Genomic DNA, 144179 nt, shown 5'->3' with positions numbered 1-144179 from the left:
AAGAAGTTATATCCCACCACCCGATACCTTACATTAATCAACATAAGTCGGACTAGCAAAATGGATCAATTTCTATACCCAAATCTGATTCCCACCTTTGTCTTGATTTATCGAACCCTTGTTTAGGGGTTCCTGTCTGACATTTTTGAATTTTTTTTTGTGTTCTCTTTTCAGACCAGAGTCTCTATTTCCCTGCACTGTGGTAAGATCAGTGCTAGACCAAATTTGTCTCTTAAATAAGATCTTAACAGAAGAAAGCAAAATAAAGATCGATTTAAAATTCCATAATCATTCCTAATTTGCTCAAATGTCATAAATTGTCACTGCTCATGACAATCCTCAATGCACTTGGCCCCTCTCTGGGACCAAGTGTCCAGGATTTTATTATCAATTGTTAATGGAATTAACATATTTTGAGCCATGGGTGTTTTAGGTGAAAGACCCCCGCCCCCCATTTGACCATTAATTTGACTCCATATTGCAATTATATGCTTTAATATGGGGTCTTCTTTAGGGCCAGATAATAATTTAGAATTCCTTTTATATACAGCACAAGTCTGATTATCTGAAATAGCCGGGACTGGGCCTATTTCGGATAAACAATATTTTTCAGAGAACTGGTCATTTTTAAAAAAACAGCCCAGAAGCAACAGCAAATCACTTGTAACAGTGTTTAAACAACAGCAAACAACAAGGGAAGGTTTTTTAAGCATTAAAATAATGTTTAATTCTCACCAAAAAAAAACTGCTGGCTGACACTTTCCCACCGAGGCCCCGCTCATGCCAGGAGTCCGAGAGTCCCGCTCCTAGTCGGGAGCTTGAGGTCTCTGTCGCCACCGGGAGCCCGAGGACCGCCACTGCCGCCGCCGGGAGCACGAGTTCCGCTGCTCTGCTGCCACCTGAAGCCCGACATTCCCGATCAGTTCGTCTCTGAAAAAATTTCAGATAAATGAGGATTTCTGATTTGTTTTGAATATCCTCATTTATCCAATTTTTAAAAAAATTTGGATGACTGAGGCTTTTGGAGAATCTGATTTTGGATAATCGGAGTTGTACTGTATGGGTTTTCTGCTGCTATCCTCTCACCAGCCTTATGCAACTCCAATTTTACCCATCAAAGAGGGAGGTAAAAAATTTAAATTGGGTTGTCCAAAAATATTTTTTGAAATCCAGTTGTGTTAACCCTCCCAATTCATAATTCCAAGTTAATTTATCAATAGAGACTCTGGATGGCTTACCTTTTTATTCTTTTTTGCCAGTTGCTTGAATTCCGGATAATGGGGATTTTCGAGCTCCTAGTCCATTAACAGGTCTGAACTAATGTAGGATCCCAGTGGTAAAGCTTGGGCCTGAGTAATGCCACTGACTCATCGTTGAGTCTGACTGCAGAACCCTGTCTGAAAGGGATGGCCAAGCAACTGATTCTTTTTGTGATTCTTGCCAACATTTAATTTTAGCAAAATAAAGTATGATTGCAACCAAGTGTGGAAGATGTCCCCTGTGTCTCTCAAACCAAGTGCTTTGGTGCTGAGAATTAAATTAAATAGCAGTCCTACTCACTTGTAATTTCAGAAAATTACATTTAAATTTCAATTTTAATTCAACCAGAAGGGCTTCTTTACTTATTAAGGAACAATTGCCAATCGGGGCCTACCTCAAAATCACTAAAGAACAAAAGAATATAGAGACTTAAATAGGGCATCTAGCCCATTGAGTGATTATACCAAAAGAAAAATGAGTCATGAGGGTTATAATAGCTGAATGGGAAAAACAATTTATTTGCCCCTTCTCTTACAAAATCATAAAGAAATAAGTCATCCCATCAATCCCATTCCATCAAAGCAGACAACACTGCTGCACAGAAACAGGCCTTTTGGCCCATCTAGTCTCTGGCAAACTATTGTTCTGGCTCGTCCCAATGACCTGCACCGGGTCCCCTCCCATCCATGTTCCTGTCTAAGTTTCTCTGAAATGTCAAAATTGAACTCTCTGTGTGAAGATCCTGCTAATGTTCCCCTTAAACATCTCGCCTTTCACCCTTACGTCATGTCCTCTAGTTCTTGTCTCACCTAACCTCATTAGAAAATGTCTGCTTGTATTTGTTGAATCTTTACCTCTCATAATCCCCCCACTTGTATTGTATTTTCTCTCACATTCCCATCAACGCCACCCTGACTTTACTGCACAAGGGACAATTAACACCCCCTCCCCTCCCCAAGCTTGCACATATTTGGGTTGTGGAAGGAAACTGAGGGGAACCCACAGGGTCCTAGGGAAAATGTGCAGACTCCACGCAGTCGTCAGGATGGAACTCATGTCAATGGAGCCAACTGGCCGCACTTCTAATTGCCATGATGTTCCATTATCTATGGAATTTGCTGCCCATTGAAGCAGTAGAGGCTGCCTCAGCAAATATATTTAAGATAAGGTAGGATAGATTTTTTCATAGTGAAACACAAAAGTCTGCAGATGCTGTGCTTGTAGTAAAAACACACCAAAATGCTAGAGGAGCTCAGCTGGTCTTTCAGTGTCCATAAAATACAAAGATATATTGCTAACATTTCAGGCCTGAGCCCTTCCTCATCGTAGGAGAATTATGGGAAAAAAGCAGGTGGGTGGAGATAAGCCTATCATCAGACAGTGATGATCTCATTGAATGGCAGAACAGATTTGATAGGCTGGATGGCCTCCTCCTCCTCCAAATTCTTGTGTTCTTTCATGACATTGTACTTTCCAAAATCCTTGAATTAAGCTTTATCAACTTTCATGCTTATGGCAAGTAATGCCCACATGTTGCCATGGCTGATGGAACAATTAACAGCATAAAATCCATTGAAAGTTCTTAAATCAATCAGTCACTTCCTGTAGGCATTAAAAAGAATATACATCTCCAGGTAGGTGTTCTGATAATTTCAGCAGGCTGTTGTGGGGCTGGAGGTCAAGTGGGTGAGTTAAAGGCTGTTCCTTCATTTCATTCTCTGGTAAATTCACTGCCCAGTGTTGTAACCATCAGAGAACCACACAAAGCCTTCAAGTTGCAGGTGTCCCAATGCCCTCTCAGGCTGAATGAGAAATGAGGACTCCATCTCATGGATAGATTACCAAAGCTGCTATAAATGTGATCCATATGTTGCCCTGAAGAAGATGGCTGCAGTATTGAGTGAAAACTGCCTGACCCCCTTTATGTCATGTGCAGGAAGTTCAACAGGGCTGGTGAGCAACACAAAGAGTGTCTCAGCTTTGGGCACTAAGATAAAGCTGTCTGCAAAGACTGTCATGGGTGTTGGGGGGGGGGGGGGGATGCGGTGCAGCATCAATAGGCACACACCCCAAAAGAGCACATCCATGCCACAGCTCAACCATCATCTGAAGACAATCTGTAAGGTGCTGTACCAATCGACAGATGAAATCTTCATGTCCACAGCTATCATCTTCTATATCATGTTACCGTTGTCTTTCTTTGGGGATCAAGGGATTGATTGACAGATCCATTGGAATCTACAAGAGATCACTGGGCTATACCCAGGGATAGCTAGTGCTGCATCCTGCAATGAAGTGCTAATAACAGAGCAGGAGGTACTTGGAGGTAGATGGGAGGACAGCATCAACCATGGACTCCAAGTGGTGTCGTGTTATTTCTCAGAAATCTTGAAATCTGACAGGAGATATCTTGATGATCTTCTGGGTCAGAAGTCCAGCGATTGGGGGCTGGAGATTTCCTGCCATTTCTTCTCACAGAAGCATAGGCCAGGAAACCTGAATTCCCCTTAGAATGGGGACCAACTTTGAGCATCTATGAAGATATTGCAAGCAACTCCATGGTTGACCCAACTCTGATCCTTGACATATCAGTATAACCAGAGGAACCAACCACCCCCTATTTCCCCTCAGCTCTACACACCCAGACCCTTGCGGTTACACTTAACATAGACAGGATGAAAAACAGAAGTGGAACCAGCCTGAGGGAGGCTGGTGCTTAAAAAATGAATGGTGTAATTGCTTGCATTGCACAGAAATTACAAGTTGTTTTATTGCTCGTAGAGGTCAGAGGTAGGCAACAAAGAACATGTTTGTTTGATGCTGTCATTCCATCAGCTGTTGTTGGCTGGTACCGTCATGTGGAGCAATGTGGTTTGTTGTGTTGTCAGGTTGAAAGTTGGTCTTGGCTTCAGGGAATATCATGTTTTTTTGAAGTGGCAGAGGGGAGAGAGAGAGAGAGAGAGAGAGAGAGAGAGAGAGAGAGAGAGAGACAGACAGACAGACAGACAGACTATGTGTTAAAGGTGGACTGACTTAGAGATACTTCAGTAGGTGATTTCTGTTAATTGTGTAACTGATACTGCACAGGCACCATCCCTGTAGTCTAAACGGTGGGGCTCAAGTTCCATTGGAACTAAGATCTGCACCTCAACATTGATAGTCATGAAATGATAGGATGTAGAAGTGAAGCCGAGACAAAGAACACCTTATCCTTCATTTGAAAACTCAAGGCATGCAAAGAATTACTTTTAGCAGAGTGGCCATGTGCTGGAACTGAGCTCCTGCCATCGATCACTCCTCATCCTACCTCTAAAGTGGTCTCATCACATTGGAAGGTGTTTGTCCAGTTTTCTTCCCTTGGTGATCAAACTCTACCTGCTTCTACCCACTACATGTGACTGTTCCTCCACCATTAGCGGCAGCTGCTCACCTTAAGTCTCCTCTCTCAGCTTTCCCTGTTGTCTGCAGCAGAGAGCATGTCAACTCCAGGCTAACTGAAGTGCTCTCAATGAAGTCCAGCTTTTATACACACAGCTAATGAAGGTTAAGGGAGTGTCTGCTGCATGTCTGAATCCTTCAAGAGTGGCCCATCTCTAATTTAAAAGATATCAGGGACATGAACAGCCTCTTCCCCTGCACACCAGCTTTTAATCTCAAGCAAGTTCATTGTTAGCCAGACCATGCTTTATTAGAAATTGTTCTTTTAAATCCATAAATGAATGTGGTTTAAAACGAAGCATTTTTTCTCTGGTAACTATTGTTCCAAATGAAAGGTTTGCTTTCAGAACAATTTCAGTGTCTTCCTGACAGTGAAAGAGAAACATGATTTTTTTCTAGTTCATTGAGCCAGCATATTTTTGGAATAATAATGATTGTCACAGGAATTATTTCCACAGAGCAGACACATTCCTGTGAAAGGCATTGCCGGTTGCTGGAGAAAGATAAGCATGTCAGCTAAGGTATTTTAAAAAAAAACTATTTCAAGTAAAAAAAAATGTAATAAGAACTTCCATAAATCTCCAGTTTGTGACAATGCTCAGAACATATGCCATGGTCAGAAAGCAAATTGTTTACTTGTGCCTAGAATAAAAATGAAGCATCACTCACAACACAGCTAATTACCAAATCTGATCAAATTCTTTGAGGAGGTAATTAAATTGGCTGAAAAGGGAAATCCAGAGGAGATTATCTACTTTAATTTTCAGAACTTGTTTAATGAAGTCTCACAAATGAGTCATGCAAAGAAGAATAGGATCCAAGAAATTGATTGTATATTTATCTTCAACCTTGTCCAGTTTTGAGAGAAGGTCATTGATCCAGATCATTAAAGCCAATCTCTCTGGACACCATTGCTGACTGATCTGGTGAAAGCTTCTAGCATTTTTTTTGGTTTTAAGTAAAAACAAGATTGACCTTGAAATCAAAAGACTTAATCTCAGAGATTATTAATAGGTGTTTGTAGGGATCTGCTGTGATTCTCTTCCCATACAAAGGACAAATGGAGACACAGCAGTCTTGATGAAGAGTTCCGACCTGAAACATCAACCATTCTTTTTCTTCTACCGATGATGCTCGACCAGCTGAATTCCTACAGCAGATTTTTTTTTATCGTTTAGGTGTAAAGGACGACAGTTTTTGCAATGATATAAAATCTACTAAAGCAAAAAGCATGCAGACCAAAGATTTCCTAGCTTTGAGTTGCACCTAATGATTGAATTTGGCCAGGCCACCAAAGAGGCTTGTCATTTGTTCTAGTTTCCCGATGCTGTGAATCATAAACAGTCCAGGTTTCTCCTCTTTGATTACTTCCCAGCAATGTGGCTGAAAGTCCTCCAATGTGAATGGTGGACAGGGACTCTGTTGTCTGTGTTGTTTTCATGTGGGTGAATAGATGCAATGATAGACTGGGGAGCATCTGTGAAATCATTCCCCAGAGAGGAGACAATGGCCTCAGAAGGGAAGAAGGGAAATGGTAAAGATTGGAGGATGCAACATTAAGGAATATTCCATAGAACTATATAACAATTTACAGTACAGAAACAGGCCATATCGGCCCTTCTAGTCCGCACTGATTTATGTGAAACTCCACTAGTTCCACATACCCACTCCCTTGCCCATAACCCTCCAACCCCCTCACATCCAAACCAAATTTATAAATGAAACCATAGCACAAAATTCGACTATCAATCTTGTGCTTTTGCTGCATAGATTTATGTTTTCCCTGTGCTTTTGCCTGTCCTATCCACCCCCAAGTGACAGAAAGCTGCAAATAAATAGCCTTACAGGATAATGTTGAGCAACAATGGAGCTGGAGGACCTGGCGGTACTCAGAAGATACTTGACAGTGGTAGGAACAATCGGCACTGGCTGAGTAGCAACAACAAGAACTTCAGCTTAGACCAGAAGAACGCCTTTATTGCACACCTATATGATGGGCATGCTCTCCAAAATGGGTTTTGAGGAGGGAATCTGAAATTGGATTAAGCTGCTCCACATGGACATCTGTAACACAGTCCAAATCAATGGGTGAGAAACAGTTAACTTCCCCATCATCTGAATTTAGGCAAGGTTGCCCACTCTCCCCAGTCCAATTTGTGTTCTGCATAGAGCCCTTTGCTGAATCCACCAGGAAGGATGAGATCATTAGACGAGTGAGTTGCCAGGCAGTGGAGGCACTCAGGTCAAGGCTTCCCTGTACATGGGTGACATCGCTGTCTTTAGTTCAGACACACGATTGGTCCACAGACTGATCAGCATCTGCAGTTTGTTTGAGTCTGCATCGGGTGCCTGGGTAAACCGGAACAAGAGCAAGGCAATGCTCTTAGGTAACTGGTGTGAATGGTCCACCACCCCCCTTCACAGTCAGACCTGATTATCTGAAGGTGTTGGTGATCTGTTTGGAGGGGCCGAGGCATACAGGAAGAATTGGGTCAGACCAAATTGCAAAGCCCATCAAATATTGAGTTGATGGGTACGAAGCTTCCTCACAATAATGGCCTATCCCCCTCACCTCCACCCTCATGTTCATCAGAGCAGTTTTCCGGTTCAGATGGCTATCCAAGATGGAGAGGATCCAATGTATCACCATGTCAAAGTAGCTAGAGCCTGGGGGCATGGGTGTACCCAATATGGTCCTCTTCCTGATGACCATCTTTGTGTGTGGCTATATCAGGCTGTGCATAGAACAAAAGTACAAGGGCACCAAGTGCCACTATGCTCGTCTAATGTTCTTCCTGTCCCAGGTGTGGTGAAGGATAGGCCTGGCCCATTGCCACGCAATGTCCCAGTCAGCTGGTCTTTGCCACACCACGTATCCTTCATGGAAAAGCTTTTCCAGACCAACACCTTTGGCCACAAGGCCATCAGACAGTGGTCAGCCGAGAACATTCTGAAGGAACTGAGAGACAAGAACTCGATGGGCCCAGTGAGGTGGTACCCTGAGCACACCATCCAAGTCATCAACCTCATCACCCAGGTTCACAAACAAGCACCAGGACTTGGCCTGGCTGGCAGTGGGAGGAGCCCTCCCAGACAGATCCTTCCTGTACAACCGGAACATCACCCACAACGCATGTTGTCCTCAAGATGACTGTTGTGGAGCAGAGACAGTCACTCACCTCTTTGCTGAATGCAAATTTGCAAAGATCCTTGTCACGGTGCATTCCCAGCAGCAGAGTGACAGAGGACTCTCTGATCTACAGATTGTTTCTGGATTCACACATTGACTCAGATATCCAGAACTGCTAGAAAACTATCAACTTGGTGAATGAGGAACTTTGGTCTTTCAGCACACGGTCTGGGAATGCTGCCAATTGGCACATTCAAGGCCACAGGAGTATGTGCTGAGGGATGCACTGATGCTTGGTGCAGCCAACTTGAATGTGAACTGGGGAAGGACCACAGTCTAGAGTTCTCCCATTACCAGGCATTGAGGGGCTGAGTCCAAGGGGAATTCCCTTAAACCAGAGAGGGGGAAGAAACAATAAAATGCCACAGTGATGGTAATGGTGTATTTAGAGAATGAATATAACAATGTACACTGATGGGAATGTTGACACCAAGGGTGTGAAAAGACTTTCAACAGTTGTCTTTCTTTTGTAAGTAGTTTATTGTGAGTAAAGTCTTTTTGGAAAAAAAAATGGCAAGTTCTATTTGTTGTTTAATGTGGACGAATTTCTATTCTGCAGTAAAAACCCCTAGTATCTGGCACTTTTGGGAATTGGTATATAAGTGTATTTTCCAGTTGCTTGTGACTTTCTCTTACAATGCCTAACTAATACACCTGCATTAAAACTAAACAGTTTAAAAGATAAAAGACAAAAATACTGTGCTGTACTTACACTGAACAAACTTCACTTGCAAGAATATATAAACCTTAAAGCATTTTAGTTTATTTTTAGTCACAGTTGTTGTTGCATCTGCAGGTTCCTCCCTCTCCATGGAGCTGGCCGAAAAAATGAACAGTAACATTATAGATAATTAACAACTCCCCCACCCCTAAGTTTACAGGTAAAGCCTCTAACCAGTCGCTAAGGAGACACTTTAAGAGAGTCACTGAATGGAGAATGGGATCAATGAGCTCGTCATCCTGGGTGACACCATTTCTGTTTCACACAACTTTATTCAAACAGCTGTTACAAGCAAAACGCGACCAAGGCACTCAGCTGGCTGAATATTTGCTCCCATCTTCACCAAACCATATAACCATATAACCATTTACGGAGCGGAAACAGACCATGTTGGCCTTTCGAGTCCGCACCGGTTCACTGATTCTGTGCGCCCTCTTCAGGCATTGGTCCCGGTAGATCTTCATTCATTAAAAGGTTTTAGTGTTACTTCAGTTTCTTTCTCTCTCTCTCTCTCTCTCTCTCTCTCTCTCTCTCTCTCTCTCTCTCTCTCTCTCTCTCTCTCTCTCTCTCTCCCTCTGCCCCCCTCATTTTAGGTCTTCTATATTTCCAAGTATAAACAATTTTGGTATCTGTATAAATCAAATCTTAGTAATTTGTTCTAGAAGATTTCCCAAATTTTCCCAGAAAGGAAATTGATCTGGTTGAATGCAAAAAGGTCCCTGTTTCTTCACTGCATCTAAAACATTGATCTGATATTTCTGATTTTAATTTGTGTAATTGTTGCAGCATAAGATATAATTGGTGCGAATAATTGTGCCAATCTATACCTTGCATTAACAGTAATTGGTCATGCTGTCCTGACACAAGTCAGACCAGCATTTTTCATCAATCAGTATTCCCAAATCGGTCTCTCATTTCTGTCTAGATTTATGTAACCCCTATTTCGGGGAACCCATTTGAAATAGGAAATAGGCTTTTGAAATAAATTTCTTTGTAGTCCCCTTTTGAACCAGAGGATCCACTTCACTGCACCCCAGTAAGGCCATCATTGGTCTCAGTTTGACCCTTAAATAGGATCTTAATTGAAAATAGTGGAAGATAGTATTATTAGTTACACCATATTTAGTTTCCACCAGCGTTGTCTCCGCTCCATCCTCAACATTCATTGGAGCGACTTCATCCCTAACATCGAAGTACTCGAGATGGCAGAGGCCGACAGCATCGAGTCCACGCTGCTGAAGATCCAGCTGCGCTGGGTGGGTCACGTCTCCAGAATGGAGGACTGCCTAAAGAAATCTCTTGGTGCCTGCCACATTGACCACCGCCTGTGGGCTGATATCGCCTCAAACCGTACATCTTGGCGCCTCACAGTTCGGCGGGCAGCAACCTCCTTTGAAGAAGACCGCAGAGCCCACCTCACTGACAAAAGACAAAGGAGGAAAAACCCAACACCCAACCCCAACCAACCAATTTTCCCCTGCAACCACTGCAACCGTGTCTGCCTGTCCCGCATCGGACTTGTCAGCCACAAACGAGCCTGCAGCTGACGTGGACATTTACCCCCTCCATAAATCTTCGTCCGTGAAGCCAAGCCAAAGATTTAGTTTTTAATTAATCACATGACATTAATTGCCCCTGCTCATAACAATCTTCGATACACCTGATCCCTTTTTGGGATAAACCAAAAGGAATAAACCTATTTTGAGCTAGAGGCATTTTAGGAGATGGGCCCCCTTTAGTCCCAATATGATCATTTATTTTATTCCAAATATTAATTATATGTTTTAATAAGGGGGGTTATTTTGAACCCAAATTAATTTTGAATTCTATTTATATATATAAAACATGCTATCCTCTCACCAACCTTAGGCAGATCTAATTTTGTCCAAGAAGGCTCATCTCTGTCGATATTTGTTATTGCATCGAATAACCAGACAACACAAGTGGTAACCTTAGTCGAACACTTTACTGTTAAACTCAAACAGCACTATATGCAACGGGAGCTCCTTGTAGTGGAGTCTGCTACCAGCCAAGCTCCATTTCCACTGTCACTAATTGCTCTGGTCTTTGAAGGGTCTACCTTCAGGCCTTCTCCTGTGAAAACATGGCCTATATTACTGACCTGGTTCAACTGAAATCTGCACTTCTGGGGGTTGAGCCTAAAGTTTACCTTCTGGGCTCTGTCTAGTATCTTTTTTAAATTTGCGTTGTGTTCTTCCAAGTCCATCGTCGGCAATGATGGCACAGGGGAACCCAGTAAAGATTTGTTCCATTGAAATACCTCGCTGGCTGAATTGATTCTGAATGAAATTCACAGGAACCTGTATAGGCCAAAACTTGTGCTGAATGTGGTCAACAGTGACGACTTGTAGTCAAGTTTTATTTGCCAGAAGGAATTCTTTACATCCAGGACCGAAAAAACGGTCATGCCTGCCATCTGTGCGGCAACTTCCTCCACAGTATGCATTGGATGGTGTGGTCATTTTAAAGCTGTATTGAGGTCTCTCGGGTCGATGCAGATCCGGATCTCCTGTCCGTCTTTTTTTTTAGCAGGCACTATGGAGGACATCCACTCGGTGGGCTCAGAGACTGGGGTAATCAGTCCTGCATCCTATCCAGCTCGGCCTTAACCCTGTCCTTCACTACTATTGGTATACGGTGTGCTGGACAAACCACAGTCCTCACTTCTGGGTTGAGCTGCATGGAGTGTGTCACTGGCAGTTTACCCAGTTCCTCCATAAAAAGGTCACTGTACTCGGAAAAAATTTTGTGTTTTTCAAATCATCTTTGGCTGGATTTATCTGGTGTACCTCTCTGCTGAATGGAACAAATCCCATGTCCATGCTTGCGCTCAGGCCCAGCAGAGGCATGACTTCTTAGACTACGAGAAAGGTTAGTACATGCAGCTGTCCTTGTACATAGCACCGCGACCTCACTGTGCCGTCAGTTCTGATTTTGCTGCCTCCGAATACCAATAGGCTTGGTGCACGGTATAATCTGTTCTGACTTCCTCAGTCGACCGAATGTTCTTTGTGACATGACTTTGCACTTGGCCCCTGTGTCAACTTTCATGTCTGTTGCTTTACCATTAATTTTCATTGTTACAAATGCTTCATTATTCCTTCCGAATCATATCTTTTCTGGGTCTCCTGCCGTCTACAGATTCAGCCCATCAACATAATACTTGTCGTCTGGGTTGGTTTCTCCTTGCTCTAGCCCCATTCTTCTGTATCTGGATCTCGGGTGAGTTGCTGCCTGGATCTGCAGCATCTGCTAAAATGATTAAATTTCTGGCAGGCTCTACACTGTTGGCCGAATGCCGGGCACATCTCTCACCTTGCCATGTGTCGCTGCCACAGTTACTGCACTCCGTCCTGGGTGAGGGTACAGTAGGGCTTGGTTGGCTTCTTCTTCTGGTTCCAGCCACTGCCTGTTCATAGGTTCCACCTGGACTGCATCAAAACGCATGCCTTGCTGCTGTGGAGGGGCTAGCTTTCTGCTGACCTATGAGTGAATTGATTCACCAGGCCTCTGGTTTCTGGTATTAAATCTGTGCCTTTCCATCGTTAAGTTCTTTTGTGGATTACACATTTCTAGACATTTTCTTTTTAAACACTGTTATTGCTAAGCACCACTACGATGGAGCAGTTACGAATGTGTTGCAAGCGTGGTGTTGGTTACTCACTTTTCACTTGAAGGCCTCAGGCTTGGGATGCACACGATCCCACTTCTGCCACCATGTTTGTTATTATACCGAATAACCAGACAATAGAAGTGGTAACCTTAGTCAAATGCTTTACTGTTAAACTCAAACACTATATACAATGGGAGCTTCTTATAATGGCATCTGCTATCAGCCAAGCTCCATTTCAACTGCTGCGCCTCATGGGGACTCGCGCATGTGCCGTAGCACTGTGGCGAGAACGATGGCTGCAATGTGATTGCAGCAGGTGCAGAGCAGCTGATGAGAGTAGCTGTCTACATCTGTCAATGAGGGAGGTGACAAACATCATTTGGGCTGCCCAATAATATTTCTTGAAATTTGGGTGCTTCAAGCCTCCCTTCTCACAATCCCATGATAATATATCATTAGAGAGACTATGGGTGGCTTACCTTTCCAGAGGAATTTCCTGATGTTTCTGTTTCAGTCTTGAAAAAACTTCTGAGCTATTGGAATCGTCTGGAAGATCCTCTTGGCAATACATTCATTTTTATAAAATAGACCCTGCCAACAAGAGCTAGTGGGAGAGTCATCCATTTATCCTCAATTCTCTTAGGCAAGAAAAGGTAGTTCAACATATAAATTCTGTAAGTTACTATCTACCTTTATCCTAAATATTTTATACCATTTATCTGCCATTTAAATTGTGAATATCTCTGAATTTTATTATAATTTCCTCCCAAATGACTTTATAACCCCAAATTATCCCATAATCCTCAGTTTAGATTGCAGTTTTTAAAAATATTTTATTTATAATTTTAAATCATATAACATTATTTATAACATATTGATACAAACGTTATATAATTGGATAAAGCCCTCCCCCCCAACCTACCTCATCCACCCCACTAACTCCCTCCCTCCTCCCCCTTCCATCTACAAAGAAAGAAGAAAGGAGGTCATCACTAAAGACAACAATAATCAACTTTTTAGCTGCGGGGACCGAGACGTCCACCGGAGCAGAGCGAGGGATTAAATCTTCCTACCAAGAGTTTTTATATATGGGCTCCATACTTTTACAAAAAAGTGATATTTATCCCTCAAATTATATGTTATCTTTTATCATCTTTGTAATCCTAAAACTAAATCAGATTTCCAATAGCCAAACATTTTTTAGAAACATTCAGTTTGGTACATAGTCAATATCAATCCTAAAGCAATTGATTTAATATCCCCTAATAAAAACAACATTGGATCAAATGGTAAACTCACTTTTAATACATGCTAAATTGTTGCTAAAGTTTTGGCTAGATTACAGTTTTTGTAATGAGGTTGCTGGCTGTCAGATATATCAGTACGTCACCAACAAATAAATTACCATAATCTTCTGTTCTTCCTGATTGACCCTGAATCCTTTTATGTCTGGATTTTTTTCTCTCTCTCTTCATCTCCTCTCTCTCTCTCTCTCTCTCTCTCTCTCTCTCCCCCCCTCCTTCCTTCCCCTAAGGAAATGTTTATTCTGTTCCTGGTCCCACATGTGGTCTCTGCTTCTCATACATATTTTCCAAATGATATAATGGCTGCACTGCCTACTAACTGCCCACCCTTCACCTCACTCCTAAGGAAATCAAAATTACTCAATTACCAAACATGCCAGAGGGGTAATATTGTGAATTAAAAGGAGTCGGTTATGCTCCGAGATTACTCTCACGGTCTTTTGTCTCTAGCCAAGGCCAAGATATCCATATTTGAAATTGACAACATGTACCGGAAATAAACACATGGTTGTTGCCTGAGAAACATTACAGTGAATTCAATGATACATTCAGAGCGACATTTATGTTTAAATGTTCCACAACACAGCATGAATCTTGACTGAGAAAACAAGTCACTAACTATTTTTGCTTGTAATATTTTATATTTATGTCCCTCATGTATTTAGAAAAGGAGACGACATGAAGCCGATTAATTGGTGGTCAGTGACCTTATATAAACAAAGCTCATTGGACATAGATGGTCAAACCAAATGATTGTTGCAACAGTGTGATGAGTGCTGAATCTAATCTAATCTGCATATAATTGATAGAGCCGACACAGTTGGAGATGGAATATCATAGAAATCACATTTTATTAATACCCATTGTTTGACTTCCTGGAGAATTAAGGGTAAATGATTGAAACTTTTTGCTTAACCCATGCTTTAAAATACAAAGACACAGATTATGTACGATAAAAAGCATAGCTTGTCTTCTGCTTTTGATGTCTGAATATTACGTGCAGTAAGAAAGTGTGCAGAACCACATAAGGCAGGAATGATTAAAGTATATCTTTAATGGAGGGAGAATAGCCTGTTAACATTAATATGGAATGATAATGGTTAATAAAATTACTCTTCAAAGGAATTGAGAGCAGTTAGGCCAGGAAGATTTGTTTGAGGAAAAATATCTTTGAAGTAAACAAATGTAATTGTTTACTGATAAGAATTCTCTTCAAAGGTTTCAGGAACAGATATGTCAGGAAATCTCATCTGTGACATGTTCCATTGATGTATAAAGGAACATGGTTTTTAACAATTCCTTTGAGGGCTTGAAAGAGAAAATGGAAAGTAGTCTTGATCAGAGAAATTACTCTTCAGTTCCTCACGTGCAGGAGTATCAGACAACATTTTATTTATGTTACCAACATTAGACCTAATGGAATTTTATGTGCAAACATAAACATATCCGATGGCCAATACTTTGGTATGTCTTCCGAGCCAGTAACCACAGATGATTTAGTTCCCCTGTGTCTAGTTGGGCGACATTATAAAGTCAATTCCATGATATTCAATCATCATGAAACTTGGATTTACTTGAAGCATGTTGTTAAGAACCTTGGAGGGAAGTAGGTTACCTAACCATTGAAAGAAAACATCCAGCAAATAGAACTAACTTATCTTGTCTTCAACAGCCATCTATCAATGTAGAACTCTCTGTATTTTTTTTGGGAAAAGAGCCAAATTTGATTGACTCTAAATATCTCCTGTTAAATGTATCTATTTTTCAGTTGCAGCAGTAGCTGAAAAATGTGACCCAGTTCAGCTGAGAGTATTAAATGTCCAGACAAAATTTGGATGATGTGGAAAATGCGGACATTTGCAAATTGTCTTCATAAAATTCTATTTTTATGTGATATATTCAGAGGCAATTGCTAAGAATTGCAGACCAACTTACAGTACTGGGATGGATATAACATTATACATTATTTTGATTTTGTTTTACAGTGATGGTACAGTGGTTAAGTTATTAGATTAAAAATCCAGAGAGCAGTGATCATATCCAATATTGCATTCATTATAATAAAGCTAAATGTTCCCAATGATAATGACTAAGCTATGAGAATGGCATAACAAGCCATCAGAAGTTAATCTTAATGATGGATGTCCAATCCTTTTATACATCCATGTTCATACAGAAGGTCTGAAAACCCTTCGCTTCTTCCTGGACCAAAGACCCGACCAATCACCCTCTACCACCATCCTTCTCTGCCTGGCAGAACGTGTCCTCACTTTAAATAACTTCTCTTTTAGCTCATTCCACATCTTCCAAATCAAAGGAGTAGCTACATGGATCCCAGCTACGTCTGCCTGTTTGTGGGTTTTGTGGAGCAATCCATACTGCAAGCCTACACAGCTCTTGCTCTGGTGTATCGATGACTACATCGGGACTGCTTCATGCACCCACGATGAGCTTGTCAACTTCATCAACTTCACAGCCACCTTCCACCCTGATCTCAAACTCACCTGGTCCACCTCCGACAACACTCTCCCTGATCTGGATCTCGCTGTCTCCATATAAACAACATATTCCATCCCCTTCTCTCAATTTCTCCATCTCCGCCGCATCTGTTCTCCGTCCAGATCTTCTGAAATGTCTGCCCTCTTCCACAAACACGGCTTCCCCTTCACCACCATCAACTCAACCCTCACCCACATCTCCTTCATTTCCTGCTCATCTGCCCTGGCCCCCTCTGCCCCCAGATGCAACAAAGATAGAATCCCCCCTCACCCCAACAGCCTCCACATCCAACACATTATCCGCTGGAATTTCCAGCACTTACTACAGGATTCCACTGCCAGACTCATTTTTCACTCTCCTCCCCTCTCGGCCTTCCACAGGGACCGTTCCCTCTGCGATTTCCTCATGTACTCATCCCTACTAACCCATCGCACCCCCAGCACCTTCCCCTGTGCTTGCAGGACCCACTTGTACTTGCACCCACACTTGCACCCATACCTCCTCCCTCACCATGGTTTGGGACCCCAAACAGGCCTTTCAAGAGAAGCAACACTTCACTTGTACATCCAGAGAATTTATTTACTGCATCTGGTCCATCCTTTGTGTCATTCTCTACATCAGAGAAACCTGTCGTAGACTGGGAGATCGCTTCACTCAGCACTTCCACTCCATTTGCTACCACAGAGTCCTCTCAGTGGCCAACCACTTCAATTCCGAGTCACAAGTCCGTCCATGGCCCACAATGACCACCAACAGATTGGAGGAGCAACACCTTATTTTCTGTCTGGGCACCCTCCAGCCACATGGCATTAACATTGACTTCACTGCTTTCCACTAAAACTGCTCACCTTTTCTTTCCCCTCCCCCTTTCCTGTCTTTCCTGTTCTTCCATCCACCTAGTCAGTCATCCCTCCTCCCCCTCATAGCTGCTGTCCCCTCCCTCCTTTCTCCATCTATCATCTCCTGCCTTTGCCACCTCCCCATCACCCCCCCCCCCCCAATTCTTGTTCCGACACTTGCTGGCATTCTCTCATACTTTGATGAGGGGCTCAAGCCCAAAACATTCTGTTTCTTTGCCTTTGCTACATAAAGGACACTGTTTGACCTACTGAGTTGTGTTTTTAATTATAGCAAGCCATCAGGTTCACTCACACGCTTCAGAGGAATAAATCTACTGTCTTTAGTTGGTCTGGCCTGAATGTGACTCCATAGCCACCAGTTTGATTAAGTTTAAATAGCAAAGCAAGTACAACTAGGAATTGGACAACAGATGCCAGGGTAGTCAATTACTCTAAGATGTTGAAATATTAATAAATAAATTATCACAGTAAATAGTAAAATAATTTCAAGCAGTGATCTTTCTTGAAGTTCTATGACCAGTTGTGGCCTTTCAGAACAGCATAAGGGTTATTGACAAATGATAGCTGACAAGGGCTGAAGAGATGTTGAATAATCTTAAGAAAGTGGCGGGGTCTTAATAAAGCACTCTCTATCCTCAAAGACCCCCACCAGGCCATCTGCACTCTGCTATCATAAGGGAAAAGGAACAAGAGCCTTAAGACAAGCACCCAGCAGCACAAGGACAGCTTCTTCCCCTCTGCCATCAGATTTCTGAATAGACCATGACCACAGACATTAGCTCACTTTTTCCCATTTTCCTGCACTATTTATTTATTTTTTAAATGTAATTTGTAGCAATATTTGCACTGTGTGATACTGCCGGAAAACAACACATTTTGTGTCATGTTCTGATTCTGATTTTGATTCTAATATTCATTGGGTCTAAATAGTAACTATGGATTTGTATGAAATGTTCACCATCTTATTCATTGTGTTTGGAAAGCTGTTGAATCCCACAGCCTCAGACATGCAGGTCAGTGTTGAACGTCAGTTAAAAAGCCAACTATTAACAAGAAGTTGGCTCAAATCCTGGTCCTTTGTTTTCCACAGCTCTTCGGTCTGGCACATATGCTAGAAGATTAGAGTGTGCTTCCTATTTTAAAATAAGGACCAAAGGGCTCACAGTTCAATTACAAAGCAAGAAAGAATTGCGCTCTCAGGAAATGACCTGTAATGATCGGCAGACACAATGGGGAACAGAAACACGGTTCATCTTTGCATTTAGACAACGTTCAAAGATTGGGAGCAAAGATTTAATATTTCATGTGGAACCAATTATTTTTCATTGAGTCTATGGAGTTGATTTTTCCAACTCCCCTCAACCCACAGGAAGGATTAAAATGATCTTTTTCACACTGTGAACCATATCCACCAAAATATGTACAAACGTTTCTCATTAACTTTACACAGTGGAATTTTCTCCCTTTTCCCCCCTTTCCCTCCCTTCCCTCTTCCCACCCCCCTCCAAAAACAAATAAATATTCAACATATGCAATACAATAAAACCATAAAACAATATCTTCACACAAAGGAAAATAAACGAGAAAAATGCATCATCTATTTGTTACACACTAAATCTAGTTGTTTGTCTTATCATTCTCATTTTAGGAGATGGAGGTCGTAGCCAAGCTCTCTCTGTTATCTTCCATGCATGGTTCCCAAATTTGTTCAAACAATGTGACTTTACTTTTTAAATTATATGGTATTTTTTCCAATGGAATACATTTATTCATTTCCATGTACCATTGCTGTACTCTCAGACTCTCTTCCATTTTCCAAGTTGACATTATAATTTTTTTTTGCTACTGCTAGGGCTATCATAATGAATTTGTTTTGTGCTTTATTCTATTTGAGGCCTAATTCTTTACTTCTTATGTTACTTAAAAGAAAGATCTCTGGATTTTTTGATATGTTATTTTTTGTAATTTTATTTAATATTTGATTTAATTCTTCCCAAAACGTATTCACGTTCGTACATGCCCAAACTGCATGTACTGCTGTTCCCATTTCCTTCTTACAGCAAAAACATATATGTCACACATGTCAAACTCTGGCCCGCGGGCCAAATTTGGCCCGCGATATAATTATATTTGGCCCGCAAGATCATTTCAAAAATGTATTAGAGGTGGCCCGCCCTACAGCGAGAGCCGATGCTGTTTTTTGATAATGTCACCCCCACCATCCTCCCCCTTCATTGCACATCCTTCCCCATTGTAACATGAGAAATTGTAACACGAGAAGTCTGTCGATGTCATCAGCCGGCAAGCCAGTTGAAAGGCTCCCCGCACAACCAGTCACTTCTCCCACCTGTCGAGCGGTGCAGCGGATTGGCGAGCGCCTGTGATTTCCTGTCTGCGCGACGGGCATGGCAAGGTGCGCACGGCCCCCGGGCAGCACGAGCCCCGTGCGTCTGGCACCGGACGACCCTTCCACAGCGCGAGCGCACTTCTCCCGGTCGCCACGGCCTTCAGCGCTTGCACCCGTGCGGACCCCAGGGACGGCTGGTTCGGCCCTGCATGTGAAGAGAGAGATGGTGGCTGTCGGCAAAGGCTGATCGGCAGCACGCTGGGCCTGAGTGGGTGGGTAAGCAGGGGTGGGCAGAGGGTGTAGGTGAGGAGTAATGGGCAGGGGAAGTTATGGTGGTGCGAGGGGCAGTTAGAGGGAGGGATGAGTAGAAGGAGGGGTGGATAGGGAAGAGGTAAAAGGGGAGGGGCAGGACAAGTAGGGGAGGGGTGATTAGAGGGTGAGAGACGAGTAGAGGGAGGAACAGGTTGAGGGGAGAGGCAGTAGAGGGGCGTGTATAGGATGGGGTGGGTAGAGGCAGAGCGAGTGGAGTGAGGGGTGAGTAGAGGTTGGGTAAAGGACTGGTCAGGTAGAGGGATGGTGGGTTGAGGGTGAATAGAGGCCTAGAGCCTGAGGAGTGAGCAGGAAATGCTGAGTCCTGATGCAGGCCAAAATGGACACAGCCTGTGAATGCTGACTACATCTCCACAGGGACCAAATATGTTTCCCTCGGGTCAAGCAAAGGGTGAACTTGAGCTACCTACTCCTGACCTGTAACATTATCCTCCTAAAGTTATATCCTAAAGTTTAACATTACATATGTTGAAAGAAGAGAAAACATGCAGATGTTGTTGAAAATTTTCAATAAATATTTAGTTCGGCCCTCGACTTAGTCCAAGTTTTTAATTTTGGCCCTCCGTGAATTTGAGTTTGACACCCCCGATCTATCTGATAATGTTGAATCCCATTCTTTTAATTTTTGAGGCGTGATTATATACCCTGTGTAACCAATTATACTGTATCATGCGTAATCTTGTGTTTATTGTATTTTTCATAGTTCCAGAACATAACTTTTCCCATACTTCATTTTTTATCTTTATGTTTAAATCCTTTTTCCACTTCTATCTAGGTTTATAGTTTATTCCATCATTTTCCTGATCTTGCAGCTTAATGTACATATTTGTTATAAATCTTTTAATTATTATTGTCTGTAATCACATATTCAAAGCTGCTTCCTTCAGGTAATCTCAATCTGTTTCCCAATTTATCCTTTAAATAAGCTTTCAATTGATGATATGCAAACATTGTACCATGAGTTATTCCATATTTGTACTTCAACTATTCAAATGTTAATAAATTATTTCCCAAAAAACAATTTTCTATTCTTTTAATTCCTTTTCTCTTCCATTCTCTAAAGGCAAGGTTATCTATTGTAAAAGGGATTAGTGGATTTTGCGTCAATAATAATTTTGGTATTTGGTAATTTCGTATTTTTCCTTTCTAAGTGGATCTTCTTCCATGTATTAAGTAAATGATGCAGTACTGGTGAGCTTTTATATTGCATCAACTTTTCATTCCACTTATAAAGTATATGTTCCGGTACCTTCTCCTCTATTTTATCTAGTTCTATCTTAGTCCAGTCTGGTTTATCTTTTGTATGGTAAAAATTTGATAAATACCTTAATTGTGCGGCTCTATAATAATTTCCAAAGTTTGGTAACTGCAAACCACCTTGGTTATACCTCTCTGTTAATTTATCTAATGTTACCCTTGGTTTCCTCCCTTTCCACAAGAATTTCTTTATTATTCTCTTTTATAAATTAAAAAAAAATTTGTTAAGGGAATTGGTAACATTTGAAATAAGTATTGTATCCTTGGGAACACATTCATTTTAATGCAGTTTACCCTCCCTATTAACGTTAGCGGTAATTATTTCCAATGTTCTAAGTCTTCCTGCAATTTCTTTATTAGTGGCTGATAATTTAGTTTGTACAAGTGGCTTAAGTTATTATCTAACTTGATACCTAGGTATCGGATTGCTTGTGTTTGCCATTTAAATGGTGATTCTTTTTTAAATTCTGTACAATCCGCATTACTCATTGGCATCACTTCACATTTATTTGCTTTAATCTTGTACCCCGATATTTTTCCATATTCCTTCAATTTCTTATGTAATTCTTTTATTGATATCTCTGGTTCTGTTAGGTATACTATGATGTCGTCTGCAAAAAAGCTGATTTTATACTCCTCCTTTATTTTTATCCCTTTTATTTTATTCTCTATTCTTATCAGTTCTGCCAAAGGTTCTATTGCTAAGGGGAACAATGAGGGGGATAATGGACATCCCTGTCTAGTTGACCTACTTAATTTAAATTGATTCGATACATATCCATTTACTGCTACCTTTGCCAACGGTCCATTATGCAATGCTTTAATCCAATTTATATATATTTCTGGTAGATTGAACTTCTGTAATACTTTAATTAAGTAGTTCCTCTCTACTCTGCCAAAGGCTTTTTCTGCGTCTAAAGCAACAGCCACTGTTGGCTTCTTATTTCCTTGATCTGCATGAATTAGATTAATAAATTTACAGACATTATCCGCTGTTCATCTTTTCTTAATAAATCCAGTTTGATCTTGTTTTACTATTTTTGGTACACAATCGGCCAATCTGTTTGCTAATAATTTTGCTATTATCTTATAATCTGAGTTCAGTAGAGATATTGGTCTATATGATGCTTTTAATGGATCCTTCCCCGTCTTTGGTATTACTGTAATTATTGCTGTCTTACATGAATCTGGCAAGTTTTGTGTTTCTTCTACTTGGTTCATTACTTCCAGGAGAGAAGGAATTAATAACTCTTTAAATGTTTTATAGAATTCTATTGGGAATCCATCCTCTCCTGGTGTTTTATTGTTTGGCAGCTTTTTTAATATATCCTGTACTTCCTCTATTTCAAATGGTTTCATTCGTTTGTTTTGTTCTTCTTCTTGCAATTTTGGCAGTTCAATTTTAGCTAAAAATTCCTCTATTTTATCATCTTTATCAACGTTCTCAGTTTGATACAATTGTTCATAAAATTCCTTAAAATTTTCATTAATCTCTATTGGATTATATGTAATTTGTTTGTTCTTTTTCCTTGATGCCAATACAGTTCTTTTAGCTTGTTCGTTTTAAGTTGACAGGCTAATATTTTATGTGTTTTTTCTCCCAGTTCGTAATACTTTTGCTTTGTCTTCATTATGTTCTTTTCCACCTTATATGTTCGTAATGTTTCATATTTTATTTTTTTGTCTGCCAATTCTCTCCTTTTTGTTATATCATCCCTTTTTACTAGTTCCTTTTCTGTACTTACTATCTCCCTTTCCAACTGCTCTATTTCCCAATTGTAATCCTTTTTCATCTTAGTTACATAACTTATAATCTGTTCTTTAATTAAGGCTTTTATTGTTTCCCATAATATAAATTTGTCATTCACTGATTCTGTGTTTGTTTCATTTGGCTTTCAATAAACTCTCTAAATTCCTGCCTTTTAAATAGCATGGAGTTTAACCTCCATCTATATGTTCATGGTGGGATGTCCTCCAGTTCTATTGCTAGTAATCTAGCTTTATACTCAGTTTTCCTAACTCTCCCTTGAATATGGGCCGACAAAAAATCATATCAATCCTTGAGTATGTTTTGTGCCTACTCAAATAATATGAATTTTCCTTCTCTCTTGGGTGCTGCTTCCTCCATATATCTATGTTTCGTTTCCTACATTGATTTAACCATAAATTTAGCTACTTTATTCTTTTTGCTTGTCTTTTGTCCAGTTTTATCCAACATTGGATCCAAATTAAGGTTAAAATCCCCTCCTATCAATATATTTGCTTGTGTGTCTGCAATCTTCAAAAAAATATCCTGCATAAACTTGTGATCCTCCTCGTTAGGCACATATATATTGAGCAAATTCCAAAATTCTGAGTATATCTGACACTTTATCATTATATACCTCCCTGCTGGATCTATTATTTCCTCCTCTATTTTGATTGGTAGATTTTTGTTAACTAATATAGCTACACCTCTAGCTTTTGAATTATATGATGCTGCCGCTATGTGCCCTACCTAGTCTCCCTTTAATTTGTTATGTTCCACTTCAGTTAAATGCATTTCCTGCACAAATGCTATATCTATTTTTTTCCTTCTTCAATAAATTTAGTAGCCTCTTCCTTTTAATTTGATTATATATTCCATTAATGTTTATAGTCATATAGTTCAATGTGGCCATCTTATATCTTGCTTACACCTCTTTTCCACCTCCTCACCATCTCCATCCCCCTTTTTCCCATTTTCATCTCTTAGTTTTCCCTTATTAAACTCAATGTACGACAACACATTTAAAACATAAAATACCCCAACAGTTCCCATAACCCCAAATGCTCCTCCCCTCTCTGAGTTGCCCCTTATCCCTTGCCGGGCAACCACAACTCCCCTTTCCATTTGGATTGCGATCTTGTTCGCAAGCATCAACTGATTTTGCAGTGACGGTTATTCCCATTCCCCCCCAGCCCTCTCCAGAAAACACTTTTTTTTTACACATATAACAAAGCTCTCACTTTTTTCCCCCTTACTTCCTTCCTTCCCTTCTCTTTTCCTGCTTTAGTTCTTTACATATACATTTTTTTACATCTTTATATATACTTTATCGCCCTTCTTCATTCTTGTTAATTCTCTTCATCTCTTCTGTCCTGCAAACGTTCTGCGAATTTTTGTGCTTCCCCCGGATCCGAGAACAGTCTGTTTTGATCCCCAGGTATAAATATTTTAAGCACGGCTGGATGTCTTAACATGAATTTGTTACCTTTTTTCCATAAAATCGTTTTCGTTGCATTAAACTCCTTCCTATTCTTTAAGAGTTCAAAATTTATGTCTAGGTAAAAAGAATATTTTTTGACCATTGTATTCCAGTGGCTTATTATCTTCTCTAACTTTATTCCTTGCCCGTTCCAGTATATTTTCTCTTGACGTATATCTCAAAAATTTTACTAAGATGGATCTTGGTTTTTGATGTGTCTGTGGTTTTGGAGCTAGTGCTCTGTGTGCTCTTCCTAGTTCCATTCCTTCCTGCATTTCTGTCATTCCCAGGACCTTCTGGATCCATCCTTTTATAAATTCTTTCATGACTATGCCTTCTTCATCCTCCTTCAGGCCCACTATTTTTATGTTGTTTCGCCTACTATAATTTTACAATATATCAATTTTCTGAGATAACAACTCTTGTGTCTCTTTAATTTTTTTGTCACTTTCTTCCAAATTTTCTCTCAAGTAATTTACTTCCATTTCTACAGCCATTTCCCGCTCTTCCACATTCTCTACTCTTTTCCCTATTTCTGTCATGACCAGCTCTAAACTTTGCATTTTATCTTCTGCTCTTTTCATTTTCCTTTTAATTCCACTAAATTCTAATGATGACCATTCTTTTAATGATCTCATTTGTTCTTCAAAAAAAGGTTTATCTATAGTCTGTCTATCAGTTTTACCTTCTATTTCTCTGTGAAGTTCTTGATCTTCTTCTTCCTCTTCTTCTGTGTCTGTACCTGTGTTTGTGTCTTCTTCTTTTCTTCTTTGTGTCTGTGTCTCTTCTGTTTTTCCTGATGAGCTGCTGGTATCTCTTTGTTGGGCCTCCTCTCGCTGGGCCTCTTGCTGTTGGTCCTTTCCTCCTAGGCTGCTTGTCTGTCGGGCCTCCTGTCGTTGATCCTCTTGTCGGTCACCCCTCCGTCTTTCTCCCTCGTCTGTTTCCTCTCTCCCTCCTCTGCTGCCTTTCTCATCCTCCAGCTGAGCGCCTTGGTGTCGGATATCCCTCAGCCGTTTACGCTGTGGCTGCCTGCTCCTCTGCTGAGCCTCCCTCCCGTCGATGTCCTCTTTTTCCTTTGATTGCACAGTTGTGCACTTTTGTTTGGCCACTTTTGAAGTCCACCGGTCGGGAGGTTGCGACTCCGCAGGGCAGGCACTAACCTCGGGGATCAGGCGCTCCTCGCCATCACAGCTCCCTGTTCCTTCATGCAGGTAAGGCCTTCTTCTTTCTTCTCCGGCGACTTTTCTACTTTTTTTTTTGGTTGTTTTTACTTTCTCCTTCTTGGGTGCCATCTTCTTTCTCTTCTCTGTAATTTTATCTTCTATTTCTTATATTTTATTTTGTTGTACTTTGTCTTTTCCTGACTTTTTTCCTATTTTTCTGGAGAGAGCTGGTTTTCCTGACCAGCCACTACTCCATCACTCGGATTAAAATGATCTTGATTCCATTTACTTATCTGAGATGTAAAATTTCCAATATGGCAGTATTTTATTTTCATTGACCAAAACATTGCCCATAGCTTGTAGCTGTAATTAATTGCAAAGGAATCAAATTTATATCTGCGTTTGCAGCATCAATACCGTAGGATGATTTAATTGAAGATCATTTTCTGAGGCATATAATGGGCTCACACAACGACAAACCCTTGAGGGAACCTGTCAGAATGGGTGAATGGTCTGAAATTGCTACCCTACGTAGTATTATCTCATTCTTCAGGTTTCCTTGTGTAAATGAAGATGAGATTTTTCTCCCTCGGTTCTGGTAGAATAATTTTCCCTCCCGTCATCATAGTTCTCCAATCTCTAGGTTTGCAGAACACTTAGCTTATGTGCTTATGTAGGGGAGGAAATACTTTGGATCCCCATGGTAGTAAATTTCTGTCCTCACCTGTCAGCTTTCTGTAGCTATGACCAGTAATGAATATTATTGTCCGGAGACCATGAACTACAGAAAGAAGGCAGGTATGGAGTAGAAAAGTGTTATACAAAAAAAATATGGAACAATACATTGCAGAATTACACCACTGGGCTCATCAACTCACCTTTCTACCTGCTCTTTCCCCAATCACCAACAATGCTTTTCTTTCTAATTAAATTTTTAATTAAATTTCCTTAAGAAAGTTAATAATGAATCTTTGAATTTTTGAATTCCAGATCATGATCAAAAATTATTTTCCTTCTCGTGTTGCTTTTGAATAGTTGTTATCTGCACATACCTGAGAAAAGTGAAACTCCTGACCTTGAAATTCTTTTGCCAATTGCTCCAAATTTCTTTTTAATTAAAAAAAATTTTGACATACAGCTTTGTTACAGGCTAATTTGGCCGGACGAGTCCATGGCATCCAACTTACACCCCATTAAGCTATACTCCGGTACATTTTTGAAGGGTGGGAGGAATCTGGAGTCCCCGGAGAAAGCCCATGCAGATATGGGGAGAACATACAAACAAACCCCTTTCAGACAGTGTAAGGTTCAAAGCCAGGTTGCTGCCGCTGTAAAGGCGAGGTGCTAACTGATACGCCAATCGTTTCTCATTGATCCCCTGATTCTCAAAACAATTTCTCTTATTCACTCTATCAAAAGCTTCTAGGATCTGAATAGTTTTATCAAATCTCTTGTTTTTCTACCATACCATTCTCATAATTCTCCTTTACATCTTTGGTAAGATCTTCTCTAATCACTGCCCCTTTTACACAGCCACTTCAATGCAGGAATATTGTACCATGCCTTCTGTGTAAAAAGTACGAACACGGAATGGGGTGGGGGATTCTAATCCCGCCGTTAAGCCAGCAGTAGAGGTAGTCACATCGCTGAATCGACATCTGTGTTAAAAAGGCGATCAGGCAACTTGGGATCAGGTCGTGAAAGGAATGTGATGTTTTGATGACGTGTGATGTGTGTGACCTATCAGCAGAAAATTTTAAATTTTAAAAGCAGCAGTCAACAGCTAACGGATACGATATCTGCAAATTGGGGAGACAAAGAGGAATGGGAGCTCCTTACCCTCCGAGCAGAGATGAAATGAGGCCACATATAATTGGGATGGAAAAGGCTGGCATGGCACCTTAGAGTCTGCGGTTTTGCTCAGGACAAGACGCAGGTAATAAGTAAATTGAAGAGCTTGCGAAAAAAATAGCATCAGGTGAACAACCATAATAGCAGGAGTGGTAGAGGGCATTTGGACTGGCCGTATTTTGATCTGTGCTATCCCATTTGGGGCACAAGCCCCAAACCCATTTGCTCTTCTGAGCAACATGGAGAATCCAGCTTCCCCTGAGACCATTTCAGATGGGTCTTCCTCCTCTAGCAGCATGGACACAGAGTCCAGCAATAAAACAACGAATCTGCGCCTCAGGTCAAAATGTTTTTTTTTCGATTAACCTTTTTTTCATGTATTTTTGTGAGTGTGTTTGCCCATAAAGAGCTGTCTCGCTAATGTCGCTTGTGTTCTATTGTTCTCTAGGACACCTGTTGCGGCAGAAAAGCCAGAAAGCAACAGAAGCCCAGGTGGTGACAAAAGAAATAAAGGATTTGTTACTGGGCAATGAACCGTGAGGATGTGGAGAGGGAGCACTTTCGATTGGAAATGCAAAGGGCCCAAGAAGAGCAGCCGAGGAGAGAGACGTGGGAGGTGGAGATGTCAATAGACACGAGTGGGCATATGAAATGAATGGATTCGGCAACATGTTTAAAGACGTTCAGCGTGAGATGCGGAATCGGGCCTCACTTATGCAAGACCTGATTGCACTCCTGGCAGCTCCTGCCCCACAGCACCAAACCCCTCACAACAGTACCATGCTCTTGTACCCCAGAGGCAGTATTATTCTCCACCATCACAGCAGAATGACAGTATCCACCACACAGACGAGACATACCAGCCATTTCAACCACTTCCTTCCTCCAGTTGTTGGAGTGATTTAACAGTAGTCCACATTATGTTTTACTGCTTTTCTATTGGGGTTTTGTTTATTTGCACAGCAGTAAATAATTATAAGCCATTGAATTCACCCTTTTTATTACATGTTTCCTGTACCCTACAATTCTCTGACGTGTGCAATATACATTGAGCAAAAGTTGTTATTTGTTTGCTTAAATAGTTGACAGAATGGACATAATTGCTTCATGGATCACCTAGTGACTGTGTGCTTGTGCAACCTGATAAGCAACTCAGTCAGGCTCAGGGAGATCCACTCTGGCAAGACATGCAGATCTGATTTCACATATATTGTGTAGAACACAGCAGGCAACAACAACCAAAGCAATATAAATATCAAGTTGCTTGACCAGGCACGTCCAGTGACCTTTGAGATGTCCAAAAGCTTTTTCTATCACTATCCTTGCTGAGCTTAAATGGTAGTTAAAGCTTCGTTGCCATTGATTGAATGTGTATTGTTTAGTGAACCCCCTTCATCAGCCACTTCCTGAAGGGGTAAGCTGGGTCTCCGATTAAATGCATGGGGATTTCCACTCTGTTAATAGTTCTGGATTTCTGTGGGTGGAGCAATGTAGATCCATAAGTACATTATGCAATCTCTGAGATCACAATCAGTTCAATAATGTGTTCTGATGACCATTTTACAATAAAAGGATTGAACTTGACCCTTGAACTTGTCATAAAGTTTTATTTGAAGTAGATTCAGTCAGCCATTCCTTCAGTTTAAACATACATTGTATCCTATATGATTACATTTGACAAATAAACACGAATGATTGTTTGATCCACACATACATTACTGTACAGTGGGGTATATAACTGTACTTCCCGTGAGAATAAATACCCACCTTGATCTACGGCCTTTCTGTAGATGGGTGAATTGGATAAAGCTCGAGCATCATGTATGCAACCAGGTCATATACACATCTGTGAAGCTGGAACAACAAAAAGACTGTGCATAGCTTGATATATGAAACACATTAATTGTTAAGGACAATAATTGTAACTCACGCTGTGATCCTGACCAGCAGTTGTGGTCAACAACAGCTTGAAGAACAATGGAGTGCCACCCTTTCTGACTGTAGTAGGCTTGTGTGTCGTCATGGGGGGGTGATGATGGGAATATGTGTACTGTCGATGGCACCAGCACACATTGGATACTCCCGCTTTTCAAATCTGTCCATTGCCTCCTGAAGTCGTGCACCACTCGGTAGGTCAACAAAACGTTTAAAAAGGGCCCTCTTCAATGCTCCAGTAACTTGGCATACCAACACACACACACACACACACACACACACACACACACACACACACACACACACACACACACACACACACACACACACACACACACACACACACACACACAGACAGTGGTGACATCGATGCCAAAAATACAACTAATGGATTGACAGTCACATGGTGTGGCTACCACCACAAAGCAACAGCGAGTCTAAGCTGAGGTTCCAGATGCTGTCGCCAGTTTGTTGTCTTGCGCCTCAGGTGGGGCTCAACAAGTTCCAATACAAAGTCAAAACTGTTCCGAGACATACAAAAAGGATTCCACCACTTATCTTCATCAAAATTGTTTGAGGACATCAGACCAGAAAAAGGCCCGTGTGGTCTTTCTCTCCTCCATATGTTTCTATCTGAGACCAGAGTGAATTGGCTCACAAGAACGAAACATCTCCAGCTACAGCGTCTAAGGTCCACACACCTTTTTGCCTCAAACAGCTCTCTGCATCTCTTCAGTTTATTCTCCAACATATTTCTGATTGTACGAACACGTTGCTTGGACAAATCCACCATTGGAAGCATCAATGTGCAGCAAATTTGCTTGCGTTCTAGAATAAAAATACCAAGTTCAACTATCATTTTTGTTTAGAAAGCAATGTCCGATGCATATGCTATACATCGACATTGTTGTGTTACAAGTCCCACCTCTTTTGCACCTGGAATGCCGGTTTGCTGTGTAAAATGGAACACTGGCCCAGCATTATGCCGCTTTGTTTGGTTCAGTGAAAATGAACAAAGCCGGGTTAATGATGGGTCTTATTTACCCCAATATTGCGGGATCTCTGTGTAAAAAGCCTTCATGTCTCCTAATAATAAGCAGTACTGTGTAAAGGCTCAGATTAATATCTTTATTTTGGTATTCCATCTCCAAAGCCAAACATGCTTTATGGCTTCTTAACAACTTTTCCCATTCATTAAAAAACCTGGAGAACAGATAACACATTTCTTTGGCCCTGCATCCCACTTTAAAAAAAATTATAAATTAAGTAGATTTCATATTTATTGTCAGAGTGCATACGTGACATCACATACAACCTTGAGATTCTTTTTCCTGTGGGCGAGGCAGAATTACCACTAATTGGTAGTGCAAAAAATAAACTGTACACAGCATAAACATGTAAACAAATAAAGGACTGTAAACAGATAATGAATGTAAAAAAAAACTGACTGTGCAATACAGGGAAAACAAAAAGAAAATCAATAAAGTGCACAAGTAAGAATCCTTAAAAGAGTCCCTGATTGAGTTTGCTCTTGAGGAGTCTGATGGTGGAGAGGTAGCAGCTGTTCCTGAACCTGGTGGTGTGAGTCTTGTGACACCTTACTTCTTTCCTGATGGCGGCAGCAAGAACAGAGTATGTGCTGGGTGATGTGGATCCTCAGTGATTGCTGCTGCCCTCTGATGGCAGCGTTCCCTGTAAATGTACTCAACAGTGGGGAGGATTTTGCTTGTGATGTCCTGGGATGTGTCCACTACCTTTTGGAGGGCTTTATGCTCAGGGGTATTGGTGTTCCCATAGCAGACTGTGATGTAGCCAGTTAGCACACTTTCCACCACACATCTGTAAAAATTTCCCTGGGTTTCTCGTGTCATACCAAAGCTCCACAAACTCCTGAGGAAATAGAGGTGCTGACGTGTTATCTTCACAATGCAATTGCTGTGTTGGGTGCGGGAAAGATCCTCCGAGATAATGACTCTCAAGAACCTAAATTTGCTCAACCTCTCCACCTCTGATCCCCCATTGTGTCTTCTCATTCTTTCGACTGAAATAGACCATTTTCAGTCCTCTGCAATATTTTATTTGCCACTTTCTTTCCTGTTTCACTATGTCCTCCAGAAATTTGTTGCTACTTCTAAGTCAAAGCTTTTTAAAATCATTTGCAAACTTTGAAATTAGGTCATTGCCATCTATTGTAATGAGCTTCAATCTCTATGTCAACTATATATTTTCCTCATGTTTCATGACAGACAATCATCCACTATAACTCTTTGCTTTCATCTCTTAAATCATTCTTATTTCCATGCATTAAATAGCTCTTCATTCTTATGAGCTACAATTTTGCTAAGAAGCCATACTTCATGAAAGCATTTTGGTAACCAGATAGACAACATCTGCCATAGCATCCTTGTCGAATTTTAAATTTAAATTTAAATGCCCATCATGGTTACAGGCCCTTCCGGCCCATGAGCCCATGCCACCCAATTGACGTACACCCCCAGTAAGTTTCAAAGGGTTGGAGGAAACTGGAGCCCCCGTGGAAAACCCATGCAGCCACGGGAAGAACATACAAATTCCTTACAGAGAGCACAGGGATTCAAACCTCGGTCCTGATTGCTGGAGCTGTAACAGCGGTATGCTAACTGGGCCACCCTAAATCTTTCCAATACTTCTTGTGACCTAGTTCTGCTTTTATTTGTTATTATGTTCTTCTATTGGTACCAGTTGCCAGTAAGTAATATGCCTTCATCCAAATTTCAGACCGGAATTTGGATAATGCAGAACCTGAGGAAACACCTCATGTGTCCAAATGTCATGAAGATACCGTTGGAAATAAACGCAGGTTTAGCCTCTGGGGCCATTCATCAAGCTGATACTGTATCACAACACTATGTTGTCCTCCTATTCCTAATTTCAATAGACAATAGACAATAGACAATAGGAGCTGGAGTAGGCCCTTCGGCCCGTCGAGCCAGCACTGCCATTTTACAGATCATGGCTGATCACTACCATCAGTACCCCTTTCCAGCCTTATCCCCATAACCCTTAACTCCTTTGCCCACTAGAGTCTTGGTGCACAAAGATAACCAATTTCACTTCTGAATATAAGGCTCCAAATGAATGTTCATAGCCATCAAAGGATGAAATTCCAAAGATTTAGAATATTCTGAATTGTGCTATTTCTTGATATCTCAATATTATATGGCTGATACTTTATCCCAAGCCTTTGAAGGACTCTAATTCTGGATTGGCCAAGCTCAGCATACATCAAGTCAAAACTCCCAAGTATTTTAAACCACTGTTCATCTTTCATGGAGCCATTCTTTACCATCTCTGTTCCTGGAAGAACTCACTTATCTCTGGAAACAATCAATTGCCTTATCCACTCTAAGGTGAGTATATTGCCCTCGGATAAAGAGACTCAACCTATAATATGCATTACTCAAGCCAGAGGCTCATCAAAGGTGAGTGTTGTGTGAAACTTTCAAACCAATGGCAAAAACTCCATTTCCATTGAGTTGTTAACTATTTGTTGCACATTCACGTTAAATTTATCATTCATGATCAAAGGCACATGTCTATCTGAAAGCCAAATTTAGCAAATTAAATCCTTACTTTAAAAGATATTTTGCTTTCCATCCTCATAACAACTTATCATTTCTTCGAATTTTTCTCCATCAGTTGTCTTCTTATCCAATCAGCCATCTGTCTCTCTGCAGCAACATATCATCCATAAACCTCGATATAGTTCTCTCCCTTTCCTCACCTGTCATTTGCTACAAATGCTAAATAGCTGAGCCTGATGCCCTGGTTGTTGTGATGCTTCACCAGGAAGAAGGTCATCCTGAAAACAGCCTGATCATTAACCAACAACGGCTACAAATACACCACTCTGTGACCCCTGTCCTGTACAAAAACCTTTTGGATACCCTCAGTGAAAATGTCATGGCCAATGGCAGCCCCCAAATTTGTAAACACATTCCTTTCTTATGCATACGAGCTGACTCTACTAATTACATTGGACAATGAAGATTTTTCTTCCTGAACATTTTTGGCTGCATTTTATAAATTTTCAGCTGCTGGATCATGAAAATCACCTTAAAATTTAACTATCATGTACCTTTTTTTTTAACCTATGTAACCTATGTTTGAGATTTCCTGTCGTAATTTTAACATGTTTCAAGCGTACAAAAAAAAACATGAAGCACAGCACGTCAATGAAAATTATTTTTTCTAAAGCTACACTTGGACGTCTTCCCTGCTGATCTTGGTGGAGTCGATGATGAACATGGTGAAAGGTTTTACCAGGACATTGTGACCTTGGAAAAGTGATATCAGGGCAACTGGAATCCATCAGTGCTGGCCGACTATTGTTGGACACTGACAAGAGAGGCATCAGATGCTGAGTTCAAATGAAACTCAGCAGGAACACATTTTTAGGCAGTTGAACTAATGCAATATGTCAGCATCATTACGCAATTAAACATGCGAAATTCAATAAACGTGAATTGAATGTTTCTCCAACCTCCTTCGTGATGCAGGAAATCTGAAATTATCTTTGCATTCAGCGTGAGGATACATATCGTAATCCCCAATTCCTTTTCAGGAAGCATACCTTTTGAAAAACATTGTTATCCAGTGTTATTATAGCGTATGATTATTTTTCTGTACATTTCGTGAAAAGGTGGAAGTTCAAAGGATGCAGGCAAATTCATCAAAATCCACATTCGATGAATTAGCGAGGCCTCAGTGTTGGAGCAGTGGAAGCCACATAACTCCTCACCACATCCAGCACTATCACAAATGCAAGGGCAAAGGTCGTGAAACAGTGGTCCTCCTGTGCTCTGGACCTGTCCTATTGACAGGTTATTGAACAACTGGATGAACTTATTAATGGTCAGCAACACCAATTGACTTGGAAAGTTTGTCCACTTAAGCCAGCGATTGTCAATTTTCTTCGCTTCTTTTACCTTTGCCTTGTATGGTCTTGGGAACATGACTCAAGCCGTTTTTTCTTTAATCTTTCTCCGAATGATCTAGTATTTCTCAGTTCTGGCCACTTTTGATGTTACTTTATAATTTCCTTCCATTATCCCAGGTGATATACCACCAACTTAAGCATCCAAAATGGAGAGAGAGTTTCCATTTCTGAAAGGAGTTCATGAATTATTCTTCAAGAGTTCAATGTTGAAAAATATATTCTTTCATCCGAACCAACATCCAAAAATGTTGGATAAACTCAGCAGCTCTTGCAATATCTGGAGGAAGCAAAGGGTAGCCAACATTTTGAGCCTAATAATAACACACAGAAATGTTGGAGGAACTCGGCCTGTTTCACAGCATCCATAGGAGGTAAGGATATATTACTGACATTCCAGGCCATGAGCACCTCTTCAAGGCATAAGCAAAGAACAGCAGTAAGAGTAAAGACTGAATACTGGCCGAGAGAAGAGTCCAGACCCACAGAAAGATATGGTAAGAGGAGAGGTGAGAATTGATTTGGCTCTGTGAAAGGTGGCATGGTTGGTTTAGTGGTTAGTGAAATGCCCTTACAGAGCCAGCGATCTGGACCAGGATTCGAATCCCGCACTGTCTGTACATTCTCCCCATGTCTGCATGGGTTTTCCCCGGGGGATCTGGTTTCCTCCTCAGGGGTGTAGGCTGATTGGGTCTAAATTGGGCGCCATGGACTCGTGGGCTGAAATGGCCTGTTAATGAGCTGTATGTCTAAATTAAATTAAAATAAAAGGAAAGAGAGAAAGGGGGGGGAGGGAGAGAGAGCTTGGGGAAAGGTGACAGGACAAGAATAGGGGGGGGGGGTTAACAAAAAACCTGAGAAGTCGATGTAAATGACATCCAGTTGGAGGGTGCCCAGACAGAAGATGAGGTATTATTCCTCCAATTTGTGAGTGGTCTCAATCTGGCACTGCATGAGACCACGGACAGACATGTCATCAAGAAAATGGGACAGAGAATTGAAATGGGTGCTCACTGGCGCAATGAGCCCAAATTTCTCCATCAATTTTGTGTATTGCACTCAACCTGAGCATCTGCAGATGTTCTTGTTTAACAGCTTTCATTAGAACGCTCAGTTTTTTTCCCTTTCAAGGTATTTAAAGAGTTCATGAAGCACGCTTGCTTGTGGTGAGAGTAGTTTTAAATGTAAGGTCCTGTTGCAGCAGTTCTAATAAGAATAGCATTTTAGTTTCAGCTATGGGGCTGTCTGTGTCTTAAATAAGTATTCAATTACTCTGAATCAAGCACCTGTGAAGGAGTCACGTGGCAAGTATCTATCAATTTCTGATCATCGTCAAAGGTAAATAGATTGATTCAGTCCAAGACTCTCTGCTTTTGAACTTGTTTCGAACAAATATGTGATTTTCACAAAATATACTTTACAAAGCAATTTAGATTGTTGCAAAATACTTCAAGCACAGGGTACTTGTGTTTCCACTTGACATTCGCAACATAATAGAGTACAGCATTGCTGTGTAAACAGTTTGACTTCAATTTTCCACAAAGGCTCAAAGTGAACATGCCAGATTTTTCTTTGGAGAATACCACCACTGTGTGCGCCTTGACATGGACACAAGCCCTTTTGCATGTCTTTGTGAATGTACATGCGGTCTCACAGTGAGGTGGTTTTGAAAAGCTGGAAGTATTACACTCAGGACTGTGTGGGGTGAAGGAGAGCCTCGGAGGAAGATGGCCATGGAAGAAATAGATTTTAGTAAAATGGGCACTAAAGGAGTATCAAACGACCCTGCGGAGATACTTTCCAACTGCTACTACTCTCTATTTTGTACAGAAAGTCAATTCAGAAACTGCACAACCAAAGTTCCATGGATCCCATGCCTCATGACTTACTGAATGAGAAATGAGCTTCCCATGGGAGACCTTGTCAAATGCCTTACTAAAATTCATATACACCAATCTATCACCCCACTTTCATTAATTTCTTTTGTTACATTCTCAAAAAACACAATTAGGCACGTGAAGCACGACTTTCCCTTCACAAAGCCATGCTGGTAATCCCTGAGAAGTTGGCATTTCACCAAATGCTCATAAATCCTGTTCCTAAGAATCCTCTCCAATAGTTTGCCCACCACTGATGTAAGACTCATTGGTCTATAATTCGCAGGATTCTCCTATTACCTTTTTTGAACAAGGGGGCCTCATTTCCCATTCTCCAATCCTTCGGCACTGACCCTGAGGCCAAGGAGGATGCAAAGATCATTGCCAACGCCCTAGCAATTTCTTCTCTCCCTTCCCATAGTAACCTGGGGTCTATCTCGTCCAGTCCTGGGGTTTTAATCAATCCTAGTGTTTTTAAAAAGATCCAGTACTTTCTCTTTCTTAATCTCCACATGGTCCAGCACAGAAGCTTGTTCAATTCTAACCTCACCTTGACTAACATCCTTTTCTCTGGTGAATATTATACATTAACATGCTTGTTATAAATGAAACAATGAAGCTAAACTTCCACTTTTTTTTGGCATGCTACAACTGAAATTCTGCAACCGTTTAAGACCAACATATTAAAGTTCAAAATTCAAGTTCAGATTTATTGTCAGAGTACATATAGGACATAATATACCACCCTTAGAATCTTATTTTTGTCGGCCAGGCAGAATTTCTACCTATTGATAGTGCAAAAAAATGTACTCAAGTAAATAGACAAATACAAAAGGGAAAAATATAAACAAAGAAGAAGTGCAAACAAATTAACTGTGCAATGCAGAAAATAACTATTCAATAATAAATAATGTCCAAAGTGTCCTTAAATGAGCCTCTAATTGAGTTTGTTGTTTAAGAATCTGATAATGGAATGATAGCAACTGTGCCTGAAGAAAGTGGTGTGAGTCTTGTGGCATCTACACCTCTTTCCTGATGGCAGCAGCGAGAACAGAGCATGTCTTGGGTGTGTGGATTCCTGATGATTGCTGCTGCTCTCCGACACAGCGTCCCATGTAGATTTTCTTGGGAGTTTTCCTTGTGCTGTACTGAGCACTACCTTTTGCAGGGATTTCCACTCAGAGGTATTGGTGCCCCTATACCAGGCCATGATGCAGCCAGTCAGCACACTTTCTACTACTCATCTGTAGATGTTTGCCAAGATTTTCAACATCATACCAAACCTCTGCAAACTACTGAGAAAGGAGAGGCACTGATGTGATTTCCTCATGATGCCATTCATGTGTTTGGTCCAGGAAAAGTCCTCTGAAATAGTGACTCCCAAGAATTTAGATCTGCTTTCCATCTCCATGTCTTCCCCAATGGTCGCTGGATTGTATACCTCTGGCTTTCTCCTCCTAAAATCCACAACCAGCTCCATAGGTTTGGTGACATTGAGTGCAAGGTTATTGTTAATGCACCATTCAGCCAAGTTTTCATTTTCCCTCCTTTTTGCTAACTCATAACTCCCTTTTATACAACCTACTACCATGGTATCATTTGCATATTTGTAGATGGTGTCATTAACCATGTATCCATTCATAAACACACCCAAATTCCACAGCCTCTCATCTTCACCCTTAATGCAGAGAAGAGGCGACAAGGAGGGGAAAGGGTGGGCATAGAATGCCTCAACTGTGAAATTAAGGAACTCAGACTGAGTTACTTTCTGGGTTCTTTGCCATCATTTGCTAAGCATCTCATTGACAGCTTGTGCATTGAGTCAGATCAGACTCTTGTGCTGGAGATAGTTGGGCTCACTAAGTGCCCTGGCCTCTCACCTAAATCTGAAATGCAGCAAAAAACAGAGGTCAACCTGATCTGCTGACAAAGAGGCAGAATCAGAATCAGAATTTATTGTTACAAACAAGTCATGGTGTTTTGCGACAGCATCATAGTGTAAACATTCATATTATAACCATCTTATGACATTTCTATAAAAAAGGTGAAAATAATAGTGAACAAAAATAAGGCAGTTTCTTTGGTTCATTGATTGTTGAGGAATCTGATGGCAGCGGAGAAGAAACTGCCTTTGTGCCACTGAGTGCTTGTCTTTAGGCTCCTGTGCCTTTCCCTCGATGGTAGCAGAGTGAAGAGGGTATGGCCTGGGTGGTGTAGGTCTTTGAGGATAGAGATACTGCCTCATGCAGATGTCCTTGATGGAGTGAAGTTTGGTGCCTGTGATGTTGCAGATTGAGTTAACAACCCTCTGGGGTTTATTCATGTCTTGAGAGTTAGTGCTTCCATACTAGGTAGTGATGCAACCAGCCAGAATGTTCTCCACCTGCAGCAGTTTACAAGCATCTTTGGTGACATACTGAACCTCCTCAGTCATCTCACAAAGTATAGCTGCTGGCGAGCCTTCTCTGTGATTGCATCAATGTGGAGGCTCCGGGACAGATTCTCAAAGATGTTGACACCCATAAATTTGAAGTTCTTGACCCTCTCCACTCCTGAGCCCTTGATGAGGATGGGGTTGTGTTCCCTTGACTTCCTCCTGAGTCCTCAATCATCTTCTTGGTTTTTCTGAAATTGAGCGCAAGGTTGCCGTCATTACGCCACTCAACAAGCTGATCTATCTCTCTCCTCTACGGTTCCTCATTGTCATTTGTAATTCTGCCAACAACTGTGGTGTTATCAGAAAACTTGTAGATGGCATTGGAATTGTGCCTGGCCTCACAGACATGGGTGTATAATTAGTAGAGCAGTGAACTAAAAGGGAGGAGGAGATATTTCTAATTTGTACTGACTGTGGACTTCCGATGAGTAAGTCAAGGATCCAGTTGCAGAGGGGAGTACAGAGGTTCAGAGTTTGTAGCTTCTTGGCCAGCAATGAAGGAATAAATGCATTGAAGGGTGAACTGTAGTCAATGAAGAGCAGCCACATGTATGAGTTGCTGTTTTCGAGGTGATCCAGAGCAGTGGAGAGCCAGTGATATTGCTTCTGCTGTGGAGCGAAGGTGATGATAGGCAAATTGCAGTGGGTCCAGACATTTGCTTAGGTACATGTTAATTCTTGCCATGACTAACCTCTCAAAGTATTTAATCAGAAGTAGATATTAGTGCTACTGGGTGATAGTTGTTGACAACTTACCCTTCTTTTCTTGGGCGCCGGAATGATTTATGCCCTTTTGAAGCAGGTGGGAACCTCTGAAGCAACGAAGGGTTGAAAATGTCCGTGAACACTCTGTCTAGTTGGATGGTGCAGAATTTTTAGTACCTTGCCAAATATGCCATCTGGCCCATGCCGTGCGAGGTTTCACCCTCCTGAATGATGTTCTGATATCACAGAATCCTCAGCCTTTTCAGGGATTTTAATAAGCACTGCTTGGTTCTTCTCAAAGCAGGCATAGAAGAATTTCAGCTCATCAGGTAGTGAAGCATCACAGCCATCTATAGTGTTCACCCTCACTTTGTAGGCTGTAATGGCCTGCACTCCCTCCCATAGCTGTGTGTATCCATCTCTGTCTCTAGCTTCCTCTGGAATTGCCACTTTGCTTTGGAGATGGCCTACTGCAGCTCGTACCTGGACTTCTTGTAGATATCTAGATCCATGGCCTTCAATGCACTTAATTGCACCCTCAGCAGGTTGCAAACCATCTGATTCATCCAAGGCTTCTGGTTAGGGGATACCTAGTAAGTGCACATGGGGACACACTCATCCAAGCATTTAAAAATAATTTAACTTTTTTTTCCAATTTAAAACACATTTAAAAATAAATAAAGTAGTCCAAAAATAGGAGAAAGTGAGGTAGAATCTGTGGTTCATTGTTCATTCAGAAATCTGATGGGGAGGGGAAGAAGTTGTCCTTGTGTATCTTCAGGCTTCTGTACTTTTTTCTTGATGGTAGCTGTGAGAAGAAGGCATGGTGATAATAGGTATCCTTGAGGAAAGCAGCTGCTTTCTTAAGACACCGTCTCTTGTAGATGTCCTTGATGGAGTGGGGACAGATGCCCATGATCCCACTGGCTGAGTTCACCATTCCCTCTAATTTTTTCTTGTTCTGTCCATTGGCACCCCCGCACCAGACATTGATGCAATCAGTCAGAATACTCTCCAAGGTACACCTGTAGGAATTTTCAAGAGTCTTTAGTGAAATACCAAATCTCCTCAAATTCCCCACCAAGTATAACCACCAGTGAACCTTCTTTGTGACTGCATCGACATGGAAGCCCAATCCCGTTCATACGGCTGGTTGATTTCAGTGGTTGTGGGAAAATTATCACGTACTCTTTTGGGTGTTTCTTCTCCATTCCCACAGTAAATGGGCTGGTTAGAACCAGGAAGCCAGAAACTGTCATAGTGTTGGTGTACATCAAAGATGCTATGAGTTTAAGTGGGAAGAGAATGAACAAAGGGAAAAATAATAGAATCAAGAGAGAATAAATAAGAGAGAAGAAAATTGGGTCTACCTGAATATTCCTGTTGGAGTGTCTCAGGGAGAAAGTAAAAGCAGACTGTGTTTGGTCATCAACTAAAAGGCAGGGAGGCTATGTAGAGATGATCTCCCAAGGAAATAAAGTCAAAGATCATAGCCTGGTGTATAGGTGGGTCCAAGTTTTACACGTGCCCTTCCTTTGACTCCAGGCTGATTAAACACTGATACTCAAGTCATTGTTCTTGATGCGATTGGTTCTCGCCTACAGCTTCATGTGTGTGTTTTATCTACTAGCTAGTCCGGGTCATGGGCACACTCAGCTTCTTACCTTCAGCATTTTACCAGGCTGCTGCTCGTCTCTGTCTCTGTTTGCCCCTCACTGTTCACACAAATAGCATCCTCAAGGAGAGACAACTTTATCCACTTCACTTTCTGCCCATGGAAATAGGGAGATTGGGCATGAACATACCTTGCAGGCTTCCCCAATGCACAGACACTTCTAGCCTTAGAGAAAGTTTCTGGGCAACATGTCGCCAAAGGGTATGTGGCCAGAACCATGGCCCTCAGGCACAAAGAATATGTCCTTATGGGTTCTAGCAGTCTGTTCTGCTTCTTCCAACACCCTGAAAACCGTCTCCTGGAGCTCTCTATTTCTCCATTCAATCCCTAACAGTATTCTCCACAGTTGGAAGAGTTGTACGAAGATCCACAACACTACTTCAAGGCCAAAAAAAAATCCTCAATCGATATTTAGACTTTTATCTCCCGCAGGGGTGACTGACCTTTTAATTATTAATTTAGAAATACATCATGGTAACGGGCCATTTTGGCCCATGAGTACGTACAGGGGGTGTAGGTTAATTGGGCAGCACGGACTTGTGGGCTGAAATGACCTGTTACCATGCTGTATGTGTAAATTAAAAATTAAAAGGTTGGCCACCCCTGCGAGTTCAGAGTGTCATTTTTCAGCAACTCAGATTATTGTCCCAGTTGACTAATTATCTTTTCTAATGAAGTGAGTAAAGTACAGAGTTCAACGTGAACTATACTGATGAAACCCCCAGGTAACCAATGGCTAAAGAACAACTTCTCCAAAGCAGTGACACTTTTAGGCCAATTGGAACTCTTGTGCTTCAGTGGGCTAGGAGAAAGGGTGTATGCCAAATAGTCCCAGGTGGAGCCAAGTAGCTGGAAAGCAGCATCTGGCTGAAGCAAGGTCAGAGCAGCATATCAGGAAGGGCCCAGGGAACTTCACATGAGAGCGAAAGGGGGGTTGGGACAGGAAGTTTCTTCTGGTGAGGCTGAAGGAGCACAAAATGGAAATACCTTTGTTTTTGTCCTGACAATCTGCTTTCCCAACGCAGGGAATGTTAGTCAATGTCCCATTGAGCAGATTAAAATATTATGGTGACTTTTTGAAAAGGATCACAACTTCCAAAAAATGCACAAAGTCCTAAATTTTTTGGTTTTTTAACCACCAATCTGCTAAAGTTGGTCGAAACAGCAGGCAGCATGAATGGAGCAGTGAGGCAAAACTATGCATTTTAATAGCTCCTGCCATATGTCAATTGGATTGGGGAGGATCATGGGGTTTTAAATGACCACCTCTATGCTAGTATTTTGAAGGAAGATGATGCTACAGCAGGTACCATAGTACAACTTTTCTCATAGTGTCTGTTTTGTCCCAACATTTTGAGTTAATCAGAATACATGCCCCCAGTGTGTGGCCTTCTGTGCTGAGACTGTCATTAAATTGTGAGAGCATCCCCCATTATCTTCTGTCTGGAGGTGACTTCCTGATAAATCCAGATGCCAGGAAGATTCCCTGCATACTTGGACTCTCATTATTCTTCTTTCCTTTGACTCTTTTAAGCATTAAGGGAGTTTATTCTGCCATGCCAATCTTATGATTGGTTGCTCTTCAAGCCCTAAACTGCCTTTCAAACGCCAACTAATGAGCAGTACTTTTACACTTTCAGTAAATCAGGTTTTTAAATTATAAATTATTGTCCACATCTAACATCATAACGATCAGGTCTGTGCAAAACTGCATAAAGTAAATGTTGCCCTAGGCTGGAGAAGGCAAACTTCAGTGTACGTGCAATATACACTTTTTTTTCCTTTTGTGAAGGTTTAAAGGGCTAAGGGAAAACAGAGATTAGTGAGCATCTGAGAGCCCATGATGGACTGCATCAATGTGATGCTTCATTTCTCCAATGATTGCAGCACAGGAGCAAGATAATAGAAAGCCGCCAAGCTAATCAATGAGCTTAAGACCTCAAGCATGGGCAAGAAACAAAGTGATTGAATGGTTTAAACTAAATTGTGCTTTTAACGCTCAGAGAGCCAATTTTGCTGTTTGATTCATATAGATGACACATTCAGCTTGTCTTCTTTAAGCTGCTGTAAGCTCGGGATAGTTTACAATGGTTATTTGATCTATCAACACATCATTCAAATGTGAGAGGAAACCAAAGCACCTGAAGGAAACCCAAATGGAGCACATCCTAGATAAGGAGTAAACCTAAGGACACACAAGAGATGGGCGGATGATGTAATATGGAGAAAGTCGCAACCAGCCAGAAGAACTCAGCAAGTCGAGCAACATCGCTGGGGGAGAGAGAAAAGTTGACGATTTGGGCCAGACTCAAGACTCAATCGCTGCTTGTTGTCGCTGCAAGCCAGCAGTTTTAACTGCTGCATCGCAATATCACCCTATTTACTGGGCAGGAATTAGTTGCTGTATTCTCTACATTACAATTGACTGTAAAATGCTTTGCAGTGCCCTGAACCGTGAAATGAACAGCAGAAATACAAGTTGCTCATTCTTCTTTGGACTTCATAGGGATATGAGCAAACAGAATGCAAGCTCCCCCTGCTGGCACAGTAATGGTACAGAAAAGCAGGTGCTGAATATGGACAGGGAGGGGCACAAATTACTTCCGGCAAATATTGTCAACATGGGTTTCAGGACTTAGATTTAGAAGATTCAGAATTCCCAATGTAGAGTTTAAAGCTTGAAATTAATGAGCTAATGCAATGACAAGTAAATGTAGGTTGCAATCCTTGAGCTGAGAGAGTTTGTGAGGGTCCCAGTCCATTTTTATTAAATCGGCCTCATTAAGACTTTACACTGAACTAAGTGCCTGGTGGCTTGTAACTGACAGACATCCTGGAGGCCACTGGTCTGTCACTCTGAGAAGTTGTTTCATAGAAGATGTCCAAGATGAGAATGACTCATGTTCTTTTCCAGAGCCCCTGGATGAACAGTTGTGCTGTTGCAGGCTCAATACACTTTGCTGTTAAAATCTTCACTCCCTACCCTGTACCTTTCACTGAACCACACGTGTGTAGAGGACTCTTTTTCCAGCTGGCCAATCAAATTGTCATGCATTGAACCTTCATTAGCTTCCAGCAATTGCCTAAAACTAACAAAGTGGGCTTAGTGAAGGTTTTCATTCCCTGTTCCGAGAAGGAGGCCACTCTGCTCCCATGCTATCTCATTAGTTGAGATCATCTGTTCATTTTTTAAGTTCCTAAGGTTATTTCAAATAGTCATTTTGAAATCTTTATTCCATTTTCCATTTAAATTGCAAAATTCCAGTCCACCAGTCCAAAAGGAAGAATGGGGACTCTTTACTCAGAGATGGCTGGTCCGAAGGTATTATGTTAAAAATAGTAGGCTGCCTCAACCAAAGGGAACAGTACGTAACTATATCTGCTTTCTTCCAACAAAAAAATGACCTTATCTCCTTATCTACACAGACCATTTGAAATCTTTGTCATTTTCTCCACTGGAACATCTAAGTCTTCTTCAACAAAATGTTTTGAGCTTCTCATGCAGATTTCAGAATTGTGCATATTTCATTCCAATTGCACTGACTCTAGTACCATAATGACAGGGCTTGCAGAAGATGTAAACTAGGCCATGAATCACAGGTTGCTGGTAAAATGGAGAAAGGGTTGACATGGAGGTATCAAGGGCCTTGTGTGACGTGGAAGCATTAGGGAAAGGGGATCAAGAACAACAATGGACAAGCAACATGAATGTTGGAGACACACCAATGATGAATGAGGGGAGGTTCTAGGACATGTTTTGTTGAGGGAGGCTTATGGGGCCTTGTATATAAGATTGGATGATCATTGATGGACATTTTCCCTTTGACTGTGTGGGTTTTTTCTGGATCCTCTCATTTCCAACCAAATCCAAAAGCTGTGGCGTTAGGTTAATGGTTTATTGTAAGTGAGTAAAAATGTAAGTTGCAGGAGTACAGGGAAATAAAAGGAATGAGATTGTTCCTCTGGAAACCAGCAAGGACCCAATGGGCCAAATGGCCTCCTCCTTGTGTTATTATAAGATATGATGTCTCTGAAATAGCAGAGAAGAGAAATTCAGTGCATTCTAACCTGGATCTACAATTCAGCATAAAAGCAATTTTTCCCAAGGTGGAGATGCTAATTGTTGTTTCCAAGTGAAATCCACATGTGGGAGTTAATCTGGGCATTTCCATGATCAGTTCAGCTCCCAGCATCAGACACACATCTAAAGACGCCACAGATTACACATCACATCTTTCCTCTATCGCCTACAGGAAAAAGCAGATGTTGGGGGTTATCTACAACCTTTGCTGATCACTTAGAGAAAGAATCAGAAGCACATTGTGCATAGTTGTTCAATTAAAGGGGCTGCAGCATCACAATGAGGGCCTCCGCTTAATATCGGCCAGCCTTGGTCTTCTGTATTATACAACAGTGGAACTTCCTTCAATTTTCAAAGCCTCTTTGTGCAAGATACTTCCGAGCTGCTTTCCCACTGATCAGGCTGCACCTCAGTTTCACAGGCCACTTGTGGCATAGGACATGATCAGGACACAGCTCAACATGCAGGAGATTTCCTCCCCATCCCCTTCCCTCCCCAGTGCTTTCTTTCCCCTTTGTGGCAGCTGTTACTGCAGCTGTTTGGCAGCTGCAAGGGACCAAGGTTCTTCAATATCTATGGTGCTGTCCATCGATCGGTGTAGCAATGACTGGCAGTTGTGAGCATCTCATGCAGCTTCTGAGATATCCCACTTTAGCTCCAGGTTCTGTGAAAATCACTGCAGCGTAGCTTTTAACATATTTTTTGCTCAATTTCATGCAAGTTAACAGGGAATTGGGGTGAGTTTTTACATTGTACACAGTTCGTGTTTAGCATGCCAAAAGGGGATGAAATCTAATGGCCATGCACCACAATGCACTATCTCAAGACATTTTTAACTTCATGTTTATATAATTTACACAGAATAAAAGGCTTGTGGGCATTGCATCTGTAACGCAAGAACTACTGTTAAATAGTAGGATGGTTATTTCAATTACAAAGATTTGTTTAATGCATTTATAATTATTTGCTCCTTACTGTCTACCCATCTAGCTAAATTTCCCTGGTGCCTGTCCATGCAGTAATTATTGCTTACTTGATATAAGTTTTGCATTCTTACTTTGGATTGTAGCAAATTATAATTTAGCAGATGCATGACTCAACTGCTGCAGTCAACATTTTAACTGCTCTTTGCCATTTGTTCCCTCAAAAACTGCTCTTCTACTTTCCAGTGGTAGGATTTATTAAAAGGGACATGAGGGAAATTATCAACACAAAACCAGTTAAAAAAAAGTGGGTTTGGTTTCCCCTAGAATCCATGCTGCGAAAGATGGAAGATTTAAAAAGTGGAATATATTAGAGAAAGGAGATGAATTTTGCATGCGAGCATAAAAATAAATAAGTCCACTCAATCCCTGAAGTCTTTCCTGCTGCTCAATATTAACATGGTTGATCTGCCCCAGGCCTCCTCTCTGCCAGTTTGCCGTAGCCCTCGATTCTCTGATCTTTGAAAAAATATTACCTACTTTTGTTTAAATGCCCCCTATAGTCCAGACTCCACAATCCTCGGGGATAATGAATTCCAGAGATTTACTACCATCTGTGAGTACAAGATCGTCCTCGGCTAAGTTTTAAGTCATCACCCACTAATTTTGTAACTATGTCCTCTCATTTGGGAAGGAATACCTGGCTAGAAAGCATTTTAGTAAGTTAAATTTCATAAAGCAAGCTGGCTAGGCATTATGGGTATTTTGGTGTAATGTTTGCTAATGCACAAGGATTATAGACTAAAAAAATCCTTTGTAAGTTTAAAATACGTACCCCCAGAGAGTTAATTTCAAAAATTTGTACATCAAACAATAGTAACTTGAGCAATATCTGCAGTTGATAGGTATGCAGTTGATAGTTTGGAGTTTCATAGTAATTTACAGCCAGTACAGGCCCTTTGGCTCACAGGACTGTGCCAACCCAGTGACCTACTGAAACAACGTCTTTGAATTTCCTTACTGCATAACCTCCATTTTTCTCAGCTCTATGTATCTATCTAATAGTCTCTTAAAAGATCTTCTTGTACCTGCCTCCACCACTATTGCTGCAGTTCACACTGTCAGTGTGAAAAGCTTAAATATGGATTTTTCACTTTTTTCGAGAATTGTATAAGACAATGTATAATTTATATGTGACTCACATTCTGTATGGCATTATGTAAAAGTGATCTAATTAATTAATATCTAAACAATATATACATGTAATGTTTCTTGCTATCAAATTAATAAAAATATTTTAAAAGAAAGAAAAGAAAAGCTTACCTCTTGCATTTCCCCCCACCCCCCCTCCACCCCGTACTTATTTCCAAGCACTTTAAAACTATGCCCCCCTGTGTTAGCCATTTCAGCTCTGGAAAAAAAGCCTCTGGCCATCCACATGACCAATGTCCCTTATCCATCGCATCAAGGAGAAATGACCAAGTTCACTCAACCTAATCACATAAGGCATGTTCTCCAATCCAGCAGCATCCTTGTAAATATCCTCTGTCCCTTCTTTGCATCCACATCGTCCCTCTGGCAAGGTGACCAGGACTGAACACAATATTCCAAGTGAGGTCTAACTAAGGCCTTACATAGCTGCAACATAACCTCACGGTTCTTGAACTCATTCCCATGGTTAATGAAGGCCACTATACTATCCACCTTCTTAAAACAACATCAACTTTTGTGGCACCTTGAGTGTCCTATGGACATGGACCCTAAGATCTCTCAGTTCTTCCCATTAACATTGTATTCCGCCTTCAAATTTGACATACTGAAATGAACCATTTCACATTTTTTTGGGTTAAACTCAATCTGCCACTTCTCAGCCCAACTCTATACCTTATCAATATCCCTGTGTAACCTCTGGAAACCCTCCAGACTATCCACAACAGCACCAACCTTTGTGTCATCCTCAGACTTACTATCCTACTCTTCCATTTCCTCTTCCAGGTCATTCATAAAATTCACAGAGAAGAGGTCCAAGAACAAATCCCTGAGGAACACTACAGGTCGCCACCCTCTACATTGAATATAAACCATCTGCAACTGCCCTTTGCCTCTGTGGGCAAGTCAATTCTGTATCCATTGAATGTATGTCAAAAGAATGGAGGAGGCAGGAGACAAAAACCAATAGGGCTAATGTGGAAGGAGGCCTAGAAATTGTAAGGCACCTGGAGTTCCTATTGCTGCAGTGTGGTGCAAAATTCTCTCTTGCAAGGCATTTTGTGGTGCAGCATAGCTTTGCAACTTGTTTTGTTTGTGGCCTTTCCTTCAGGGAGTCTGCCATTGCAGAGCATGCGAAGGGAAAATGATGTTTAAGGTGAGACTCACAGTGGGGTGAGGTCTGGAATGATGTGGATTCTTTGTATGCAGAAAAATTGTGTCGGGACAGGTCATCAGGCTGGAACAACCAGCAAGAAAGCCAAAGTCAGAAAAAGCATGGAAACACCAGCACCTGGAAGTTTGTCTCAAGCCATACCCCACCCTGACTTGGAAATATACCATTTATACGTGTGTAATAGTCGATTCCATGTAAAAGATGACCTCCCTATTTTTGGCACCAGCTGCCTGCCACCTGAGCTCCCGACGCTCTGGCTGAGGACTCTTGCATAGGCCCAGCTGCCCACCCACCTGTTCATGCTCCTGACACCCCAAACACAAACTTACCTATCCCACCACCCCCCCCCCCCACCCCCGCCGGTCCCAGCCACCTGCCCACTTGTCCATCCAACCTCCCGATGCCCTGAACATGGACACCATCTGGTCCCGGCCACCCACCTGCCCATCCGAGCTGCTAATGTCTCGAACGACACAGGCACTTACTGTGGTCAAAAGAAGTATGAGTCTGAGTATAATAGTTGACCCCTAAATTTTACCCAAAAAATTGGTCTACAAAATTCAATTATTACATGCATATGGTGAATGTTTCTTCACCATTGTTGGGTTAAAATCTTGATGTCCCTCCCTGACATCATATACCACAGCAAGTCAAGAAGACAACTTGGAGCCATCTTCTCAAAGGGCAATTAGGCTCAGCTTGTGAATCCCTCATCCCTTGAATGAATAATTAAAAAAAATCAATGCTAGCTTTCTGTGTCTAGTTGTTGTCCTCTGAGTTGTCCTGAGATCTTACACAATTAGCCATGTGTCAAAAACAATAAAATCCTCTACAATATATCAGAGGCCAATAAAAGCAATTATAATTCTCCTTAACTAATCGGAATAAAGAGCCCTTATTATACATACACAGTCAGAACCAGTAAGTATCCAGTCAGAATATAAAACTCACTATCAACTCAGCTACTGAAAACAAAACAGAAGGGAAGAAAGATAGGACAGAGAAAGATAAAAGAGACACAATGAAAAAAATATATCAAATAAATGAAAGAATAAGAACACTTGTCAGGAATGATTTTCTGTTCTAGGGAGGTTGTCAGAATCAGAATGAGAATCAGGATTTATTGTTATGAACAAGCCATGAAATTCGGTGTTTTGCGCCATCATCAGATGTACAGAGCAAACATTCATATTATAACCATTTTTTGACGTTACCATAAAAAAATTAAAATAATAGTGCACAAAAAGTAAGGCAATTTCTTTAGTTCATTGATTATTCAGGAATCTGATGGCAGCGGGGAAGAAGCTGTCCTTGTGCTCGACTCTAGACTCCTGTACCTTTTTCCTGATGGTAGCAGAATGGCCTGAGTAGCGGGGTCCTTGAGGCTGCTTCTTTAAGCCTCATGTAGATGTCTTGAATGGAGTGAAGTCCGGTGCTTGTGATGTTGCAGGCCAAGTTAACAATCCTCTGGAGCTTATTCTTGTCCTGAGAGTTGGTGTCTCCATACCAGGCAGTGATGCAACCAGCCAGAAAACTCTCCACGTGAACACCTATAGAAGTTTAGGAGACATACCAAATCTCCTCAGACACCTCACAAAGTATAGCCGCTGGCGAGCCTTCTTTGTGATTGCATCGACATGGAGGCTCCAGGACAGATCCTCAGAGATGTTGACACCCAGGAATTTGAAGTTCTTGACCGCTCCATGTGGACTGGGTCATGCTCCCCTGACTTTCTCCTGATGTATGGCATTATTTATGATTGATGGTGTAATTTGAAAGGATAGGCCTGATACTTCCTGTCATGATTAATCTGTGTCTATGAAGTAAGTACAGCAACAATATGCCATTTGCTTCATTTGGGAAAGCTTTTGGTGAAACAATAGATCAAACATCTAGGTTGCTGCAATTAACCCTGTGTGTGCAGCTGGCAGAATGCACTGTCTGTTTCACAACAGTAAACATGAGGGTTGGCATTGGCAGGATAATCATTATTTGTACACAGAATGCAGCCATATCAAGGCTAGAGCAGAAAACAATGCTTACACCTTGATCATTCTCATGGAACAGGAAGTCAGAGGAGCTGAGCAGAACTGAAGGAAAGAGCCTTACATTCATTCCAACATTCCATTCCATCTGCCATTCACTTGTCAATGTTCACCTGTAGACACTTTGAATTGTATCCACAAATTATTTTCATACCTAGCTTTATACCACCTAGATCTATATATGCAGTACATTCCGTGCTTTCTTTTCCATAACTAAAGTAGATTGTCGATAACAGAAAGCCCAGCACTCATTTGCGTGACATCACACGAGTAAATCACGGCCATCAGTAAGTGACTCATTTATCCCTCTCTTGCTTGCTCCTGTCATTAATAGATCTGTGAAGGACACTAATAGATGTTGCTGGGGATTCCAAAGGGAATTGTGGACATTCAGTTTTTTTTCACCGAGGTAAGCCTCATACTACCATGGAAGTGGTGTAAGTCTGGAACTTACAGAGTGGCAGATGTCACTGAATCTCTCTCCTCTCCATCACTGGACCCCATGTGAAGCCTTCTGGCAGCCTTGACTGTACCATGTTGGAGAATTGGTGCTCATATTTTATACCAGGTCAAACCTGAATGTGGATAGTAAGATATTTGTACATATATTAATGTTGTAATAATTTATGTACTTTCTTGGAGCTGTCTGAGGGCAAAGACCATGTCAGTAGTTCCTCTGTTTGCGCGAAAGCCACATTGTGATTCTGGGAGGACATTTTCGGCGACACTAGAGAATCCTAGCGAAGATTTTGCCTGCAATGGAGAGCAGCGTGATTCCCCTGTAGTTTGAGCAGTCTGATTTCTCGCCTTTGTTTTTGTACAGGGTGATGATGATGGCATCACGAAGGTCCTGAGGCAGGTTTCCTTGGTCCCAGCAGAGCATGAAAAACTCATGCAGTTTGGTATGCAGAGTTTTGCCACCAGCCTTCCAGACCTCTGGGGGGGATTCCATCCAGACAGCTCCAAGAAAAGTGCAGAGAACAAAACAAAGGACTCTACATCACCTTTGTTGACCTCACCAAAGCCTTCGACACTGTGAGCAGGAAAGGGCTTTGGCAAATACTAGAGCACCTCAGATGCTCCCCCAGTTTCCTCAACATGGTTATCCAACTGCACGAAAACCAACAAGGTCGGGTTAGATACAGCAATGAGCTCTCTGAACCCTCCTCCATTGACAACGGCGAGAAGCAAGGCTGCGTCCTCACACCAACCCTCTTTACTATCTTCTTCAGCATGATGCTGAAACAAGCCATGAAAGACCTTAACAATGAAGACGCTGTTTACATCTGGTACTGCACGAATGGCAGTCTCTTCAATTTGAGGCGCCTGAAAGCTCACACCAAGACACAAGAGCAACTTGTCCGTGAACTACTCTTTGCAGACGATGCCACTTTAGTTGCCCATTCAGAGCCAGCTCTCCAGCGCATGACGCCCTGTTTTGCGGAAACTGCCAAAATGTTTGGCCTGGAAGTCAGCCTGAAGAAAACTGATGTCCTCCATCAGCCAGCTCCCCACCATGACTACCAGCCCCCCCACATCTCCATCGGGCACACAGAACTCAAAACAGTCAACCAGTTTACCTACCTCGGCTGCACCATTTCATCTGATGCAAGGATCGACAACGAGATGGACAACAGACTCGCCAAGGCAAATAGTGCCTTTGGAAGACTACACAAAAGAGTCTGGAAAAACAACCACCTGAAGAAACACACAAAGATCAGCATGTACAGAGCCGTTGTCAGACCCACACTCCTGTTTTGCTCCGCATCATGGGTCCTCTACCGGCATCACCTATGGTTCCTAGAACGCTTCCATTGGTGCTGTCTCCGCTCCATCCTCAACATTCATTGGAGTGACTTCATCACCAACATTGAAGTACTCAAGCTGGCAGAGTCTGCAAGCATCGAATCCATGCTCCTGAAGACCCAACTGCGCTGGGTAGGTCACGTCTCCAGAATGGAGGACCATCGCCTTCCCAAGATCATGTTATATGGCGAGCTCTCCACTGGCCACCGAGACAGAGGTGCACCAAAGAAGAGGTACAAGAACTGCCTAAAGAAATCTCTTGGTGCCTGCCACATTGACCACCGCCAATGGGCTGATATCGCCTCAAACCGTGCATCTTGGCACCTCACAGTTCAGCGGGCAGCAACCTCCTTTGAAGAAGACCACAGAGCCCACCTCACTGACAAAAGACAAAGGAGGAAAAACCCAACACCCAACCCCAACCAACCAATTTTCCCCTGCAACCGCTGCAACCGTGTCTGCCTGTCCCACATCGGACTTGTCAGCCACAAACGAGCCTGCAGCTGACGTGGACATTTACCCCCTCCATAAATCTTTGTCCGCGAAGCCAAGCCAAAGAAGAAAGAATAATTTATGTGTGAGTGTACAAATTTAATTGGACTTGATTTTTAAATTTTTTAAAACAAATTACTGATTTTTTATTTTCAGTTATGTACATCAATTTTAACAGGATTTAAATGTATCTATCATAAAACAGATCTCCACCATCAAATTTACTTTCTGTTGAAGGGCTTCAGGGACATGTCTTCAGCAAATTCTTCCTGTAGCCTACTTACTGCCAAGGCCTATGCTTTACAGGAATGCTGGGAGGATTCTGGGTCCCAACAAGACTTAATTTAAATATCTCAAACTTGGCATTGATTTCAAGTGGCAGGCTTTATTCTGAAAGGTTTCTCTCATTATGTTGTGCATCAATCTTACACATGATATCTTCTGTAAATCCAGCTCTACCACATCCATTTTATTTCCCATCATTGACCCTGCTAAAATGCATCCTCCACAATTTTTATTAAATTAGTTAAAAGTGATTTTCCTTTTCACAAAATTATGCTCACTGTCTAATCACATTCTAATTGCTCTGTTATAACATCCTCAATAATGGAGGTCCACATTTTCTCTACACTGATGTCAGGCTAATTAGACTACAGTGTTTGATTCTTGCTCCTTTCTTTAGGAGTAATATTAGATTTTCAACCTTCCAATCTGCAGAATCCAGGGAATTATATTCTTCTCAACCATCTCCAACATTAATATTAATTTTATTAAGTGGGAATCTTGTCATCTTTTAATCCCATTTAATCTATCCATTACTTCAGCAATATTCACTTTACTATGTTAGGTCATTCCTGCTCTTACTTTCAATCAATCAGAATCAGAATCAGAACAAGTCATGAAATTTGATGTTTCGCTGCAGTGTCATAGTGTAAACATACCTATTATAACCAATCCTTGGTTCCCCACTTCTTGTTGGTTTTCGATTCCACAGAGAAGATCGATGCAAAGTATTTGTTGAATGTCTCAGTGATTTCCTTAATTCCCATAATTACTCTTCTATTTGGATATTGCATTAATAGTAATTACCTGTCATTCTTATAGACATTTCCAACACCATACACTAACTATCTTTGCATTCGCTCACATTCAGTTTACCAAAAGATTGATGGGCATAAACAAACATGTTTGATGGATTCTTAAGGCTTTGTGACATGAGAGATCCTTAATAATTCCTGATTTTTATCTAAGAAAAATACAAAAATGCTGGAGGAACTCAGCAGGTCTCGCAAAGTTCATCAGAGTTAAAGATACATAGCCAATGTTTTGGGCCTGAGGCCTTCCGAAACATGGATTATACAACATATCTTTACTTCCTATGAATGCTGCAAGACCTGCATTTTTGTGTTTTTACTATAATCCCAGCGATTGTGTTTCCCTCTTGATATAGATCTGTTCTTCACCTCCTCATCTTTTCATTTCCTCCTATAAAGAGAAATTTATCTTAAAAAAACCTGAAAAATCACCCTTTTCCCTCTTTTCAAGATAGATTTTCTTTTTTAATTTTTTTTATTTCTTGAGAAAACCAGGCTATAGTAGACAATTAATAATGATCACGTTACAGAATAGGATGAAGATTTATAGTCCCTTTATGGGATTCTTAATTCTACCTTATTATTTTCTGTTTAACATCAGAATCTGAGGTTTTGTGGAAGATATGTTGTCTGATAATTATGGTTTATATTCTATATTACAAGTTATGTGTTATGAATTGAATTGAATTATGTAATCAGAAATCATGTTTAAAGCGTTTTTTCTATTAAAATCAATAAAGCTATTTTAAAAAGAAAAGAAAGATATATCTGTTGATCAGCTGAGTATTTTCACTATTATGTTACACAAAGGTGCAAGTGCCTGAGGTACAGTTTGTGAAGGGGCTAACAAGATGTTTTAACTGAATCGATTAAATAGAATAATGGAGGAAAGCAGATTTTATACTATTATTAATCAGAACTGGGGAGCATTTAAAAAGATTTATTCTCTTGGAGTTTTAATAAATTTGTGTCAGCTAACGCAAAGCAAATTCCACACTCTGTGCAAGTAAAATCCTGGAAATCAAGTGGTCTTGTTCCATCCAAGAAGATTCCTTTCTGATAAATGTGTAACAATATTTTTAAATTATTTATTTTATATGGAATTGATACCTTGGTTGTGTCATGTATTTCTTCAACATTCCTGCAGTGATTTTAATACTAAGAATAATTTATTTTTGTTTTCCCTGTCTTAGGCAGTCCATCAGAATCAATGATGACTTGCTTCCACTCTAATTCACTGGGTTTGGAGGTAGTTGCTGAGTTCAACATGAGAATGGCAGTCTTGTGGAGAGCTGGGGGAAGCGGGGTGGTTGGGATTGGTGGCTGATGGAATGGGTGATGGGAGGTGTGCAGCGCTTCCACTGATTACATGGGCTTCTGTGTACCTTGAGGTTCCTCATGCTGTTCCAAATGTTATTTCTCCGATTTGAGCAGTCATGAGCCATAGCCTCTCAGGAGTTGGGGGGCGAGTCTTCAGTTTCTTCAAGGAACCTTTGAGCACATACTCACATCTTTTTCTGTGTCCACCTGGCAATCCGAATATTCGTCCTGGAGCCAGCACATTGTTGCAATCACAAAGTAGGCTTGCCACAGCACTTTGTGAGGTGTTTGAGGAGATACAGTATGTCACCGAAGACCCATAAACTTCTACAGGTGTACCTTGGAGAGCTTTCTGACTTGCCGCATCATTGCCTGGTGTGGAGGTGCCAATTCTCAAAACAAGAATAAACTCCAGAGGGTTGTTAACTCGGTCTGCAACATCACAGTTACCAGACTTCACTCCACCGAGGACATCTACATGAGGCTGTGTCTTAAAAAAGCAGCCTCTATCCTCAAAGACCGCCACCATCCAGGCCATTCCCTCTTCATTCTGCTACCATCGGGGAAAAGGAACAGGAGCCTAAAGACAAGCACTCAACGGCACAAGGACAGCTTCTTCCCCGCTGCTATCAGATACCTGAATGAACCAAAGACACTGCCTTACTTTTTACCCATTATTATTGTTATTCTTTTATAGTAATGTTGTAAGATGGTTATAATATGAGTGTTTGCTCTATGACGCTGCCGCAAAAACACCGAATTTCATGACTTGTTCATGTCAATAAATTCTGATTCTGATCTGTGAGAAGATATTCCTCTGTACCTTCGTCATAAGTGACCAGGCCATTGTCTTTTAACCTTGTCCCCCATGTTTGACACTCTTCCACTGGTGGAAACATAGAAAATAGAGGCACAATGGACCATTGAGCCCTTCGAAACTAATATGAGTCTGGGTGATCATATGACTTCAGCACCCTGTTCTTGCTTTCTCTCTATATTCCTTGGCCCTTCCACTGGTGGAAACATAGAAAATAGAGGCACAATGGACCATTGAGCCCTTTGACACTAATATGAGTCTAGGTGATCATATGACTTCAGCACCCTGTTCTTGCTTTCTCTCTATATTCCTTGGCCCTTCAAACAAGTTTTATTTGGTATGATAAAATCAACCTTTTTCTTCTAAACTTCTGGGAAGATTTCTTGCAGGAATAAACATTGAGAAAATATTAGTCCTTGTCTTCACTGAGAATATTTCTATTGTAGCAGAATCCTATCTTGCATGAAACAAATATGAGAGAAGTAGATTTCTAAGGAGAACTGCATTTTGGGGGAGCTTATGTTTGCATCATGGTTCTTTCTTCCTCACCTATCACGTGGCATCAGATTGATGTAGTTAACGCTGAAGTGAATTAGAATCTATCCCACCATGATAAGTGTTTTATTAAGTTAGGATTCTGCAGGCAGAAATTTACTTGGCTTTCACTAGGCCAAGTGCAGGCTAGAAAACACAATTTATTGATCTACACTGAGTAATTTATTACATCCTTATTCTGACCTGGAGCACTGTCTGCATCTTCACTGCTGAACTACCCTGACACAACGCAGAAAAGAGTGGAATGGCTGACAGCAGAGAAACCTTTGTTCTGTGGGTTACATTTACTTTTATATGAAATCTTGAGATGTAGATATCGCTGAAAGTCAGTATTAATTGTCCAGTGTTACTCGGCCTGAGAGGCATGGCAGTCAGTGTGATATTCATCATGGGGATTGGCCACAATCTGCTCTCTAGGTCTCTTCACTTCATAGGGGCAATTCAGATTGACCATTTTCATTAGAGAACTCAACAGTGGTTATGAACCAATTGGATTTTTACAGTAATCCAGGTGCTTGTTCATCCCTTCTACTAATATCAGAATTTTTATTGATAGATTTTGTATTCATCTATGATAAATGTTTGCATACTCCAGACTTTATTCTAAGTCTCTCATATTACTGGCCCCAAGTCTTTGTTAAATTAAAAATTTAGAGTTAGTGCAAATCGGTAACAATGTCCCCTCCTCACTGACAATCAGCACAGTCGCTCCTCAAGGATGCATGCTCAGCCCACTGCTCTATTTGCTCTACACCCATGACTGTGTGGCTAGACACAAATTAAATGCTAAAGTGGAACCCTATTATAACATGATAGTTGGGGTCCAAAAAAAAATCACATCGCGAGAAAAGTGGGTTCGTGCTAAATTGGGGTTTCACTACTGTGTGCAACATCCCTAACATCGAAGTACTCGAGATGGCAGAGGCCGACAGCATCGAGTCCACGCTGCTGAAGATCCAGCTGCGCTGGGTGGGTCACGTCTCCAGAATGGAGGACCATCGCCTTCCCAAGATCGTGTTATATGGCAAGCTCTCCACTGGCCACCGTGACAGAGGTGCACCAAAGAAGAGGTACAAGGACTGCCTAAAGAAATCTCTTGGTGCCTGCCACATTGACCACTGCCAGTGGGCTGATATCGCCCCCTCCATAAATCTTCGTCCGCGAAGCCAAGCCAAAGACAATATCTATACACATCGATTGCGGCAGCAATCCCACCCACCCCTCTCCCCAATCGCGGCAACACTCACCCCAACCTTCGTTCGCAGCAGTACTCACCACCCCTTCCCCCTGTTCTCAGCAACAGTTGCCACTCCCCTGTTCTCAGCAACACAAACCCCCCCCTCATCAATGCGATGAATTCCCCATCAAGATAGACGTTACTGTACTTGCCTTAATCATTTTGATGCGCCATTTCTAAACATCTACTGCACCACAGAGTGGCCATAACTGGTACTGCATTTTTTAAAATGGGCTCGCTTAGCATCTTATCTCAAAGAATGGAACATAGATGTTATAAGGGGTCAAATGACTCATCGCGTTAAATCAAATTTGTGTTAAATCAGGGCATGTTAAATTGGGGTTCCACTGTATCTTCGAATTTGCTGAAGACACCATGGTTGTCGAAAGAATTACAGATAGCTATGAGGAAGCAAACAGAGGGAGATAGATCAGCTAGTTGAGTGGTATCACAACAATGACCTTGCACTCAGCGCTAGCAAAACAAAAGAACCGGTTGTGGACTTCAAGAAGGAAAATCAGGAGAATGCAATCTAATCCTCATTGAGGAGTAAGCAGTGAAAAGGGTAAAGAACTTCAAAAACTTGGGTGTCAACATCTCTGAAGATCTATCTTGGGGACTTCATGGTGATGCAATCATGAAGAAGGCTCGCCAGTGGCTATACTTTGTAATGAGTTTGAGTAGATGAGGTATATCACCAAAGACTTGCAAATTTCTATAGGCATACCATAGAGAGCATTCTGTTTGAATCACTGTCTGGTACGGAGGTGCCAATGGACAAGATAGGAAAAGGCTCCAGAGAGTTGCGAACTCAGCTAGCGCCAGCATTGTCTTCACTCCATTAATGACATCCACATGAGGTGGTGTATCAAGAAAACAGCCGCTATTCTTAAGGACCCTCACCATCCAGACCGTGCCCTCTTCCCACTGCTACCATCAAAGATGGTACAAAAACAGCTTCTTCTCCTCCACCATCTAATTTCTGAATAGACAATGAACCACAGTCACTGCCTCAATTTTTCTCTGATTTATTTTTTTTTAGATAGCAAATTTTGCAACTGTATAGCTGCAGCAAGATAAGGAACTTCATGACAATAAATTCTGATTCTTCATTCTTCATTTTGACTCTCATTATATGTTCTCATTATATCTGTATAAGCGTATACAGAGCCGTTGTCATACCCACACTCCTGTTCGGCTCCGAATCATGGGTCCTCTACTGGCACCACCTATGGCTCCTAGAACGCTTCCACCAGCGTTGTCTCCGCTCCATCCTCAACATCCATTGGAGCGCTTACACCCCTAACGTCGAAGTACTCGAGATGGCAGAGGTCGACAGCATCGAGTCCACGCTGCTGAAGATCCAGCTGCGCTGGATGGGTCACGTCTCCAGAATGGAGGACCATCGCCTTCCCAAGATCGTGTTATATGGCGAGCTCTCCACTGGCCACCGTGACAGAGGTGCACCAAAGAAAAGGTACAAGGACTGCCTAAAGAAATCTCTTGGTGCCTGCCACATTGACCACCGCCAGTGGGCTGATAACGCCTCAAACCGTGCATCTTGGCGCCTCACAGTTTGGCGGGCAGCAACCTCCTTTGAAGAAGACCGCAGAGCCCACCTCACTGACAAAAGGCGAAGGAGGAAAAACCCAACACCCAACCCCAACCAACCAATTTTCCCTTGCAACCGCTGCAATCGTGTCTGCCTGTCCCGCATCGGACTTGTCAGCCACAAACGAGCCTGCAGCTGACGTGGACTTTTTACTTTTTACCCCCTCCATAAATCTTCGTCCGCGAAGCCAAGCCAAAGAAAGAGAATATGTTCAAGACCACCGCCAGTGGGCTGATCTCGCCTCCGACCGTGCATCTTGGCGCCTCACAGTTCGGCGGGCAGCAACCTCCATTGAAGAAGACCGCAGAGTCTTTTGTCACTGACAAAAGACAAAGGAGGAAAAACCCAACACCCAACTCCAACCCACCAATTTTCCCTTGCAACCGCTGCAACCGTGCCTGCCTGTCCTGCATCGGACTTGTCAGTCACCAACGAGCCTGCAGCAGACGTGGACATACCCCTCCATAAATCTTCGTCCGCGAAGCCAAGCCAAAGAAAAGAAGATATGTTCAAGTTCCAAAAGTGCTACTGCCAGTTAACAGAGCACAAAAATGCTAGAGAAACTCAGCAAATCACGCAGCATCTGTAAGTCACAGCATTGTTCATGCGCACCAAAACCTGGTGATCCCACCGATAGTCGCTGCTTCGTCAGCTCAGACAGCAGGTGGACTCAGAGCTTTATTGCACTTGGGCATAAATCCAGCACATACTTGAATGATGTCAATCCATGCGAAGTAACAATATCTGCTTTTATCAACATTCAAGCGTAGGTTCCTGGAGTTCACGTAAAAATCAAAGAAACAGTGTTGATCAGTTGGAGACCACATTGACGGCTGCAATAGGACCTGAAATTATGCTCAACTGTGTGAACTTTGATGTAGGTTCCACAGGATGATTTTTCTTAACCAAAGTGCCTAATCGGGTCTGCCTTTCAAACAAGATTTGATGTAGGAATGATTTAGTGCCTGTAGAAATTGGCTCCACGCAAATACTCAGACCAGAGCCACAAGAGCTGAGAATAGAAAAGAAAGCGAAACATCCGAATCAGAGACAGCAGGGCCCAAGGTGAATAATAAATATTGCAGTATTATCAACAATAAACATTGAGCTGCCTAAGGATGAAAGAAAAATGCTGCACTAGTTAAATAATTAAAACTAACTTAATTGATGGAACAACTATAATTATTTAATTATTAACTTTTAAGAAAATTAAACAATGTCTAGAGGGCCCAGTGATGAGAAAGCATGGACCTGAAAGAGTAGGCCACGTTTAATTTGCACTCTGACAAGTAGTGGTTATGACAAGACACATCAATCCATTTGAATCCACCTTCTACAGTTTGTGGGGACTCCAGGAAACATCTTCAGGAAAGATTCAAAAGCATCAGTAACACTGTTGGGACTGTTCCATAAATTGCACTCAGAAGGAGGTAGTGGAGCAAATTTTTGAGGAACGAAAATGTGACGAGGGTAATTAAGGTTAGGTATTTCACCGAGACACTATTTCATTTTTTGATTTGTTTATGAGGTTATGTAGCTTCTATTGTCAAACCTAACTTGCCAAGCATGGCATTTCAGAACCTGCACTGGTGATTCTGGAGTCACACATTGGTCATTTCGAGAATGGAAAGCAAATATCTTTCAAGAGAAAAGGACGCTTATGAAACTGATGGGTTTTACAACCTTAGACTCTCGTGAGTGCATTACTGTAAATTAGTAATGTCTATGAATAGCCACAGGAACACACAGGAACAAAAGCAGTAAAACATATAGAGGGTTTACATTTCTTAAGTGCAAAGATGTCCAACAAGTGAAAAGCCAGTATTGGACTATGTTTAACATCAGCAGCAGGTGGTGGTGGTGACCGTGATTCACTTTGATTGAACAAAAATTTCAGATTGAAAGTTTTTAGATAGGTAACTTCAAGAGTGATAACCAAAACATTGACCTGCCAAGAACTGGGAAGTGGAATTATATTAAAGAGGGACTTTTGTGTGGAAAATACACCATGGGCTGAAGAGCATTTTGCATCATAAGTTTTAAGGATAAGAGCATTTTGCAGATTGTTGTGAGAATTGTTTTGTTTACTTGTAAAGAATGCAGCGTACACAGAAAAAAAAGTGTAATAAGTAATATGGGCAAATTGCAGCTTTGTGACAGGCTGTGAATTGTTGTGAGTCTTGGTGGAGACGTTCATTAAGAAACAGTTTAATCAGTTGTTTTCTTCAAGTCTTCTGGTGCTGAGCTCAAAGCTGCAGGAGTAAATGACAACAACTTGTACTTTATTCAGGGCATGTCCTACGGAGCCAATGAGTAAATAGTCTCTGGATTGTGTTTTGAGAAAAGCAAGGTGAATCCATTATCTGGCAGAGAAGAAAGCACCTTCTGAAAGACAAATTACAAGCTAAACCATCAGAATACAGCAGTATGTTTCAATAGATACCCAGTAAAGCAACACTAATCCTTTTTTAAGCTGTTTAAAACCTGTGGTCAGATACAGAGAAATCAAAACCAGGTATATTTTGGGACCCAGGCACCTAACTACCAACCTTATCAAAACAAAAAGAAACGCCAGAAATACAAAGCAAATCGGTCAGTCAGAGATTGTCATTTTAAAAAACGTAAAACAGCCATAAAAACGAGATCGCATTTCTCCAGGACAAGGTGTTACTTAATAACATAATACCACACATAAGAAGCAGGCAAAATGGCGCCATAGCAAGGGGCCGCTGCAAGCAACTGCCACGCAGCCATCGCGAACCACGGCTGCCATCTTGTCCCCGCCTCCCAATTACAATTTTAACCATTACAAATTAACAGCATTTACGTTAGACATTAAAGCAAGCTACTTCAAAAGAATGTACAAAAATAACAGTCAACGGAATGGAACGGGTACATGATGATAATGAATGACGGTGTAGGCTTGAAGGGCCAAATGGCCTACTCCTACACCTATTTTCTATTTTTCTATATTTTATGTTTTTTTTTTATAGACCGAGACCAGCCCGTGGGCTCAGTAAGACAGGATAGCAATGTCCATATCAGCATAAAGTGACTCCTGGCTCAGCAGTTGCCGATCCCCCCCCCCCCGCCCCCGTCCAGAGACTGCTGCAGCCTTCTGCCGCGCTGTTGTTTGAGGTTATCGACCACTACTGAGCCGCAGGTAGTTCCAAGAGGCAGGCAGCATTTAAAGTGAGGGAAGTATTGGTTCACATTGTTAATCTGGCACCTGACTGCATTCGTACATCCTAATTTTTGCTTCCTGGTATGAGCACACTCTGTCCAGTCCCTGTCAATGCCCCTGTCCACTCCAAATTCATCAAACTTTGTTTCTTATTAACCACTGAAGTGATGTATTTTGCTTAATCACTATAAGATCACCACCTTAAGAAAATACGTCACATGGTTAAATCTTGTATCTGAGTTATATCATGCTTCAATTGAAAAACAATTGCCCTCAATAGGTGTTTAATAAGGTGGTTAATGCTACATTGGAGCTGTCTGAGGGCAAAGACCATGTCAGTGGTTCCTCTGTTTGCGCGAAAGCCGCACTGTGATTCTGGGAGAATATTCTCAGCGACACTAGGTATTATTCTATTTAGTAGAATCCTAGCGAAGATTTTGCCCTCAGACAGCTCCAAGAAAAGTGCAGAGAACAAAACAAAGGACTCTACATCACCTTTGTTGACCTCACCAAAGCCTTCGACACCGTGAGCAGGAAAGGGCTTTGGCAAATACTAGAGCGCATCGGATGTCCCCCAAAGTTCCTCAACATGATTATCCAACTTCACGAAAACCAACAAGGTCGGGTCAGATACAGCAATGAGCTCTCTGAACCCTTCTCCATTAACAATGGCGTGAAGCAAGGCTGTGTTCTCGCACCAACCCTCTTTTCAATCTTCTTCAGCATGATGCTGAACCAAGCCATGAAAGACCCCAACAATGAAGACGCTGTTTACATCCGGTACCGCACGGATGGCAGTCTCTTCAATCTGAGGCGCCTGCAAGCTCACACCAAGACACAAGAGAAACTTGTCCGTGAACTACTCTTTGCAGATGATGCCGCTTTAGTTGCCCATTCAGAGCCAGCTCTTCAGCGCTTGACGTCCTGCTTTGCGGAAACTGCCAAAATGTTTGGCCTGGAAGTCAGCCTGAAGAAAACTGAGGTCCTCCATCAGCCAGCTCCCCACCATGACTACCAGCCCCCCCACATCTCCATCGGGCACACAAAACTCAAAACGGTCAACCAGTTTACCTATCTCGGCTGCACCATTTCATCAGATGCAAGGATCGACAATGAGATAGACAACAGACTCGCCAAGGCAAATAGCGCCTTTGGAAGACTACACAAAAGAGTCTGGAAAAACAACCAACTGAAAAACCTCACAAAGATAAGCGTATACAGAGCCGTTGTCATACCCACACTCCTGTTCGGCTCCGAATCATGGGTCCTCTACCGGCACCACCTACGGCTCCTAGAACGCTTCCACCAGCGTTGTCTCCGCTCCATCCTCAACATCCATTGGAGCGCTCACACCCCTAACGTCGAGGTACTCGAGATGGCAGAGGTCGACAGCATCGAGTCCACGCTGCTGAAGATCCAGCTGCGCTGGATGGGTCACGTCTCCAGAATGGAGGACCATCGCCTTCCCAAGATCGTATTATATGGCGAGCTCTCCACTGGCCACCGTGACAGAGGTGCACCAAAGAAAAGGTACAAGGACTGCCTAAAGAAATCTCTTGGTGCCTGCCACATTGACCACCGCCAGTGGGCTGATAACGCCTCAAACCGTGCATCTTGGCGCCTCACAGTTTGGCGGGCAGCAGCCTCCTTTGAAGAAGACCGCAGAGCCCACCTCACTGACAAAAGGCAAAGGAGGAAAAACCCAACACCCAACCCCAACCAACCAATTTTCCCTTGCAACCGCTGCAATCGTGTCTGCCTGTCCCGCATCGGACTGGTCAGCCACAAACGAGCCTGCAGCTGACGTGGACTTTTTACCCCCTCCATAAATCTTCGTCCGCGAAGCCAAGCCAAAGAAGAATGCTACATACTCTAAAGTGAAGGGGCATTAGTATGTTTTATTTAAAAAAATTTGATTTTATGCACAGAAGTGTAAATATATTGAGATATTTAATTCTAGAGATAAGTTCAAGAGAACCTACTCTTTTGTTCGGACGCTTACTGAAATTTTCACATACTTTGATGATCAAGGACTCAAGCCTGAAACCTTCTGCACCTGTGCCTTTGCTACATAAAGGACCCTGTTGGACCTGCTGAGCTTCTCCAGCTTTTTGTGTTTTTAACTTCAACCACGGGATCTGCAGAATTTCAAGAATTACTTCAAGAGAACCCACAATAGATTTTCAGAGCTGATCTATGGTCAGAACAAGGGACCCGACACACTTTAGAGGAAAGCTGGATATGTGGTCCCATAAGTCCTAAAGTAAAATCGTTGGAGTGTAGGATCTTTTCTGACAGTTATGGCTAAATTCTCCTTCCCTCTTCACATTTCAATATATCTGCAAGATTTAAACTTACAGGTCACCTATATTACAGATTGCCTCCCACATCCCAAAAACAGTTAATGGTAATGTATAGGTTTCAGGGAGATATGTAGCTTGATGAATTGTCATAGACTTGATGAGCTGAGTGGCCTCCTTCTATGTTTTCTTAACATGGAAAATGTGAAATATACTCACTTAACATATCTACACTAATCGGTTCCTCTTAATACCTAAAAAAATCTGATAAAGTAACTTCAAGCTTCTAATCTTTAGACTATTTTCACTGAGATTAGAAGCAGAAAGATTAATTTTATTAGAGTGTGTAATTTAAATTTAGACATACAGAACAGGAATAGGCTCTTCCAGCCCATGACCCTATGCCACACAATTACACCCAACTGACCTACTGCTCTGGTTCATTTTTGAAAGTTGGGAGGAAACCAGAGCATCTGGAGGAAGCCCATGCAGATACGGGGAGAATGTACAAACTCCCTACAGACAGAGCCAAATTCGAACCCTGGTCACTGGCATTGCCATAACTTAACTCTTGGGGACTGGATATCAATCTGATAAATCCCTGTTCCACTCTGCCTCAGTTAGGCACTACTCCAGACACGGCATCATTCTCAAACATTTGGTTTCTGATCTAAAGACCAAAGATGCCTTCACCATTCCAGTTAATTTTAAATTCAATCTTTTACAAAGTGTCTTTGGATAGCTACCATTCTTTTTTTTAAAAACTTTATTTAAGGATAGCTACCATTCTTAATATTTTAGCTTATGGAAAGCATTCCATTCTGACTTCTGTGGATCCAAAGTCATTAACCTTACATTTGCCTGGATCGAATGGCATCTTCCCAGAGTCTTGCCCATTCAGCGTAACTAATATATGCATGCAATTTAAGACTTCTGTCTTCATTATCTATTGCATGGCCTATGTTATTATCACAGGAAAGTTTTGGAAATAAGTCATTTTAAGGACAGAAGAACATTACCAGAAGGAGCAGTAGGCCATTTGATTAATCTTAGCTGCTCTATCAACAATAAGATCATGACTCATCATTTACCTCATGCCACTTTTCGAGTGGGACTGATTTTTTTTTTTCCCTGCCTGCCTGGCTTCAGTTGTCCATTTCATACTCCCACTGTGATATCCCCTCAGATTAATGTTACCTCTTTTATCTCACTGAATTCTCATTCCATCCTCCTCACAACACACACTGCATATCTTGAGCAAACTTTGATATAATGTCCTTCACACCCTCATTCACTGATGTGGACTATGAGCATCTGGGTCCCCAGCAATGATCCCTCTGGCATTTCAATGATCATGGCTTCCTAACCCCAAAATTCATATTTAATCCTACTCCCTCTTTTCTGTTAATCTACTTGCGTGGATCTTGATGAAAATCTTCTTTAAAAAGTCCAATGATATTCACTGATTCACCCTATTGATTCTACTAGTTATGACCTCAAACAAAACTGTCAAAAATAATTTCCCTTTCATAAATCTATATTAACTCTATCTCATCTTATTATTTTCCAAGTTTTCTGTTATTACTTCTGTGATAATAAATTCTAACAATTTCTCTACTCCTGATATTAATGGTTATGTAGATCCCTGTTTACTTTCTCTATCTCTCTCTCTCTCTCTCTCTCTCTCTCTCTCCTTTATTTAAAAGGTGGAATTACATTTAACACCTTCTAGTCTGTAGAAACTATGCTAGAATTGGTCACTTTTTGGAACCTGGCAAGCAGAGGTTTAACTATCTCTATTTTGGTTATCTGGACCTGAGGATGTGGAGTCAGGGAAACTTGTGAATGCCCCTACAAATAGAAGGTCAGGTTGTACTTGTACAATCAGATAACAATAAACTTGACTTGTCTTAAATAAATCACTTCAGAAGAGATTCCCTAGGTTGCTATATAAATCTTTTTTTAATATTCAACTGACCTACTCTTTACAAGTCACTTATAACCATAAGGTAATAGGAACAGGCAGGAAAGTAGAACCTATGATCACACCAACAATGATCTTATCGAATATCAAGACCATTTCTGCGAGTGCAGTAAAATCCCTACTCTCTGGAATTCAAGCAACCAGCAGTCTCAAGCACCCAGCTAGTTGTGGAAGATTGGAGGATTTGTTGTTGGAGCTGAAGGTTGTCGAAGAGGATATAGAGAGGTGGCAGAGTTGGGCAGAGAAATGGCAGATGGAGTTCAATCCAGCTAAGTGTGAGGTGATGCATTTTGGAAGGATAAACCAGAAGGCTGAGTTTAGGGTTAATGGTTAGTTAATGAAGAGTGTGGAATGAGAGGGACCTTAGGGTCCAAATCCATAACACCCCTCAAGCTTGCCGCACAGGTTAATAGACTAGTTAAGAAGCCTTATGGGATGCTGGGTTTCATTAATAGGGGGATTAATTTGAAGAGAGGTCATGTTGCAACTCTACAAATCTCTGGTGAGACCACACTTTGAGTGCTGTGTTCATTTCTGGTTAACTCATTATAGGAAGGATGTGGAAGCCATGGAGAGGGTGCAGAGGAGATTAACTAGGATGTTGTCTGAATTGGAAAATAAGTGGCAAGGTTAGCAGAGCTGGGACTTTTCCCTTTTGGGCATAGAAAGATGAGAGGAGGTCTACAAGAGGCATAGATAGGATTGTCAGCCAGCACCTGATTCCCAGGTCAAAAATAGCAAACACTAGAGGGCATCAAAGTGAAGGGAGAGAAGTTTAGGGGAGACATCAGAGGTAATTTATTTTTAATGCAGAGGGTTGTGGGTGACTGGAAAGCTTTGCCAGGGATGGTGGTGGAGGCTGAAACATTAGGGGCATTTAAGAGCCTCTTAGACAGGCACATAGATGGAAGAAAAATAGAGGGTTACGGGATAAGGAAGGTTTACTAATTTTTTTGAGGAATATATGGGTCGGCACAACATCAAGGACCAAAGAGCCTGTACTGTGCTGTAGTGTTCTATGTTATATTTTCTATATTCTCTTTCTCTGATCGTAAGAGGCACTTCTGGCAGTTTATCCCAATGGGGTGAAGCTGTTTACCTTATGGCAGACTGAAGCGAATTCTGAGTAATATTGCAGTTTTTAATTACATGACAATAAAGTTGGCACTATAGCTTAGGAATACCTTGGAGAGAGTTTATTTTAAGTGTACCAGAATACTGCCTGGGTTCCAAATATTAAAATATAAAGTAAACCAGAACACATTCCATGTCATTAATGGCCTCATTGCTTCTTCAATTGATGTTCGATATAGAGAAGAATTGATTGACTGATTCATCACTGGACACGTGGCAGCTCATTGCCTTGCCTGTGATTGACCTGATACTCAGCTCTGATGTCCATGTTGAGAACTTACCGATCTTTTTTCATTGTTGTCATTGCCACTGGTGATATTTTCCTAACAGACAAAACATTTTCTGTGTTAGATGAATCTGGGGCATTGAAAAGTATGACTCCACATTTATAACAAGGCAGCGTTTGGGACAGTTCTTACAGCATAATTCATTTTGCACAGTAGCGCCGTTAATAGAGCTATTGGCTCACAGCTCTAATCTGAGTGCAAATGATTGGGGAATTTTAAACTTGAGTGATGAAGAATCTTTTGCATTTCTGCTTTTCAGTGATTCTGCCTGGAGCTGGTTCCATCTATAAACTAGTGGTGTCCTGGGTCAAAATCATGAGACACCACTGATGGTTTTGAGTCCAGAAGCCTATGCCAAGTACTTGTTTTCTTTGGCAGACAAACACTAGCAAATGTATTTCAAAGCTTTTTGTCAAACAATATTGAATATATTGCTTCAATGCAGTGTTGTTAAAAAAAAGTGACTTTCTGTGATTTTAGATTTTCTACCACCCAGGTGGTGGATTAAAAATGCTAATTTGATAAACCTATTTTCAGATATATTAGGAAATGAAATCAGGCTTCCTTTCTAAAATGCATCATACTTACATTTTATACAAAGAAAGAAAATGACTGGGTTCTATTTCTTTGCCTGAGTGAAATGGATGTTGTAAATAAATTTTAAGGGTAACCTCAATGATGGCTTTACCAATCGTATTTCAGACGCAATCCAAGTGGAATTTCTCAGCTGCATTTGAATTAGAATCTTATTGATCCAAGATTTATTGATTCAATTCACCATTTAAATCCAAACACAAAACATTTGGTTGTAATTACTTAACTTTTATTCAGCAATGTTTAAAATCTGAAATTCACGTAACTATTCATGTCAGAATATCAATAGTTTATCTTTTGATTCATGCTTTCATTTTTTGTGACGTGTCCAAAATTTAAATAAGTGAGGCCTCTTATCCTCTTACTCAAAGTCAAGTGGAAAGGACAGCATTTGACTGATACTGTGCATTTGACTTTGTAATGTTTGCAAACTGCAGCAACAAGAGCTTAGTCAGGCAATAATGCCCAGAAAATTAACTAATAAATATCAAACAGCCAGTACATTCACACAAGATGCCAATATCTGCAGTTTGTAATATTTGTGTGATGGTTAAGGATCAATATAAATCCAAACTGGAGAATAGTTTGCAATTATTTGTGTCTTTATTAAACTTCAAAAAAAAATCATGTGGATATTTCAAAGAGAGCAGGGCACTTGGCTTCTTCTGTTTCATTTTGTATTTCGACGGTGTTTTGGCGAAGAAGCAGATTTTGAATCTCCAGTTCCTGATTGTTTTTGAGGAGGGGAGAGGTCTGCCTCTGGTCACTAGGCATTAAACAGATGTGAGAGCACTGGTCTCTAGCACTAGACACATGTCAACACTGGCCTCTGCATTCCATTCCTGATATTTGGTCCCACTTAAGTTAAAGCACTGGCTGTCAAAATGTTAGTACCATAGTGGCCAAAATTCCTGTGGGAATTTCTCATTGAGGACCCAAAAGACAAATGTTTTCTTTTTGTTCCTATGCAAACTGGGAATGTTGAAGGGGCAGGGAGAGGGACAAGAATGGAAGGGATAAAGGTGACTCCTCTGGCTCAAACAATAAAGCAATCACCAATGATGTCTCAACCTGCCATTTGCTCTTTAGAACAGATTTTTCAGAGTTCTGATATGAGCCAATGTATTATACTATAAAAACAAAAAGATCACCTCTGCAAAATAAACATATCACATTGTTGGTTAGGAATACAATGCGCCCCTTATTTTTCAATGAAGGTTGCAAATATTTGGGGGGGGGGAATGGGCTTAATTGTTCTGAGTAAGATTGTATTTGACAAACAAGACAGATGTATTACAGCAGTGGTGCCCTGTGCAGAACTGTGTGCTCAGGGAGAGATTTACTAATGAGCAACCAATAACAATATTGCCCTATTTTTGTTTCTTCTGGCAAGCCATGAATTTAGACCTAAGGGAGGCATAAAGTGACCCAAAGTGCTTCAGACATTGTGAAATAATCTGCTTCTGCCTTTAATAAACTAGAAAAATATCAATGTTTGTGTTAGAATCTGAAGTAGCGCAACCTTCACAATCAATGATTGGAGTTAACCCACAGGCATTTATGAATATAACATATAGCCAGCAGTACATGGGGATCTAGAATATCCCAAATAACTCTGGCACAGAAGAAGAATGACAATGAGTAGGAAACTCCCAACAAACTGCTGTAATCTCAGTGGCATGTTGGTACTGTTTCTTTATTCCACCAACAGCAGGTGCTACACAATAAATTATAAATGTGCTATTGCTAATTAAGAATGCATAGTTTTTGGATGCTCTCCCTTGAGTACATCCACTGGCCCTCGATGGAACTAGGATGGGTTATCTTTAATAGGTAAAATGTCCTTTACAAACTTTTGGCACTGCAAGTGAGTTGAAAGTTGTAAAACTGAACGGAGTAGGTTCCTGAATACATCTTAACAGGATTGACATTTCCTTCTTTGTGATGAAGATTTTCAAGAGATTATAACTCGTATTCAGAAGTACATTTTAAGTGCATGAGATTGATGTAATTTTATGTGTAATGATGTGTATTAGTAGTGGAGAATAGAATAACTTTCTATTTTAATCAACCAACGTCTGCAATCAGCATCCTTTAGGTGAGATATGTTCCCCATAAGATGCAAAGCTCCCGTTCCTTCACATTTATATTGTGCCCCAACCCATCTCCCTCTCTTCATGTCAGTCAGTTCTATGAAATTGTTGCTCTATTTTCAGGGTAAGGTGGATTAATTTGTGTAACATCCAAGTGGAGAGAATGGATCTACCACAGAAAAGTGATCTTCATGTTGAAGTGAGAACTGATTTGCAATCCATTTACTTCAATTTATCATAATTTAAAATTATGATATAGCTACTATAAACAGCGGTGTGTAATAAAACTATTCCAGAACAGTTCACTAAAATGCCAACTGCACCTCATGCTATACATTTTTACTTCAGTCTGAATAAAAACACAAAGACAATTATTTGGTTTTTTTTTCTAAAAGTACTGTAATCTTGGATCTGCAAATACCAAGTTTATAATAGCACAATCTTGCTGTTAGATAAAAGTACTTTGAGAGAAGATGTACTCTGCCCTCAAACACCATCCAACTATTGATAAAATTACCAACTTTGGAACAACTGGTCAATTTTGGATCTCATTGTAATTCGGAACACGAGCTGCTAAACCATCTTCAAAATAACGGCAGTAGCACTGCGAAAAAGGGAGGCTTCTCAGCTTTGTATCCAGTACTCTTGCTGATTTTCTGTGGTAAGTTTCATGCATGCACATTCAGACACTGATACAAATCATTGCAGAGATTTGGACTCACAGTTCTTACTGATCACTGCCTCCATGTTTAAACATTCATTGCAAATCAAAGCCATTAGCTCCATCAGTTAAAGATTACACATTGACTGTGGTAGCAATGTATGCTACTGAAACAGATACAGCAATCTCCCAACCTTTGTAGCGATAGATTGATGAACTCAGAATTAATTATTTTTTTTACACAGCTGCTGCATTCCAAGAAGTTATTCCTGTTTCCTGGAATGTATGCCGTGTAAAAAGCTCAGAATGGGAATGAGGGTAGCATTCCCGTTCTGATATTTTATCTCTTCGACCTCTTGTCAATTTCCCGGAACTGGCTTTACACTGCAGGCATTCCATGAACAATGGGTTAATGAATAGGACGTCGCCAAAGTGGCGTTGCAAGTACTGACTCTTTATTTACCGCACTTCCGGTACGCTGTCTAAATTCATGTATAGAAACTGAGTTTTGGTCATTCATGTGTGAACAAGATGTCAGACCTTCTTCAGACCGGTAAAATGACACAAAGTCTATCTAAATAAACATAAAGGTGTAATGGTGGAAGCAGAGCAATTAGCTTATGTTCTGAGGTTTGAAAGGAAACTTGATTGTCATTAAGCACTTCCTATTGGAAGAATATGATGTGGTCAGGCTCAAAAGGCCATTTTGCCTGCTTGTTTGTTTTAGTTCTTACCTAGTGATCAATCTGCTCACTTGCAGGAGTTGTTAAAGGCTGTGGGAACTACTGCCTTTGGAAGAAGTAAAATAGAATAAAACATTAACATAAACTTTGAATTTCCATGCCCAGAAGAATATTCCCAAAGAAGAATAAAAAAAAACGGTAGAAGTCCTGAAAACATCCTGCTCCTGATTTGAAAGCTGCCAAATCAGAATGAGTTCAACGTTGCACTCCGTAACCACATACATCACGGGTCATGGTGCTTGTTGGAGTTGATCCTTTCTTAAGCTGGCCATCGCTGATCACAATTTCCCAGGCTGCTTCCCATCTGCTTTATGCTCTCCTTCAGCCTCTTGCTCCATCTCTCCCAATTAAAAGCCTCCAGTTGCGTTGCTGACAGGGATCCATTTAGGAAACTGAGCTAGCTGGAAGAGAGGAAATCCCCAGGTGGTGATGGCCAGCATCACAGCAATGACACCGATCACATTCACTCCAAAGCCAGCTTTCACCTGAAATGCAGAAGTGGGACTTTAGTGGTAAGCAGTCGTCGCAGGTCCAAGTGAAAAATCATGATTGAAACAATTCGGATTCAATGTAGAACCGGCATTCTCTGGTTTCCAACCCAAACTGTCAGAAAGTGTCTGCAACATTGAGAAGATCAGTTTTAATTTCTCACCCTTATGTCAGTGCATGCTCTGGAGTTCTGCCAATCAGAATGGTACAAGAGCAATGGTACACAAATACGGGACACAAAGCCTTTCATAACTTGATTGCTTCCTGAAAACACGGATAATGGGAGCTGGCTGTGTGCACAGTTCAATACATTTTTAGCTTTTAGAAGATAAGCTTGTTATTTGTAGACAGTGGACTGTTTGTATTTGAAAAATTGCCAGGACTGAGGGCCTCAAAATGAGATTATAAACAAATCAGCTCCATTGAGTTAGTGTTGGCTTGTAGTGTTCTCCTCACGTCCAAGGCAAGGGCCCAAAGGCAGGAACTAGCATTTGACATTGGGACAAGGAGGGGCCCTTTGCAACTCACCAATGACATTCAAGCCATCTGACAATGTGGTGACAGCCTTCTACTGGTGCAGCTGATGAGCTGGCTTACCTGCTCCATCAAAGGGTCACTATGGATCTCAGCACCAGCCAATTAATAATTCCACATCCCTACCAAGTGTGACGGGGATGAGAGTATGGCAGATGTCAGTTTGTTACATAATAAATATAAGATTTTGGAGAAGGTGCAAATGCACATTGGACTTTGAGAGTTGTTATTGTTCATTCATACCTCACTCCCAAGTGGGAAAGATTAATTTCATTGCAGGTTTAACAGGGGGAGAAGAAACATGGAAATTTGGAGCAAGAGTAGTCATTTGGCACTTCACGTCTGCTCTACCATTCAATATGATTATGACTGATCATCCAAATTCAGTTCCCTGTTCATCCTTTCTCCCCATATCTCTTGATCTTGGTAGCCATCAGCTCTGTATACTTTTAAATATATTTAATAATTTGACTAACTATCTTCTATGGTAGAGAATGCCAAAGGTTCACTAACATCTGGGTGAAGAAATTTCTCCTCATCTCATTCCTAAATCACCTACCCATATCCAAAAATTGTGATTGCTGATTCTGGGCTTCCCCATCATTGATCACATCTTTCTTGCATAAACTCTAGCCAATCTTGTCAGGAATTTATGTTTCAATGAGGTCATTACTCATTTTTTTCTGAAGTAAGCTCAATTATTCCAATACATTTTCATAAGTCAGCCCTGCAGAAATCAATCTACTGAACTTTTGTGGCACCCCCTCCATTACAACAACATTCTTCCTGGGAGAAGGAGACCAAAATTGAACAAAGTGCTCAAGGAGTGAGTTCACCAAGGCCAATAAAATTGCTTTAAGGCATCCCTGCTCCTGTGCTCAAATTGTCTTGTGAAGGCCAATCTACCATTTATCTTCTTAACCACCACACTACTGTACGTGCTTAATTTCATCAACTGATGTACAAAGTCAGCCAGATGCGTTACACCTCTCCCTTTACTAATCTAATGCTGTTCAGGTAAAAATGTACCTTTTCATTTTTGTCATCAATGTGGACAAAGTTAATCTATATTAAAGTTACTTGGTAAATTGGAAAGCTCCTCTCATACTTAAAATATGACAACAAAATAGTTCAGACTGAAGGCAGCACAGTTAATGCAATGCTGTTACAATGCCAGAGATCAGGACCGGAGTTCGAGTCCCGCACTGTCTGTTTGTATGTTCTCCCCATGACCACGTGGGTTTTCCCCTGGGGCTCTGGTTTCCTCCCACCGGGATGTAGATCAATCAGGTATAATTGGGCGGTATGGGCTCAAGGACCGAAAGGGCCTGTATTCGTGCTGTATGTCTAAATTTAAATTAAATTTGAAGTGTTATTTAATTTGACACCCAAATCTAAACTAATAAGCAATTGTTCCAGTGTAATAACTTATCCACATTGAGAAAGTAAGCTCTTGATTGTTCATTCCAGAGTGAATTGTGAAAGTGGGAATAATGTGTGGATGATACTATATTGTGAAAACAAAGGTGAATCTCAAGCCCATATGTGCCTTACCATGTCTTGAATTTGACAATGCCCATAGCTGAAGACAATGGCATTTGGTGGATTACCAACAGGCAGCATCACGGCAAATGACACACACATTGTGGCTGGTATCAATGTGTACAATGGATTTATCTGCAGCGTCTCAGACTACAAGGAAGAAAGAAAGCAAGTGTTAAGAGAAAATAATTCTGTTTCAGGAATATCTTATGATTTATATATAGAATATCAAAATAGCAAAGCTGATGTTAAGAGAAGGTAAAGAGCAGAATAAATGTAACCTTCCTCATTACTGTGGGATTGCTGGATGTGTGTCAGAAGAAGAAATCCCAGAAATCAAGGCGCAATGCAGTGAAGCAGTGACATCCCATCTCTTTTTTACATTTTCAAACATTTCAAAGCTGGAAATCAGCTCTGGTCCTGTCACGTTGAACAATGAAATGAAATTCCTTAAAGAGAACCACCAACCTGTGGGAGAGGGTTCTGGGTGCACATCTTCCACCTCCACCAGCTACCATCCATCATTATCAGGCAGCTATCATCATCTTGATGCCCAAGAGAGCGATGGTAGCTGGACAAAATGACTACTGGAACTGACATCCACGGTCATGAAGTGCTCTGAGCGACTGTTGATGGAGCATATCAAATGACCCCTACCAGCTACATTCCAGTTTGCCTATCAGCCAAACCGATCCACAAATTATGTAATAGCCCTGACCTTCCACTCTGTCCTGATTCACCGAGAGAATGATGCATCATGCACCAGGCTATTGACATTGATTTCAGCTTAGTGTTCAACACAATCATACCTCGGAGGCTGGTGGATAAACTGTCCACACTAGGACCCTCTGCAACTGGATCCTGGACCTCTCGATTGAAAGACCACTCAGGGTTGCATGTTCAGCCTGCTAATTCACAACTGTACCTTCATTGTCCCTTGAATCATCAAGTGTGCAAATGACACAACAGGAGTTGGCCTCATTGGCAACAATGAATCAGTTGAAAGGCTTGTACAGTGGTGCAAGTGCAACAACTTGAGTCACAATGCGATCAAGACAAAGGAGAAGCTGAAGACCACTCCCCACTACATATCAATAGCTCTGTCAGAGAGAGTGGAGAGCACAAAATCCCTTGGCATCCATTTAAGGGTGACCTATCCTGGATCCACAATACCTCCTCATTAGTCAGGAGGGGAAGTAGAGCCTACGCTTCCTAAAGAGGATGAAGAGGACAAGGCTACCAGCCACCATCCTAACAACTTTCTACAGAGAGTGTCCTGGCTGGTTGCATCATGATGCGGGATGGTGGCTGCAAAACATCAGATTGGAGGCCAGGTGAATAAAACTGCTGAGAATATCACTGGGGTCTCCCTTCACTCTATCGACGATATCAACAGGGAGTGGGGCTTAGAGGGTCTCAAAGAATCATCAGGAATTCTTACCATCCAGCCCACAGTAACTCTGAGACGCTACCTTCAAAGAAGAACATAAAAACCAGAACTGCTAGGCTGGGAAATAGCTTCGTCCCGCAGGTGGTGAGACTGTTTTACAATCCTAGAAACCCATAAATTATTCTTGTATACATATATGTATTTTGGATTTCTATGTATATATGTAGTTTGTGTCTAGGCTGTATTGTGTTGTCTGTGTTTGTGCACTATTGCCTGGAGATGCACTCTTTCAGCAGATAAACCTGAACTTGGTCGGGATTTTTGGGTGCACAACTTAATCACATAATTGCATCTTCCAGCAGCCTGTCACTCATACAACAGTCAATTTCTTGCTTTAACTGTGGGTGCATGGAACCCTAACGTTCTCAACTGCAACATTTTAACCTTGGCTGCCATGACTCAGAAAGTCTTTTGTAGGAAATACCCACGTCAATTACTCAGCCACCAAGCTATCTTGGCTTTGAGCAGGGTTCACTATAAAGCACATTGAGTTCCAAACAGGGGCCTCAAGAACTTCTCATATTTTGAGGTAAAACACAAGATTCTGTTCAGTGAAAAAACACTTTATCCAGCATTTGTGTGCTTCTCATATTTGGTTAATACATTTCAGGATGTCACTTCCTGAGGTTGAAATGCCTTTCACATTTTGTTTCCATGTGCACGCATGAGGGCAATTAAAGGTGAAAGAGCACTGTGGACATTCATCACTTTACCCTGCTGCACCTCAAGATCTTAACATCAAGTGTAAAATCTGCTGAAAAAGGTGTTGATCTATAACTGATTCAAACACTTCAAAACTGAAACTGATTTTTTTGTTAGGTTAGAATGAGGGCTTAAATGAGGAGATGGAATTAGGATTCAGATCAACCATGATCTAGTTGAACGGTGGAACAGGATTGAAGGACTGAATGGCCTACCCATGATCTCTCATGGTCACAAAAGTGAGACCATCTTATGTTTCCCATGGTAGGGGATTCTAAACAAAAGGGCACAACTTCAGGATAAAAGGGCATCAGTTTAAAACAGAGATGCAGATTTTTTTTAGCCAGAGGGTCATGAGTCTGTAGAACTTGTTGCCACAGGTGGCTGTGGAAGTGAAGTTGTTAGCTGTATTTAAGGCAGAAGGTATTTGTTTAGTCAGGGAATTAAGGGTTTTGAGGAGAAAGCCAGGGAGTGGGGTTGAATGGGAGGATGGATCAGCTCGTGATAAGAATGGAGGAACAGACTTGATGGACCAGTGGGTCCATCCTATATCTTGTGATCTCATTTCAGAATCATACAGGTCAACAAGATCGTGCATGACCATGGCTCAGTATAGGCTCACCAAGGTGGAGAGAATAGGTAAGAAAACTGTAATGGTCGCTGGATTACTCGCAAATTCAGTGACAACGGACACCAAAAGGCATGCAATTAATGTAACAGCCCATGGCGGTAGATTACTCATTGGTTCCATTTGACGTCCAATCCAATCTGATAGGCCAGACACCTGAGGGGAGAAAGATAAAGTTATGTTTACATCAGAAAGGGCTACAGATTGTAGAAACCTTGTTCAGGAAACATGAAGTCCATGAGATGGTTCAATATACCTAAATGATGGTCATGCAACGCAACTGTCCGTTCAGTAGCTACCCAGTAACAACTGAAAAACAGTTTGCTTCATGTACTCTTCTGGAGTTAAAAGACATAATCTCAGAGGGATAATCCTTCAGATAATCCTTCTCTGGACTTTCACCATATCCACAGGTTTAGTCAGCAGGGTGTCTAATATTAACTGAGGCGATATGTAATTTTCCTTCTCTTACAATTGGACAAATCCATTGAGTTAATTCATTCATCTATAAAACCATTTTACAGGCTTACTAGGTAGATTTGTAAAACCAATGGGAGGTGATCCAAATGACTATTATCTAATCACCTTTAATAACCTTGAACCAACAGTCAGTGCCAGGCTAAACTCATTCCCTTTTCACTTACAATTTGCTTTCCTGAGATACCTCATGACCATGCAAAGTGAATCCAATTTTCAGCAATATGAAATGCCTATTATCTCTCATGCCTAACTTTACCTTGCAGCCTGCAGCTAAGGCATATCCTCCTCCGACAAGGATGACAATTTCCCAGGGCATGTGTTTCTGAAAGTCTTTCCAGTTTATCAGTGGTGCCAGGGGATTGGGATCCTTAGATTTCTTCAGATTCTCTAAATCCTTTGCACTTTCCTCATCTGTACAAAAATGCAAGTTAGCATCAGTTGTACAGCATCCTCTATCAGCCATGTTTCAAATGTCATTACTTCATTCATGTATTTTGTGGAGGAGCTGGTACCATCCTGACAAGAGACCAGCAACTTGCTCTTCAGAACTCACCATTGTTCTTCTCATCAAAACAGGAGAATGATGGTTTCTTTGCGGGAATCAAGAAGAGAAGAAAGCCCAAGAAAATGGAGACAGTGGCATCTGTCCTATAGCCCTTCCTAAAAAGAACAGGAATTAACATTTAGAGAGTACTGAGAAGAAAGATCAATTAGATCATTGTAGTCTGTACAGAGCAACCTCTCTAATCACCTACGATAAGAGATCAAAAATCAATGCAAGTGACAGTGCATCTGTGCACTTGACCTGAATGATAGTGGATTGCAGTGATGGTGATCTTGCAACTGGATCCCAATGATAGTAATCTGGCAACTGGATCCCAGTGACAGTGGATCTGGGTGACAGTAGATCTGGGCACTAGATTCCAGCGACGATGGGTCTGAGTGATGGTGGATCCGGGTACTGGGTCTGGGCGACGGTGGTTCCAGGCACTGGGTCTGGGCGACGGTGGTTCCGGGCACTGGGTCTGGGTGACAGTGGATCCAGGCACTGGGTCTGGGCGACATTGGTTCCGGGCACTGGGTCTGGGCAACGGTGGTTCCGGGCACTGGATCTGAGCAACAGTCGATCTGAGCGACAGTCGATCTGAATGATGGTAGATCCAGGCACTAGATTTGAGTGATGGTGGCTTCAGGCATTGAATCTGAGTGGCAGTGGATCCAGGTACTGGATCCCAATGATGGTGGATGTGGGCCCTAGATCTGAGTAAGGGTGGAGCTGGATGTGGAATTAGTGTGATGATAATTAGGCCAAGGCAGATTGCGAGAGGGTTACTGTCAATCTCAGAACATTGTCCTTACCTCTCAAAGAGTGATGTCCACCCTGGGACAAATCCTGGTTCCCGAGTAAACCACAGTAATGTCATCAATACAAAAAAAATTCCTGTTACCATCTCAGGATAGCTGGGGAAAACATTAAATATAATGGATTTACATTCAATTCCATTTTCGGAAACTTGAAAGTAAAATATTATCTCAAACCTCAGTCAGGTCCAATATCCCCACACCTGAAGGGCCCTAATTTCTCGTATTCCTCTTGAATTCTCCTTTCAGACATCTCCTCACGTTTTGTCTTCCTCTTTTTGCTAAGAGAACAAGTTTCCTTAAAGCTGCAACAAAAGATTTATTTAAGAATGTAACAAAGTAGAGTGAGATTGCCCTCTGCACTATTTATTGGAGACATTTCTCCTTCACTTTGGGTCTATGTGTGTTGAAGATAGGCATTTATAACTATACGTCAACGGTTACTATCGGGATTTAAACTTATCTCAGTATCTCAAGTCATTAAATAAATGCAGAACCTTAGTTTTCCAAATATTCATTCACATAGAGGACTCTTCTCCTGAACCAAGACTTATCAAAAGACCTTGGATTCACTTCAATTGATAGAAAAGCTGAGACAGGCTGATTGATGATTTGTGAGATTATTGGTTGAGATTTTGTTTCCTACAGAATAATATTAGTAATGCTAAATTTCAAGTTCTTAAAGATTATCAACATTGTGGTAATTCATTCTCATCATGGAATGGGTGGTCTATACCTGAGGCAACAAATCTGCTCTTGACTCTATACTATTCAATGATATCGTTTTTCACAATATGACTGTCTTCTGGTTCTTTCATTTCTGGAAAAAAATCTGCTAATTTTAAATAGAAAATATATCATATCAGATCTGTTGAGTTACAAGTCTTTGCCATGAATGAGCTCATTTGGAATATGATTGGATTCTGCAAAGCTGAGATGCAATGACATCTGTCTGAGTTTGGTCTAGTGAAGATCTGCAATGTGCTGCATTCTGGCAGTAGTGGCTAGGACTAGTACAAACAATGAGTCTTTCTTGTGAAAGTGGGCTCTTTGCAGCCATTTGTACCTTTCTCCAAATATCACAGGGGAAACATGGGCTGATATATTGCTGAGCATTGTGTGCAAAATCCTTTTGCTTTCTCGACCCTGGTGAGTGATTTTCATTCAGCATGCAAGGAGGAAACCTTCTTTGAGACCTTACTCAAGATGTGCACAGTTTAGATTAGTCCATATTTTTTTCTTAACAACATAATAGTTTGTCTCTAATATAAAGGAATACATTGAACAGGAACTAATTGAAAACTCTTGATTGCTCCTTCTGAAGCACTAAATAGATGTAGATGCAAAGTAACAATAAACTTGAGTGGCAATGCACAAAAAGACCATCTCAATGTGGTGTCTGCATTAGGAATACTTAACTGCATTTCATATTGTCACCTATATATTGTAAGGTAAAACATCATGAGATGGGAATGTGTAAGGAGTTACCCTGTGCAGGGCTGTAACAAGAAGGGGAGGTGTCCTTGTACTCCTGTTAGGTAAAACATCATGAGATGGGAATGTGTAAGGAGTTACCCTGTGCAGGGCTGTAACAAGATGTGAATGCATCCTTGTACTTACAAGATAAGAGAGACATTGATGGATTGAGAGGCAGGAAGCTAGCAGGGAAAGGATAGCAACAGTTTTAGTCATTGGACAAGTAATGATATGATGATGTTCTAAGCACGTATCCAAGGGTATAAAAAATCACCATTTTGCTGATAACGGCAGAATGCATTCTCCGACTAACATTGTTAGTCGCAAGTGTTACAATCCGGTAATAAAGAACAAAGAACCCTGATTTCGACTCAGTCTGGTGTTTGTCTCACTCATTCATGAACAAAGCAGACCTAACAATAGTGAAGAGATAGTTTCGAGCTAAAGTTGAGAAAATATCAGAGATGTTTCTTCATAGCCTCAAGATCCAGTGTGGTAGATTTAGGATGGAGATGAGGAGGAACTGCTTTTCCCAGAGGGCAGAGAATCTCTGAAATTTGCTGCCCGTTGAAGCAGTGAAGGCTACTTCAGTAAATACTGTACAACTCCAATTATCTGAAATGGTCAGGACCAGGCCTATGTTGGAAAACCGGCCCAGTAGCAACAGCAAATCACTTGTATCAATGTTTAAACAGCAAACAACAAGGGAAGGGTTTTTAAGCATTAAAGTAGTGTTTAATTTTCTCCAAAAAAAATGCTGGCCGCGGCCGATCACCGAGACTTCCCAGATGCTGTCGGCAATCCCTGACTTGTCCCCACCACTTATCCCTGGGAGGCTACCTGGGCCAGTGGAACACTCACTGGCAAGTTGGTTGGCTCCAATCTCGCCGGTCACCGAAGTACCCAACGGCGATGCCTGAATCCCAACTCTGAATCCTCCCCTAGGCCTACCGCACTACACACTGGGGAGCCTGGTATGCATGTGTGGTAGTAGGCCAAGGGGAGGGTTTGGAGTTTGCCTTTGGAGCTCCGGTGTGCCGAAGAGGGAGGGAAGAGGGGAGGGAACGCCACTGAATCAGAGGTCCTGCTCCTGCCTGGGAAGCCCCTCTCCTTGTTGACGCCAGGACAAGGGATTCTTCTGACTGCTTGCAGTCGGGAGACAGTGGCTCGCAGTTTGAGAGGGAGAGCTGGAGAGAAAAGTCAATAGTGGAAGGTAAAGAAGAAATGGAACGAGAGAGGGGAGGGAGTTACCTGAAATGAGGAAAATCATTGTTCTAATTTCATGTCTAGTGAATTTTTTTTTCACCCTGTGAGGTCAGTTCAGCTCTGAAAACATTTTGGATAAGTGAGGATTTCTGATTTGTATCAGATATCCTCATTTATTCAGTTAAAAAAAATTCAGATTAATGATTTCAGATAATTGGAGTTGTACTGTATATTTAAGACAAGGTTGGATAGGTTTTTACAAGTAGGGGAATTAAGAGATATGGGGGAAAGGCACATAGGTGGAGATGAGCCTATCATCAGATCAGCCCTGGTGCAGCAGGCTTGACGGGCTGGATGGTCAACCCTTGCTCCTATTTCTTATGTTCTTATGTTCATCACATTTATGCGATTCTCAGTTGGCCTCCCAAGCTGCCTCAGAGAAGGTTAGGACATTTGATAAATGAAAGCGTTGTCTCCTTGTGAAAATCATTCCTATTACCTATTGCCCCAAATCTACAGCAAAGTTATTGGAACTTCAGAATAAAATCCCTGCAATTGGAAATTTTAAGTGAAAAAATATCCTGTTATGTGTGCCACTGAAGTCATGATTCTGCAAGAGGTCTGACTGCTTGTTTCCAACCACAAATTTATCTTCAGTGCCCTGAGTTGCCAGACATTTCTGGGACACATCAATTTTAAAAAAATTTTGATTAACCTTTGGTAGTTTTGTCGATTGGCAAGTTACAGTATCAAAGAACTAACACGAAGAATGGGCTGAGATCGCAGCTTCCTGTTTATCAATTTATTTCTGTTTAAAAAATGGACATCCACAGGCAGTAAACACGGCATTCGTGATAACATCCCAGGTAATACAACCATTGGCATTAAGAGCAGAGCAGGAATTTTACCAGTTTCAAAACTGTATCAAAATAGCATTTACAAGCAAATGGAAAAACACAAAAAACTGCAAATGCTCAAATATTGAGTGAACAGAGAGAAGCTGGGGGGACTCAACGGGTCGGGCAGCAACCACGGAGAGAAACAGTCAGTCAAAGTTTCAGATCAGGAACCTTTATTGAGGCTCAACACCAAATGGTCCCTTTCTGTGACTTCACCATAAGTCGTGTTTGGTACAGAGCAGAGTTTTGCTTCATATCTTGTGTTCTTGTAATTTGATCCCCAGTGTGTTGCAGCAAACCATGAAATGTAGAGGAATATCACTACTGCTGACAGTTGCGGTAAATGTTGAATTAGAGAACATAAAACTCTGGTGGATTAGGATTTATTTTCTATGTAGGTCAGGGAGCCAGGACTTGGCAGTAATTAGTGGCAGGTAGAATCTGAATTATGTTCCTGCATGATGTTGATGCAAATTGTACGACCAAGTGGGAAAATCCCAAAGCCAATGCCCATGATGTGCCTTGTGGTGCAAGGACAGTGAAAATCTACTGCAATATGTACCCAGAGAGCATCTGCAGGAGGTGTGACCTGGCTGTTTCAGGTTCTGTGCTTACTTGCATCCCAGGAAAAGCCAATGCATCCAGATCCAGGTCAAGACCAACATGATGAGAGCGATGGGAAAGCTGAAAACAAACCATGTGCCAAAATTGATCGATCTTGATTCTGGATAACGACTGTGAAGTAAAAACAACCAGATGTCAGGATTGCCAGTAGCCACAACAGGCCTGCCCACATCAAGTTAAACAAGAAAGTTTGCAGATGCTGTGATTGTAGTTTAATACAAAAAAGGACCTGCTAAGTTTCTCTAGCAATTTTGTGTATTAAACATCAACATCAAACCTATACCAATGTTAATTTCACCACCAAACTAGAAAGCAAAAGTGCTGCACGCTGATGCAATGGTTGAAAATGTTCTATTGGGCTTACTCCATCTCTTCGTATTCTGCATCGTGAAACCTTTTCTCAGCACCCAGCTATGACCCAGGCCCACCCATGATGAACTGGGCCAGACATGTCGAAGCAATCAGAATAGCCCCTACAGTGAGGAATCAGGTCAGGAGGTGTAGTGGTGACTCAGTGGTGATGGGGCCTCTGGTAGTTCTGTGTGGAGACCCCCACTTCTAGAACACCCCTACATCCTTTGACAAGAGCACAAGATGTTGTCAAATCTCAGAGATTTAAATATTATTTAAATTGCTGTAAATAATAAAAAAAAAGGTTGAATTTTCATGTGCAGGCAAATGCCTTCATTGCTAGAGGGATTGAATTTAGGAGCAGGGAGGATATTCTGCAACTGTACAGAGTAATGTCGAGGCTGCATCTGGAGTACCGCATACAGTTCTGGTCTCCTTGCTTGAGGAAGGATGTACTGGCTTTGGAGGCGGTGCGGAGGAGGTTCACAGGTTGATTCCAAAGATGTGGGGGTTACCCTATGAGGAGAGATTGAGTCATCTGGGACTGCACTTGCAAGAATTTAGAAGTATGAGAGAGAATCTTATAGAAATGTATAAAATTATGAAAGGCACAGATAAGATAGAAGTAGGTAAATTATTTCCATTGGTAGGGGAGACCAGAACTAGGGGACATAGATTCAAGATTCAGGGTAGTAGATTTACGATGGAGATGAGGAAGAACTGCTTTTCCCAGAGGATGGTGAAGCTGTGGAATTCACTGCCTATTGAAGCAATGGAGGCGACCTCAGAAAATATATTTAAGACAAGGTTGGATAGATTTTTACATAGTCGGGAAATTAAGGGATATGGGGAAAGGCAGGTGGGAGGAGATGAACCCGTCATCAGATCAGCCATGATCTCTTTGAATGGTGGAGCAGGCTCGACGGGCTGGATGGCCGACTCCTGCTCCTATTTCTTATGTTTTTAAAGCATAAAATGCTTTAAATGTAGATGAAAAATAAATTAAAATGAGGGTGACACAGCTAGCAAAATGGTTAGCGCAACACCTTTACAGCGCCAGCGATTCGGTTCGAATCCCAAGCTGAATGTTCTACCCATGTCTGCGTTGATTTTGCCTGGGTGCTCCAGTTTCCTCCCACCATTTGAAACATAGCGGGGTTTGTAGGTTAATTGGGTGTAATTTGGAGGCAGAGGCTCGTAAACTGAAATGGCCTGTTACCGTGCTGCATGTCTACATTTAAAAATAAATGAATAAATTGCTAAGAAATCATTTAAAAAATAACTTAAATAAAATAAGATACAACAAATAAACTTCTCCATCTAAACTCCATACCCATTCAAATTAACGGGCCTACTGGTCCATCAGCACTGCAGGAACAGTGAGGCAGATCCCCCACTGTAAACCTGCGCCCTCTGAGTACAACGAAGCTCCACAACTGGATTCCATGTCAAGTCTAACAACATTCAGCTAATTTACTGAGGCTGCAGGAAAACTCTGCTTTTATTTCAGTGGGATTGTCCAAACACTGGTGGTTTGCCTTCAGAACGACTGGCCACAACCACCCCACTTCAGTCACAGTTTAAATGACTGATCATTGGACCTATGGGACATGTAACCATGAGGATACCAGAAAGAGAAAATACTGAAAGCAGCATCCATGGAGAGTAATAATGAAGCATTGTTTCAGGTCAAGGCCTCTTCATCTGCACATGTTTGTTTTACCTTGTAGAAAGACAGAAGAGTGGAGAACACAGAGAGAATATCAGTGATGAGCCACAGTTGTCAAGGTAACAACAACTTTAAAAACTGGGAGAAAAGAGAAAAAGACAGAAACAAGTTATGTGCAGCCATAACTATGGTGATAGGGGTTGTGAACTGAAATTGTTAAATTCACCGTTTACACCTGAGGGCTACAGTGTACATAGGTGGAAGGTGAGTTATAGTTCCCTGTGCTTACACTGAGCATACTTGAAGCAATTTATGAGGCCAAAAATAGTGATGGGTGCCGAGAAGCAAAATGACAGGCAACTAGATGCTCAGGATCATTATGAGTGAATGGAGGTGTTCTACAAAGGAATCATCCCATCTGCATTTGGAGACATGTGGCTCTAACTGCGGGAGAGCCCTGGCTACATGGCAGCTCAAGTAGACACCTTAGCAACACCTTTTCAATGGCATTTTGGAATGGAAGTTAATAGCTGGTCTTGCCAGCGATACCCATTGCCTGTGAATAAATTTAAAAAACATTTTGAGCATTGCAGTGTATTGGGCTGTCAAGCAGGTTGATGAGCTTACTTATTGAATTGCTCGGCAAAGATGAGGTTGGTTGAGGTTCCGGTAATTGTCATGAGGCCTCCAATGGTGGCAGCATAGGTGATGCTGAGAGACAGGCACTTACAGATCATGTGATCATGCTTGGTCTTGTATTTATTGCTGTATTCCTTTATGGCCTGACTATGGCCCTGTTGGGAAACAGATCAACAGCATGAAAGTCTCAGTGCATTAATCCATTTCCCTGTTTTGAGTTAACTGTCTGAATAGCATGCAAAATAAAGGTTTTTACTGCATCTGGATGCATATGGCAATAAACAAATCAATTCAACTCGCTCCCACTCTCTGTCTCTTTCTCTAGTGAATGTCCAGCCTGCTACGGATTGGTATACAGCAACTGAACCAACTAAACTGCAATTACCATAGTAAAACTAAATTTCACATGTTGAGGGTGCAAGATATTTCCAGTTTCCTTCTTTAGAGTCTCGGTAAGCTGATTCTGGATTTCTGTCAACACTGATGTTAAACTTACCAAAGCAACACATCCAATTTGTTGTTCATTGTAAATAATTAAACATGTCTATTCAGACAATAAACTATAATACCACTTGATAATGGGTAATAGATGTACCCTGATACAAGCTGATATTTTTCTACCTGTTTCAGTATATTACCCATTATCAAGTGGTATTATAGTTTATTGTCTGAATAGACATGTCTAATTATTTACAATGAACAACAAATTGGATGTGTTGCTTTGGTAAGTTTAACATCAGTGTTGACAGAAATCCAGAATCAGCTTACCGAGACTCTAAAGAAGGAAACTGGAAATATCTTGCACCCTCAACATGTGAAACAAACTGTTAGATGTACCCTGATACAAGCTGATATTTTTCTACCTGTTTCAGTATAACAGTTTCTTAGATGTTCTACAGGCCTTCATATCCTAATTCAATCAGTGCTTCCCCATTCCATTGTATTTTAACTATTTATGTTTGGGAATGAAGATTCCTTTATTATCATTTAATAAACAGGTATAACATTACATTGAACTGACTTTAGTCTGCCGTAAGGCAAAGATTGGCCATCATCAGAAATTGTCCAATGACCCTTACAGTCACCAAAAGAGTCACTAAGGGTCTGTGGATTCGCCACCAGCGCTCCTGCAGCCTCCACAGCCACACAGACTTCAGTCCAAATCATCGGCAACCCGAACTCCAGATCAAAATCTCCGACTCGATCTTGAAGCCTTCATCGCTTTTATTTCAGTTCTGATACCTGGTACTCATTCAGCCAGTCTTGAGCCAATTTCCAGCAGTCCACAGCCTGATGTGAATCCTTTGACTGCAGTCGCCAGGAGCCCACAGCCTGAGTGGGTCCCTTGCCTCTAGTCAGCCACAGCCCACCCGCTGCCTGTGTATTCTTCAGACGCAGGGCCCCTCACTGGTCTGCCACCATGGTTACTGTTCCATAAGGTCATCTCCTCTGCTTCTCCCTCTCAAACAAGAGGTGTTCTCCCTGCACCAGTCCTCTGTTCCCCCGGAGTCAGCAACCCCTCAAAACTGTTGCCGAATGCAGGTGCTGCCATCTTTGGCCCAAACCCCATGGTCACAGGATTTTAAATAAATCTGCAACAGCTCCTTTAGCAAGAACCATCGGTAGATGAATCCTGCGGCCGAGCGCCAGAGGCTATAACTCGTATGTTAGGATAGAACAGAGTCAGTAGTCAGCAAAGGCCAGCTGGGAGAACGTTTGACCCATTTAAACACCTATATACTCTGAGCAGAGCCAAGCTGAAATTGATAAGCTTCTGTGAATTCCCATTGGCCAGACTGAGCTGAAAGAAAACCTCAGTGGATATTTACTCTGTCAGCAGTATCTGTTGGATTCATTTGGTTAGCAAACATATTAAACCAAGGCCTCGACCTTTTGGATTGGTTCAAGTGTTTGAGCTGAATAATTGAGAACTTTGAGTAGATTTATATTGCCTGATGAGAGTTCCCAGCACAAGCAAGCGGCTGAGAGCAAAATGATCGAGAGCCTTGCAGTTTGTTTACCTGTGTGTATCTGCAAGCAAAGCCAGGGTGAGGAATGATAATGTATCCATAAACATAGTGTGAGATAATCCATCACATAAACCCACTGCAGGCAGTCCCACTGGTACAGCCCAGATGAATTAATTCCACACAGCACACAGAGGATGTGCATTATGCATCTGTGAATTAACTTTGGCCATCTTGATATGAGTGGTCCTCCTCATCTTGTTGAAGTATAACATGCCTTTTCCAAGTCAGCACACCTTTCCTTTCCTGATGCTACTTATTGATCACAGTTTTGCATTCAGCACCATCATCCCCTCAAAACTAATCAGCAAACTCCAAGACCTGGGCCTCAATACCCCATTGTACAATTGTTCCCTAACCCTAATTTCCTCACCTCCAGATCCTAATCAGTGTGAATTGGCAAGAACATCTTGACCACAATATCCATCAATACTGGAGCACCACAGGGTTGCAAACTGAGCCCCCACTCTTACTTACTTTACACTGGTTCTACTGTGTGGCCTGAAACAAAATCAACAACACCATCAGGCCTGGATTAACTATTAAGCAAAATAAGTACATGCTTAGGGCATCAAGGGAAGGCAGTGTAGAGCTCGTCGAAAGAATCAAAGCCTTGTTGATCCAAACCAAGGCTTTTATTAGCAAAAGACAGGAGCTCTTCACAGGTGGCCGACCAGTCCGGAATGATCCGACCTGGCTAGGGACACAACCCTTTAAAGCCCAGACAATAGGCATGGCTTAGCTCTCAGCCAATCGCTGTAAGCACAGTCTAGATACAGTAACTATATACACTATGTACATTGGTGATAGATCTGTACTATCACAGGCAGCATCACAGAGTTTTTTTTCCAGTGCCGGACTTGCCATGGTGCAGCTGAACTAGACCCCCACTAAAAGGGGGACCCCACAATAAATGGGAAAAACATATATATCCCGGTTGTATTTAATATAGTTGTGGAGTCTGGCCTGGAAGAAATCTATTATTTTACATTCAGCACTTATTGACTCTTAATGTCTTGTCAGTTAGACAATGGAAGAGTCGAGGGGGCTGTGCTTAGGGCATCAGTTGGTCTTAATCTGGCCCTGAACACCATTGACCAATTTTCTGATGATACCACCATAGTAGTTGTATAAAAAGGGGTAATGAGTCAGCATGAGTCAGAAAACATGGCTGAATGGTACATCAATGACAACCTTCCACTTAAGATCACCAAAACCAAGAAGCTGATTGTAGACCTTAGGAAGGGAGAACCAGACGTGATCACTGAAGAGGATGAGAAAATTTAAACTCCTAACAGTCACTATTTTGGAGGACATTTCCTGGTCCCAACACACTAATGTCATAGCGAAGAAAGCACATCAACTTTCTCAGGAGTTTGTGGAGGTTTGCATTTCATCGGAAACCTTGGCAAACTGTTGTGGAAAATGTATTGACCCGCTGCATCACAGCCTCTGAGTGGAAAGCCCGGCAAAAGGTAGTGGACGTAGCTGATTATATCACAGGCAAAACTCTCCCCACCATTGAGAACATCTACATGAAGCAATGAAAGCAGCACCAATCTTTAAGGATCCACACCACCCAGGACATGCTCTGTTCTCACTGCTGCCATCAGGAAAGAGGTATAGGTGCCACAGGACTCGCACCACCAGGTTCAGGAATAGTTAGTTGCCTCTCATTAACCTTCTAAACAACACATTCAATTAGAGAGTAGTTTAAGGACTTTTACTTAGCTCATTATTTATTCTAGCATATTTATTTTTCTCTTTCCACAGCAAGTTTGGTTATTTTTCTTTCTTTTGTATACATTTCTTTCTTCTTGAGTATAGTTTACAGTGACTGATATTTAGATATTCTGCCTGGCCCACAGGAAAAATAATCTCAGGTTGTATTCTTGACAATCAACTTGAACTTTGAACTTAACTCCCTCGTCTGATTCTAGGGACCATTCCCATGATCCCTTTCTGTGGCACTTCCACTGCAAGATGCTTCCCTCATTTATTTAATGACTAAGTGCCTTGTGAAGAGTATGATCTGATTGGAACACAGAGCAGCTCCAGAATAGAGCTTAGCACAGCACTGACCTTTCCGACCACCATGTTGTGCTATCCTATGCAAATCTACTCCACGACAATCTAATCCTTCGCTACCTCACCCATTGCCATCTCTTTTCCTTACATCCATATGCCTAAGATTCATTTGAGTATCCAAATTGTACCAGCCTCCACCACCACCCCTGGCAAGGCATTCCAGGGACCCATCACTCAGTGTAGAAAAAAACTTATCCATGACATCTCACCTAAACTTTACTCCACTCACCTTATGTACATGTCATCTGATATTTGCTATGGCCGCACCAGGAAAATGTATTGTCTGCCCATCCTATCTATGCTTCTCATAATCTTATTAAGTCACCTCTCATTATTTGTCACTCCAAAGAGAAAAACCCTAGCTCTGTTAACCTTGCTTCATAAGACATATTCTCCGATTCAGGCAACATCCTGGTAAATTTCCAATGCACTTTCTCCAAAGCTTCTGCCATGAAATTACCAGAAATGAACACCTTACTCCAAGTGTGGTCTAACCATATACTAATAAAGTGATCGCATTACCTGGCTCTTAAGATTAATCCTCTGACTAATGAAGACCAGGACACCATACACTGTTTTAACCATCCTATCAATGTGTAGCAACCTTCTTGGATCTATAGGCTTGGACCCGAAGATCTCATTGTTCCTCCACACTGTTAGGAATCCTGCCATTAACCATGTTCTCCGTCTTCAAGTTCAACCTTCCAAATGAAGGATGAAGATTTTATGCATGTATGCTATTGACAGCACACAGCTCATCTTTCTGTTTCCTGCTCTGCTGGTCCCTGATATCTGTTCATTATGCAAATCATGTTCAGATAAATCTTTTTTTTTTAATTATATTTTTTGGTTTAATAGTTTACATTATCTCCCTGTGTGCTATGATTGTAATAATTTCTTCAATTTTGAAAGCTGTTAAATGCTTCTGAGACAATAAAAAAACTACAGTAGAAGTCCAAAAATCTAGACTGCATGGGGATTGGGTCGGTCTGGATTTTTCGATTTTCCAGATTCTCAGGCAGTACTTCTAAAATTCAAATTTAAGGAGTAATAAAGAAAAGATGAACAGGTCAATATTCATTAGCAAATGCATCATGCTTCATTTACCAAAACGAGAGGTTTTAAAGAAAAATAAACGGGCAGCTGTGCGCTTGCACACGCACGCAAAAGCCTGCTAAATTTTAAAAGTTTGAGAGCTTTCGAAAAGTCCAGATTCTCCGGTGGACTGGATTTCTGGCATCCGGATTTTTAAGACTTCTACTGTATTCTAATTTTCTGACGGTTCTGACATAAGATGTTCAGAGACATTTATGCACTGCAGCCTGATTGATGTCACTCCCTGACTCAAGGAAGATGAGGCCTCCACAACTAGCCCTGATAGGTGCAAATATGCAGGGTTCACAGGCTTAATCCAAGAAAATCCAACTGAATGAAATATAACGGCCAGGTTTACTTGTTGCTATGTGCTTAATTCACTTTTCCTTTTGAAAGAGGACAGTATTTTTTAATTGAATGCTATAGAATCCTAATCTAATCCACTATCACATGTAACAATGCAGTCATAAAACATCATAATCATGTGACCGGGAGAAGACAGCAGGGTCATAAAACAGCAAGAAACAGAACTTAGTCAGAAATCAAAAAAGATCAGAGATAAGAGATTAAATCTTGCAAAGCTACAAACCTGTCCTTCTGACTTAGTCAGCATCTCCTTGTCTGGTTGGTTCTTCACTCCACTAGAAAAAGAAAACAAAATACCAAATAACCAGAAGCAACTTCAGTTTTCTTCAGAATCATGTTGGACAAAAAATGCCTGAAAACTGTCTCTAAGAATCTCTTAATTGTTGTCCATAACAGCTACCTGAGGATGTTTTGGAGATTAAAAAATTACGTTCTCGGACATTGAGGGCAAATAGATTTGCACTGTTTTATTAGCAATAATTCTTTGAGTTCACTAGCTATTTTTTGATTGAGCATGAATGGACCAAACAAATCATTTTATGTTTAAACTGATCAGGTGAATCCTACAACATGCATGCCTACCCATAAAATTTAAAGTTTGAATTGAACAGAGCGTAGAGTGCACACAGCTGGGGCATATTTATTTCAAGGACAATGTCCAGGTTGGATTTGTAATGAGGTGCATTCAGTTGCTTTTTTTTAAAATACATTTGTCTAGTTTGAAAGGCAATATATTGATCTATTCTTATTAAAATACCTATTGGGTTCAGAACAGCCTTAGTGGGGAACTGAGGAAATGAATTGCCACTGCCCTGAAAAGTGAGAACTGATGGATACTAATGTGAATTCTTTCTCCAGGCATTGCTAGTTCCTGCCTTACAACTTATTCCTTCAGTTATTAATACATTGCTGGTAATACTTTGTGCAGATTCTTGGTCCCAATATTTACCCATGCTTCACTTAACAAACCTATATAGATTATAGAAACACTGTGGTTATTTAGCATTTAGTTGTGAGTTTACCGTGGTGGAATTCTGATGAGCCCCTGGCTCATTGTTCCAAATACTCTGGGTACAGTCATCAGAGCTCAGGATTATTAGTCTCAGCCTGAACACTCTGTAAGAACTGAGTTTAAAATGAATCAAAGAAGCCTTGTAATGGTAATGATTTTGTTTTTCTTGTTGTGTCACCTCTGCAGGAGTGGCATCTGAGAACAATACTGAGAGCTGGAAGCAATCAGCTTCCAACACCACAATCCAGCTTCCAAAGGCAAATCCTGTGTGCCTGATTCTAAACCAAAAATGACACTCCTCACTCACGATGTGCCATGTCGTTGGGAAGATCACCCTGAAGAGTCAAAGTCTTCATAAATTCTATAAGCTGCAAATTCTGAAAATATCTCAATATTTTAAAACAAACACTGATTAAACATTTTGGACCTGAAATCTTAAGGTCCCAATCTCCACAAAAGCTGCTAGATCTATTAATTTTATTTGAGCATCCAAGGTATTCTATTTTTCTAAAAATATCAGCAATTTCTCACTCTTGCCTTTGAGCCAACAATTGTAGGTTCTAGACAAATTAAGAGTCTTGAGCACAAAACTTTGAGGCCAACATCAGAAAGCCCTTCAAGAGGCGTCAGTCCCTGATGATGTACCTGGCACCTGTGCCAACCAACTAACCAGAGTGTTCATGATATTTTCAATCTCTCGGTGCTGCAGTCGGAGGTTCCCATCTGCTTCAAAAGGGTGTCAATCATCCCAGTCCCCAAGAAGAGTAGAGTGAACTGCCTCAATGACTGTTACCCAGTCGCACATACATCTACTTGATGAAATGCTTTAAGAGGATGGTCATGGCCAGAAATAAATCATACCCAAGTAAAGACCTGGACCAGCTACAATTCACCAACTGCCACAATCACTCCACAGGAGACTGGCTCTCTACTCAGCTCTGGATCAGCTCCAACAACAACATGTACATCAGGTTACTCTTCATCGACAGCAGCTCAGTTTTCAACACCATCATACTCTCAGAGCTGGTCAACAAGCTCCAAAATCTGAGCCCTCTCTGCAACTGGATCCTTGAGTTCCTCATTGGAAGACTACAGCCAGTATGAATTAGAAACAATGTCTCATCCTCACTGGCAATCAGCACAAGCACACCTCAAGGGTGCATGCTTAGCCCACTGCTCTTCTCGCTCTACACCCATAATTGCGTGACTGGGCACAATTCAAATGTCATCTTCAGATTTGCCGAGGACACCATGGTAATTGGCAATGAGGAGGTGTACAAGAGTGAGATAGATCAGCTTGTTGAGAGGTGTCACAACAACAATCTTGCACTCAACATTAGCAAAACTAAGGATTTGATTGTGGACTTCAGGAGGGGGGAAATAAGGAGAACACGAACCAGTCTTCATTGAGGGGTTTTCAGTGGAAAGAACTTCAAATTCCTGGGTTTCAACATCTCTGAAGATCTGTCCTGGGGCTTCCAGGGAATGTTGCTTCACATTGTAGGCTCTTGTTACTGGGGGAATCAGGCATTTTGAAACCAAGGACATCATAAATAAGAGGCCACCCAAGTCACAAAGGCAAGGGTGTACCACCTCTGAGGGATTTGCCAATAAATAGGTAGTTGGGAAGTCAACGGTTCAGCAATCACTATGGAAATTCATTGATCAGCCACCTTCTACCAGAACAAGACTAGTAATAGCTGCCTGTTAGTGGGTTGAATAACAATATTTAACTTGATTGTTGCCCATTATAACTTTCTGTTCCTTTTTCCTAAGATTCTCTAAGTTTGGACCTATAATGAATGTACTGTAATGCCAGCCTCAGATTTACTCCATCATGAAATTCTGAATGGTGAGAAAGATCTATCAGAAAAGGACATCCAATATAACAATCCACACAAACTAAAAGATGACCCCAAGCCAGACTTAGTAATCCTGTAAACTGTGAGATTTGGAAATGTTGGCAGATGGTCTAATGAGAAACTGAAAAGTTTTTTCTCATTGTTATTGCTAAATAGCATTGTAAATGTGAAGAACTTCCATAAAAATTATGTCCTTAACCCAACACAGATGCATGTGCCATTTCCCAGGGTCCATGCTTTTCTGTCAGATCTCCTTCAGTGCAAGTATAACAGAGGGAATTGGTTATATCCTGACTCAGCCATATCCTGCCAGCTAAGGATCACTTTCAGTCTCCTCCATGCTGCGGCTTTCTGAAAGCACCGTTTTTTTTTTGCTCTCACTTCTGGGGTTTCACAGGCACTGCACATCTCTTCACAAAGTCTGTAACATTTTTGAAGTTTGAAGGTTGGAGGTTGCGGTGCCCAGTTTATTTCCAGGACACACACAAATAGCTGTCAGTGATCAGCTGCTTTGCTGGAGATGTTTTCACAGTGAGATGTTCATCCTCCAGCAACATACTCAAGTTTATTGAAAACGATACCATGGAAAATTCCCAAAGAATAGTAGCAATTTCTGTTGCTATCCGAATAAACATTGCTTAACCTTTAACTACCAAGAGCTGATTAACTGCTGGCTCATTTCTTTGCTGTTTAAGAAGCCCCAAAAATTATTTGCCGAGCCACCCATGAGTACACTCAGGAGTGATGGTTCTGATGTTTTGGGAGGTCCTTTTAAGGTGCAATATCAAGACCTCCCTTTATTTTTTTGTGATTACATTTTCATACACTTCTGCCTGTTTTTGACATCAAGCAAAGGATCTCACAAAACTCTGGGAAATTATAAGTTACTCTAACTGACTTAAACATCTCAAAGTCCAAAAACAATGATAAGTTTAAATTTAACTTTCCAGCTCTGGACAGAAGAGGATAGCTATTCTTGGCCCTCTCCTTTGCTTCCTTCACTGCCCATGTATAACACTTAGAACATGCAATACGTGTAAAAGGAAAGCTTTTCCTGTTCTGTACCTTACCATATTTAACAGCAAGAAGCAAGATCTATTTCAATTACATTGATGGCAATACAAACTCCTGCACTCATTAGATAGCCCAGTTTATCTTATTACATTCTCAAAGATTCTGAAATCGCATCTAACATCATTTAAATGTCCTTTCTATAACCATATAACAATTACAGAACGGAAACAGGCCACATCGGCCCTTCTACACCGCACTGATTTAAGTGAAACTCCACTAGTTCCACCTACCTGTTCCCTGCCCATAACCCTCCAACCCCCTCACATCCATGTACTCATCCATCCTCCTCTTAAATGACAAAATTGACCCTGCTGCAACCACCTATTCCGGAAGGACATTCCACTCAGCCACCATTCTCTGAGTGAAGAAGCTTCCTCTTATGTTACTTCTAAAGTTTTATCCCCTAACCCTTAACATGAGCCCTCATTCCAATCTCTCCTACCTTCAAGGGGAAGAGCCTATTGACATCTACTCTATCTATTCCCCTTATAATTTTAAATACCTCTATCAAATCCCCTCCTCAACATTCTATGCTCCAATGAATGCTCAATCTTTCTCCGTATTCTAGATACTGCAATCTAGGCAACATTTTAGTAAATCTTCTCTGCACCCTTTCTACCTTATTGATTTCTGACTCCATTTAATGTGGAACATTTCTGTAATGCACAAATTCTTATATATAATTCCAACAACACCTCACACCACAGTGGCATCCGAAGACCTTTAATTTGTTGGTCTGATTTTTTTAGGGATGTGAATGGGAGTTTAAGTCAAAGGTACCAGCCCGTTTAACTCTAAAGGTTGATGCCTTCTGGCAAGGATCATGACATACAGTTTGAAGAAATGAATAAAATTTTGAGGTCACCCAGAATTAATTTTCTTTTTTTATACAGCAAACATAAGATCAATTCTCGGCAATGGTAGATACTTAGAAACTCAATTTAAACTAGTCAGCAAGTAAATTCAAAACCACATCTTCTTGGATTCCAACACACAAATGTGTTCAGCAGGTCACGTAGCATCCACGGGAAGTAAAGTGTAACCAGCGTTTCAGGCCTGAGCCCTTTGTCCAGCACATTTGTGCACTGCACTTGACTCCAGCATCTGCAGACCCAGTTCACGTAACTTGAGCCGCAAGTGTAGTAACAAACTTACTTTTCTTTAAGGTAAATGAGCTCCAGCTGCTTCTTCTCGTTCTCTTCATCTGGAAGGAATAAGTCACAGATAAATGAAACATGCAAATAAAAATGACAGAAGTTCAAAAAAAAGGCCAGCTCCCCAGATTTGGGATAGAGCCATGGTCTTCATCTAGGCTGAGCTTGGTCTCTTAGCATCAGCTAACAGTTAAACTGTTAGTAATGACTTCAGTGCCTCTGAACTCAGGAAAGATTACAATCCACATCAGCCTTGTTTATTCCCTATTTTCTTGCAACACGTGAGAGCATTTGGCTTATTGAGTCTTTGCCAGTTCCCAAAGCATCACAACAGTCCCACTTATTTCCTATGGTCATCAACTTCCCCAACCCCTCTCATTCCCTCCACGCCAATTTCCCTGATACTTACCAATACACTGGGGAAATGCTACAGTAGCCAACTAACTTACCAGTGCAGATTTAAGATGTGGCAGGAAAATAGAGAACCCATCAAATCCAAATAGTCATAAGGAGAATGTGTAAATTCATATGGACCACACCTGAGGTCTTGATTGATTACAGTTTCCTACTATAAATTTAGACATACAACATGGTAGCAGCCCTTTTGGCCCATGAGCCCGTGCCTCCCAATTACACCCAATTAATCTACACCCCCGGTACATTTCAAATGGTGGGAGAAATCCAGAGCCCCTTGGTAAAATCCCCGCAGACACAGGGAGAATGTACAAATTCCTTACAGACAGCTCGGGATTCGAACCCCGGTCCCGATCGCTGGTGCTGTAACAAAGTTACGCTAACTGCTATGCCAACCAACCCACCCTAAATCACTACTAACCAATTAGTGGTCTATTGTGGCCAAAAAGCTCTTTCCAGTTTTTGACCATTCAGAAGTAATGGATATGGTGTTGGGATCTTACTGTGGGCTGTACCCCTGTGAAGGTCAATATGTCCAGGAGAAGAAGGAAATAGTGTTGATTTTATCTTGCCCAAAGTGGCCACAATGTGCCATACAGCCCATTACAACATGATCTTGCCGCAAGATCTGCTGCTTTTAGATGGAGAGTCTTTTAAAGTGCCTCTCCCAAAAACAGTGAGGTGGAAATGAAAACATTTGGATGTCATACTGAGTGCATGCTGTAAATGTGAATCATTACACACTGTGAGCTGCTGCACTCATTATAAATGACGCTGAAAAATGCATGTGGATGCATTTGATTTGAGTTGCTGGGATCAATGTGGGTGACCTACTGTAGCCATTCAATGTGTGACAATACAAGTTAGTCATTGTGAGTTACTGAAATCCATGTGTGCTACTGTTGTATTATTTTAAATGTTTATTTTTTTAAATTTAGTTATACAGCACAGTAACAGGCCCTTTCGCCCTACGAGCCCGTACTGCCCAATTACACCCAATTGACCAACAACCCCGGTAGGAAACGAGTCCCCAGGGAAAATCCAACAGGGAGAATGTACAGACAGGGCGGGATCTAATCCTGATCCCAATTGCTGATGCTGTATCAGCATTGCACTAACTGCTAGTCTAACCATGCCACCCACAATAAGCGTAATTATGAATTACATGAATATAATGAAAACTAATACACACCGTATTTTGGGGAGCCTGAGCCAGTGAAGGTGTCTTCCACACTGTCAGTGTCAGTGATAACAGTCAACTCGATGTCAGATTCCAAGCTGGTGTTGACGAGCTGCTGCAGGACAGCTTCTGCAATAGGCATCACCATGGCGGTGGTGGAGGTATTACTGAGCCACATGGACAAGAACACGGTACAACACATGAAGCCAAGAACTAACCTGTGAGCAAAAGTGAATGTAAATACTTTGCACCATACTCAGCATCAAAGCGAAGGGAGTTGGCGATTCACATTGACACCAATGGAGGCTAAGGTTAGGGCCTTATTTAAAGTCAGGTCACCTAGAAACCAGGGTGCAGCAGCCAAACTACCTGACTCCACCCTAAGAGAAAATGATCAGGATCAAACTTTGATCATTCTGAAGGATGCACATCCACTGCAGATCTACTGCACCTGCCTCATCCAAAGATGTCACAGCCACCTTACCCTACTTCTATCCAGTCAAGGTAACCCAAGGAATAGTAATAGCACATATCTTTATTTCCCTCAGGAAAGATCAACTTTTTGTTTAGGTCATTCAAGATCAAAGATCTGAAGACCTTTCAAAGCCTGCAATGGAAGCCATCCTTTCTGTACGCATCCTCTCTGTTTAATTCTATTTATTTATCAGAACTATATTTTTGTCTAGAAGTCTTTTATGCTTGACGTTTCCTATTCTTTTGCTACTTTCTGACCCATCCCATGACTAGTGGCTGTGATTTTTATACAGTATCTTCCTCCTTCCTCTCCCATGCATTTTGCTTGTTTTCTCCTCATTATCCTACCTAGGTACCTCAAACTTATGAACATAGCCAAAAATATACAATTCTTGCTCCCAATGTGTAATGTTCCATTTATTTGATGACTCTGTTAATCATCAATTGTTGCTAAATTTAGAACATTCAAAGATTTTGGTTTTTATGTGGGTGCAGTTTCCCCACAGCCACTGGAGGTCTCCATACACTAAGCCTGCATTTCCAATGGCCACAAATTGCTGTTGGTGAAAGGTTCAACAATGCAAATACAGTAAAACTCCTGTTATCTAGAATCCAAGCAACTCAGGAAAAAACAATGAAAATGAATAAATAAATAAATAAATAAATAGATTGATAAATAGATAGAAATTTAAAAATAAATAAGAATAAATACAAATTTAAATGCATTTAAAATTATATAAAAAAAATAAACGTTTTCTGAAGTACACATAAACCTTTGGTGAAGATGGGAGCAAATATTCAGCTAGCGGGATGGCTTGGTCGTGCTTTGCTCATAGCAGCACTTCAAATAAAGTTTGAATAACATTATGTTTAAATAAAATGACATCACCCAGGATGAAGAGCTAGTTGATGCCACTGGCCATTGAGGTCTCTCCTGAAGTGTCTCTTTGTTCCTGCTTGGTAAGAGTCTTTATCTTTATATTATTAAGTATATTAGTAAGGCTTTATCTGTAAACCTGAGGAAGTGGGAGGTTGGGGTGGGGGTTAATTACCTATGGTGTTTCCCTGGACAGAATTAAAAAACGATGGGATCAAGATTTTCAACTTCAATTTCTGAAACTACACGGGACTCTATTTTGAGTGCATTCCTTCTCTCTTTGTACTAGCCACTCATTATTACACTTAAAAGCAGGCCCACTATTCCAAAGTCCAATTGGTTAAATTTTATTTTAATCTCTCTTCTAAATGTCATAAATGTATTACTGAAGAAATTACACTGTGTCATATATTCTAGTTATGTCCCTCTCTTTCCAGTTTTTGGGAAGAGGTATCTTGTACTTTGTCTTTAGTTCTTAATATTACTTTGACTCCAAATCCTTTTCTTGCTCTTTTGGGAAGAAGTGGGTCATCTGCTTTAATTCTGACTCCTTCACAATCCCATGTAGTTGCCTTTACCTTGCTTATTGCTAGAAGGGCCATTTTAATGAGGTGGAAAGATGCTGTCCCTCCCACTCATACTCAGTGGTTATGATGGCATGTCTAACTTCGTCAAAAAATTAGATGCTCCACTATTGATATGAATGTTAATTTTGTTTTCTTATGGGGTTCGTTTTTTAATAATTTTCAAAATTTGTAAGGTTAGATCACTTCTGATTTTTTTTTAGCCCATTGATTATCTTATTTTTTATTAGGTAGTGGACTGTTTATGTTTAGCCAGTACCCTCTGAAGGGAAGGGGTTGAAAAGGAAAAAAAATGATCTTTCATGTTATTGTTCATCCTTCAGGCAGCTCTGTTGAGGGGGAAGAACTTGCAGATGCAGTGATGGTTAAATGTTTTCAAAGAATGTGACTGAAAATGAACTAAAATGCTTTAAAGTTGTTATATTCATGCACATGAAGTTTGTTCAATGTAAGTACAGTATAGTATTTTCCTCTATTAACCTGTTTATTCTTAATGCAGGTGTATTATAAGGCATTGAGAGTCTCAAGCAACCAGAAAACTCGGTTATCCAGCATCGACCAATCACCAGGGGCCAGATACCAGGGGTTTTATTGTATAATAATGGTGAAATAAAGTTTGCTGTTGAATGTGTTATTCCATTTTCAGCTTGGTGAAGATGTCTTAACCAGTTAGACATCATGGAACTCCAAAGCAATTCTGCAGCTGCTGGAAACCTTAAATAAGTGAGAATAAAAAGAAACTGAAGATGAAGTTCTGATGAAGATCTTTAGGCTGAAATGTTGATTCTGCTACTCTTCATACAGATGTGGCCTTGCTTGCTGAGCACTTTCAGCATTTTCATTTTTTAATTTCATAAAGGGCGGCACACTTGGCATAACAGTTAGTGCAACGCCTTTACCACACCAGCAATCAGGACCTGACCATGAATTGAGTCCCATGCTGTCTGTATGGAGTTTGTACGTTCTTCCCGTGTCTGTGTAGGTTTTCTCCGGGGGCTCCAGTTTCCTCCCACCATTCAATATGTATGGGGGTGTAGGATTTTCTTTGGCTTGGCTTCGCGGACGAAGATTTATGGAGGGGGTAAAAAGTCCATGTCAGCTGCAGGCTCGTTTGTGGCTGACAAGTCCGATGCGGGACAGGCAGACACGGTTGCAGCGGTTGCAGGGGAAAATTGGTGGGTTGGGGTTGGGTGTTGGGTTTTTCCTCCTTTGTCTTTTGTCAATGAGGTGGGCTCTGCGGCCTTCTTCAAAGGAGGTTGCTGCCCGCCCAACTGTGAGGCGCCAAGATGCACGGTTTGAGGCGATATCAGCCCACTGGCGGTGGTCAATGGGGCAGGCACCAAGAGATTTCTTTAGGCAGTCCTTGTACCTTTTCTTTGGTGCACCTCTGTCACGGTGGCCAGTGGAGAGCTCGCCATATAACACGATCTTGGGAAGGCGATGGTCCTCCATTCTGGAGACATGACCCATCCAGCGCAGCTGGATCTTCAGCAGCGTGGACTCGATGCTGTCGATGGGGTGTAAAATGGGTGGTGTGAACTCATGGCCCAAAATGGCCTGTTATTGCGCTGTACGTCTAAATAAATCATTTGAAAAATAAAATGCCCGAGCAGTTGCTAAGTTGCTTTGATTCTGCAGTAGATGTGGATGTAAGTGGGACACTTTTAGAGAATTAGGAAGCCTGTCTTGGAACTATTTAAGACCCATGCATACTTTGTGACAACTGGTTTTACCTTGTTTTTACTGCATGTCATTTGATTTTCCTGGTACCCAAAGATAAATGAGAAAGCAATCACCCCAAAAAAATACTCTACACCTGTCAAGGACACTGGGAAAATCTGCTATATCAGAACAATCTCCACAATATTCCCTTTATGTTAAGAAGAATTTGATCAGGCTTTAAACCCCAGTGATGTATCATTAACCACTCATCCATTCTAATTTTCAGGGTCGCCTGCATTTATGTGTAATACTGAGGTTGACCTTGGTGGCTGACAAGGGGAGACACAGGAAATAGACGTAATCTGGCCAAAAGTACAGCTAATCATTCAGAGAATGTCCACTATATTTCAACCTATGTAAAACTGTCCAGACAACAAAAAGAAATTGACAAACTCAGATGCTAAGATCATAAATGAATCAGGAGAAATATGTTTCCTTGGTTAAGTCATGGGAAATAATGGCACCTGACTCTTTGGTGAGGTTGTTTTATCTGAGGAGGGAGGGAAGACCATCTCCTGGTAACTCCCCCCTTAGGGTCTGTGGGACCTTATGTGGGTCTGGCTGCCTCTGGTGTGGTCTGTTCCTTTCCCACTTCCTCTTGAGCAATGGAAGGAGGGGGAAGATAGTAGCTCAGGCAATTCATTACTGACGTTGAAAAAACTTTTTAATGGGCCTCATTGACAGGGATCCTTGCAATTATTCCACATTCAGGAATTTGGCTCAGTAGTTTTGTTGTTATTTGATTGCACAACTACAACCTGACAAAACAGGGTTCTCCGGTCCTCGGTACAAAACATGCAGATACACAGCCAGACATAACACACATACTGACAAACAATACATATTCAAGATAAGAATTCACGTGAATATGAGAGCCTCAGATGGTTAGTGTGAGCAGTTCCTTTGGTCGTCCAGCATTCTCACTGCCCATAGGAAGAAGCTGTGGTGGTGCTGGCTCTGATACTCCCGTATCTCTTTCCTGACAGGAGCAGCTGAAAGATGCTGCGTGCAGGGTGGAAGGGGTCCTCAATTATTTTGTGTGCCATCTTCAGACAATTATCCTGGTAGATCATATAGAGAGGTAGGGGTGGGAAGGGAGACTCCATTGATCTTTTCTGCCACTCTTGTGGCCCTGTGGATTGACCTCCAATCTATTTCTCTGCAGCAACCATACCACATTGTGATACAGCCAGCCAGCTCTCGATAGAGCTCCAATAGGTTGACATAATGGTGGCTGGTAGCCTTGATCATTACAGCCTTCTCAAAAAGTACAGTCGCTGTGGTGCCTTCCTGACAAGTGAAGAGTGTCCATGATAGGACACTAGTTAAGAGAACTCCAAGAAACATGGTGCTCTCTACTCTCTCTACTACAGAGCTATTGATGTGTGGTGGAGGGTGGACATTCCTGGTCCTCCTGAAGCTCATGATCATCTCCTTCATCTTATCCATGTTAAGACTCAGGTTGTTACTCTTGCACCATTTCATGAAATTTTCCATCTCTTCTCTGTAGTACAACTCATTGATGTTCCTGACAAAGCTGACTATTGTTATGTCACCTGCAAACTTGGAGCTTGATCTGGCGATTCAGTCGTGGGTCAGTAGCGTGAACAGGAGCGGCTGAGCACACAGCCCTGAGGTGCGCCCGTGCTCAGCGTGATGGTGCTTGATGTTCTGTTACCGACCCAAAAATACTGTGGTCTATCAGTGAGGAAGTCCAAAATCCAGTTACATAGAGGGTGTTGAATCCCAGCGAGGACAGTTTCTCCACCAGCCTCTGGGAAATTCAAGGAATGTTATCATATCACATGCATTAGATGAAGAAATGGAGAAAGTGGAAACTGCTTCAAATGTCACTTAAAATATTCAGTGCAAGCTTGATGGGCCACATAACCAGCTTTTTCTGTTTTTTTTCCTGAAATCAGGGCTACATTTTGCTGAGCTATTGGCTGAATTGCAAATGTTCCTTTCAATGAAGTTTGACAATAATAGGCTAGAATAAATGTTGAGTGTTATTGGAGCCCAGCTGTGTTGCTTTAGGCCATTTACTCTCTGCACAGACAAAGCACGGAGGTTATATGTTAAATACAGTACTCACATTCCTGGTTTAGCTCCTGCTAACATGACCATGCGGAGTGCAATCCTCTTGTGCAAGTTCCACTTCTCAATGGAAGCAGCCAGGCAGATGACACCAATCAAGAGTAAAGTGGTGTCCTTAAAGTACTCCGAAGCGACCTGTATAAAATTCACAAACATCAGCTCTGGTACTGAAGGGTATAGTGTCTACTATAACACAACATGGACTATTATGCCAAGAATTCTCACAAGCTAACATAACTCTGAAGTACCAGAAGTTTTTCCACAACATGATGCATCATGTGGACAATTTTAAATCAATACATAACCCCTGTGCAAAAACATTAGCGGAAATGCATTGAATGGCCGGCATGAGTCACACAATGCAATGTACAAGGAACGAAATTTTACCCAGACGAAAACATTCTGAACAATTATAGCTTCCAGTGATCATAAGGTTGCTTTTAATCACATGGGGATGCTGGGTTGAATGGTGGGCCATTAATTTCTGCTTGAAGCATACCATCTATCGTCATTTGCCAACTAGCTGAAGGGCTCGGTGGAGAGCTGAATGTTATGACAACAAAAATAAAACTTTGTTTAGGCTGCACTTGAAGCATTGTGTGCAATTCTGGTCACCTCCTTACAGGAAGCATGTGGAGGCTTTGGAAAGAGGACAGAAGAGTTTCTACCAGGATGCTGCCTGGATTAGAAGTAGGAGCTATGGGAAGAGGTTGGACATACTTGGATTGATTGCTCTGGAGTGTCAGAGTCTAAGGGATGAAATTATATAAGGCATAGGATAGACAGTCAGAATCTTTATCCCCAGGGCAAAAATGTCCCATTCTGGAGGATATGCCTTTAAAATATGGAAGGGGAGAGATTAAAGGAGATATGCTGGAGAAGTTTCTGATACAGAGCGGAGGGTGCCAAGAACAAACTGCCAGGGATAGGCATGAAAACAAATACAGTAAAGCCCTTGTATCCACAATTCAAGCAACCGGAAGTCTCAAGTAACCGGTAAACAAAAAATTGTTGAAATTAAATAGGTAAAAAAATACAGAAGTTCGCCAATCCATGTAACATGCAATCTCAAGCAACTGGAAAATTCTTTTATCCGGCCTCTACCAATCTCCATAGGTGTTGGGTACCAGGGGGTTTCACTGAACAATTGTAGTTTATAAGAAGCTTCTAAATAGGCATAAGGAAGAAATAGAGGGATTATGTTAGCATGTGCAAGCAGCTGAGTTTTAGTTTAATTTGGGCCTCATACTTAGCACACACATCTGGACTGAAGTGCCTGTTCCTGACCTGTACTGTTCTATGTAACAAAGGAACCCTGATTAGATTTTAGTGGAACTGATTCAAAGCCTCCATTGATCTCCCTGTCAGGCTGAGACATGCGAAGTAAAACCATTGGAAATCTCAAACCAGGATAGCAAGACAAGATCCTTGCTTCTGGCCAAGCACGGCCAAGATGTGCTGAATTGCCTGCTGCGGTTTGATAAAATTTTCTGTGATCCTTGAAATCTTCCACTGTGATCTCAGGATTAACATCCATTCTCTAGAGGGCTGAATCACTCCCAAACTCTCCCACAGAGATCCGTAAAGGATAGTTGAGTGTCTGTGGGATCAATGATTGTGGAAACGTGTCATGCTGGAGAACATACCCCAGCATCCGCCTTCTGCATTAGGATCCTCTTTCCTCATTAGAATTTCTCTGTTATTCCATACAATATACAGGTTGCTGATGGTCTTTTCCTTTTTGAAGGACATTTCTTCTATGAAGGAGATTCAATTGAGAAAACGGCCCCAGTCTTTAAAGGGAGGTAAGAAGGATTCAAAGGATATAGTGAAGCAGGCAAGACAGGAGATACTTGGATTTGTCGCAACTGGTGCTGTTCAGGTCAACTCCACAGTAGTGTCTGTTATGCTGGCAGCCTAGGAATAGGTTGGGATGTGGACAGGAACGTTAGCACCCTCCTCCCAGTGGGTGTGCTGGGGAAGAGTGGAGGTAGAACAGTTTCTTGATGCTCCTAAGGTGAGAACTCCAGCCTGATCTCAATTCAACAACATAGAATCATTGAAGTCAAGGCCCAAGGAGGCCATTTGGCACACGGAATCTCTACCAACTCATAGAAGAGTAGCCCCACGAGTCCCACTATCCTTCCCTTTCTCCGTAGCCCTGCAAATTCTTGAACTAGGTGACAATTGGCCGGACCGTGGGGACCAAGGTCAACGTGGGGTGATCCAAATAATGAGGCATTTGATAACAGGCCCAGCATCTGTTGGGCTTCAGCCATCATTGTCCAAAAACCAATCTTCTCCACCACACATACTTCCTGGTTCCCCATAAATGGTGGCATGATGTCACCCAATTCCATTTTCTCTTGTCAAGGACGTGAGACTGACCTTGGGATTTCAGGACATTGCCAATGAAAACACTTGGCCTACACATGCTGATCAATAATCCATTCAAATTACCTCACATATCATTGTACAAGGAGAACTTTGGCCTCTGATGCAGTGATAATTAATCAGTTACTTTGATTTTCCTGACATTTTAGTTTTTATTTAAAAAGTAACATTTTAAGTGACAGTTTACAATCCTTTTTTGTTGTATGAGAGGAGCAGTTGACCTCCTGGCAAACTGGAATGAAAGAATCTTGAGCAAAGCCTAGGGAATTTCCACAGTTGTACAAAATCAAATTGAATTTCACTCTTGGTCATTCTCTCTTTTATCTTCATTTTATTCTGTTTCACTCATTATGTACAGATTGGGGTGGTTGCTGGGGGAAAAAGGTTCCTGTTTAGTGACAAATGAATAGTTAATAATAGATCGGTACCATTTCCCACTCTCCCTGGTCTTCAGGATCAACTCCTTCTCCTTTTAAATCATGCTTCCACTTGACTTCAGCCACGTTTCTCATGGAAAATGTTGGAGTCTCTGATATTCACAATGATTTTTTTAAAAATTGTGAGCTGCTGATAAGGTCATCGGACCATAGGTGCAAGAGTTCATCACCTGCCCCATTCCTAATTAAAGACACCCAACTCATAATGACAACTTAGTTGACGAAAGATTGCTTCCATTATAGTTTGCTGGTCAGAGGCACAGGAATATATTTGGTCAAGTGGGGAAGCAAGACTGCCCAGGTGAACTCAGTCTTATGACATCCTGTAAGGTAAAACATCATGAGATGGGAATGTGTAAGGAGTTACCCTGTACAGGGCTGTAACAAGATGTGAATGCATCCTTGTACTTACAAGATAAGAGAGACATTGATGGATTGAGAGGCAGGAAGCTAGCAGGGAAAGGATAGCAACAGTTTTAGTCATTGGACAAGTAATGATATGATGATGTTCTAAGCACGTATCCAAGGGTATAAAAAATCACCATTTTTCTGATAACGGCAGAATGCATTCTCCGACTAACATGGTTAGTCGCAAGTGTTACAATCCGGTAATAAAGAACAAAGAACCCTGATTTCGACTCAGTCTGGTGTTTGTCTCACTCATTCATGAACAAAGCAGACCTAACAATCCACAAAGCTTAATGTCTAGATGGAAGTACTCACCCAATATTACTGGTATTATTCGTTGCAGGGATATTCATAAAGTATCACTATATGCAGATGATTTATTGTTATATATTTCCAATCCTGAAAATTCTATTCCTGCAGTTTTATCTTTATTAGCCCAATTTAGTAATTTTTCGGGATATAAACTGAACTTAAATAAAAGTGAATTATTCCCTTTTAATGGATGGGTTCCTATTTATGATAGTTTACCTTTTAAAATAGCTAGAGACCATTTTATATATTTAGGGATTAAGATTACTAAAAAACATAAAGATTTGTTTAGGACTAATTTTTTCCCTCTATTGGACCTGATCGGCAGTTTACTTACCAATTGGTCCCCATTATCCCTATCCATGATAGGCCGAATTAATGCTATTAAGATGATGATCTTACCTAAATTTTTATATATATTCCAAGCTATACCTATTTTTGTTCCTAAATCTTTTTTTGATAAGGTCGATTCTAAATTGTCCTCGTATATCTGGCAAAACAAGAATCCTAGATTGGGGAAAAAATATTTACAGAAATCTAAACTAGAGGGAGGGTTGGCATTACCCAACTTTAGAATTTATTACTGGGAAATTAATATTAGTTACTTAAGGTATTGGTTGAATTATTCAGAATTATCTCTAAATCCCCATTGGGTAAATTTAGAAATTAAACCGATACAAAATTTTTCAATTAGCTCTATTTTGGGAGCTGCTCTCCCTTTTACTCTTACTAAATTATATAAACAAATTGATAATCCAATGGCTAAACATACACTACGTATATGGTTTCAATTCCGGAGATTTTTTGGCCTAAGTCATTTTATCTTGGAAACTCCTATTGTACTAAATTTCCTTTTTCATCCCTCTCTAATTGATCAAGCTTATTTACTCTGGAAAGTTAAAGGTATAACATGCTTTTCGGATTTATTCTTGGATAACTCTTTCATGTCATTAGAACAATTATCCATGAAATATGATTTACCTCGATCTCATTTCTTTCGATATTTGCAGATTAGGAGTTTCTTAGTTTCGACTTTACCCTCTTTTCCCAATCGGGAGACTACGACTGTTTTAGAGGATATACTATATTCAAAATTCCCTCCAAAAGGTGTGATATCTAAATTATATAATATAATTACAAAAATAAATTCTGGGACTTTTGAAAAGTTTAAAAATGATTGGGAAAGAGAACTCAACCTTCATATTTCTAATGAAAATTGGAATAAAATTCTGCGACTGGTAAACTCTTCTTCTCTATGTGCAAAACATTCACTAATACAGTTTAAAGTTATTCATAGAGCTCATATGTCTAAAGATAAACTCCATCACTTTTATTCTCATATCGATCCTATATGTGATAAATGTCAATTGGAAATAGCTTCCCTTACACATATGTTTTGGTCCTGTCCCTCTTTACAGAATTATTGGAAGGAAATTTTTTCCATTATATCTACTGTTTTGAATATTGATTTACAACCACATCCCATTACTGCAATTTTTGGATTACCTATGATAAATTTGACTTATTTATCTCTTCCTGCGGATCGTATGATTGCTTTTCTTACACTAATGGCTAGAAGATCTATACTATTGAATTGGAAAGAGGTTAATCCTCCCACTGTTTTCCAATGGTTTACCCAAACTATACTATGTTTAAATTTAGAGAAAATTAGAAACTCTGTCTATGAATCCCCTTCTAAGTTTGAGTTAACCTGGCGACCATTTATTCAATATTTTCATTTGTGGTGAGTTGATCTGGCTCTGTTTTCTTTCTATGATTATGTATGATAATTGGGCTGTAAGATGAGATCGGAGTGATCGGCGTGGTTTAGCTATATCGGTAGGTTTTTTTTTTAAGTTTTCTTTAATTCAGATTTGTTTTTTCTTCTTTTTTGGGGTTTTTTTTTGTTTCTCTTTTTTCATATATTGTTATTAATTATATCTTTTTTTTTAGAGATAGTTCACACCTTAAACTGATCTAAAATTTTTTTTAATGATATATTTTTATTCTGTAATATTATTGTTTAATATCTCTGTATTAATTCATTACTTACTATGTATTTTTTATATCTCTTTGAACTGTATGTGTTTATAAATTATAATAATAATAAAAAGATTGAAAAAGAAAAGAAAGGAAGTACTGCAGCAGCAGAGAGACTCACAGGCTTTAATGAGAATCAAAATTCAGGCAGTTTCATTGGAAATTACAGTTCTGCCACACTGGCTTTGTGCCAACTCTACACCCCCTCTAGTCTTAGAACAAACCGATGTGAAATATCATTCCTTGCTCTCAAGAGTTCAGTCTATTCTATAGATATATCCATTAGCACAGCATATGTAGATCTACTTAACCTGCGAGAGGAAAGTTGCAAAATCAACTGGCAGAGAGGCAAGATTATTTCCTGTACTTAGCCAAGAACATAAGTAATGATTTCATATTGGATTTCACAACAATTCAGGTGAAAGTCACCGACTTGAAAGATTAACTGCATTGGCAACATTTTCTGTCCTTATTTTTGATTTCTGCCCTCCACTATCTCTTGTTTTTTTTGTGTTATTAGCCAAAAATAGGGGTAGGCAACCTTTATTTAAAACTCATATTCTATCTTCAGTATTCCCTATGCCATAAGGGATTGCTTAAAGTGGTATGTGAGTAGGAAGGGAAGGTTGAGAACCACTGCCCCCAATTGTTACTGAAATATTCTGATTGAAAAAAATTGTCATTGGCCCATTTCTTTTGGAGTTATGAAACCATGCACATAACGAGTCAATTAGGTACGATTAAAACAGTGGTTTTCAAACTTTTTCTTTCCACCCACATACCACCTTAAGCAATCCCTTACTAATCACAGAGCACTTAGGGAATACTTAAAGTGGAATGTAAGTTTTATTTTAAAAAATGTTGCCCATCCCACTATGCAGTATAGGAAGAACAAAAAAGGGGAAAATTTTACAGAAGAAAAACATAAAATACTGAATATACATATTATTATTTTCAAGTAATAATCATTGTGGTTGCCTCTCTTAAGCAATGTACTCAAAATTACATAAACGAGGCTTAAGGCATTACATGCCCCAACATTCCTTGCTCCCTTTGGAATGCAATGCTATAAAACTTTAATGTTTCAGTCCTTTCAAGAATTTACTGATAACAGAGAATCTTTACATTTAGTTCTGTATTTTCGGTTCATCAAACACAAAGATAATTTCAAAGCAGATCATGTTCTTCAGTAATCTGCATCACTGCCTACACTACCTGTAGCAGATAAACCAAGTCGCCCTGGCATCAAGTTGAAGTATGTCAAACGATCCCAGGATTGTCATACTAGATTTAGTAGCGTTCATAAGAAACTCAATGAACTTAAAAATAGTAACTGGATTCATCTCCATCTCTGGAGCATCGAAAATTGTAAAATGAACAAGATTAATTCCTCCACAAGATTTTGTACTTCATTAAGAGGTAATTGTCCTCATCATTTCACTCCACCATCTCTCTCCCTTCATAGTCGTATTTCATAGAAACCAAAATCTCCAGCAAACTGTCTGTTCTTTCTTATGATAGCAACATTAGTGTTTTTTGGACCTTTCAGCTGCTCCTGTCAGTAAAGACCTACAGGGGTATCACAGGCCCCAGGCTGAGGAACACCTTTTCCCCAGTGTAGTGAGAACATTGAAAGAGCAAAGGAACTGCTCCCGCTAACCATCCAAGAATTCCATATTCATAAAACAATATTTATTTCTTTGCATATATGAATACTTGTCCTGCATATGTACTGTTTGTCTGTAAGTGTCTTCTGTCTGGTTGTACATCTGCGTGATTTGCACCGAGGCCCGGAGAACAATGATTTGTCAGGTTGCACTTGTACAATCACATGACAATAAATTTGACTTGACTTGGAATATCTGTCAATTCTTTATCCAAAATTGCTGCCATTTCTTCTTTGTCACAGTTCACTAGTCACTATTCCTGATGTATGAACTTCAAAACATTGGAGAACATTTGACATCTTGTTCTTAACATAGCATAACAGGTACACATATTCTGATTTCTGTGAGGACCTTCATTTTGTTGGCCAATCTGGCCACTGTAAAGAGATGAGAGACTTGCTAATAGGTTGTGACAAATGACAAATATTGGACAAGGGTAAAACTCTGAAATTAATCTGTACACTCCTTCATCAATTCAAGTGTAAAAATGAGGTTGGGACGAGTTACAAAAGCAATCATCTGCTGGACTACCAACAGGCAAGGAAGGACTCCATTTATATAATCCCTTTCAATATATATTAATACTCCAAAGAGTTTGTTATGTTATGTAAAACTACAAGCATGCCTGGTACAAGCTCTTTCTGTGACTTTTAGTGTGTTTTTTTACATTATATTGTTCTTGATTCTGAACATGGTAGGAACATAGAAATAGTCCACTCAGTTTAACTATATCCTAACCCCATTTGGCTGGGTTTGTTCTACAGACTTTGACATTATTGCTTTTAATCAATCATAAAATGCTGGAAACACTTGGTCAAAGGAAAATAAAAGTGACTATTTCAGGTTAAGTAATCATCCTCAGAAATGCTGCTAACCTCTGATCTTTAGTTATCTTGGCTTCAATAGTATTTGGGTTACTGAAGCAGGTCAGAGAAAGAAAGATTCAGTTTTGTAATTATCTCAGTATTCCTGGAACCATGTGAGTGCTCACTCCAAAGTCCAACTACATACAAGTGTAACTGACATTCATGGCTCATTTGTTCAAATTAACAATCTCAAATATTGATCACTTCTCCTGTTAATATGATCAAAGTCTGTCCAGAATGTTTGTCTGATGCCAGAGTTACAAAACTGACTCCATCAACTCAAAATGTCAATGTGAAGCTGTGGGGGTGGGGGTCGTTCAACATTAAAGAGCTCACTAATGTGGGTGAACCCATTGTGTAATGTCAACAGGAGTGTTTAACTGATACCTTAGACAAAAATGGGAAAATTACTTTGATTTTACTGGTTTAACCTGTAGACAGAGATTAAAGCCTAGTCTAAATCTAAAGTATGGTCCCAGTGGCTTATGCAGTTTAATGCTATCAATTTACCTCTGGCCATACATATTTGTTCCACCTACAACCTGCCAAGTTTCTGTCTGAGCTGCATTCTGCAGAATATTAGGTTCAAACCTTTAGAAGAAATTAATGATCAGCACAGAAGCCCTTAAAGTCTTCAAATGTTTTGGTTTATTCAGGGAACTATGACAAAAACTGTTGAAGTCATCTTCAGCTATTACTGTTTCCTCAAGATTTTACCAATCTGCTGGGCCAGATTAAGGCCAACTGATGCCCTAAGAACAGCCCAACAATAGTTTCCCCCTCGACCCTTCCATTGTCTAACTGACAAGACATCAAGAGTCAATAAGTGCTGAATGTGAAACAATAAATTCAAAATTCAGGTTTCTTCCAGGCCAGACCCCACAACTATATTAAATATAACCTGGAGATAGATAGATCTAGATAGATAGATATGTTTTTAAAAAATTTATTGTGGGGGCCCATTTTTGGGGGGCCCCTTTTCGTGGGGCCCGGGTTCAGCTGCACCATGGTAAATCCGGCACGAAAAAAAAACTCTGTGGTGACCCACTTCCCTGGGTGCCCTAAGCACATGCTTATTTTGCTTAATGGTTAATCCAGGAATGGGCTAATGTAACAGTCAACCAGGAAAATTTCAGGCTGAAGAATTTTGAATGAGTTGGCCTGGCAACTCCACGAAGGAAATGTCTGAATGAGGTACTTTGATGAAAGTTATGTCACCCCTCACAAAACTGGTTAAAGTTTAAGAACTATGCAAAGGCATGTGGAGTGAAAGAAAAAAAATTCACAGAAGCATTGAGGATTCTATAAAAAATACTGCATGACAAAGTCAAACTTCAAAGTTCCAATTTATTATCAGGCTAAGTACATGACATCACATTCAACCACAAGACTCTTTTTCCTGCAAGCATGGCAGAATTTCTAATTATCGGAAACTGGATTCAAGAAGAAAGAAATGTTGTTCAAGAGTCCAATAGTTGAAGATTAGCAGCTATTCCTATACCTGGTAATACGAGTCACCTCTCAGTCACGGTGAGATACAAAACTCATACATGAATGCACAATTCAAATCTTTCTTTTTAAAATATTTTAATTGATTTTAATAAAGAACTTACACAAATAATATAATTTGATAAAATGATAAGGATAGTTCACAAAATTAATAAAACATTATTTATCAAAGACATACATAAGTTGTAAATCAGATCCATGATTCTTATTCCATACTATATGTTTTTTATATGAGCTAATAACAAAAAATATTAAAAAAAAGAAAAAATAATAAAAAGGAGAAAACTCAAACCTCCGCCTAACAGCATTGCGAGGTGCTATATATGATTAGTAATAAAATAAAAATGAAGGTAGAAAAAAATGTGAAAATGGAAAAGATATGAGTCAGACATTTAATTACATTGAAGTGAAATTATAAAGTAAGAAAGTGAGTCATAAATGACCATAATATCTGGAATCCTATATCTGAATTATTAACTGAATAATTAATCTTTTCCATATTCAAACAGGACGATGTAATGTAACCACTGATCATGAGTAGGCGGGGCAGCAACCTTCCATTTAAGTAAAATCACACGCCTCGCCAAGAGAGAGGTAAAAGGAATGGCACAACTCTGAACCAGAGATAAAGAAGAATCATTCCCCCTGTTGTGCCAAAGAGGGCCACCAAAGGTGTTAAATCTATATTAACAGTTTTTGAAAAAGTATAGAAACTTTTCTCCAGTTTTTTTTCTAAACTAGAGAATAGCAGTTCAAACCTAAACACAGAAGAGTCAAGGTTATTCATTTTCTACAGGGTAGTTCATAAATCAAAGCACTTCCAATTTTTTTATTTTCGATATAATTTATGTCTTTGAAGAAATAGCTGACTAATATCTGTTTAGTCATGAGACTGAAGGTTGTAAAGATAATAATGATCAATTTCAAAGTTTTCTGTTTTGGCTGCAACAGACAGATATAATGTAGAGCTTACTCTCCGAGTTAAGTTTCTCTGCCTGGATGAAACAAACATTTTGTAGTTCCGCCCATGCCAAATGGGCAGACAGAACTTTGCATTCAAGACTGTTTCTTTTGTGCTTCCACAGTTGGAGAAGGGGATCGGACTGTTTAAACATGGGAGGAAAATTCACCTAGCTCCATCGGTTTCTGCAACACTTCATTTGTGGGGACAGTCCTGGTGCAAAATCTCACATGGACCTGATTAAATATAATGCAACTGCTGCTGCTCCAGCTTCGGTCTGGACCAGGGAACGGGTTCCAGGCTCTTCTTCCAAGTATCATCCATCATAAAGCAATCATCATTCAGCCACCATGTTATTTGGCACACCATTTCACCGATATAACTTTGTTTTCCTGACGCATGATATTAGATATCAACAATTACATCAAAGCAAAAAACAAATGCACACACACATTTTGTACGTGTATATACTGAATATATAGCACTGTTGCAAAAAGAGCAAATTCTCTGCACATAACAAGTAATGGCTGGATCACCTTTTTCGCCCACTGATTCTACAGAGGACTAAATGTTGATCACCAAGTGCTGGGATGTGTACTGCCTCCATGTCCACCTGAGAGGAAAGCCGGCATATCAACTTAACATATCTTCCTCAGACAGTGCTACATTCCCAAAGTTCTTTGTGCCTTTTAACTTGCAAGTTGAAGATTGTACCTTCACAGTCTGCTGGGCTAGGCTTTTAAAGGTGTTGCTGATGTAGAGCGAGAGCAATCAGAGTTAAAACCATTGGACTTGTGGAGATTACAAACTGCCCGAGAATCAAACCTTGTCCCTGAAGGAGTGTCTCATTCCTTGAATGGAAGCTTATTTGCAGTGCAGCACTTCACGAACTTGGATGCAAGTTATACATTTCTACAGTGTTAGTTCAGCAGTCTACAAGGGTTTTGATTGTCAACTTGAACTTGTTCACCATCCCTGACCTCATGGGTTTTGTCTGCATCCCTTTATGGAACTAGAGAGGAACAATGGGCTTTCCAGGATGGTGTATACTATACTGGCTAGAGGAGTCTCCAAGGACAAATGCTTGTGGAATCTGGAGCAGGCAATGAGCAGCTTGGAAAGGCAGGCCTATGTTTATGGGTAAGTAAGCATATTTTCTTGGTATATTAAGAATACTGCTTCACACAGTGGACTACATCAAAATAACTCAGCTGAAGTCATTTATAGCAGGGATCGTTGAATTATTACCTGCCATGGAGGTGGGCTGAAGCTCAAGGCTTTTGTGCATTCTGACGAATTGCCTCAGCTTGATAACATGCTAAGCTGCTGCTCAACAGTCAGAGGTGATCTGATCCATCATAATGACAGGTAGTAATGGCCAGTTCAGATACAGCCAGAAAGAAAGAGCGAGTTACCAGAAGGTGAAGAATTTGATATCAAATTCTGAAGGCTGCAATGCCTGCACTCTGCAGAAGCTCAATTTGATCTTAACAGCTCCTTAAATGCAACATTACATCACTTTCTCACCGTTCAGAAACATTCCCTCTGTTCCACAGATGGTTCCCTACATTCATGTGACCTAGACCCACTTTGTTCATTTTTTTCCCAGCATTTTCCTTTATTTCAGAGTTGGAGCTTTTTTTTCTTTGCTCTACCTATCCCCAATTGGCATTGAACCCCCAGCCACAAATTCCCAGACCCCATTCACATGCCCTTGCTTACTGACCACCCCTCCTCAAATCAACCATATGACAAATCCTGCCAACCAGATATTGTACCCTCCGATGCAAATCCCACGATGCACCTATTGCTCCCAACCCATCCCCCATCAGTGCTCGGCAGTTGACCAATGCCTGAAGCAATCCTTGACTGGACCTATTTACCTCATAGCCTAATTCTCCAAGACAAACACACTCTTGTCTTCCTTTCCCCCAACACGCAACCCTTCGACATGTCTCAGACCTTAACCTCACTGAAGTACGTAAAGGAAAAACCTTTCTGAGATGATTGCTAATTCAGTAGAGCCCAGATCTCAGCAATCACTGAATTTCCTTGCAATGGCCTGAAAACAAAACCTTCATTGGCCAATTGTTCAACAGCTGCTGTCACTCACTGAGTTTGGAGCATTGCATGTATAGACCAAACAAGAAGAATGGGAAAGGCTTGGCCAGAGTATCTCAGCACTATAAGTAACTTGTTGTACTCCAAGAGAAAACCTTGAGGAAAACAATGGAGAACTACAAATGAAGAGAGGGCTGGGATTGATTATTGGTTTTCTGTTTCAGAATATAGTCAAAAGGGATTAAATAACAAGCATCAAAATTTGAACAAGCCTTACTGAGAATGCAATTGTAAGACATCTTGCAGACATGCCTTTAAAAAAAACCCCAAAAATCAGATAACCAGAGATTATTTAGTCATCGGCATTCTTGTCTCCCTGCTAATTATTGTTGTTTGTCTCTTATCCTCATAACCCTTGAATTTCAGCCAATAAAATGGAAGAAAGACTAAAAAGTCAAAGAAACTTGAAAGCTGTAAACCCCACACATTTACAGGTTGGGCTGGTTGTGGTATTGGGGTACACACCTTAATTTAGCCCCTTTAAAGAGTCATCCTCGCATCCCAAGTCCTAATGTTTCAAACAAATCAGAATGCATCTAAAGCTGGGCTAGATTCAGACAAGTCATGCAAGCACCATTCATCACCAATTCACTTTGACCAAGCTGTACAATGAAAGCCCCTCATTCCCCAACACACAGCTCTTAAATTGTTTCATGCATGTACTGAACAGCCAATGAACTTTCTTCTGCAATATCCAGCACTGGTAGTTGGGGTTATAGCCTCTGCTATAAATATTCTTTCCTAGCTAGAGAGAAAGCAAACTTACATATAATAGTTTAGATGTGATCCCATCAGGACTCTGTATAATTGTACTAAAATCTGCAAATGCTGTAGTTGTAGTAAATATACTGACAATAACCACACCAGCAATGTGAGTATAAGACAGCTTTAATAAACTAATATGTACACAAGGAGGTCTTGTCTCTCTGCAAGATGAACCTGGAAGGCTAGATTGTAGCTCTGGACAGCTTTATAGACAAGGTCACTGGGATGACCCCTGGTGACCTAGTGGTGTAATTACATCTTTGGCACAGAGAAATGCTGGAGGAACTTGGCCGGTCTCCAGTGTCCATAGAGGGTAAAGATACATCATTGGCATTTTAGGAATCCTTCTTCAAGGAAGAAGAAAAGAACAGGAAGGCATCAGAATAAACATTGGACTGGCTGGGGGAGGAGTCCAGGCCAACAAAAGGTGATGATAAGAGGAGGTGTGAAAATTGATTTTGACCAGAGCGAGCAGAGCTGGAGGAAAAGTGACAGAGGGAAGAGAAGGTGGGGGTCTTTAAATGGAAACCAGAGAAGTCCACATTAAAGTCATCTAGTTGATGGGTGCTCAGACTGAAGACAAGGTGTTGTTCTTCCAATTTTCAGGTGGTCTCAGACTGCCAAAGCATGAAACCATGGGCAGACATGTAAGTAAGGAAATGGGACAGGGAATTGAAATGGGTGGCCACTGAGAAATCCAAGCTATTGCCAGATAGAGCAGAGGCACTAAATAAAGTGATATCCCAGTCTGCGTCCAGTCTCTCTGGTGTAGAGTAGACAACAATGGGATGTAGTAGATAACCCTTTATGCTGTGAGACCAGCTGAGTTACTCCAGCGTTTGTGTGTTTTTACTAAGATACCTTTACTCTTCTACTTAAATCTTCTTGTCACCAACAACCAACATTTACCTTCTGCACATCAATGTTCCATTATTCATGTACGAGGACACAGAGGTCCTTCTAAAGATCTTTCAACCTCTCAGCCTTTCTAATTTTTCTTCATAGGTGGATGTTCTCCACATTATATTCCATCTACCTTGTCCTCACCTTTTCTGTTGATTCCTCTTCAAAACCCTGAGGATGTAGTTCCTCTGATCCTGGGGATTTATGGCTTTTTACCCCTCGTGTTTCTCCAGTCCCATTGTATATGCTAATGCCAATTTCTTACAGCTCCCCACCCACTTCAGCTCTCCTATCCTCTATTGTTTCCAAAAGACTTTCTGTAACATCTTCTATGAAGACGGACACAAAATATTTGTTGAATTTCTCTGCTACTTCCTCATTTCCAAAAGTAATTTCTCCTTTCCTGGTCTATAAGATGCAGGAATCATTTTATGTTTTTTACAAAAAGCAATAAGTCTGTTTTATGTTTCTTTCAGAATTACTTTCATATTTTATTTCCTTTTCCTGATCAAATTCTAATTTTGAAATGCTCCAAATCCTCAGGCTGGCTGGTCATTTTGGCAACATTTTGATCTAATGCTGCATTTTAACTTATTTTATTAGCCATTGCCACTTGTTTCTTTTTTAGTGCTTTAAAGGAATATATATTTGTTGAAAATTGTGAACCATTATTTATCTTTTTCTTTCTTCTTTGGCTTGGCTTCACGGACGAAGATTTATGGAGGGGGTAAAAAGTCCACGTCAGCTGCAGGCTCGTTTGTGGCTGACAAGTCCGATGCGGGACAGGCAGACACGATTGCAGCGGTTGCAAGGGAAAATTGGTTGGTTGGGGTTGGGTGTTGGGTTTTTCCTCCTTTGCCTTTTGTTCGTGAGGTGCCCACCTCACCATTATTTATATCATTAACCATATTCTCTCTAATGCAGGGTCTGAATTTCAGGCTTCAGTTCATTACTCACACATACTCCAAGTTGTCCATTGGCTCCCATTTACATAGTTGCAGACATCAACTGCGCTATCACACCTGTCCAAATTTAAGTTATTTATTTAAATCTTTAAACATGATGTTACATACAAAGTGTATACATGACAGAAATTGCACCCAGTGGGCACTGCACACTGTCTCAGGAGAACCGTACAAATGGCTTCATAAGTTGTGTAAAATGCGGTGGACCTATTCACGAATTATCATCTTTGTTTAAATTATCTGAGCAGGAACAAAGGATCTGCAACATGCTACATTAACACCAACCTGCATTAAAAACGCCAATTGCATGTATTATTTGGATGGAGCACAAAAAAGATTTATTATGATAGCCTTAGCTGTAGCAAAAAATGTATTATGTCAACCTGGAAATCAGAAGAGATCCTGAGAGTACATCAATGGTACATAGAAATGAATAAATGTATTCCACTGGAAAAAATAACATATAATTTAAGAAATAACATCACAATATTCAAACAAATTTGGGAACCGTACATGGAACACAACAGACCTCAGACCTCCACCACCTAAAATGACAGAATGAGAAGAAGACGAATTGAACTGACCCAGTGTGTAAAAGTAGATGACACAATTTTCTTGTTTATTTTCGTTGTGTGATGACATTGTTTAATGTATCGTATATGTTGAACGTTGAGTGGGTGGGAAGGAAAGAGGGAAGGGAGGGGGGAAAAGGGGAGCAAATGACACTGTGTATATTCAAGAGGGAAAGGTTTATGTGTATTTTGGTCAATATGGTTCATAGTGTGAAAAATTTTTAAAAATTTAAAAAAGAAAGTCTATATGGAATGCTGCCATCAGAGAGCAGCAGCAATCATCAAGGATCCACACCACAAAACTCGTACCACCAGGTTCAGGAAGACTTACTACCCTCCACTGTCAGACTCTGAAGCCACAAACTCAATCAGAGACTCATTTAATTACTTTTACTTTGTACATTATATATTTCTGAATATTGCACATTATGTTTACTTTTTAAAATTTTCTCCCTTTCGTATACGTGTCTTTTTCTTGAGTACATTTTACAGTTACTTATGGTTTTTAGATTGCAATGCTGGGAAAATTGCGTAAAAAATTAACATAATTACTGCCTGTGCGGTCACTCACACTGGGCTCCTTTTTAGACTTCAAGTATGTGGGTGCAACAGTCCCAGTGATTGGACATGCAGTAAAGTGGATGACCGTCAACAAATTTTTCTGTTATGATCTAGACAGAAGGCTTCTTCCAAAAAGTTGTAGGGGTCCTGCAGGATAAATCGTGGTGCAGGAACGGTCTCAAAATTCCTGCAAATTCCTTTTTAGACTTCCCATCTAAAAACCATAACTGATAACTAGAAATTCTGCCTATCCTCCAGGAAAAAGAACCGCTTGTGACGTCATTATGCACTCTGGCAATAAATCTGAATCTGACCTAGGTAGATCTGACAATTCAAAATTATTTTCTCACTGGGCATTAGCTGGTGAAAACTACCACATAATTTTAAATTGTAGTGTTTTTCAACATATTCCGCATTATCATTCGGCATTATATCTTGATTTAAACAAATAAAAATAAAAATTAATTATTTTATTTAAACACTATTTGTTTTGCAAAAAATAATTTTTCAGAGGGAAGAAGGTGTGGTTTGAAGAGTATGCTGGAACTGATAAGCTCTCAATGACAGGTGTTTATGCTGTCCAGTACATGGAATTTTCAATTTGTCACACTCCTACGAAGAGAAAATTTACATCATCTTTGATACATGCTCCTAACACTATATCCACGAGTTGCTTGGAGGAACTAATGGTTTCAATAACTGTGGTGATACACCTCTAGCCTGTTGATCAGTCTTTAAGTTTTGTGTTTGCTTTTCTGTATGACGGCGCACCACAATTTATTCCACTGCAGTTAGCTGTAGCTCCGAGTGACTGACCACGAGGGGCCGGATATGGCTTATATCCCGGCAGATGATTGGCAGCCAGCTGGGTGTGGTCTGTCCTCCACTGCTTTTCCTGGAGGTACGCAGGTCGCCCCCTGCAGTAGGCTAGTGGTGTATCACCACAATAACCCTGAATTATACAAGCACACAATCACAAATGGGTAAACCATTTTCGATTGGTTGGAGTGAGAAGTGAACACTCATTCATAATAAACCCACAGTACTCATTGGAAATAGTAATTGGCAGGTCCAAATTAATCCCAACTTTCATGAGGAATGACAGTCCAAAAATGAAACACACCTTCACAACCAACAATTTTTGCACAAACTGATCCCTTTCAGGTATCAACATCATTTGCATAGAGGGAGAGCTCATCAGTTACTGGATGTGACATTGTGTGGTGCGGAAACGATTCTTTTATTTAAACCAGAATTACACAAACACTGAAATTGGAAAGAATGTTGACTATTAGTCATGAAAAGAGCGAGAAGTTTTGTCTTTATCAGCAGCTGGACAGTAAGCTAGTGGATTGAGATCCAGATGCTCTGAGCATTATCTTATGCACTTTGGCCTCAATGTTCTGTTGGTCTTGATAGGATGATCTCAAAAGTTGCCAGGAGGTATTGTAGATTAGTGCGATTTGCCAGCTGACAGAAATATTTAGACTTCCACAATGTATCTAAAAAATGCTTTTTGTACACAAGATAGGAGAAATGAAGACAGGCCTTATTGTTGGAATATGAATGAACCATGAAAGTTTTGCACAGCAACAAAAAGGAAGTATTTAGAAACGCAGACCTGTTAAGAATACAGGGAAGGCCATTGAACACAGAAATGAGGAATAATTTTTTTGTTAACCAGAGAGTTGTGGATCTGTGGAATGCATTGCCACAGAGGGTGTTGGGGACAGATTCGCTGGATAGATTTAAGAGAGTTGGATAAAGCTCTTGTGGGCAGGGTTATGGAGATAAGGCTGGGATTAGTTCTTGAAAGAGAAAGATTGGCCATGATCCAATAAATGGCGGTGCTGGTTCGACAGGCCAATTGGCCTACTCCAGCACCTATTGTCTATTGTGCTATTAAGGGAGAGGCAGATGGATAATTCCATGTCACAAATTCATGTTCACTTGCTCAAGAGTGACCACAAAAACAGTCAGAAAACAAAGGTCCACAGGGAGAGTAACCTGTATGACACAAAGGTCTCAAGATACTTGGTCAATGGGTTTGAATAGAGTACTATAGCTGATGTACAGTTCGACAGCTGTTGGTTTCAGGAGACAACCCCATTCTTTTTTCTTAAGAGATACAACCCATACGCAATAGATCTCAGGGCATAAGTTTTGAAAAGTAACATGCTTTTACAGTGTAATGTTTTCAGATTTGTTGTCAGAGTACAAACATGACATCACATACAACCCTGAGATTCTTTATCTTTATTCTTTATGGGTGAGGCAGAATTACCACTTATTGGTCGTGCAAACAAAAATCTGTAAACAATGTACGCATGTAAACAAATCAAAAAATGTAAACAAACTGACTGTGCAATAGAGAGCATAAAAATAATAAAGTGCAAAAGTAAGAGTCCTTAAATGAGTCCCTGATTGAGTGTGTTGTTGAGGAGTCTGATGGTGGAGGGTAGCAGCAGTTCCTGAACCTGGTGGTGCAAGTCCTGTGGCACCTAGACCTCTTTCCTGATAGTAGCAGCGAGAACATGCGCTGTGTGCTGGTAGGTGTGGATTCTTGATGGTTGCTGCTGCTCTCTGAGGGCAGTGTTCCCTGCAGATGTTCTTGATGGTGATGGAGGGTTTTCTCTGTGATGTCCTGGGCTGTGTCCACTACCTTTTGCAGGGCTTTATGCTCCAGGGTATTGATGTCCCCATACCAGACCGTAAGGCAGCCGGTCAGCACACTTTCCCCCACACATCTTAAGAAATTTCCCATGGTTTCCAATGTCATACCAACCGTCTGAGAAAGTAGAGGTGCTGATGTGCTTTCTTCAAGATGCCATTAATGTGTTGGGTCCAGGAAAGATCATCCAAGATAGTGACTGCCAAAAACTTAAATTTGATCACCCAATGATAACTGGATAAGCCAACAATCGACTCTCTGGTTTTGATGACACTGAGTGCAAGGTTGCTAATGGTGTTACAGTCACTGGAAACGGTCAGTCCTGCAGCAGTTTAGGAACAGCCATTATCCATGTCTGTAGTATGATAAAGCACCAAACCACTCCAGACTGTCTGGCAGCAGAGACCTCCCAGACAAATCTTTCAACTTTCAAACAATGCTTCTTCTCCTTTTGTAGAAGCTCTCAGTTCTTAACTGTTCAGGGGATTATATCTTCCTCCAGGTTCAGATCAGGAGTAAAACAACGCCATCTTTAGTGAATGGATATTCAGCCTCACAAATCTATGGCCATGTTGAGACTGTGGTCAGGGTCAGAATCATACATGCAATTTATGATTCTGACCTCGAGCAGTCTCAAAATTGTCATCGAGTTGTGGCATGAATCAATCAACTTTGAGCATGACAGAATCTCAAGACTATTCAGTTAATTGATCAAAACATGACCACATTGACAGGTCAGTGTTCCGGGCCTCCTGACGCCCCATCTCATGTCACCTCCAGGTCATTTCCATCCTACTAGCACAGCAGCATTCTATTTCATGTGTTCCCAAGAGCAAATACAAGGAAAAGGCGAGATCAGATTCATTACAAGAAAAAGGCGAGATCAGATTCCAAGTCACATCAATCTCACAATATCATAGCAGTTTTGAATTGTTGCATAGAAATTCAAATGCAAAGCAATGCTTGAAAATTAATTTTATCCAGAATTAAACTTGACAATGAGTATTTTCAGATCAGTTTGCATCACTCCCTGAATCTTTCAATGCTCTTTCCATCACAATTCACCCTGTGCCTGAGGGTCAAGAAGAAGTTTGGAGCCAGGAAGGTGCAAGACTGTCATGTAAATCAATGCAGCTGATTACAGCTAAAGTACACAGTGTCCCAAAAAACATTCCTGAGGTATAGAACCTCTATACTGTAATGATGTGAATGGAATATTTTTGATTACTGTTTTTTTTAAAAAAAAATTTATTTTTCACACTATGAACCATACTGACCAAAATACACACAGACATTTCCCTCTTGAATATACACAGTGTCATTTCCTCCCCTTTTCCCCCCTCCCTTCCCTCCCTCCCTCACCCCCCCTCCCCACTCACTCAACGTTCAACCTATATGATACATTAAACAATGTCGTCACACAATGAAAATAAACAAGAAATTAGTGTCTTCCATTTTTACATATTGGGTCAGTTCACCTTGTCTTCTTCTCCTTCTGTCATTTTAGGCGGTGGAGGTCCGCGGTAGGACTTCTCTATTGTGTTCCATGTACAGTTCCCAAATTTGTTCAAATACTGTGATGTTATTTCTTAAATTATATGTTATTTTTTTCCAATGGAATACATTTATTCATTTCTTTGTACCATTGGTGTATTCTCAGGCTACCTTCTAATTTCCAGGTTGACATAATGCATTTTTTGCTACAGGTAAGGTTATCATAATAAATCTTTTTTGTGCTCCATCCAAATCGAGTCCAAGTTCTTTACTTCTTATATTACTTAGAAGAAAGATCTCTGGATTTTTTGGTATGTTGCTTTTTGTGATTTTATTTAATACCTGATTTAGATCTTCCCAAAACTTTTCCACTTTCTCACATGCCCAAATTGCATGTACTGTTGTTCCCATTTCCTTCTTACAGCAAAAACATCTGATATTTAACTTTTGGGGCGTGATGTATAGCCTGTGTAATCAATTATATTGTATCATGCGTAACCTTGTGCTTATTGTATTTCTCATAGTTCCGGAGCATAGCTTTTCCCATGTTTCATTCTTTATCTTTATATTTAGATCTTGTTCCCATTTTTGTTTGGGTTTACAGTTTGTTTCCTCGTTCTCTTTCTCTTGCAGTTTGATGTACATATTTGTTATAAATCTTTTTATTATCATTGTGTCTGTAATCACATATTCAAAATTTCTTCCTTCTGGTAACCTCAGACTGCTTCCCAATTTGTCCTTCAAGTAGGTTTTCAGTTGGTGGTATGCAAACATTGTACTGTGAGTTATACCATATTTGTGCTTCATTTGTTCAAAAGATAATAATTTATTTCCCGAAAAACAATTTTCTATTCTTTTGATCCTTTTTCTCTCCCATTCTCTAAAGGAAAGGTTATCTATTGTGAAAGGGATTAGTTGATTTTTTCAATATCATTAATTTGATATTACTTTAACTCAAACACTAATCTGAATGTCTCTGGGACAGAAATTTCCTTTGAATTTTTAACCATTCTAGAATGGAACAAATTTTATATTTATTCCTTATACTACGATCACGTGCAGAAATCTTGCTTTGTGGAATTATCTGTTCCAACAGCATTTCTATTCATAAAAAGTAGGATTTGATTCAAGTCTCACTTCTTCAAAATAAAATCATTTAAATTCCTGATTGTTTGAAAAAAAGAGTTCAGTTTGTAAGTGTCTTTTTTAAATCAAGATGCATTGAGTCATAATCATCTTTGATCCTTTTTGACCAAACCTATGACAGTACGCCACTGTTCACTAAAAAACAATTCTGTGTCTTTAACTGTTACACTTGTTCACATTTAATGGGACAAGTGTACAGAGGGTTCGTAGCTTCACATTCCTGGAAGTCCACAGAGCAAGGACCTCTTCTGCAACCAGACCTTGGGGCAACTATGAAGAAGTCACACCAACACCAACACTTCCCAAGAACCCTGAGGAGATTTGGTATAGAACCATAGAAAATAGGTACAGGAGTAAGCCATTCAGCCTTTTGGGTCATTGCGAATTTTAAAGATTCTGGGATAATATATATAAAAAAAAGAATATGAGAACTTTAATCAACATTTTGACTAGGCAAACTAAAGTTATGATTTTATTCAGATCAGGTGGCTGTGACTGGTGGACTGTAAAGATGTGGTACTTGGTTGTCATCTTGCATAGTTCCATGAATTCCATGGATACTGATTTCAGGGCAACACTCTCAACATTATCTTTGTACTTTGTACAATTCCCTGACAGTCCACATTTCTCATTGTATCAAGTGTAATATACTAGAATGATACCAGGAATGAAAGGATTAGCATATGAGGGATGATTATCGGCTCTTGGACCGTTGGAATACAGAAGGATGAGGGGGATCTCAGAGACATTTCAAGTGCTGAAAGGCTTTAGCAGAGTAGATGTGGCAAGGTTGTTTCCCATGATAGTGGAGTTTATGACAAGAAAAGGCAACTTCAGGATAAAAAGACTGTCAACTTAAAACAGAGATGTGGAACTATTTCTTTTGCCAGGTGGTTGCGAATGTGGAACTTGTGGCCACAGGTGGTTGTGGAAGCGAGATTGTTTAGTGTACTTAAGGCAGAGATTGACAGGTATTTGATTAGTCTGGGCATCAAGGGTTACAGAGAGTGGGGCTGAGTGGGAGGATGGATCAGCTCATGATAAAATGGTGGAGCAGACTCGATGGAATGCAATTGACAACTCAAATGCTATTCTGGGTTAATAATTAGGAAAACTTTTGCAACACCAGCTGTAGGCTAAAATTAATTGCTTTCCTGAGAAATTGTTGCTGCAATGATTTTAACAGACATTTGTAAATGCAGAAGATTTGGATAGAATCTTGTCTTACTTCACTGGCCTTTAAGACTCCAAACAATGGAAAGAGGAAAGCAGGAACCATTGCTGCCGCACCAAGTGGGACTGCCTCGGACACCCAGTACACTGCAGTGACTATCAGGACATAGGCACATTGAGCTTCCGGCTGCAAAACAAAAGGAGACAATGCGTAGCACATTAGCTGGAATATTGGCAGGAGTAATGCAGTCTGAAGATTTGAGTGCCGTCAAGGCAGACTATGAGTGGTTGATAAACCTATAACCACCGCAAAAGAATTGGCACATTGCCAAAGCAATCACAGCAACTGCACACTGTGCCCAGGGAATCAAGATATAACCACAACAAGTACAGAATGGACCCAGAATATCTTACAGATACCAGTTCATGCACACTCTTCCCCAAACCTCCAATATGGAACTGTGCCTCAGCAATCCAATGTATAACCATAGCAACTGCCTACCTCATGGAGCAATCCAACAACCAGTGAAAACTCTGCCTTGGCAATCCAACCGATAACCATAGCAACCATACTCAGTTCCTGGAAAACCCAAGATTTAACAAGAGCACAGCACAGTGTGCCAGGGTAACCCAATGCACAATCCATTCCAAGGCCATCCAACACATCGCTATAGTAACTTTGAACTGTGGCTGGACAATCCAGCAAAGGACCACAAATGCACAGAGTCCCAGCAGTCCAATGTATAATCACAGCAACTTTACATAGCACCTAGGGAATCCTCCATACAACCACAGCAAGTGTTTAGGTAATTCTCAAATAGTGTTGATTATTTTACCTGGAGTTACATATCTATTTATTCCTTCACAGAACCTCACTGATTTTAAAAAATTCAATTTTATCTTGAAGCTGGATAGTCACAAAAGTTAAGTGGATTGAAAAGTATCTGTCACTGCTTTGTTCACTCACTTCATCTTCCATGCACACAGTTTCCTTCTTTGCAAATTTGGATTATGCTTGGTTACACACAATCCTAATCAATGAAAAAAGTTAAAAGAATTTAGTCAAACTCTGTGAATTATTGGCAGAAGGCTATCTTCATGGAGCCACTAAATGTTCCAAAGCCAATTTATGTTCCCAGTATCCAAACCTCCATTAATTGGAGCATTGTGGATCTACTTTCTCATGTTGGCTGAGGAACACAGGCTGGAGTGGAGGTGAATTTTACTTTAAAAATTCTTCATTACAAAAGTGTTCTTATGCCATACTTGCTTCAGGAATAAGGTTGAGAATTCAATGAGGAAGGATTTTGTTTGGGTAGTTGTGACGTTTCAATAAAGTTGATGTTGTTGCTAAACTTTATCAGAAATTTGTGAGCACGTATACGCATGCATGTGCCTGCAAGTTCCACAAATTTTGAGGAGGCAGTCTTTTGAATAACAGAGCCGCACATTGCCCCTTCACTAGCTCTCTGCACTATTTGACCTAGTAAATTGATATAAAAAGGGCAGCACATTTACCAAAGCAGTTCGCACAATACCAAAGAAAGCACCAGCGACCCAGGTTCAAATACAACACTGCCTGTAACAAGTTTGTACCTTCTCCCTGTCTCTCCATGGGTTTCCAGCAGGTGCTCCAGTTTCCTCCTACCCTTTAAAAGTGTATGGGGTTGTAGTTTTGGGGAGGGGGGGTTGTATATTGGGGGGGCATACTCTCATCCTTCAAAATCATATGGGGTTGTAGACTGGGTGTAATTGGGCGGCACAGGCTTGTGGGCGAAAAGAGTCTGTTACCGCGCTGTGTGTCTAAATTTGAATTTTAAATAAAGAAATTACTCATTGAGAATCAGTTGCATGCAGCCAATTATAAAAGGTAAGGATAATGTTAACATTCTCCAGGGGATTAATCATATCAGTGTTTCTGGTTCTGCTCAACCTATTGGTTTATTCTTTGCCATTTCTGACAAACTGTAGGACAAGGTATTTCAAGAGAAAGAAAGGCAATCAATCATTGATCTCCGATGGTTAAATCTCCTGGAGTGAGTATCACTGGAGTGTAGAGAGTGGGACAATCCCAGGCTGGGCGAAGCAGCATCATTTTCCAAAGCAGTAGAGAGAGGAAGGGAGCATTGTATCAGTTCCCAGGCCCAAGGAAAGAAAACAGTTAGTGATGGTTCAAATGACTACAGCTCCTCTGATGGGCCAGTGTAAAAACAGTTCACCTAGAGGTCAAGCAAAATAAAGTGTGCTTAGAAACGTGTAAATGCATTTGTACATTTGCTTAATTCAGAAAAAAGTCATGAATGCTAATTCCTTGGAACTCACGACTCTTTAGCAGGATTTTCAAATGCCCTACCATTGTTTCTCCAATATAACTTTCATCAAATGAAGGAACAGTGGCACAATACCTGGCCTGCATTCACACTCCACCATAAAAACAGCCTACACTCAACACTCGGCCTCATTTACACTTCACCTAGACTTGTACAGATCCCCATCCAGCCTAGACAGGGACAATGTCACCATTTTGTCACCCAACCAGGGTATATTCAAGCACCTCCTAAACACAAATTAGGCTTTTCACCCTTCCTGTTCTTGTCTCACAATCTCCCCCACCCACACACAAACGCACATATACACCCTCTCCCCCACCCCTTAAACTAACATACCAATACCACCTAGACTGTATAAAACCTTCACAGTTTACCTGGACACCCTGCTAGGTCTAAACCCATACATCTGCCACCTTCTTCCCCCCCCCCTCCCCCCTTTAGACTCCCACACCCAACCACTCTCCAGATTGTCTATTAAAGTTCATTGTCATCCAACTGTACATATACAATCTGACAAAACTGAGTTTCTCAGGACCAGGTTGCACAAATGTACATACTTAATATACAATGCATAATAATCATATAAAGATACAGGGTACAATTAAAAAAATATTTAAATACTTTAGGATTATTTACTCAGTTACAGGATACCGTTCACTAGTCTCACAGCCTGGTAGTTTTGATTTTGATGCTCCTGTAACTCCTTCTTGATGGATTAAAGGCCATGTGCTGGATGGAAAGGGTCTTCTGTAATTCTTTGGACCTTATTTAATTAACACCCAGTAAATGTCATCAGTAGAAGTGATCTTCTCAGCTGTTTTGATGATCCTCTGTATTGGCTTCGAGTCCGAAGATTTGCATCTACCATTCCACGCAGGAATGCATCTAGACAGGACACTTTTAATTGTGCTCCTGTAAAATGTTGTCAGGATGGGGGCCGGTAGCCTTACCCTCTTCAACCTCCTTTGAAAGCTTAAGTGCTGATGCACCTTCTTACTAATGGTGGTGTGGGTCTTTGCATTTCTTCTGTACTCACCGAGAAACTTTGTGGTCTCCATGAGGGAACAGGAAACATAATCACCCCAAATTCATTGCTCTCCTTCTTGGACACCAGAGTACTCACCGACTCTGCCTTGACATACATATTCACTGTCAGCCCCCTGTCCCTCACTACTTACTCAGCCACCCATACTCACCTCAACTCTCATGCTACCTGATCACCTCCCCAGACTCAATCACTGTCCTCACAAGCACTGCCTACACTTAGCTACTCCCTCCTGAATGGATTCCTAGACAGACTTCTCCCCTGCAACCCTCACTCTGCCTAAACTCAGAACCCTTCCTCCTACCGTCTAAGCCCAGACCTCCACTCTTACCTCTACCAATCCCACCCCACCTAAACTCATACACTCCCCACCCAAATTAGCAGATCCTTACACACCTGAAGGTCTCAAACTGGTAGATACCAGTGGGCAGATTGTTCCAGTACAATTGTCCTTCAGCACAAGCCAGTGATTCAGCAAAATAAAAAGGAGAGGTGTTCCTGATCAAAATGAATACATATCAAATGCATTTTTATCTAATGAGCTCTCCCAAATAACAGGCTGCAACTATATTTTCTGCGTTAGATGGTGGGAGGCAGCAAAACAGCAGGGAAGCTGCTGAACAGAGTTTGAAGCACAGAATGGTTAAACAAAAGTTTGTTCATCAAAGGGGATGTAAAATGATGCAAGATTGGAAGTCCAAGGTAATTTCTGGTTGGAATATGATTATACAAATCAAGAGGCCTAATGGCCTTGTGAAATCTTCAGTTTCTCATCAAGTCTGTTTACACCAAGGATCAAATACAAGAGTGACCTGATGAATTGGCAAGATGGTGTAGAGAATACAGCACATGTCACAGAATGTGACAGTGAAGGGAATCCTGGGCAAAGAGAGGTGGGATCACCAATTGCACCAACACACCGTGAAGGAGAGACACAATCACCTGTAGATGCACAGCCAGAGGAGGAGGGTGTAAACCTCAGGAAATGAAATTTGCTGCTTCAAAACCTGGAGTGGAAATTTGACAGCCTAACTTTCTTATTCGCACACTGAAACAACACATATTTTGTTTGTAATAAAGATGAATAATTAATGACAAAACAGCTGCCAAAAGACAGAGGAGCCTGAAGACGAGCACTCAGCGGCACAAGGACAGCTCCTTCCCCTCTGCCATCAGATTCCTGAATGATCAATGAACCACAGACACTGCCATACTTCGGCTTTTACTTTTCTTATACTATTTTTATTTACTTTAGAAGATGGTTGATATAAAATGTGATGCCACAAAACAACAAATTTCATGACACGTTCATAACAAATTCTGAAACAATGAAACAAAATGATGTAAACTGCTATCAGGCTCTTGAACATTCTCTTATTACCCCAATACTTAACCATATCACTACCCCAGGAGCACCAAAGATCTATTGAAGCAGCACAACTTTGGCACTACTGCAACTGTAAAGATTTATAGAATTCTTTTATATCTTTTTTTTCTCTTGCAGCACATTGTGTTAATTCAATTTATACTCATCACTCCCCTCTGTGGATAAAGTGGAGGTGCATCATAGAACTCTTAAAGGGGGTACATCATCTTATCCACCCTGGCTTCGTGGGAAGTCAAAATCCCTGTCTAAAGGTATCACACCTCAGAGAAGCAATGCACCTGGATGCCATACTTTGTCTCGGCAGCCCACATTCACAATTGTGATCTCCTTAATCCTCTAATACAAGTTCACACACATTTGTACTGTTGTCAGTATTGGTCATCTTACTTTCAAGTTCCTAGCCCCTTCCAACTCATAATCAATGATGCATGTTGCATGTTAACCCTGGCTTAACATTTACTTTTGTGGCAAATTTTGATCGAGAATACTTTTTTTTTTGTTTTTTTTTAATTTTTTATTTTTCACACCATAAATCACATTAGCCATGATATACACTTTTTCTTTTTCACACATATACAGTGACTTTTTCTCCCCCCCCCTCCCTCCTCCCAAGCCACCCCCCCACCCCACCCCCCATCCATTTTAGGTATACAATCTAGGTTGCATTAAACCAGTCAGACAATGTTGTCATTCAACAAAAATACACCAGAAATTCTACTGAGTCCATTCTTTTCTTTCCTTCTCCTTCCATCAACTTAGGTAATGTTTGTCCCCGGTAGGTTTTCGCTATTGTATTTAATGTAAGGCTCCCATACTTGTTCGAATATTTCAATATTATTTCTTAAACTATATGTTATTTTTTCTAATGGAATACATTTATTCATTTCTATATACCATTGTTGTATTTTCAAATTATCTTCCAATTTCCAGGTTGACATAATACATTTTTTTTGCCTCGGCTAGGGCTATCTTAACAAATCTTTTTTGTGCATCCTCCAAATCAATTCCAAATTCTTTGTTTTTTATGTTACTTAGGAGAAAGATCTCTGGATTCTTTGGTATATTGTTTTTTGTTATTTTATTTAATATCTGATTGAGATCATCCCAAAATTTTTCTACTCTCTCACATGTCCAGATTGCATGAATTGTTGTTCCCCTTTCTTTTTTACATCGAAAACATCTATCAGATACTGTTGGGTCCCATTTATTTAACTTTTGCGGTGTAATGTATAGTCTGTGTAACCAATTATATTGTATCATACGTAGCCTCGTATTTATTGTATTTCTCATCGTTCCAGAACATAATTTCTCCCATATTTCCTTTTTTATCTTTATATTTAAATCTTGTTCCCATTTTTGTTTAGTTTTACCATTTGTTTCCTCATTCTCCTTTTCTTGCAGTTTAATATACATATTTGTTATAAATCTTTTGTTTAACATTGTATCTGTAATCACATATTCAAGGTTACTTCCCTCTGGTAAACTCAAATTGCTTCCTAATTTATCTTTCAAGTAGGATCTCAGTTGGTAATATGCCAGCGCTGTATCTCCAGTTATATTGTACTTATCTCTCATTTGTTCAAAGGATAAGAATCTACTTCCTGAAAAACAATTTTCTATTCTTTTAATCCCTTTTTTCTCCCATTCTCTAAAGGAAAGGTTATCTATTGTAAAAGGGAGTAGCTTATTTTGCATCAATATTAGTTTTGGTAATTGATAATTTGTTTTATTTCTTTCTACATGAATCTTCTTCCAAATATTGAGGAGATGATGTAATACTGGAGAAGTTCTATGTTGTACCAATTTTTCGTCCCATTTATATAATATGTGTTCAGGTATCTTTTCCCCTATTTTATCTAATTCTAATCTCGTCCAGTCTGGTTTTTCCCTTGTTTGATAAAAATCTGATAGGTACCTTAATTGTGCGGCTCTATAATAATTTTTGAAGTTTGGCAATTGTAAGCCTCCTTGTTTATACCATTCTGTTAATTTATCTAGTGCTATCCTCGGTTTACCCCCTCTCCATAAAAATTTCCTTATTATTTTCTTTAACTCTTTGAAGAATTTTTCTGTCAGTGTATTGGCAATGCCTGAAATAAGTATAATATCCTTGGAAAAATGTTCATTTTAATACAGTTTATCCTTCCTATCAGTGTTAGTGGTAGATCTTTCCAATGCTCTAAATCGTCCTGTAATTTTTTCATTAGTGGATTGTAATTGAGTTTATATAATTGGCCTAGATTTTTGTTTATTTGTACACCTAGGTATCTTATTGCCTGCATTTGCCATCTGAATGGAGATTCCTTCTTAAATTTTGAGAAATCCGCATTATTCATAGGCATTGCTTCACTTTTATTTACGTTTATCCTGTAACCCGACACTTCTCCATATTCCTTCAATTTCTTATATAATTATTTTATTGATAGTTCTGGTTCTGTTAAGTACACTATAACATCATCCGCAAATAGACTGATTTTATATTCCCTGTCTTTTATTTTTATTCCTTTTATATTATTATCTATTCTTATCAATTCTGCTAGTGGTTCTATAGCTAGCGCAAACAATAAAGGTGATAGTGGGCATCCCTGCCGCGTTGACCTGCTTAAGTTAAATTGCTTTGATACATGTCCATTTACTGTCACTTTCGCTAACGGTCCCTTATATAATGCTTTAATCCAATTAATATACTTCTCCGGTAAACTGAATTTTTGTAATACTTTGAACAAATAATTCCATTCTACTCTGTCGAAGGCCTTCTCTGCATCTAAAGCAACTGCTACTGTAGGTGCTTTATTTCCTTCTACTGCATGAATTAAGTTAATAAATTTACAAATATTGTCTGTTGTGCGTTTTTTTTGATAAATCCAGTTTGGTCTAAACTTACCATTTTCGGTACCTGTTCTGCTAATCTGTTTGCTAATAGTTTAGCTATTATCTTATAATCTGTGTTTAGCAAAGATATTGGTCTATATGACGCTGGTGAGAGTGGATCTTTCCCTTGTTTTAGTATTACTGTAATTATTGCTGTTTTACATGAATCTGGTAAGTTTTGTGTCTCATCAATCTGGTTGATTACATCCAGGAAGGGCGGTATTAATAAGTCTTTAAATGTTTTGTAGAATTCTATTGGAAATCCATCCTCTCCTGGTGTCTTATTATTTGGTAATTTTTTAAATTATCTCTTGTACTTCTACTGTTCCAAATGGTTCTGTTAATTTATTTTGTTCCTCTATTTGTAGTTTTGGTAGTTCAATTTTAGTCAAAAATTCATCTATTTTCCCTTCTTTCCCTTCGTTTTCAGTTCGGTATAATTGTTCATAGAATTCTCTAAAGTTTTCCTTAATTTCTTTTGGATTATATGTAATTTGTTTGTCTTTTTTCCTTGATGCCAATACCATTTTCTTAGCTTGCTCTGTCTTAAGCTGCCATGCTAGGATTTTGTGCGTTTTTGATGTATTTTCTTCATGCTATAGGTTCCATTGTAATACATGCCGCAAATAATGAAATACTGTATGATAATAGACTTATTTGCATGGTTTTACTTTACCACCCGCGTGCCTAGAAATTGTACCTTTTTATATATGTTTTATGCATAAAAGCTGTTTGATGCATTTTCAACTCGTCAAGCAACAATTTTCAGGTTGATTAGCATCAATTGGAAAACTAGAGCAAGGAATTCTGTGCACAATCCACACTTAATTATTTCCAAGTGTCTGGAGTGCATCTAGGTCACAATGCTCGTTTCCACATTCACCAACAGAAACTGGATGTTAAAGGTGCAACTCATGACCTGTCCAGCAAGTGCACGCAACTTAAAAGGTTTACCCTTTCCAGCAAGCTATTCCAGTCTACTCTCGGTTTATTATTCATGAGAATATTTCTTACAGTCTTGCCATATACCATAACTCAAAGCAACCTTCCTACATATTTCACAATGGCGAGATATGCTACCATCTTTGGAACCACAGCACTTCTGTGCAGGTGACAGTAGTAGGGGAAGGGCTAGTGCGCTGTGGCCGAGTGACAAGCTACACTGAAGGTTTATTTTCCCCATCCCCAGCCATCCCAAGTTTTTTTTGTGTCCTCCCCAGCAGCTTTTCCTGCAAATTGCTCCTCAGCTACTGGGGGAGGTAGGGATGGGGTGATGGGAGGTCAGAGGTTGTTGAAAGCTCTAGCTGTGTCTTTACTCTCAGCTTTGCCATGACAGCTGTGATCTCAGTTAGCAGATCAGTGCAGATAAACGTGATCTACAAGAATCATAGCTTGCTGTTGAGTTTTTGCCTGGTTTCTGATTTTTTTTTTGTGAATCAACAGATTGGCTGAGAGCACCCAATCAGTGCACCAAAATACTGCAATTCCCCTTTCTAGGCTGTGATAAATGACATTTTCTATCATTAAACAACTAAGAGGTCACAAGAAAAATGGCATAGGGTCTAAAAGACATGGGGCCCATTGATGGGTCATTTAAGAGGAGGTTAGATGAGTACATGGATGTGAGGGAGTTGGAGGGTTATGTGCAGGAAGTGGGTAGGTGAAACTATACCCATAAATCGGTGCGGACGAGAAGGGCTGATATGGCCTGTTTCCGTACTGTAAATTGTTATATAGTTATATGTTATAGGGAATGATGATGTGTAACTAAGCCATGCCAAACCTAGACTGCCAGTCTACAACATGATTGTACCATCAAATGCTATTTGTACTGCTAAATAGATTAGGCCAAGAAGAGGAGGAGGGAATAATTCACAAATGTCCTTCAGGAAAGGAGGTCTGCAACCTTACCCTGACTGGTCGATATGCGAGTCTTAATCCATCTATGAAGTTGGCTTTCAAGTGCCTTACACACCTAATCCTCCATCTGACATCCCATTCCCCCTTAATTTTACCATCTCCTTTTCCTTGGAAACTACAGATGTAAGCAGTCTTCCCCCTCAAGCTTCCCATTATCACAACTCCAGTCCCGCAGCCTTCTCTTTTCAATTAGTCAAGAGCACCAAGCTGGATAAGCAGTGATGCAAGAGCTGGAAGAGAGCAAAGGTGAAGACACACTTTACTTCAATGTAACAGGAAAGACACTGACATTGGACAGGGTTTAAAACTAAAGATCAGAACAGAACATTGTGAATCAGAGGTACTAATGTTCTGCTGCCAGGGTAGGGGGAAGAGGATGACCATCTGCAGAGGCTGGTCTAGTGCAGAACAAAGTGCTGGAGAAACTCACCAGGCCATGCAGAGCTTCTAGGGAGCAAAAAGCAGCTCGAGTCTTCAGATTGTAGAAAATCAGGCAGAATAAAGTAGTGGTGGGAAAAGTGAGGAGCAAAGGCTGGGGCAGGGTGGGAGGGGGGGAGAGAAAGGAGCTGAGATGTGACAAGGGGATGTTGCCAACAGTTTACTCTGATAGGAGAAAGGGAGGGAAGCAGCTGGGAAGCTGGAGGAAGAGAGACAGAGGGAGGGGGGAAAGAGAGACTGGGCTAACGGAAATTGGAGGTCAATCCGAAGCTGCCTTGGCCTCTTCTATTTTGTAAGCCAAGAGCCTTCCAACAGCCACATTGCAGGCACAGGGGTCACATTTTCTCCAAACATGGCAAAACAATCTCAGATTGCAAGCATGTGTGGCCTCTCTTGGCACTTCTATGTGAGGATATGGTGGAGGGTATGCCAAAAAGAGGCTCTAATTAACAAGGATTGCAGACCTTTAAGGGTGCATTGAGAAGCTACTTATAGTCACGCAGTAGATTGTATCTGGTACTTAAAGATGGATTTGTCAGACAATTCCAGTTCCTACTTGGAAAGAAGCCCAGGTTAGAACTTTTCAGCCACCATGACCTTTGCAAGCACTGGCAAAGTTGTCCCTGTATTGCAGTGCAGCTGTTGGTCTGGGTGAAGAACATCATATGGAAAGATGCCCAACTACTGTTCATCGACTTCAGTTCGGCATTTAATACGATCATTCTCCAGAGGCTGGTGGAGAAGCTGTCCATGCTGGGACCCAACACCCCTCTCTGTAACTGGATCCTGGATTTCCTTACAGAAAGACCATAGTTTGTTCGAGTTGATAGCATAACATCGAGCACAATCAAGCTGAGCACCGGCACACATCAGGACCGTGCAGTCAGCTTGCTCTTGTTCACACTACTGACCCACAACGGCATCGCCAGATCCAGCTCCACCAGAGTCATCAAGTTTGCAGACGTCACAACGATGAGTCGCACTACAGAGAAGAGGTGGAAAATCTCATGAAATGGTGCAAGAATAACAACCTGAGTCTCAAAGAGGACAAGACAAAGGAGATGATTGTGGACTTCAGGAGGATCAGGGACCACCATCCTCTACTACACATTAATAACTCTGTAATGGAGAGAGTAGAGAACACCACATTCATAAAGTTTACTTAATCTGTGACCCATTGTGGACACACGGCATCTCCTCAACTGTCAGGAAGGCACAACAGTGACTGCACTTCCTGAGAAGACTGAAGCAGGCAAGGCTGCCGGCCATCATCATGTCAACCTTCTACAGGAGCTCCTTCGAGCGTGTCCTGGCCAGCTGCATCACAGTGTGGCATGGCTGCTGTAGAAAATGAATCAGGGTCAATCCACAGGACCTTAAGTGTGACAAAGAAGATCACTAGTCTCCCTCACATTAAGGGCCCCTTCCATTCTACACACATCATCTTTCAACTGCTTCCATCAGGAAGGAGTATCAGAGCTAGCACCACCAAGTTGAGAAACAGTTTCTTCCCATGGACAGTGAGAATGCTGAACAATTAAAGGGAATGCTCACATCAACCATCCAAGACTCTTATATTCTCAAAACAATAATTTTTTTATTTATTTGTATCTACGGATACTTGTCCTCCATATGTATTGTTGCCTGTATGTATGTCTGGTTGTATGTCTGCTGTTTTTCCATGTTCTACTTGTGTAATCAGATGATAATAAACTTCACTTGATAAATAACAGAGTCATTGTGGGTTGAGGTGGAAAACATCATTTACAGCAGTGTTGAGGTCCATTCTGTTGCAGGCATTATTGGTGTATTTAGGAGAATTGCTTCTCAAAGAGTAATGATGGACATATCTTCCTGCTAAGTGTCCTGAGTAGTAGATGCCTACCTATAAATCAGATGGCTGAGGTTAATCCCATTCAATTTGGTCACCAACTTGACTGAGAGGGGAATTACTCAAGCAATTCCATATTGACAGCTGTGTCACGACATGCAACCTTTGAGAAATTTCATGATTCACCACAACTTCCCTAATGGTGGCCTTTTGGCAGAGGAAAGGAAATGATATACCCATTGGGCTAAGGCATCTGTGATGGCAGCTCTTACTTGACATCAAACCCAAACAAAATACACCTTAAACAATATGGATTCTGATGAGATAAATGTAATTTCTTTGTGCAAAATGAAACAAAATTTGCCACTTCCCATCATATTCAGATTCCTAAAAATACATTTTTTGGTTTTTAATGCATATTCAGTTCTAACTAAACTTCTACAATCAGTATTTTAGAAATATATTAAGGTTTAATATGTATTATTCACTGAAAGATACTTTTAATTACATTTTGTATATTTGATTCACAATCATTTGTATTGTTCAGCCATGTAATTAATGTGTGCACTCTTATGCCCTTTGACATGTTTAATATACAGACCCAATAAACAATGGGCTATATCAGTTCTGAAGCAGGCTCTTGATCCAGAATATCGACGATCCCACTGCCTCTACGGATGCTGCTTGACCCACTGAGTTCCTCCAGCAGTTTGATTTTGTCTTAATTTACAGCATCCACATTCTCTTGTGTCTCCAATGAATGACATCTATAATGTTAAATTAATGTAAATTTACTCTTATGGGATTCGAGTCAGACTACCATGCATCTATTACCATGGAAGCGAGAACTAGCAGTTAACTGGAGATGCATGTATTTTTTACTTTCTAAATATAGTGTAAACCAATCCTTTGAGACAACATGATGCAAATCCTGATACAATAAGTTGAAATGCAATTGAATTAATTTAACTGTGCAAAGTCCTGTTACCTACCTGTATAAATTAAAGAGCCCACTGCTCTTTCTATTCAACCTGTTTACTTGAACAAAGTTTCTTCTCAACATCACAGCTCTCACATAGCTCACAGAAGGCCAACTACCTCTCATCTTAAGGACCTGCAAACCCACACAGCACCTACTTAGAAAGATTTCATACCTGGTATATTCCCGTCACTTTTCACTGCCAGTAAATGTGGGGCAGTGCTTGGAATAGGGTGTTGTCAAGTACAACGAGCAACAATGGTTTTTCCATATTCTGAGAACAACTAATAAACAATACTCATTTTCCAAAGTCAGGGAAGAAACATCATTTAAGGTGCTCATTCGCACCTTAACTGTACATTGTCACAGGGGAATTGGTTTTGTAATTTGTAATAATGGCAAACCAACTGGATGCTCTGAGAAAGTTATCCCATGCAGACCTGTCAGTCAGCCTTATGCTACCAGTACCAGTGGGAATGGGAATGAATTGGCTGGATATTATAGCTTGCAGCCCTGATACTTTTGGAAAGATTCTGCTGAATCTTTCCTTTCTCCTCAGTCTGGTTTGTAGAGTCTTTTGCCAAGTCCAGCAAGTACAAGAGGGGTGACGATCCCAGAAAGTAAAGGCATGCAGATCAGATCCTCATTATGTATGACGGTGTCACCATTCCATGCCCTGACTCATGGTTAAGTTACAGATTGATCAATGAACATTTCAACCAGGCCTCAGGATCAGCACACATGATCTTTCACAGCTGAGTTGACTGGTCCTTCATTCCTTGCACAAAGTGAAAGTTGTGGAAAAATTCTTCAAAGTATTCACCAGGAACTGGGTGGAGGATATGCACAAGATAAGAAAAGTATTCTGGCATTTTGGTCATCAGAAATGACTCAGTCATCAGCTGAGAGGTCTTCTCCAAGTTGCTGTACATGGCATATACCATGTCTATGATGTAGCATCATCCCAAATGTTTTGCAGTTCATCTGGAGCTAAAAATAAATAAATTGAATATGCAGACTTTGACACGTGAACCTCCCAAAAATATGGAGACAATTGTACCCCAAGTTGTCCCCATCTTTGTCTGTAGATGCACAGTTAGTTCAAACACCATGTCACTCTGTGCTGATGTTCTAAATGTCCCTGATGTTGCAAAGGATGGGACTGGCTATGTTGTCTGGCAGAATTTCTGTCAGCAGGACCATTCCATCCAGAACAAAAACAGCTACTCACAAATCAATGTGGCAGTGGTTTGTGAAAATCCCATGGGAATAGGAGTTGGAGGATACAGTCACACAGTTCCCAAGCAGATTGTCAAAGTGACCACAATTTTCAGGCAAGCACCAAGAACATGATGGCTGCTGGTGAGCAGGGCCTCCACATTGGATCCTTCAAGTGTTGTGTGAGTATTGTCCTACCACTTGCTGCTCTCATGATGTTTGCACTGAGAATGATATTTTTGCCCACCTCATCTAGAATGCACTTACCAAGGAGCTCCTACTGACATTGCTCCTGAACAGCTGTTTAGCACGTCTCTATCTGGTTTATCTACCCAGTTGTGAGACCATAAATTATTATTTTACTGCAGTCATAGGAGTGCACCAAAGATCTTTCCTTGCTGCCTTCCATTTTTTTATCTCTTCGTTGCCCTTTGCCAAATACCATTTAAAAACAATGTCAATTTTCACATAGATGAAAAGTCAGCTCCATCTCATCATAATTTCTCCTAAATTTAAATTTGCCACACCTTGTCCAACATTTAGTATTGGATGAGCATTATCTTCTGTCCCCTTCACAAATTCCTTTCCTTAGCCATTGATTCCACCATTGTTCTGGGCAACGGAATGAGGCTTTACAAAGTCTCAAGCTACACTTTCAACCTCTTGTCCTTGACATCATGATGACTGTCTTCTTCAACCACTGGATATCCACTGGCCATTCTGGTCTCAATCTATGAAGAGCCTTAACTTTCAGCATATCTTCATTCCCATCCAGGTTCTCCAGAGCAATAGTGGGGAAATCAGTACAACTTTGGGCCTCTTGATTAGACTCCCCATTGTGCCAAATGGTGGTGTGCATTCAAAAGAACAGTGACAAAATGCTAATTTGAAGCTTCTACATTCATATAGAAGCCCAAGTTTGGTTACCGTTACACAAGGAAATGTTTACTTTGTCTCAAACTCCAAATGATCACTTAATCACATTATTTCATTTTTTTCAAACTCCGAACGTTGGTTTATGCAGTTCGGTGGCTTCCTGTCAGTCAAGGCACCTCCTTCCATATAAAATGGGCAGATGACTTAAATATTGAATTGTCAGTAAATTAAAATAAAACAGAGAATGTTCATGCTTTAATTGTAGTGCAATATTCTTTTAAATTCCAAAGTAACACATCAGATAGAATCTCATAGGAGATTTTTAATAAATAAACAACATACAGGGAAAGCCTTCTGAATGGTCGGATACCAGAAAAGGTCAAGCAGGCACACTTTATAGATATCCCCATTAGGATTATATTAAGAAACATGGAGTTTGCTTGTAGTCCAAGTATTGAACTATAGCAGCAGCAACAAGGCAATAACTCAGACCAATCAAAAATACTGGAGAGGATGAACTTGAAGGTGTCTGTGTGTTTAAAAGTGAAGAGAAAAAAAATGTTTTATCAATCATGAAAAGAACATGATAGCTTCATTTGATGAACTGCATTAATTCCCAATAAACCTAGCATATTTAGAAGTGTTGGCACCTCAGGTTCCCCAAGGTGTCCATGGTGAAAATTTCAATATTATTCACGATGCGCTTTTTAGAAAAAAAAACTACGCCAATCATTAATGAGATGTTAGCATCATCTTTTTGTTTCCTGGTGAACTCCTCTGTAAAATGCAGAAAGTCCATCTTCCTCTGTCACTAAGCAGTTTCTTTCTGCAGAATATGCAAATTCCAACAGGTAGAGGATACAATGGACAAAGTGCCCAGCTGCATTCTAAATCTTTACTTTAACCTGTTTACTCATTTACCTCATTATGAGAGATGGTGTATACAAGTTGAAGAAGCTTATCTCCTGTTATCTTTGTTTTTGAAGGTAATCCTGAAAAAACCCGACACAGATTTCAGTACGCAAGATACACCGAGACATAACCCCGTCAACATTGTGTAACGAGATCAGATACTCGTTGCCCTTGATGTGATTTATTTCTCCGTCAGCACATTCTTCTTAAATTACTTTTGGATATGTATTTGCATCTTACTGATACTAAAGTCCATTCTAATTTATTTGGAAATTGTTTCGTTTTAAAATAATCCAAAATGGCAAGGGCTCATGCTATTAAAAAAGGTTCCATTTAAAAATGGTGGCTTAAGTGTTTATATTTAATCACTAGGATGAATCTTTTTTTGAAAGGTCCTATGCTCTATTTTGAAAGCTCTGAATGACAAATGTGCTCTTTGCCCTTTATCTCTGATTAAAATCAGGGAATTGTACTGTTGAACCATAGCACATGGTCCTGTGACGATTCCCTTAACGTCGGAGAAGGAATCCCAGGTGAAGCATGAAGATAAAACACTTCAGACTGGGTTCACCATACCAAATCACATCACACTAGTTTCAAAGCTGGACCACAGATAGTGGTGACCTCAGTTAACTCTGAAAACACAAGCATTCTTCTGAATCCTTTTCCCTTCTGTGAGTGTTATGAATAACAATTAGAGACAATGAAAAGGTGAGCTCCCCCGAAGGATCAGTGGATTAATGCACAGCACAACTATGAATCAGAAAGACTTGGTCGCAAGTAGCATTCTTGTTACAAATTCAGAAAAAGTCAGGTGTAACATTGAAGACTCCAGGGGACCCCATTTGATACATTTTAAACAGGTTTATTCCTCATAATCATCACTGCCTGAAATAGACTGACAAATCTTTCATCACATTGCCATTTTTTTTTAACAACCATGGAAGTGCAAAGCACGATTCACACAGCAAATGCATTTCAATATAATTTATGTGGCACAAAGTGTTTGGGGATACCTCCAAGAGACAAGGTTCAATTGATGCACCTTTTTTTAAGGTGGTCAGCCAGAATGCTACAACTCGCCTCAAGCACCTTGTGCCAACAGTGGGCGATAAAACAGGTGGCATTCCTTCCCATTGTTGATGTTTTGGGGGAGAAGCACGATCAATGATTGTTATGCTTTCAAAGTGGAATAGTCAACAGAACTGTATTCTTGAACTTCCACATTAGCATTCACATCTTGAGTTGGGCAACTTATGAAAAGAAACCAATGTCTTTGGAGATTCACTATTCCATGCATAAG

At 40.7% G+C, this 144179-nt stretch overlaps 1 protein-coding gene across 1 annotated transcript; it reads right to left on the bottom strand.

Annotated features, from left to right (window-relative positions):
* Positions 1 to 71122: 71122 nt before the first annotated feature.
* On the bottom strand, positions 71123 to 130543 carry LOC138745233 (solute carrier family 13 member 4-like). Its single transcript, XM_069902296.1, has 16 exons — positions 130436 to 130543; positions 127572 to 127649; positions 127125 to 127292; positions 104106 to 104242; positions 98366 to 98571; positions 96761 to 96809; positions 91881 to 91932; positions 86070 to 86236; positions 83414 to 83533; positions 79421 to 79522; positions 79215 to 79316; positions 78409 to 78515; positions 78112 to 78266; positions 77370 to 77531; positions 74608 to 74745; positions 71123 to 72515 (listed from the first exon to the last, which is right to left on the bottom strand). Exons 1-16 carry the CDS (start codon positions 130541 to 130543, stop codon positions 72378 to 72380), a joined length of 1989 nt encoding a protein of 662 aa, XP_069758397.1. The 3' UTR covers positions 71123 to 72377.
* Positions 130544 to 144179: the final 13636 nt, after the last annotated feature.

The sequence above is a fragment of the Narcine bancroftii genome, chromosome 11 (genome assembly GCF_036971445.1).
Source record: "Narcine bancroftii isolate sNarBan1 chromosome 11, sNarBan1.hap1, whole genome shotgun sequence".
NCBI lineage: Eukaryota > Metazoa > Chordata > Chondrichthyes > Torpediniformes > Narcinidae > Narcine > Narcine bancroftii.
This window is presented reverse-complemented; position numbering and strand designations above follow the sequence as displayed.

Excerpts from the sequence above, each read along its gene's own strand:
- LOC138745233 (XM_069902296.1), bottom strand. The coding sequence starts at position 130,543 with ATGTATGTCAAGGCAGAGTCGGTGAGTACTCTGGTGTCCAAGAAGGAG. Across the intron at positions 79,317-79,420 it reads GAGAAATTAGGGCCCTTCAG|CTATCCTGAGATGGTAACAG; the intron begins GTGTGGGGATAT and ends TGTTTTCCCCAG. Across the intron at positions 78,516-79,214 it reads TGGACATCACTCTTTGAGAG|GAAGGGCTATAGGACAGATG; the intron begins GTAAGGACAATG and ends TGTTCTTTTTAG.